Source organism: Momordica charantia (genome assembly GCF_013281855.1).
Source record: "Momordica charantia cultivar OHB3-1 chromosome 1 unlocalized genomic scaffold, Mcharantia_2.0 BLBB01000001.1, whole genome shotgun sequence".
NCBI classification, from domain to species: Eukaryota; Viridiplantae; Streptophyta; class Magnoliopsida; order Cucurbitales; family Cucurbitaceae; genus Momordica; species Momordica charantia.
Genome location: NW_028275157.1, coordinates 14,766,704 through 14,892,218, shown reverse-complemented (window position 1 = coordinate 14,892,218; position 125,515 = coordinate 14,766,704). Strand labels below are relative to the sequence as shown.

Here is a 125,515-nt window from a genome sequence, read left to right as displayed (position 1 = left end):
AACGACAGGAACTAAATTGTTACAAACGTATTAAAGTTTAGAGACTAAATTGTCATTTTAATAAAAATACAGAGACTAAATCGTTACAAATTAAAATATATTGACTAAATCGTTACTCTAGTGAAAATATAAGAACTAAATGTGTTTTTTAACCTAATTTTTATTAATTTTTTTTTAATTTTTAAAAATGTATTAAACATAATATTGAAAATTTAGAAACTCTATCAGACAAATTTGAAAGCTGAAGAACAAAAACTATTTAACCTTTCACTGAATACTTGATTTATTCCTCGTTAGCCCAATTTGTGGTTCTCAGCTCACAAGTAACAATAAATTGGATATTAACATTTTTCAATTAATACTTGCAATTTATTCTTCATTAGCGTGATGTGTGGTTCTTTGACTCTCACAAGTCAAAATAAATTGGATGGGGTTAAATATATGTTTTAGTATTTTTTTTAAAATATTTTAAACATTTTTTAATTTTGTTCTTTAATTTTAACCCTTTTTAATTATATGATTCTAGTAAGTAAATATTAAAATTAGCTAATGATAAATTTATATGGAATGATATCTAATGAACTCTAAAAAGTTTAGTTAATACATTAAACCATACAAAAGAAAATTTTGAAATTTTTGTTAATTTATAAATTTGGAGGAACTCAAATCTTTAATCTATTCCAGAACCTATTTTTTTCTCTAAATTTCTATAACTCATAAATTATTATATATCAGGTAAAGTTTAGTGTCATTTAATTTTAACTTTCATCAACAAAATAATATAATTAAAAAATATAAAAATATAAAAATATAAGAGATTAAATTAAAAATTTTTAAATAATAGAGACTAAATTTAAAAAAAAAAACACTACATACATTTAACAATTGGATTATTAGTATTTGTTTACTTAATAATTGAGCTATTCCTCATCAAGCCCAGTGTGAGACGCCTTTTTTTAGGTTCTCTCACAAGTTACAATAAATTAGATACGGATAAATTAGAGAGTCTATTTTTTTTAGAGTAGAATTCGAACTCATAATTTTGGAGAGATAGGTGTTGAGTTATGGTCAGATTTGCTATTAGACAATCTATTGTCGACATCTTTCATATCTTATATAAATATTCATTAAATATAAAAAATAATCAATTAATCGCTAATAATGTAAATATGATACTAACACTAAGAAGTATAACTTATTTAGGAACGGAGAAAAACTTAATTTTCCTTTTTTTCTTTTTCTTTTTTTTCAACAACATGGGAGGGAAGATTTGAATCTCGACCTTTTGGTCAAGAATATATGTCTTAACGAGTAAAAGAATTTAGTTATTAATTGAAATAACTTTTATATAAACATTTTAGTTTACTATAATATCCATCGATATTGATATTTCATTGACATATCCATTGACGTAAAATTAAAATCTTGATATTGAGATCGGTATTGTATATGTATGTATGTATGTATGTATATTAGGCCAACCTAAACATAGTTCGATTAATTAAAGCATATCTCATTGACCAAAGTTAAATTTCTATACCCGCGTGTTGTTGAACTAGAAAATAAATATTTACATACGTACAAATAAGTGAAGATTGAACCATTCCACCTTAGGAATGATCATAATATTTAAAACATTGCTCAGACATTGAGTTGAATTGTTAATGTTTATGGATTTCTAATATGACTAGATAATTGGTAAGATCAAATATGACCAAGCTTAGGAGGGAACTTGGTGAGGAAGACGACCAGCACAAACGAAATGTCTCTTACGCTCAAGTCGGTAATGGACCAATCTAGGGTCTCAAGTTGAGGTTCATATCACAAATCTAGGGAGTCAAGTGATAGTGCCATTCGACTATTCTGTTGTACTACTAATGAATTTGTTACATAGTCACGAATAGGGGTGTTCAAAAAACCTGACAACCCGATGAGAACCCAACTCAAATTGTAAGGGTTGAGTTTGGTTAGATGAAGCCTCGGGTTGGGCTGTAATTTTTCTAACCCGATCGGATTGGGTCGAGTCTCAGGTTCAACCCAGGTCAACCCAATCCAACCAGAATTTATGCATTTATGTGTATTTTTACTAATTATATGTATAATAATATCTTTATTTTCAATGTCAACCATCCATTTAGTGTTAATCCTAATCCTTCATTTAAAGTTTTTCTACTATCTTCTTTCATTTTGTATCTTAATCTCAATCGTCCATTAAGTTTTAGTCCTAAATCCCCGTCACAGTCATGATAATTAAAAATTAAAAATTAAAAAAAATAAACCGACAACTCAACCTGAAAATATCAGGTTGGGTTGGGTTGACCATCCAATTCAAACTCGACGGTTCCTATATATGGCCAATCCGAAAATTTGGGTTGATCCCAAAATCCCTCATAATCTGACTTAACCTAACCCGTGAACAACCCTAATCACGAATTGTTGGGTTCGTAAGATCGGAGCATGACATTATCTTTGACCGAGTTTACAAGTCACATTTTGGTCGAATTTCAAGGTTGGCCACATCATGTCTCCTTCGAAGAAAATCCTAACTCACCAATCACCCCTATTTCTCAACGCGACACGTCTATTTTTAATTTTTACCCTCTAATAATTTATACTTGTTTACTAAATTAATTTGTCACATCCCGCGCTTAATTATTGTTCCTTATTTAGACTGAGATAGATGTGGCTCTCTCATATAACAATAAATTTGATTATTAATATCACTACTCTTTTCAACTCTTTTCTCTTGTTATTTTTCTTTATCCGTGTGTTCGGACAAGCTTGCGCACACCTCAATCACGAGTCAACCGCTTGATCCTAGTACATATGATTAACAAGAAAATTCGTAAGATATTAAATCATAGATAGATAGCCACCATAGTTTCAACTCATTATTATTATAAAAGTCTTTGTCTCTATCGTCAATAAGACAATGACTTATTAATTTTACAAAAACAACTATTAAAATTGGAAAAACGTTTCCAACACTCTCTCAATAAGTTGAATTATATTAACTTTAATTACAAGAACCACTCCTTACTCAAAACTCTTTAAACGTTCTCTTTTGATAAATTTGGGAACGTAAGCTTTAGTTTATTGTTTTAAAAAATTTAATTGTATTTAATAACTATTTTTTATTGAAAATTTTTAACCATTAAATTTTAAATTTAAAAAGTAAAAGTTTATATAAAAATTAATTTTCTAAAGTAAATATTCAAAATAATTTATGTCATTATTACATTTTAATATTTATTATAATAATACAACAATATTTTTTATGTTTTGAAAAAAAAAATTAGAACAAAACAAACTTGAATTTTATTGTTCCAAAATTTCTATACAATTTTGAAAATGTATATTAAAAAATGAGAAACAATAAACATAAATAATTGTCAAATGTTTAAGTTTCTCGATAAAACTAGAAACTAGAAAGGAGCGTTACCAAATGGTCTCTAATTCTACAAATAGAAAAATATTAATATTACAAAATATTTTAAACTGCTATTCATTAAATTATTTTTTTTTTAAAGATAATTAGGGTAACCCTTTTTTTTAGGTAAAATTAGGCTAACCATGCCTTCTATCTAAACTATATTGCTGTTGATTTTTAAGTCTCTCTTAATAATATCGTGACTATCAATAGTAAAATAAATCACAATAAATAGATAGAACTAGCTATAGTAGTCATTTCAATTGATCTACACTCTCTCCCCTCTATGTAAATAAAATAGAGTATTGATACTGAAATATAAATTAAAAGAAGAAATATAAGTGTGAAAATAATTTCTAGCCACAACCTTATTGGATATATCTTCCAATATTATTAATACAAAAAAAAAACATAAGAAAAATAAATACATGCTTGTACTCTGACCATTAAATGTTTGACAATTAAGAGTGAGAAATTAAGATATGAATTTTTTAAAAAGTAATAAGTTGTCAAATTTCCAATGATGTCGAGGACCATTAAGAAACCATGTATTTTCCATCACGTGTACTTTATGAGAGTTTTTTTTTTCGTTCTGTTTTTTTTTTCCGCTTTCTTTCCTTAAATAAATAAATAAATATAACATGATCCCTCTCTTACTCCCTCGTCAAGAGTGTGCTAAAAATTATTTAGACTTTTGAAATTTCACCTTTAATATTTTTATCTTAATCAATATCTCTGTATTTGCTGTTTGATTTCATATTCTCCAATTATAAAATATCTTGCTTTGAAATTTCACCTTTGATTTTTTTTTTAAATCAATATCTCTATATTTGTTGTTTTAACATCACCAACACCACCTGAATTAACAACACTCAATATTGACAAGGTAAAAGTGATTAAAATAACAGCATATAGTTTCTTTTTTTTTTTAATTATAAAAAAAGTTTAATTTTAATTTTAATTTTTAATAAAACGTTTTTTTAAACAATTTAGTTCAGAAAAATATTTACTCTTGTGGTTAATAAAATTTCAACGGTACATTGAATCTATGAAATTTACACCATTTATGTTGTATATTAGATGCCAATCATTTATTGAGTTAACCATCAAACTCTTGAAGGGCATTTTTGTCAATTTCTCACTGATGTAAGCATCAACCTATCTATCATTCACCTATTATTTGCTTAATTCTAATCTATAAGAAAGATATTTCTAAGCCAATCTGAACATAATTCAATTAGTTAATGTACCTATCTTCGATTAAAAGATTTTAAGTTCGAATTTCTGCCTTCACACGTTTTACTAAAAAAAGATATTTTTAGAATTACTTTTTGTTCTTATTTCGATGTCCATAACAAAACAAAATACATGAATGAAAGTGAAGTTTCTAAACTTAGTTTTTTAAATTAATAACAAAATACGAATTGATTATCAAATTAGATTTAATATTATTTGAATTATTTAAGATTTAGCAATAAACCGAATTAATTTTAGCTTATTAAGGCCAACCAATTTATGTAAGCTTATTAAGGCCAATCAATTTTTAAATATACATAAAAGGAATCTATATATTTTAATTTATTCAGCAATTGACTTATTCGTTCTTTTTTTAAGAAAATATTTTTTATAAAATTTAATACAATTTTTTCAACTATACATTACGCTGTCTTAATAGAATACCCCTATTGTCAATTAAATATAAAAGTTTTTAGTTTGTGTTTACCATTAAAAAGTTTAAAAATAAATCACCTAATAGGAAAATGATGCTGAGGAAAGAATCAGATGCATTGGAATATATCCAACAAAGTAAAATTTGAGCCAATAACAATAAGGTTAAATTTCCTTTCACTCTTATACTACTAAAATGCATGAGATTTGATGCTTACTTAACAAGAAAAAAATGATTAAATACATTAATTAAATTTATGTCCTAAGAATGAAAAACATCTTAGAATAGTTTTTTTTTTTTACAAAAAAAAAACATCTTAGAATAAGATTTTGATAAACAAAATGTTGAAGAATCATATCATTGTCTCCCAAAATTAGTTAAGAGACAGGTAAGCTTCTAGAACACCTAAAAATTATTGTATAAATAAAATAATAAAAGTTGCAAATTTTATTGTAGTAGCAAATCAATTCAATCAGTTTTTTTTTTTTCTTTTTTCCTTTTTTACTTTTCATGTCTTGCACCCCTACAATTAAGGGTACTAAAAAAATAAAATATAAAACATGTCTTCTCATTCGAATTTATAAGTGAAACACCAATTCAATATTTAGCATATGATTTCCATTAATATAGATATAAAATATTAAATGCATCTAATAAATACTACAAATTTGATTAAACTCCTATTTTATTTTTAATTTTCTGTTTTTGATATTAAACTCACAAGCACTATTCTTGCCCGTGTATTTATTGATTTTGTTTATTTTGTTGTCAACCTTTAGAAAAAATATATTTAAAAATCTAAACTAAAATTTGAAAATAAAAATAGTTTATATTTTTAAAATTTGGGTAAGGATTCAAAAAATTATATATATATATATATATTCGGATTACAACTCAAATGCTTTTTGAAAAATGGTGAATAACATGTCAAAGAAAGGGTGAGAAACAAGTAAACTTTTACCGAAATGTTTATTTTAGTCTATAACTTTTTAAAATAATAAATTTCATGTTTTCTTTTCATTTGTCGTCAATTTTTTAGTATTTGAATAACATTTTTTATTACTTCAATAAAACATGCATATTAAATTGCTGGATAAAACATTAGAGTCTTATTGAGACAGAAAAATAACAATGATAAAATAGTTATTTTTCTATAATTAGATAACTAAATGGATGTTTTTCTCAATATAGTCAAGAGACTGAAACTAGATGAATCAAAATTAAATAAACTTTTACAGCAGTTAAAAAAAAAAATTTAATCCTTGATCATTGTTTTGATTAGTGGTACAGCTTCTCCCCATGGATTCAATGGATCTAATTTAGCAGGCCCGTCTGAATCTCGGTCTGGCCCACAATACTTAAAATTAATTTAATTTTGAATAATATTTCGCAACAACCCAAATATATGGAAGAGAATAATCCCCCTACCCCAGGGTATTGGGAATGGATGTACACGTGGCAGATTTTAATTGATTGGGCGGACAAGTGGCACAATAGTGGCAGGTCAATTAATTTCGTTCATTAAAACCGACGGCTGTGATGCATCCCCAGCCTTAGGGAATTTGCCCTTGGAGAAATGGCGGGGAGGTAAGAGACTGATTCGACGTACACGTGTACTTGACGTGTCACCATTTCTTTGGCGTATCTGATTTTTAAACAGAGTATTGAGATTCTTCTTCTGCAGAGTAAATATATAAAATGGTCTCCACTCTTTTAGAAAATTTTTTATTTTACTTCCAACGTATCAAAAATATTAAGTTCCCTCATTCTACAAAATATTATTAAAATTTGTTAATAAAAAATTGTTATATTATTAAATTATTGTTTTGTTTATCTATTTGGACATATAAATATGTCAGCCGATGCTAAAATTCAAATGACATACTCACATATCAAATATGTTAACGAAACAATAGTTTAATAACATGTCAATATTCTGTTAACAAATTTTGATAATTTTTTAAACGCAATGTCATATTAATTGATACTTGTTAATATTGAGAATAAAATAATTGAGAATTAAGAAAAAAATGAAGAATATAGTTGAGAAGATATGCTCTACTCCATTGAGTTATTTAACACCTCATTAAGAGATCTTGTGTGTGCTCCTTTCTTTCATTTTTTTTAGTATAACAAATGGGGCGGAGGTTTACATATACAAATTACCATTAAACTAAGCTTGCGCGACACTCCCAATCTTAGAATACCTATTTCCTTTCTAGAAACAGTGTGGTGATCGGTTAAAAGAGTAAAGTAAAATCCTCACAAAAAAAAAGAGTAAAATAAAATAATAAATTTAGAGAAATAAAAAGAATAAATATACCATCTTAAAATACCTAACAATTTTGAATACTATTTCAATCCTCGTTTATGTTGGCCATGTATTATTGAAATATTTATTTTCGTCTTAAATTGTTTTTTTCATTTTAGTCCTTATCCTTTCAAAATATTTATTTTGGTAATTGTACTTTTAATAATGTGATAATTTCGATAGATATTTGTAAAATATTAATACAATTTTTATATACTATCAAAGCCTTTTAATATGAATATAAGAATTACCTTGTAAATAATTCATTGAGTGAAGTGTCATTTTAAAATTGTGAGAGAATATTAAAAAAAAATGTATAGACTAAAACAAAAGACTGAGTACACGAATTTTTATGGACACGTGGCCACTGTACAATTCATTATTCCATTTATTCAACTATGGCCAAAAAAAGAGAGAAGGTACATCAAGTCCTCCTAAGCAAAATGCTTTATAAAACATGTCCTAACTCAATAAATGAAAATTTTGGGGCTGTTTTTTCTTATTCAAATTATTGATGCCCTCCTAAGGGAAATCTTAATAACTTTTCGGTCCCAACAACTGGTGGGCTTTTTATTGGATTGTCTAGCATCTTATTTTTCAATACGAGTGATGTGTTAAACGACCGTGGAACGTGTGATTTTAAAAAATCAAAAAAAGTTTAAGTATAATTGATTTTTTAAAATCACTAGTTAAGGGTGTGTTTGGAAGTAATGAAAAAATGAGTTATTTTGAAAAAGAAAATTTAAGTATAGTTGATTTTTCAAAATCACCATTTAATTCAATTTAAAGTGACTTTTAAGCTTTACTGAAATAAAATTTTAATTTATCAAAATGATCCATGACAAGGGAAGTGATTTTGATAATCACAAAAGTGACCCTATCAAAATAACTCTTTAACTTAAAAATCAATTTAAAGTGATGTGCTTGGGAATGGTGGTAGAATTAGTAATTTTTTTTTTCACCGAACACGAAAAAGTAAAAAAGATCAAAACAAAACACAAAAACTCCTGTCAACCACGAGGCACTTCTTCAACCTCTAAGTGTCTGTCTTCGGTAGTTTCCATGGGTAAAATCCCTAAAATCAAAATTCAGAACTTCATTCATGGCTTCGGGAGCTTCTTCTATCCAAACGCCCTCCAAAACCTCGTTTACAGCTAATTTTGCTGCTGCATGGGCAACTCGATTTGCTTCCCTTCGGCACCAGGTGAACACAACTTTCCTTAGATTTTTCGCCATATTTGAGATTTCTTTAGTAATCATACCTACAGTTGTGAAATCTTCCTTATTGAACTAAAGAAGTGACAAGATTTGTGAACCTGGCTTCCGTAGCTACCACTAGGCTCTCTCTAATGGCCATGGCTTCCGTTTCATCCACTTCTAGAGCCCTTAATTGGGATGGTCTTCAGAAAGGTCAGAAACACTTCCCCCCTCTTATCTCTGATGATTGCACCTATGCCTACTCTCTGTCCAAGCTTCTAATCGCCGCATCTATGTTCAGTTTGAGCATATCGTTTGGAGGGGGATGCCATCGTTGTCGAGAGTGTCTTCTTGTACAAAACCACATCTCGCACAACGTTCTTCAGATTCAATCCATCTTCTCCGAATGGTGGCCCCCGTAGGAAGGAAATTCTTGAACATTTTCCACCCAAAAATTTTAATCTTATTTGGTATATTCAAGCTCCATAACAGCTACCACCACTTCTCCATATCTACTGTATTAGAAGAGTTAGGATGAGGCTTTCGCTCGTTAGCCACATGGTACCCACTTCTAACAGTAAAAATACCATTTTTAGAGTATTGCCACATCACCCTATTAACACAACTTATTCGAGGAAGTGGCATATCTAAAATTTGATCAACATCCAATTGCATAAAAAGATCTCGAATCAGGGGTTCGTTCCAACCTCCCATAGGATGTATGAGATTAGAAACCATCATATTTCTATCTGCCTCTGGTTGTTGTTGGAGAATGGGAGTTGGACCGTTAGGAATCCAGTTATGTTGTCCTATTCGGATGCTTTACACATTACCTGCTCTCCACCAGACACCATACTGAAGCAACTCTTTCCCCCAAATAAGACTCCTTCAAAGGAACGAGGCATTTGGTTTGCAACATGCAAAGGATTCCTTTTTTCTCTCTTTGCTATAATTGATTTCTTGCCCGATCAATCTAGCATAGTAATTTAGGGTCTTTGAGATGGCTAGTGCATCCTCTTTGTTGCTTTTGTAAAAAGCAAGCTATCACCAGCAAAGAAAAGGTGGTTAATCGGTGGGATAGTCCGTGAGATTTTCATGGCGCTTATCTTCTTGTCTGCCTCCAAACTTGTTAAAAAGCATAGAAAGACCTTCTGCACAGATGAAAAAAAGATAAGGGGATAAAAGGATCTCCTTGACGGAGTCTTCTCTGAGGATACAAAAAACCTTTTCATTCGCCATTAATTATGAAAAAGTAAGACACTATACATTAACCATCCACTTAAAGTGATTTTAAGTTTTTAATAATGTCAAAAGTGATTTTGTCGATTTCAAAATCACTCCTAAATACATCCTTAAACTTTCTTAAAATCAATTTTTTAATTTGTCAAATATGATGCATGGAAAGGAAGTGATTTTGACCACGTCAAAACTGACTTGGTCGGACCAAAATCACTCCCAAATACACCATAATTTACACCTTATTTAATTTTTCATTAATACATATATGTTATTGATATTTTCATTAAATTGTTATACATTTGAGATCTCAATATTTTTGTTCACGTATCAATTTTACTAAAAAATTGTTCACGTCGACATTTAACTCATTTAATACCATACTCAAGCATTAGAAATCAAATTAGTTTTTTATAAAAAATGTAACAAATGTAAGTATAAGATCCGCTTGGCTATTTTTTTTTTTTAAGACCCGCTTGGCTTGGGCCATTTGCGATCGAATATAGAGAAATTCTATGGCCCAATCCATATGGCCCATATATGAGGAACAAAAATCGTCATAAATACCAATTCTAAAAAAAAAATTGGAATTAGAGATTTAAATCTTCCAGAATGAGTTATACTTTAATTGCTAATTTATACTCTGATTAACCACTCATTTATGATTAGGTTGTAGGCATTTTTGTATCTGTCAATTTCTTATCTTTAAAATAATGTGTGTATTAATAGAATAACTTTTGATTTACATGGTAATTAAGAGACTAAACAATTGAAGTATTATTTCAGATTGTCATTGAAGTTAATACTGTCATTGTAGTCAATATGAACATAGATAAATGGTAAATATATATATTATTGAGATCGGAAGTTCCAACATATTTTCAAAAAAATCGGCATTATAAATTAAACAATTAAAACTATTTTTTCTTTGTTCAACCCTATAAGATCAGCTCAAAGTTGACCAAAATGGGTTAAACCAAACAATATAATCTCCAAACTAGTGATAAATTCATAGTGTATAATTTTTTTTTTTTTTTTTTTTTGTTTTTGACAGATAGGTCATTTTGTTAAATGGCGACAATCATATAGCCATACATGCCTAATCTACCAATTTCTATATGACTAAAATACCCTTAATAGAATCTCAATATCCTATATTTCATTAATGTCGATAACATTTGGGGGCAATTAAAAAGATGAGCTAAGAAAGTTTCGAGATGCATGGCGTATGATAGTTAGTGTTTCTTTTTTTTAGTACAACACGTGGGGTGGAAATCGAACTCACAACCTCATAATTGGAGACATATGTCAATTATCGGTGAATTATGCTCGATAATAAGATTATAACATTCTCTCGATATGGAGTTATTTACATGGGTTTGATTTTGTTTGTTTTTCTTAAATATTTATTTTGGTGGTAACATTTTAAACATATTCACTACAATGGGCTCATATTAATTTTCCTTGAGATTTTTTTTATATAAAAGAAATTTCTATATATTTTGAACGAATGTTGACATGTGAAATATATTTTGATCCCATCCCAGCAATATATTACACTTTTTTTCTTCAAGTATAATATGTGGGATGGAAGATCAAATTCATAATCTTTTGGTTTGAGATGTAGGTCAATTATTGCTGAACTATACTCACTTTAGTGCAAATATTACACTTTCAATGTAGAGTGCTTGACATGAATGCATTCCCCATATATAGAGATTCTTCATAAGAAAGGGATTGAAATCTTACCTTTGTTTGTACATGAGTTCAAAGTAATGTGTACTACAGGCCTTATTGAATGATAGAAATGTTTTATATCGAACCCGCTCAACCCAATTAAGAAAAATCGAACCTGGCAGACACATCGTTTGCCCTTTTGGTGGTTATCTCATTTTTCTACTTCCCTGGTTGGTTTCTATGGCCAGGGAGGCATGGTCTTTTTGTTGCCCACGTGGCCTCTATTCCTCGTTAATAAAGCTTTTTTCCTTGATAAGAGAAAAAAACATGTGATATATACGGTATAGTTTTAAAAAAAATAAATAAACTAAATTACAAATTTTCATTTAAATATTATAAATTAGAGAAAATCACTATTAAACTGAACTGATGCATTCTAAATTAACACCTATTGAGTATGCTTTATACAAAAGAAAAGAAATAGTTAGATGAGTGGGGAGGACAAGTATAGCATTATGGATATAAATGTGATTGGACTATATCATTAACTTGAGAATATATACAAGGTAAATAATAATAGTTATAGATAAAGTTCTAATATATTATTTATAATTAACATCATATATTTGATATATATATATATAATTTTTTTTTTGAGATACATATACTTGAAAATATTATGTAGGCTTTAGACATTTATAATAATATATTATAGAACCATTGTTATGATAAAATTGAATAGGTATATATTTACAGACTAAAAAGTGATCACATTGATAATTATATTTGCACCGTTAATTCAATTATATAGGAGATAATATGTATTCATATTTACACCGTGCATTAAAACTAATATAATAGAAAAATAGTTGTCATGGCAAATTTATTAGAGAAGAAATTTAAACAGGTAAACTTTAAAATTGAAAACAGGACGTTAAAGAAACTTAAGGGAAAAAAAAAACTATATATATTTTTAGAGATATTAAATTATATTATAATTCCCAGACGTCGGCCACATTTTAATACTACATTCATTTCAATAAAATTTTTGTTTTCCAGCTTGGTTTCTCAATTATTCATTTATCATTATAATTAAAATAATATACATACCAAAAGACATAATTTTGGCTATGCAAGTTATAATAATGGATATTTTGGATAATAGATTTGAAGATAAATTAGTGAATAAAAGAAAAGAAAATACTAAACAATATTTATATGGTATATACAAAAATGTAAGTTAAAAACATGTTAAGTTTGCATTAGTAGATATTCTCATAAATTATAAAATAACACAAACTAAATTAATGCCTAAATTATAAGGTATTAATAACAGTTTTAAAAAATGAAATCTAATTTAAATAAAAGATACAGAAATGTAATTAAATATCTTTTCAAATTTTGGAAATAGTTTGTTAAGCATAAAATATTTAAGAAATGGTTTGAAAAATAAATAATTTAGGCCTTAAATAGTACTAACAAAAAAAATAAAATAAATAGGCCTTAAATATTCGGTTTGCCACGTTTTCATTTGAGGTGTTGGACATTTCTCAATTTAGAGGTTTAAATAAAGTGTCCAGAAACTTCTCTCTAAACTCTGGACTTGGATTATTTTTTGGGCCATGGCGCTTTTAATGAGCTTAGAGATGTTTTTTTTTCATGGTCATCAAAATTAATATTTTATTTTGATTTAAATTATATTTGTTGGATAACTATACCTTGTATATATAAAATGTATATAATATCTGCAAAAAAAATTACAACGTAACTGACTATAAAAAATACATATTCTAAAAACTTGTACAACACCAAAACTTAATAAATATAGTCGATGCATGTTTCAATAACGCTGACTTGAAGACAATTATTTGCTCTGCATTAGTTGTTAGCAGACTACAACAATCGTTTCAGCAAAATACAATGACTAACTCTAGTAGAACAACAACCTCAAACTACTCAGAATCTGACAAAACTCTCAGATACTTGCTCTCAAACACAAATAAAAAGAGAGAACTCTTTTAAGAGGAGGAGAAACCCAAATGAGAAATATTTGATCTCAAATGAGGAAAAAACAACTATATATAGTTGTCCAACATATAACCTCTCACACAAAAGTAAGCACATATGTAACATTTTTACGTGTGTAACTTTAACACATAAATATTAAAAAAACTTCTCACTTAATAAATAACTTAAGTTTAACATATATGTGTTTAACACATTTAAAGTTATAAATGTGTAACTTTGTAACTTTGACCAAATAAAGAAATAAAATTACTATAATAATATTGAATATGTAACTTTCACTTTTTTCACACCTTAAAAACCAACATACTTTTCTTTTTGTAAAATTTTAAATGCCTCAAATGTCTTATTTGTTTGCAATGTTAAAATATTTAGTCGCCAAAACAAATATAATTGACATATATTTCCCATAAAAAAGTTGTAAGTTTGAACTCGTACCCCTACATGTTGTACTAAAAATAAAATTTAACCGCATTCTTTTATTAAGAAAGATGGTTCATGTAAAACATAATTTCGTAAAAAAAAACATCTAAAAGAACTATTGTCTTACAAAACTGATGAATTAAGCTCCTATTTGCGCTAAATCTTAATAAAAACTTTGTTTTTTCAAACGACTTAATAAAAAACTAATCCAAGTCAACCAAACAAAAAACATTAACTTATACCTAATATATAGTAGCAATTTATAACATGATACAGTTCCAAAATCCAATCAAACCCCGCAAAATTTATAACACATGATTAATATATGTATTAGATATTTAATATATGAATTAAATTTATCCATCTATAAGCTTAAGCTTTTGAGATGAGTGGTGATTTGTTTATCTTTAATATGATATCAGAGTGGGAGGTCCGTGTTCGAATTCGTACATAGTTGTTTTCTCTTTATTTATTATTGGATTGAGTGGTGATTTGTTCATCCGTACGTACTAAGTTAAAATTATAATAATTTGAAATTAAGTTAAAGTAACAAAATTAATAATAAAAAGAAGAAAAAAAGTTTTCAAATTTAAATTATTGTTCCGCGTTCGCTGGATGTGATGGGCCAGGGAAGCGCCAAGGAGAATACATGGAACGAGAGGGAAACTGGGAAATCGAAGTCTACGCCGACCTCGTCTAAGCCCAATCGGGCCGTTAATTATCTTTCTAATCCAACGGCTTAGAAAGCAACTAGGGCTCGGAACCTTCTGGAATTTTTTTGAAATCTCTGGCTATATAGCCATCTCATTGCCCTCTGCTACACCACTTCTTATAACCTAGTTTTGCCTCTCGTTCTTCTTCCCCAAATCTCCGTTTCTTCTTTCTTTGATTCCATTTCCATTCTTCGCTGCCATTTCCGTAGCAGGGTTGCAGAATGGCCGGAAAGGGAGAAGGTCCGGCTATCGGAATCGATCTCGGAACCACGTACTCTTGTGTCGGCGTGTGGCAACACGACCGTGTTGAGATCATTGCCAATGACCAGGGTAACAGGACCACCCCGTCCTATGTTGCATTCACCGACACTGAGCGTTTGATCGGTGATGCCGCTAAGAATCAGGTCGCCATGAACCCGATTAACACCGTCTTTGGTAAGATTTCTGTTCTCAGCTAGCATTTGTTCTCTGTTATTGGATCTGTTGTGCTTCCTTCGTTTTTGTTTTGACTGTTCAACTACTCTGTCATGATTACTATTTCTAAATGCATGTTGCATGTCTTTTGTAAGCGTTGTTTGTGATGAATGCGAATTGGCTCTAGTAATGTTCTTGTATTGTAGATCTAGTGTTTGTTTTATAAGCTTCTTTTAGATCTGAAGCTTTCATCGAGTTTTTGTCCCCTGTCATGTGGATCTGTTGTGTTCAGTTTTAGCATGAGTTAGTAATGCGCTGCACACGTTCTTTGGTTCTGATTAGATCGTAGGGGTTTCTTATTTACATGTAGGAGCTTCTGTGAACAATACTTCTGGTGGTTATTCCATTGAAATTTAGCTTTGGTATTGGTTGGTTTGTCGTTGTTCCGTCGTTTTTTTCCTGGAAATCTGAGTTTGATGGTATTATTGTATTTCGGTTGGTTCTACCATTTTTAATCATGTAGTTTCGTATTGCCTTTCACGATTTACACTTTTCGGCTGTTGCTTTTACTTAGCGAATGTTTCCTAGCTCGTTGTACTGTCGAATTTGGATTCAGTTCTAACGAAGTGGTCAATCTTAAACTGGGCAGATGCTAAGAGGTTGATTGGCAGAAGATTCAGCGACTCATCAGTCCAGAGCGACATTAAGTTGTGGCCATTTAAGGTCATTCCAGGCCCTGGTGACAAGCCCATGATTGTTGTTAGTTACAAGGGCGAGGAGAAGCAGTTCGCTGCTGAAGAAATCTCTTCCATGGTTCTCATCAAAATGCGTGAGATTGCCGAAGCTTACCTTGGTTCCACTGTGAAGAATGCTGTGGTTACCGTCCCTGCGTACTTCAATGACTCTCAACGTCAGGCCACCAAGGATGCTGGTGTCATTGCTGGTCTCAATGTCATGAGAATCATCAATGAGCCCACGGCCGCTGCCATTGCATATGGTCTTGACAAGAAGGCAACCAGCGTTGGTGAGAAGAACGTTTTGATTTTTGATCTTGGTGGTGGTACTTTTGATGTCTCTCTTCTTACCATTGAAGAGGGTATCTTCGAGGTGAAGGCCACTGCTGGAGATACGCATCTTGGTGGTGAGGATTTCGACAACAGATTGGTGAACCACTTTGTGCAGGAGTTCAAGAGGAAGCACAAGAAGGACATTAGTGGCAACCCAAGAGCTCTTAGGAGGCTGAGGACATCTTGTGAGAGGGCTAAGAGGACTCTCTCATCCACTGCTCAGACCACCATTGAAATTGATTCCTTGTACGAAGGAATTGACTTCTACTCAACCATTACTCGTGCCAGATTTGAGGAATTGAACATGGATCTCTTCAGGAAGTGTATGGAGCCCGTTGAGAAGTGTTTGAGGGATGCCAAGATGGACAAGAGCACCGTCCATGATGTTGTCCTTGTCGGTGGCTCTACTAGGATTCCCAAGGTCCAACAGTTGTTGCAAGATTTCTTCAATGGCAAGGAGCTTTGCAAGAGCATCAACCCTGATGAAGCCGTTGCTTATGGTGCTGCAGTTCAGGCTGCCATCTTGAGTGGTGAGGGCAATGAGAAGGTGCAGGACCTTCTTCTGTTGGATGTCACCCCTCTCTCCCTTGGTTTGGAAACAGCTGGTGGTGTCATGACAGTGTTGATTCCGAGAAACACGACCATCCCCACCAAGAAGGAACAGGTATTCTCTACCTACTCCGACAACCAGCCTGGTGTGTTGATTCAAGTATACGAAGGTGAGAGAACGAGAACCCGCGACAACAATTTGCTTGGGAAATTTGAGCTCTCTGGCATCCCTCCAGCTCCCAGAGGTGTTCCCCAAATCACAGTGTGCTTTGACATTGATGCCAATGGTATCTTGAACGTCTCTGCCGAAGACAAGACAACGGGTCAAAAGAACAAGATCACCATCACCAACGACAAGGGAAGACTCTCCAAGGAGGAGATCGAGAAGATGGTTCAAGAGGCAGAGAAGTACAAGTCTGAAGACGAGGAGCACAAGAAGAAGGTGGAAGCCAAGAACGCATTGGAGAACTACGCCTACAACATGAGGAACACAGTGAACGACGAGAAGATTGGTGCTAAGCTATCCCCCGCCGACAAGAAGAAGATCGAGGATGCCATCGAGCAGGCCATCCAATGGCTCGATGCCAACCAGCTCGCTGAGGCTGATGAATTCGAAGACAAGATGAAGGAATTGGAGAGCATCTGCAACCCAATCATTGCCAAGATGTACCAAGGTGCCGGAGCTGACATGGGCGGTGGAATGGACGACAGCGCCCCAGCCGGCGGTAGCGGCGCTGGTCCCAAGATCGAGGAAGTCGACTAAATTAATCTCTCCTCCACAAGTCGTTTCTTTTTTTGGAATATCGATTTTGATTTATCATTTCGTGGCTTAGTTAGTCGAAGCCATCGTTCACTGGGGTATTTTTTCTCTCTCTCTATTGTTAAGTTTTTTGAAGACTTAGTGGCGGAAATTACTTTTGGCCACAAAAACTGTCGTTTTATTATATTTTTCAGCACATGGTAATATTGTTGTCCAAGACTTTCGGCCATATTGTTTTCTACTGCCTCATCCTCTTTACATCAAGAAAAATCGTACAGCAGCCCAGGCCCAGGCCCAGATTTGGATCTGGGCGGACTTTGGGCTTATAATTTTAATTGTTAAAATCCATTTTAGCTTTAGGGCATTTTGTCTTTTCATTCTTCTGTCAACCAAAAACCTTGCCGCATCTGAACCGCTGAATTCGACATCCACGTGTCGAACTTTTGGTAGGGTTTGAAATTTTATAGTTCTTTATTATTAATTTTAATATTGATCAGATTTTGAATTGTGGAAGGGGGCCATGGGACAAGGATTGGAACACGCGGTTGCCAGCTGTCCTTAAATTAAAAAAAAAGGAAGAAATTGAGAGGTTATTATTAATTGGGTTTAGAAATGTGGCAAAGCTTATCTTAGGCGCCAACCTTGACCCATCAATTTTCAACTCTCGTTCCTTTCTTGGAAACTTCAAAACCTTACCTCTTCACTCCTCACATGCACCAATCCAGTTTTTTCATACTAATTCTCCTTCAAATTCCACAAATTTAGTGATTTAGTTCAAATTACTTCTTCCACTCATGTGATTGTTTAATATTATAGTAGGTTTGGAAGTAACTTTGTCACTAAACTAAGGTAAATTTTACCATTGTCAAAATTACTTTCATTTTAAAATAGTAACGTTTAAGCAAAAGTAAAAGTAATTTAGGTCAAGCTAAATCTTCATTGATGTTCTTAAGGATGTTTGAACTATTTTAAAACAGATTTGCAATAATATTAGAAGAGAAGTAGGGCAACAACTATCAAATCACTTGATGAAAAAAAAAAACTCGATTGAGTTTCAATTAAACCTTGAAGGTGCAATTATTTTATCAATCAAAATAGTGATTACACGTTCACACAAAAAAGTTTTATCAAAATGGATCGAATCAAATCATTCCAGTTGATTTGATAACTTAAATTTATTCAATTTCAGCCATTTCAATTGATTATTTAACTAATTTAGTCAAATTTGAAGGTATTAATACTTTAAAATGTCAATATCAATATTGACTTTTAAATTGTTAGATAACTGATAAGTTGATCTGGTATTAGTTTTGATTTGAAGTTTCAAAGAAAAAAAAAAGAGAGAGAAGAGAATATATAAAGATACATTGTAAGATTTGAATATCAAGAAGAGAGAAAGTGAAAGAAACACGCAAACTCAGAAATCATTAATCAAATCTACAAAAGAATTCATAGATTCTTTGAACATGTGAAATCACAAAGTTACTTTCATTTCAACTTCAATTATAGGACACCATTGAAAGGACAACATTATACAAATAAAATTTCTCCCTATAATATGATTGATTACACATTCGAAACTCACTTTCAAGAACGTTCACGAGATCGACAATATGAGTAAAACACATATACACTGCTACACAAATTCGGGCTTCTCAATTCTAAAAATACAGTTTATCTTTAAACTCAACAGTGCCATATGTAACAACATTTATGAAACATATTATTTCCAAATTAACATACTAACCATGATTACCATTTATTGATCATGGCTATTTATGTGGAAACAAAAGAAGCTTACCATGAAAGCAAAGAGGCTAATCCAACCAATGATATTTGTATAAATGACACAAAAAAAAAAAAAATCAAATATTAAGTTCATACATATGCTCAGTATACTTGCAATCAATTTCTAAATATGAAGCATAAATTTAGTGAGGAAAGAATAGCAAAAGGAGCAAATAGAAAAGTACATTCTCTTCCCATGAACAAAAAACACTAAAAGGAAGCTTAGTTAGTAAACAGCGAAGTGTGCCTACCTCCAGCGATAACTGTTATTGATCGCCTAAACAGATGGGACATGGACATCTCAAGTTAACATAAGATCATTGCCCCCAAGGTGGGGGCGAAGGCAGACACGAACTTCGTGTTCTTCGGGCCCGACACGGAGTCTCGGCACCATAATCTCGAGGACAGATCCTGGGCCGTCGTAATATGCTTCTATATTAGCATCTTCAGGAATCCGAGTTGCCAGCGGGATCTCCCTTACAAATTCACCCGGGGGACAGTGTTCTGGAGATGGGTCTGTAAGCTTGAATGTTCGATCATGTCTCTTGATGAAGGGCATGCCCGACGTGGTCATGCAAGACACTTTTATGATACCGTGCGTGAGCGTGTTCCTCCAAGAAACTTTAACGCTCTGAAGGTCAACAAAAGGCAAGCTGATGATGATTAAATAACCTTCATCGTCCTCATATATCGACTTGGCAGCTGTTACGGGCCCGTAAACATTCTTCATTACACCACTAAAGTCGTTTAACCAATGTGGCTCAGTTGGGTGGACTTCCATATCGGAAATGCGATCGGATGTGTGATTATTATTCACAGCCAAGTAGCAATCATCATCGTTACCGTTTGAGAAGAAATCCTTCTTCCTTTTACTGCTGACGGGCGATAAATCCATCCCATCGCAGTTATTGTGGTTCGATGGCTGAGTTGACAAATTAAGCACAGATCCGTTGAGCAGTTTTTTTGAGTGAGAATTCGAGGCAGTTTTTATAGAGGTTGGCCTCTCAAGTTCGAAATCAGTGTTGGGTAGATTTCTCCATGAACTGAAATCACCTGCCTCAGAGGGAATGGTGAAATTCAAGTCCCTGCCTGTGAGTTCCACCCACCTCTTCCTGTCTTCTTCATCAAGACCCATCAAATTGGGAGATGGAACAACCTCAACTCCATGAACACACTGAGGATTCGAGAGACCCCTATAATGCTTCCGTTGCATTCTGTGAGATCGAACAAAACCCTTATCGACACTAAATGGAAAGGGGCGCTCCCCTTGGCGAGAATGACCGTTCATATAACTCCTAAGCTGCATTTTCCCCAGTGCATTATCAGGCCTCTCCTTAAAAACCCACATATACATGTTCTCCATATCATGTTGAACCATGAAAATATCAAGGTTCAGATCAGACTTTTCGAACCCAGAAATCCCATTACTGTCCCTGATGATCTTGGCCTTTGACTTATCATTCATCGCAGGCTTGAAGTAGAAACTGAAGAAAAACCAAGCACCCCAGATACAATCTACGCGCTTCACGCATTTCCGCCCGACCTTAGGGGCAATGAGGAAGCTCTCAGTCTCATAAACCTGCGAGCCAAGTCCAACATCTAAAATGTCACACGGATCGGAGCTCCATGGCTGCTGGGGCGGGCTGCGCTCGGCAGACAGGGGAAGGTTGATATCTGGCGGGCGGGAGAGCACAATTTGGCGGTTCATTTCCAAATCCAATTCGTCATGAGAAGAAGCACTGGAATCCATAGACAAGAGTGTGGATGGGTGATGAGTCTCCATTGAAAGAGTTGTTAGTCGAGAACCTCCCATTTCAGCTCATCATCTCCTCGGTGGTGGGTTAAATATAGCCATTCCAAAAACACAATTCAAGAGAGAAGAACCCCTTTACAAAACCAGCTCGCTTATATATCAATCCCCACAATATCTTCCCTCCATCAAAACCCTAGATTTATCAATGAAAATAACAGAAACCTCACAAACTCACAAGAAATTTAAACACAACCACAAACAAAAACCATATAAAAAGAAAATCCCCAAAAGGAGTGTGTCAAAGGAGGTGAAATATTATACAAGAAAAAAGGGCAGAAGTAGAACAAATCCCTAGCTAAGACGAGAGCAGATTTCACAGACGCTATAGAAACACAATATCCAACCCTAGCCCTAAAATCTCCTGATATCCCCCACACATGGGTGGAAAACAATGAATCAGACCCATCAAATCCATTCCAAATTGCAACAGAACTCTTCAGAAACTACCCACCCCTGTTCTCTTCTTCTCACGTCGAAACAAACCCACCCATATGCACAAGAAAGCAAGAAACCCACGAAGCTAATTGAACATCCATTGACCCAGGAAGAAGAAAATCGAATTGGATCTTCAATGGGAGTACCTTATGGTGTAAACACGAGGGAATCGAGAAGACGAGTGAGCTCCATAACCAAACAGGATGCAGGGCTCCATCATATAGCCATGAACCATGTCTGTAACCAGCAGCAGCAGCAGCAGCAGCAGCAGCAAGAACTGATTTTTTTTCTTTTCTCTTCCTCCCCCAGTCCTGAAAACCAAAGGGAAGAAAGAAAAAAAGCCCAGAAAAGAGGGAGAGAAAAAATTGATGGGAAAGTGGAAGGTGTGAACAGAGGAAGAGAACAGAGGCGTGAACCAACATCTCACTATAAAGAGGGCCAAAGTGGGGTTCAAACCTGCACTGGATGCCACCCGAAAACGCTGCCTCGCTGTTTGTTAACGGTGACGGTGCCATTCACAAACAAGGGTCATTCTCACACACACCGTGTAATGCCTAATTCTCTGTTTTTAAGCATCTTTAAGCCCAAATTTTAAACATAAAAATAAATTTAACAATTCAAATATGTTATTTTGAGAGAGATAACTAAGAAAACAAAAAAACGAAAAACGAAATTATTTTTGAGCGATACTTTTTTTTTTTAACTTGATTCTTAGTCTTTCAACATTATATCAGGTAGATCTACTAATTATAGCTCTAGAAACTTTAGTATTGCAGGAGTGATTAGATATATACTTATTGAATACTTTAATATTCAACGATATACTAAATATGGATATAAAATTTTTTCGAATAAAATTTATCAGTTTTATTGTTGGTTTATAAAATGTTTTAATAGGACTAAATATTGGAGCTATAATTTTAAAACAAATGCTTTGAAAATTTAGATTTATTTTTAATTTTATCATCTACGTTCACTTAAAAGAGAATAAATTTGAATCAAGTTATAACATTGGGGAAATAATTTGTTACCACATAATTAATTGATTCAATTAATTTTTTTTATATGTTTGGTGTTTATTTAACTATTGTTATTTTGAGAAAGTTTATAGCGTTCATGTTGAGGATGTATATATATATATATTTTTTTGAGTACGAGAAATATATTAATGTTGCCACTTATTTAAAAAGTTAATTTTATAAAATAAAAATTTTGGGATAGTTGACTTGCTTTGGTAGAAGATCAAAACTTATCCTAAAATCTAACAAAGGTTGTATATGGACAACAAAAATTTTCCTATTTTTTTCTTTTAATATTCTTAATTTTTAAAGCTGGCAAATTAAATTTACTACGTAAAAAAGCTATTTCTTATTTTTATAAATAAAGGATGTTGATAGGGTAGGCCATAGTGTAGTAGGAGACTAGAAAAAGGTTGTTTTGTCCTGCCTATTAAATTCATTTTAATCTTAAAAGATTAAAAATTTATTAACCTCCCGTCATTATTGTTATTGGTAGGATGAGAACTTGCACGTGACCACTCGTTTACAAAACCTGAAGTTGAAGAGGTTGACGACGAGGTGGGACATGCAAGGTCACAGTTCCCAAAGATACCTCAGTTAGAGCCACATACACGATTTCTACACAAGGTAATTAAGTTGGTTTAATACTAGTTCGAAATAAATTCTAACTTAAGTTTTAAAATGTATGTGGCCGAACACTATACAATTCAAAGCTAACATTCCAACTTGTCCAAAATCCTACATTAACAATTGTTATTATAAAGTATAAACAATGTTAACATATTTCCTTGTTTAAGATTAAAAGTTGACTTCTCTACCTCATTTTTATTCATCTCAAAAAATAAAGTTACTAAAACAAATAGAAAAACAAAATATTGATAAATAAATAAAAGGGGGGAAATTTTCAGACCTATAATTGGGATATTTGTTGCCTTTTGGTCTAATGTTTCATGTGCCAACATAGGAAAAGGGAAAGAGAGAAGGGCTTTTAAAACATGCGGTAGTTGCCCTCAAATTGAACTTTGAGATATTTTGATTTTTGACCACTAAAAGTATAAAAAAGGAGGGAACAAAAAAAAAAAAAAAAGGAAAAAAGGAGTCTCAATGGAATGACATTGGGCTGGGTTTAGGGTGGATCAAGTTGGGCTTTGATTTTGTTCAGCCCAAATCTCAGCCACATGGGCCAACCAGGCCCACCTGCAATTTTAGGTATATTCCCATATTAATTCCAGACAAATTATATTGGTTAGACACAAAATTGCCAAATTTATACTTCAATCTTAAAAAAAATATTGGTTAACTATAGATAATAATGGTAATATATTTTGGAAGAGTTTCTTTCTTTGCTTGGTTGTTTAGTTGAATCATGTGAGAGTGAAGATTCAAATATGTGATCCGTAAGACAAAGGAAGACGATAAAAATAAATTAAATTAGTTGAATCTTTCATAATAATTTATAATTTATTTTTCAAGAAATTTAAGATCATTTTATTCTTGTCAATAATTTAATCAAAATGATACGAATTGAAATAAATGACAACAAATTTTATACCCATAGTTTCTATGGAGGTTAGATGCATTGGATGTGGTTGTGATGTCTTCAATCTACAAGTGATCGGTAGGAAAAAGAAGATGCAATAGAAAAAGGCAAAAATAAATGAATAATTTAAGACAATTAGCACAAGTGATCCAATTACAAAGCTAAAAAGTGGCGATTGAAATAAGATTAAAGTACAGAAGATCCAAATTAATATTTAAGTATAATATAGTTCAATTCAACTATAAATTCCCTTCTTGTTGGGAAGTGTTCAAAAAGGTTGAATAAATAGCATCTTTTTTGGACGCTTGCGATTGCAAATTAGGGAGGGCCAACCAAATTTATTCAAATGGTTTTCACTTTCATGATTGTCTAATACATTTTTTCTTTTCTAAATCTCTCAATTTCTCCCCCTATATATCCTTGATTATTTAAATGATGGTCATACCGTCGTATAGTTGAAAAAATATTTCCTTCTGATTGAAAGTAACATATAACTCTACGAGCCTATGTTATTAGAAAAACCTTCCTTAACCAATTCGATAAGTAGAAAAAAAAAATAGCCCGTTTATAGTAAGAGTTGTGTTAATTTTGGTAGTGTATGAATTGATATACTTAAGCTTATTAAGTAATGTTTAATTGCTCATATGTCAAATAAGTATTTATCTACCGGTACTTTGACAGTTCAATTCGATAAGTAAAAAAAAAAAAAGTAGCCCTAGTATAATAAGGTTGTGTTAATTTTGATAGCTTATGAATTGATATACTTAAGTTTATTAAGTAATGTTTAATTGCTCATACGTCAAATGAGCATTTGTCTACCGGTATTTTGACAGCTCATAGTCCACAAAGAGGGAAGCTGAAGAGAAGGGCTCTTGCACCATTGGAGCTCCGTTGGCTAGGATTAAATATTAGAGAGAAAAGTTTTTCTTTGTATTCTTATTTTGTATATTGAGATTTATAAAAGTGACTAAGTAAACGTAAACAATTATTTGGGTCGAACCACTCTAAAAACTTATGAATTCAATCAACATATCTAATCTTGTTATTTTAAGTTATCAAATAACTTCTTAATGAAAATTCCAAACAATTAAAAGAAGTAGTAGTAATTGAGTAATTGGATTCCTACTTGTATCACAAATCCAAAAAGGGGTGAGATTTATGCATGGAAAAGAAAAGCACTCCCATTAAGTTGGACCAGTTGATTGATCTGCTTGGAATCAAATCTTTTTGCAATTCAAATATCTACTTGGAACAGATTTCTTTCTTTCTTTTTTTCTCTCCACTTAGTTTTGCTTTTTTATTTTCCCTTCCTTTGAGTTTAAGATGTGACAACTCAAATATCTCTTAGGATAATATTTTTAAAGTCATATTTTTTTTTTGTCATCGTCATTCAACATCATTAAAAGAAAGAAAAAAAAAACTGAGACTAAATTTACTAGATAAAGAAGAAGCTTTGAAAGCCCATGACATTGATAGGGTTTAAAATGCAAGACAAAGGATTGGGGCATGAAAATATCTCTCTTTTTTTCAAAAAAGAAAAATTTCCTCCAACAGATATTTCGTTTGTGGGCCCATTTCTCTCCTCAATATCAATGTGCTTATTTACTCAGTCAATGATGCTACTTATCATTTTTCCCATCACTTGTAATTTTCCAAATGAAAAAAGAGACAACTTTCAACCTTAATTATAAATGAAACATCTAGGTATAGCTAAAAGATAGGTAAAATCAAATTAAAAGGTTATCATTACATTGTTGAATAGAATTAAAGAAAAAAAATATTTTGAATTTGTCAATATTGCATAATCATTTGATGGTGTTAGTGTCCATCAACTTATATGATATAGTTTTCTTTATTGCAATAATATTCAAAATGGTAAATGATAGAAGGCTTGTATTTAGATTAGGTTAGTTGAGTAACTTTTTTAATCCAATCTAATTATTAAAAGTTCTTAATTTTTGAAACCGTATTATTAAAGTTGTAGAAAATTAACTTTACCCAACTCCAACTCCAACCAACTAAATGAAATATTTATTACGCTGAGTAAATTAAAAATGTTAAAAAAGTAGAGAAAATGCCCATATCAACCATATAAGCTCTCTTTCACTTTTTTCTTTCTTTTTTTTTTTTTTGTAGTACAGCACAACATATTTGGTTTTGTGAAAAAGTACTTTAATCGTTAAAAAATATTATTAATATCCTAACCGAGTGAAAAAAAAGTTGAAGAACAGGCTACAAATATTTGGATAAACCCGACTTAACTTGAAAAGGCTCACGGGCCATGGCCCAGAAGTATTTGTTACCAACAAAAGAAAAGCCCAAATCCAAGCCCACTATTTTCTTTTAACAATCCAAGCCCACTACTAAAGCTTAGAACCCAAGCATTTTTAGTCTTCGATATTGTTCTATATATATATATATATATATATTTAACTGTTCTCAACCTTGCTTTTATAAATAAAAAATAGTGATGATGATAATAAAAATAACTAAATCTTCTCCGTCAAAAAAAAAAACAAAAAAACAAAAAAACAAAATCTTAAATCCAGTCCGTCACATTCATACTTCATATAGAGATTATTATTATTATTATTATTATTTATTAATTTTTATTATTTTGGGAAAGGTTATTATTATTATTATTATTATTATTATATAGGGTTGCATATGTTTCAATGGTGGCCACGTGATGGTACGTACGACTAGCAGCTTTTCCATAATATGGCCATGCAAAAATTAGAAAAAGAAAATATATAGAATTTCATGTGTGCGCATTAATATATATTCAATTCTTTGTTCTTCTTATAATATAACATTGAAAAAATATGACAAATTTTTGTTTATACCCTGTGATGTGAACTATGTCAAGTAATATATTTTAACTCATATATGTTAGAATTTGTGTAGGCTCCAGAATTGTAAAATATGCAAGATCCGCACTTGAGTCCATAAATATATTTACTAATTTTCAAAGACATCAATCTACGCTTTTGAAATCGCCTCTAAATTTATATATTCGTACACAAATCAAATATAACCTACGTTAAATGAACCTAAGTTTTTGTGTACTTATTTCTCTACGTTTAATCTAGTTTTTTTTTTTTTTTTAACAATAACATGTGAAGATAGAAATTCGATCTCACAATCTTAGGATCGGAGGCATATATTTTTAACTAGTTGATATAATATGAGACCGAGATGATTTTAGTATCTAGAATAAAATTCAAATTTGGGTTTTAGTGTGAGACCCACAAATTAAATAAAAAAAAGAAAAGAAAAGCATTGAAGTCTATGAAATTAAAAAGAAAAAGCAAAAATAATGTTCCTTAATTTCGGATGAATCTCACTCCCTTTTAAATAGAAACCAAATTCACACACAAAAAAAGGAAAAAAAAAAAAGTGGAGGGAAAAAGAGAGTAGTGTGATTCTCTTTAATGAAACATATATCCATTTTTTTTAATGGAAACAAAGATCCATTTATAATTTTTCAAAATAATTAATCAACTGAAAATTCAATAGAAACACTTGCACGCACTAAAGTTTATTATTATTATTATTTGTCTGAAAAATAACCCACATGACCCATGTGTGATAAAGCTTCATCTGGTCGGGTCCATTGCCTTTTGCAAGAGTTCCTAAACCACCAAAACCCGCTTTTATTAAATTATTATTACCTATATATTTCTGTTAAATTATAAGTTTGATTTTTAATTTTTTAAATAAGTATGTGTATCTATCTGGTTTACATATTTTTAAAAATTTACTAATAAATATTTCTCTTTATTTTCACTAACATTTTTTTACTTATAGATCTATATATATATATATATATATTCGTTAGTTTCGTTAATTTAACACAAACGTGATGGGTTAATTTTGAACGAGCATAAGTATTTTGGATGGTAAGCATATGAATGGGGCAAATTTAGCATTAATATTTCATTAGTCTTTAGCTTTATTCCTCTATGTTTCATTGCTAATCATAAAATTCTTAAATAATATAGTTAAGTTGTCGTGTAAACATTTATTTGATAATAACTTATTAAACACAAAACTAAAACTTGCAGAGCTATAAAAAACTTTTTAATAATGTAGGGACTAAAAATTCAAAGACCAAGTACAAAAACTAATGTGCCAAACTTGTAATTTAATCCTTTAATTCCTATCTTCAATATTAAACTTCAATTTCATCTTAAAGTTTTAACAAAATCTCCACAATTTTAAATTGAATAATGATGCAACAAAAATTTTCCACCGTTAAAGTAAAATTTAATTATTCATATTGGATGCTTAATATTATTTGGCCTAAAACTTTGGATTTAAAAAGTGCAAAGATTATAAATTTTCAAAAACAAAAATCCCTAGAAGCATGTGGTTACTTCAATTAAAATGGTTTATTCAAGTATTATGAATAAACTTTGTTTACTCATCATCATATTTCATATTGCAGTTTAGATGAAATTTCCAAAAAAAATTCTTAAACATTGTTTCACAAACTAATCCATTTTATTTTTTTATCTTCAAAGTTCAAAGTTAACTTTACACTACTTTTGTTTCTACTCCATAATATTGAAAATATGTAACACATCCAAATCATATTATAATTAATATAATTACCAACCTAATTATGATTTCAAATAGTTAAACACATCAATAACCTCCTTTACAAGCCAATGAGTATAACTCCGTGGTTAAGACGTCTTACTATTTTCTTAGAGGTCTAGATATTTGTTACACTATATAACTTCCCAATCTATATTCTAATGTTCGTTCGAGTGTTACATCACATAGAAAAAAAAACAGAGATATCTTAACAACTAAGGACTACTCCTTGCGTTGTTATAATATTTACTTGCTACAATCTTTCATACCCAAAATCCCAACTATAGAATCACAAAAATTAATTAAAAGTAGCTTGTTCATTAAGAAACAAAGTGTCTTCTCCATCATAACCCTAAAAAGCAATAATACAAAAAGAGAAAATTGGTGACAATGTATAAAGTATAATGACATGAAAGTCTCTTCTCTCTCTAGAAACCCATCAAAACTTTTACAAAAGAGGGAGCAACTGAACAACAATGGTGTTCCCCTCCATTCCATCTTATCTTGATCCAACCCATCAATGGCATCAGGTAATTTAATTCATTCAATCAACCAATTCATTTCTTCACCTTCAAATTCAAAAAAAATTCAATTTTTATTTTTCTTAAACTATATTTTCAGCAGCAGCAAGCGGCGGCTGCCCATCAATCCGGCAGTGGTATCACCGGAGCCACTAGTTTTCAGCTCCTTTCGCACCCGTTGCCGTTGCCGCCGCCGCCGCGAGCTGGCAGCGGAGCAGGGTCGGGCACGGTAACGGTCAGGCCTGGGTCGATGGCGGATCGGGCCCGAATGGCGAACCTGCCGGCGCCGGAGACGGCGCTGAAGTGCCCAAGATGTGAATCAACAAACACTAAATTTTGTTACTTCAATAATTACAGCCTGTCTCAACCCCGCCACTTCTGCAAGACCTGCCGCCGCTACTGGACCAGAGGCGGCGCTCTCCGGAGCGTCCCCGTCGGCGGCGGCTACCGCCGGAATAATAAAAGAAACAAAAGTAGTAGCTCTAAATCTCCGGTTAACTCTCAATGCCAACCTAATTCTGGTACTTTTTTTTCTCTTATCATTGATTTTAAAATTTAAGCCAATATTCAAATTTCTTTTTTCTTTTTCTTTCTTTTTCTTTTTTAATCTCACAAATCATATGAACTGATATGTTAAATTATTAGTGCTTAGATCTAAAAGTTTAACCCTTTTAAATCACCATTTTGACTACCATTTTTACTTTTTGTGACATTAGGCTCTTTGTATCTTTTTTTTTCACTTTTTAGAAAAGGTTTTTAGAATCATAGTGGAATTTAGATAATCAAAATAAAATGTTGTTAATAATTAACCAGGGTTAACTTTTGTAAACAAAAATCTGGTCTCGAATCACCTTTTAATTTGATTGTTAATCTAGAGAACGTAGTTAAGTGGGAAAGACACATCTGATTTAATACTACACATTTAGATTTCAATGTAATATTTTTTTTAGAGAAAAAGAATTAATTTGATTTGTAGACTACTTCATTAAGTAATAAGTAACATTCTAGGGTTTAGAAATATTCAAGAGTTTAATTTCCATCTATTTGAAACTTTAATTTAATTTCCAAATCCCTATTAAAAATAAACCATTTCAATTATTCCCTAATTTTTCAACATCAACTTACAGAGCTTTCAGCAGGAGATCAGGCCATGAGATTAAATTACAGAGCCATTTCCACCCCAAATGAAGAAGCTGGAGATTCAACTCATCCCATTGGGATCTCCAACCTTTTAGGGTTTGATCAAATGATCCAATGGCGTCCGCAGCTTCAGCTTCAGCACACGCAGCTGTCGCCGTTGTTGTCGACGTCGTCAGCTTGGTTGCTCGGAAATGGCACCAACGTATCGTCGAGCTATAACATCGGGCAGATTCAGAAGAAGATGGAAGCGACGAAAATGGAAGAAAATGGACAACAAGTTAATGATCAGGGGAAGCCATTTTGGGGAGTTCTTGCAGGAAATAATGATCGCCATTACTGGAGTACTGGTTTTAATCCTCCATCTTCTTCCCATTCACAAGTATGAGAGTAAGTTTTTGATGATCTTAATCAATTTATGGAAGCTTAAGTTTGGTTTTTTTTTTTAGCAAACTAGGGTTTCATGTGGTGAAGAACTCTCTTAATTAAGATGAGGATATGATTCAATTAACGTTTTAGATTGTGTTTTTTTAAATGTAACATTTCCTCACAAAAGATCTCGAGGGTAGATCTCTTGTGAGGAGATGGTAATGTTTTTATTTCTTTGATGTGTTTTATTTTCTTTAAACGAAATTAATTAGGTATATGCTTAACTTTATTTTAATTTGGTCGTCTCTAGTATTTTATCTTTTATACTAAAATGAAACAAAATGCACTTAGGTAATTATTTCTTTTTTTTTTTCTATTTAAAATCTAGAGACCACAAACAAAAAAATTACTTGAAAAATAAATGGAAACATAGAAGATTAAGAAAACATAGTACATTTACTCAATTATTGCATTTGGTAAAGTAGCATGATTAAGTTATTAAAAATAATTACAAATAAATGTATAGTAACTAAAATGTCTTAATAGCCCAATTCTAAGACTAAAAGTATATCTTCTAATAATTATTAACATAAGAAATCCGCAAAGGAGAAAGGTAAAAAATATTATGTGGGCAAGTCAAATCAAAAGTTGCATGATAAGTACACAATCATTTTCAATTTAAGAAAAATTATTGTTTGGTCTATATTGTTGTAATGATTGAGGGATTTCGAAAATACTATAAAATGAACAAATATTTTAGGAGACGATATAGAAATAAATCAGATATATAAATATATATATTTTTTTTACTATATGAAATTTTTAATGTCTAAGAATACGGTGGAAGAATCTTTTCAAATATGTCATATACATTCATTCCAGATACATTATCGGCCATTTTTTTTGTCATCTTTATTTCCTGAATTGATATGTGTATAAAAGTTTCTCATATATTTTAATTATTTTTTACTTTTTGAATGGAGAGTTTCTCATAGATTAAATTGTAATTATATTCAATTTTTGAAGCACATTAGAAAATTGGAAAACCCATGAATTTGAAGGAAAGAATTAAATGTATTTTTGCATTGATGTGATTTGTAATTAATGAATGGGGTAACACAAAAAACCTAAAGTTTGTCAGGTTGAGTAACACCAAAAGCATTCAAAAGTGGTAATCTTTAAAAAGCCACTGATTTTGGCAAAAAACAATGCACTTAAAAACTTTTTTTTTTTTTTTTGGGTTCAGTGCTTCGACAAAAAGTAGTTCTCATTCGCACATTTTTATTTTAAGAAAGTACTTTTCAGTCTCCATGGGTTAAAATCTATCTCTATCTAGAACAACATTCATAAAAAAAATTAATTAAAAAAAATCTATTTTTACATTTTTTTCTCACTTAAATCACAGTCCAAATATTTTTCTTTATTTTATTGTTAGGATGATACAATCACAAGTACATTTCTCATTTTCAATCTCATTTTGCTCTCTCTCATTTTCAACTAAATTTGGTCCAAACTTCTACATATTATTATATTATATGGTTATTTAATTTTATAATGATCAATACAAGAACTCCTAACATTTTTATTACATCATAATTATTAGTAAGCTCGATTTATTTATTAAGTTAATATGAATAAATCATGTTAAAAAATATTTAGAGGCTTATTCTTACTGAATAGATGAAATATTAAGAACTAAATATTATATTGTATTAATTAGGTTAATTAAAATACTAAAATTCAAGAATTTGTTATGCACTTCTAAAATTTAAGGACTTATTTAAAAAAACAAATGTTTAAATGTGTTAGGTATATTATAAAGGACTAAATTTACCCTAATCTACTAGTTTAAGCTTTTAAGTTCTTAAATGATTTAATCATGTTTGGGAAAGAAGGGTCATGTCCAGTCTCAAACAGTTCTTCCATTACGACGCCTCGTTAATTGAGGTTTAGTCTCAAACAGTTCTTCCATTACGACGCCTCGTTAATTAAACCAGGGGTTGGACGACTCTTGAGAAAGAAATGGCATGATTGACTTATAATAAATATATTTACAATTATTTTAATAGAAGAACTATAAAAAGAAGAAAATGAAGTGAAATCTAATCATCAATTTTATTTTGAGAGAGGAATTGAAAGAGGCGAGTGAGAATGGAACACGTAAGGAGAGGAAGTGGTCAAAAGAGGGAAATTGTGTGTGGAGTAATTTCTTTTCGCCCTTATCGACGCGCCATAGTGGATGTGCTTTTCACGCTTCACGAAAAGACAAAGCTCTCTTTTGTCAGCATCCGCCCTTTTCTTTACTGCTGTCCCACGCTCCCACTGATTTGATCTCTCACACGGCACGCGCTTTCATGACAAAAGAAAATTCTTCCTTTTTTCTGAAAACAAATTAATTTCGTTAAACCATTTTACCATAAATTACAAATTTCATCCATGATAGTAAATCTCTAAAAATTAGACACAAAATTAAAAAAAAAAAAAATTTAAAACCTTATTAGGTCACCGTATTTTGTAAGGATGTCTGATAGATAAGATTCTATTAAACACAAAATTAATGAATCTTCTAGACATTTTTTTTATTAGGTATTTGAAAGTTTAGACACTTTTTAAGTTAAAGACCTAATAAACAGAATTTTGAAAGTTAAAATATTTTTATGGATTAAATCCTCTTGCTACCCTCCATAATGCTGAAATTATAGATACATAGTTGATCGAAACGTCAACTGGAGTTTGCAAAATACATTTATTAATTGTTTCTTGTTTTTAATTTTTCATAGAATAAATGAAAGCTTTGGTTTAAAAATAAAATGATTTATTATGCCATTATCATTTTTTTAATATCTATAATGAATTTCATAAGGAAATAATAGAATATACTTTTATGGATATTTTTGCAAATTTTGAAGAGAAAAACTCGAAACAAAAGCAAAAGTTTTTCTTTATATAATTTGTATACAGTTTTGGAAGCCCTTCGTAACATGAGAATCAACAAACAAACTCCGGTTGTGTTATGGATGCAGTTTCCCTTTGGTGGGTGCATAAAAAGAGAACAAAGATGCCCTATTACACTAGATGGAGCCTAAAACTCGAGCCTTGTTTGTATTTATAAGAATCATTGACCATTGAGCCTTCAAGAACCAAATAGGAAGCCTTGTATTTGAAGGAAGCACTTACACTAAAAGAACCATCGTTTCGAAGATGACGTTTTCTCCCGTGGCTCATCGTTTCTCCTGTTCTCGATTCCCTGCTTTAAAGATTCCAGCCTTTTCCTGACGAAAATGGATACGGGACAGCAGTTAAAGTCGATAATTACTGAGTTATTGAAGTGGTGTATGTAATTGATTGTTAAACAGACTGAAGTCGATACTTATTAATTACGGTTATATTAACTTGAATGATAATGCAGAAATTGTTCTATACAATTACAAATCACGTGCCTTTTGATAAAAATCCTATAGCTAGAGAACTGATAGAATTCCTCAGGAAAATGGCTTCAATGTACTAAACCAGTAGCTGAAAGGAAGATCGAGATTACTTCGTATCGGTGAGCCGACCGTGCAAACTCCATCTTTGACGGAAGCCTTCAACGCCTTCAAGTCCACTAGCAAGAATCAAGCGTCTGCAGAGTGAAGTTAGGGGCATGAAACAAAAAATGTTTGCAAATGAGCCTCAGAATGGAAATATGAACACTACCAGACCAGAAACGCAGATCTATAAGAAACATTCTGAAAACAGTATGCAAAAAGGAGGAAGATATTCTCCATGCTAAAAGTTGCCGAGACGGTTAAAAGGAATCGTCTTCAATTGGCGTGAATCAAGAATGATGAGTAATTACAAAAGAACTGACGTAGAAACCAATATAGAAGCCAAAAATAACAAAAGATTCTCAATTTATCCTCCCACTCGTGGATCAATCTTCAAAAGAAGGAAGGTTCCTTTCTAACCATCACATCCAATCTATAAGCCACGTTGATCCATAAATAGCAGCTTTGTTCCTAAGATCACTCAAAATGTTTTGTACCAGGAGATCTTGAAATTTGGAGGGGAGTATACCCAATTTTATCAAACAAACTATAGAAAGGGCTCCAGATTTTATCCTGAGAAACCACAGGTATATTATATAGAAGAGGTGTTCTTGAAAGATTTTTTACATATACTGATCACCCTTGGTGGCCTTAAGATATACGAGGAGGGAATTAATTTGTGTTGAAGATCATCAACCAGTTTAATGAAACTAACACGAAAATTAACAAGAAGAAGCAGCCTCTAGTCTACCACAAGTTTCAGAATTGATAATAACGATTGGTGATTGTAACCCTAATACTGGAGAGTGCTGTACTGGCGTACCTCTCCAATAATGTAACTTCTGATTCAAGTTGTGTAGCTCTTTCCTTTGCTGCATCTAGAGGCATTGATGACCCTAATTTTTGTTCACTGTCTTGAAGCCGTTGTCTTAGTTCTCTATCCTAAAATGTAATTATCGAAGAGCATCATGTAATTAGGTAGGTGTCAAAGAATAGTTTAAATGGCATCATTTTCAGATAAGAAACTGAACTTCTTTAGCAAGGCAAAAACAAAATATAATGGGAGATAGAGAATCAATCCAAAAGGGCATCAAGGGGATTATAAAAAAAGGTTAGAGCCAGAACTCCAAAGGGAAGCCTTGAATTTAATGGATTCCCAATCTCATTCTTCCTTCAATACTTATCTGGAAGCAGAATATTAACTGTCATCTTGAACTTCTGTTTCAATAAACCTTAAACTAGAGAAAGAGAGATTAAAAACAGATGCAAACAGTAGTCTTACCCGTTTTTCAGCACACCGTCGATAAACAGCTATTTCATCTTGACAGAAAGGTTCTATATCATTTATTTGCAAGCCTATAAAGCAAGATAGGAAAGCAAGTTTAAATTCTATGTAACTATATAAGATCAGCTTATAAAAGATAACGAGAATTACAAGTAAAGAATAAAACTTACATAAAAAGAGATTTCTCAATATCCCATCACATAAATCAACACCTTCAAGCACGTGAGATGCAATTTCAGGTGGAATGATAGGTGATGGCGGCCCCATCATTAAATCATCACCCACCAAAATGGTTTCCTCCATGGTTGGTTGCGAGTCAACTGAAGCCAAAATGGTGAAAGTTAGCCAATTATAGCTCTGTTTCTACTCAAACAATTTCAATAACCAAGTTAAACAATCATTTGACTTCTGTATATACATTTGCAAACAACAAGAGATCATAATTTAATTTGATGCACACAGGGATATTAAGAAAACAAAAGGGTTTGAGAGAGTCCAAAATCCAAAAATTGATATTGTCCCAAACCAGCCTATGAAATTGAACCACTTATCTATAGCTGCAATTGTTTGATTGAAAAAGGAAAAATAAAATAAAAAATTCATGATGTTCGTCATTAAATATTGCCATTTGCACTAAAACATGAATAAAAATCAGACAGAAAACGAATCTCACAAGTCATCTCACAGAAATACATACCAAATGACAAATCTCGATTGCACACGGGGATCTCCAAATTTAGAATAGCCAATAGTTTTGAAGCATAGGAAATATACAGAATCAACCTTAAACGGGATGGTTATTCCTCAACAGTCAACGTTTATCAAAGAAGCAATCTTTGGAATAATAAATACATTGAAAAATAAGTGCATATTCCTAGAACACAAATTAGAATTCAGCACCAAAAACAACCCCCGCATGGCACACAGAAATAAAAGTTAAAAAAACAGAAGAAGCAAATGAAGTTTATTTCTTTACCATATGCTGAGTTCAATCAGAAACTATTTACCAAAGAGAACTACCACTAACTATTGTTAGAGTGCATGGTCAACTTACCATCCATGATTGCTCTCCCGTTACTTCACCAGCAAAACCAATGTTCCAACGAAGACTTGAAGGCCCTAATTACACAGAAGAAAACACTGAAACAAATTATAAAAAAATAAACAAAAAAAAGGGTTAAACAAGGACACCAACCAATACTTCAACCATAATAACTACTGTTAATTTGAAACTCGAGGAATCACCAGGGTGGGCACTTGCCCACAAATCATGTTCATGTTTCTGGAAATTGCCCGGTTGGCTCCTCAACTATTAAAAGCCTCAAAACATCTCCACAATTAGTTTAGCTCTTTCTAGTGCTAAATTGAAGGAGAAATAATCCTCAGAAATGATCAGACATGTGAACGTTTCATGAAGCTAGTTAGATCCCCAAATCCCGTGTGATATAAGAAGTAAACATGTATCGAGTACAAAATACCAAGAAATATCCGGAATGCTTGAATATGTATTTGGATATCAAGTTCAAGAAGGAAAATGAGGCACTATGAGTTACATTTCCCAGAATCAGCCACCGAAATAACACCGTTATTGCCCAGATTCTGATCAGATAAAAAGGTGCTCATTAAAAGATGAAGCAAACCTCTTAAGTCTGAAATACGAGTGACCTGATTCGTTTCTGTAGAGTAGAAATTACGAGCTCTTAACGCATGGACTGGCGAGCGCTTTCGAGAGAGCGGAGCGAAAGCTGAGCTTCCGAGGGACTGGAGCTTCTGGCGATGGCTTCCGAGTTTCAAGGGAGTGGGACTGGTGCAGTACTGCTCTGCTGATGCTGTGAGAGAGAGGGAGAGACAGAGGGCTTCGTTTTGGGCTTGGGCTGCCTTGAGAGTCGAATTTGGGCTGGGCTTCCGTAGAGTTGGATTTGGGCCTGGGCTGGCGATATATGGTTTAATCTTGGTACGTGTAATTTCTTTTAACAATGTTAGTCCCGTATTTTCATTATATTCGTTTTGGTATTGGTATTTTTTAAAAAAGATCCATTTAGTTTAAAATTTTAACACAAATTTGATACACAATGAAAATATTTCATGTAAATTTATAGCTACATTTTAAAGAAATTTAGTAAGTAAACCGTTGTATTAAAATTATGATCGAAAGAAATGAGATATGAAAACGAAGGGGCACAAATAGTAACTTTTTACAAATACATTAGTCAAAATAGACGTTTAAAAGTACTTGACTAAAATGAACAAAAATTGAAAATACATCAATTACCGCAAAATAGTATTTAAATCTATATATTCTTTAGAATATTTTTTTTTTTTGGCCGAAAGATACAACTTTCATATTTCACTTGTACCCTCTTATTTTCCATTGTTTCTCTCAAAGATGACATTTTTAATTCCTTATCATCGCCTTTAGAGTAACAAAATTAGGGATGGTAATGGGTAGGGAATTGTGTACGGCACCAAAATTGGATCAACGATATCAACATTTGGAAAATAGGAGTGTGATCGAAGAGTATTTGTAAGAAAGTAAGTGTGATATATGTGATGTTTAATCACGTCAGGTTACTTGTGGTATATAATATGACTAAACACATCGAACGCCAATTTCACAAGTTGCTAGTTGAGTCTGGTTAAATATTAATAAAAATTGGGTTGGGTTAAGTTGTTTGGATGACAAATTAACTCACCATGAACCATATATATTACTATAATGATTATTGTATCTTATTTTGAGCATCATATTAGGAAAAGTTCTAATGTTCTGTGGGCATAAACCGTATTCATTCTTAATTAGCGTCCACGCTAAAACACTTCTCTAAAATTTGTAACTTTACTATCTTGTAGATTTCCTAAGTTGGTTGATCAAGCTAGTTGCTTGGTGATACGAAAGTGACTTACTTAACTAGACATGATGGTAACTAGTTGACTTGATTTGAAGGAAATGTATGATGGGTAAGACTAATTCTTTTTCCATTTTTAAAACCAACGCTCACAATATTTATTTCGTCATTTGAAATCACAATATTTAAAACAAAACCTAAGTAGCATTAATATCAATATGTTTTAATTTCTCAAAAAATAAGAAAAATTAAAACTTCTTAGCACCAACACCGACACCAACCATCCGGCCTAATTCTTTTGAAATTTTGGAAAAGAAAAAAGAAAAACAAAAGCACTTGAGATTTAATGTATAATAATAATACATTGACTGCAATTCTGTCTTCTTTTTTTCTTCTTAATTTTAAATTACGAAAACATACACTACTCGGATTCACAGGAAAAGTGGTCAAAATTCGGACACTAATAGTCAATAAATTCACACAGGGTCAAGCTGCCGAAGAAGGCCCACTCCCGCACCAATTTCCTCACCAAAAAATTTCCCCTCCACAATCAGCGTTCAGCGACAGCCCAATCCGCCAGCACAACGACTCCGGCCAACCACCGCACGCCGGTGGCGCGTGAATCAGTTGCTGGCCACCTCTCCATGTGCTGACAGTGGAATCCGGCCGGAGAGGTGATGGGTCAGGGCCTCAGCTGCGGCGAACGCCATGAAAATGGGCTGTTCCGAGCTGTGCAGAATGGGGATTTGGAGGTCGTCAAGGCCATGGTAGAGGCCGATCCAACTGTCTTGGAACTGACCACTCCTCGTACGAGGATGTCTGCTCTGCATATCGCCGCCGCCTGTGGTCAGATCGAGGTGGGTCTGGGTTGTCTCTGGTTTTTTCATTTTCTTGTTTGGCAATCCATTTTCCTTTCAACTTTCCAGGAAAATTTGGATATTTGTGTCTGATGGGGTTTTTCTAATTCGTGGAATTTTTTTGCTGACAAATCAGATTCTTTCTATGCTCTTGGATCGGTCTGTGAATCCTGATATATTGAATCGCAACAAACAGGTAAGAATCTCAACTCTACTTTGTCTTCCATCGAATTAATTTGTACTAATTTTATCACTAAAATTGTCAATACAGTTTTATTTTCTTTGCTCTCTGTTCTGTCTTTTTGTTTAATTTGATTTTGATTGTGATTGGCTTAGACCCCATTAATGCTGGCTACAATGCATGGGAAGATATCCTGTGTGGAGAGACTTATTGATGCAGGAGCAAACGTTTGTGTCCCAATTTGTATGATTTATTAAGATTTCTTGGTTTATGCTTATTTCAATTACAGAATAATTACTAACAATATGTTGTTCTCTTTCTTTATAATTTCAATAGATACTGATGTTTGATTCTCTAAATCAACGAACCTGCCTGCATTATGCTGCTTATTATGGCCACTCAGATTGTCTACAAGCCATAATTTATGCTGCCCATTCAGCTCCTGTTGCAGACACTTGGTTAGTTTCTTGCTGCTTTAGATCTCGATCTCTTGCATTTTGGTGACTTAATTTACCTTGAATTGGGCGTCGTTGGCAGGGGATTTATCAGATACGTGAACATTCGAGATGGAGGAGGTGCTACTCCGTTGCATATAGCTGCACGCCAAAGACAGCCGCAGTGCATTTGGATCCTTTTGGCGAATGGGGCTATTGTTTGTGCTTTAACTTGTGCTTATGGGTAAATAATTTATCTAAGCATATTATGATGTAGATTGTATTTGTATACGCATGATCTTTTATTCAAGTTAAGAGAGGTACGTTGAATTGCAGCTATCCCGGGAGTTCGCCTCTTCATCTAGCTGCTAGAAGCGGCTCTTTAGAATGTGTTCGGGAATTGCTTGCGTGGGGAGCAGAAAGGTTACAAGTGGATTCAGCCGGGTAAGCTTTTTAGCAAGTTCCATTAATTAATTACTCTTGTTCTGCAGCCATACACGATGATGAGCTGCATATTTCTCCATTTTTTCCCTCCTTTGTTGAGCTCTTTTTTCAAGTCTTGGGTTGTTTGGTTCATTGGTTAGGCTAAAATAGCTTCAAGTGTTGAAGCTAAGCCTACATGTAGTATGTGAGTTATTCACCCGCGCACAGGGGCTACTAATCCCATGTGCTTGAGAATAATTTCTTTGGGGTCTTCAGATGGGAGTTGTTGAAGCTTCTGTGAGAAATTGCTAAAGTAATTATAATTCAATGACCGTGTCTCGGAAATTTTTAACAGCAGTTGTTGAGGATCTTAATTTTTTGAGGTTATCAACACATGATCGCAGGAGAATACCTTACTCGATTGCTATGAAGCGCAAGAACCGGGCATGCGCGGCCTTGCTGAATCCTTCATCAGCAGAACCTCTTGTCTGGCCATCAAAATTAAAATTCATCAATGAGCTAAACCAAGAGGCAAAAGTTCTGTTAGAGATGGCCTTGGCGGAAGCAAACATGGAGAGAGAGAAGGCCATATTGAAGGAGAATTCCTTCTCACTTCCATCTCCTTTGCAATCTGATGTTGAGTTGGATGATGCAGAATCTGAGGTAATATCGATTCCTTCTCTCAAATTTAGTGCTGTTGTGTTGAGGATTCATATCATTCGAGATCCCTTTCGAGTATCAATATATAGTTATCTGAGGCAATTCTAAAGTAATGCATAAAATTTGTTGAAGAAAATAAATTCTTAATGGCATGTTTGAGTTTTTACCATTAGGTCCATTACAGTAGAAAGAACTCTGTGCATTTGCTCTAAATTATGATTTCAAAGTTAACAAATGACATGACACTACTACCACTTACCTATGCTTGAATATTTCTTGGACTTCCATTTTCTGCTACAGTTTAGGGCAGGAAAGCATCCCTATACCCGAAAACACGAAACACAACATCCATATACCCGAAAACACCGAACTTCCAAGTTGTAACAATCTATTGTGACTGTCATTGAATGAATTGAATGAAGCATATTGATATAATTTCATCAAACTTGCATGTATTCTGATTTGTATTCATCTGTTAAAATTTCCGAACAGGGGTGCGATGTCGAGTTATGCTGCATATGCTTTGAACAGGCCTGCACTTTAGAGGTCCAACCTTGCGGTCATCAAATGTGTGCTCATTGCACCCTAGCTTTATGCTGCTACAAGAAGCCAAATACCTCAAGCACTTGTCCTACTGTCCCGCTTTGCCCGTTTTGTCGAAGCAGCATTACTCAACTACTTGTAGCAAAGATCAAGGTGACTGATAATCCAGAACCTGAAATCGGTGCATCGAAACCAAGGCGGTCGAGGAAGTCGAACTTCAGTGAGGGCAGCAGTAGCTTCAAGAGCTTATCGGCTATAGGGTCATTTGGGAAGATTGGTGGCCATGGTGCAGGGAAGTTTTCGGTTGAATGTGACGAGGAGGTTGATAAAAGTTTCTGAGTGGCATCTTCTGCTCGGGATCTTCTTCAAGCAAATTTGGTCGATGTAACAGAGTCTTGGATATGGAAGAACACCGATGGTATGTTCACTATATCTATAAAATCTACTTGAATGTCTAAGAAGCACGATTGTGAGCGTCGTTGATAGGATGACGATCGTCTTTGGTAAGTATAAGGTGGTCGAATCTGTCGTCATTTTCTTACTGGAGTTGCAGCGAGTTACTATTCATGAGTTATGAATGCTCGCTGAGTACTTGTTCTGTTTTTGAGTTATAATAAAGCTTCATAAATTGGTCACTTATTCAAAGTAGAGCTCCATCCAAGTTATCTTAATCACAGCCACTTTTCGCAGATTAATCTCATCATTTTTAAATCAGATAGAAAGGCATTAATCAGCTGATTCGTTTACGTTGATTTTAATTTAGGTTCTACAATGCAAAACTATCCTGAAAATAGATTAAAATATGGTTCCGGTCAAGAAGTTTATCTATTTTCCATTTTTATGCCTACACCGTATTTTTAACATTTTCATTTTCATTTTAATCCCTAAAATAACTTACGCCCGATTTGATACCTTTTTATTTTTTATTTTTTATTTTTTGTTTTTAAAAATCAAGCTTACAACCATTACTTCAGCCAAATTTTGAAAAAAAAAAGGAATAATAATTTCCGAAAATTTATTTTTGTTTTTAAAATTTGGTTACGTGTTTTGAAGAAGGTTGGAGAAATATATCAAAAAAAATAATGAAAAAGCAAACATAATTTTAAAAACAGAAAGCTAAATATGAAATTGTTAATAAACCGGCCTTATATTTAAATTATTTTGTCTTTTTAACTTTTAAACTCTCAATTTTAATATTTTAGAATTTGGTTAAACACTATGTTTACTTCTGGTTGAAAAAGTGATAATATGATAAATGTATAAAGAATGGTTTTACACTACCTAAGAAGCCACCTCAAAGGAATCACAATCATAAAGGCCACAAATGTAGATCATGATCATGAAACCTTTTTTGTATCCAAGAACACAAAAACATAGATGTTTAAATCTTATTGCGGTGTTTGAGTTTTGTTCTATTTTGGTCCTTGAAGTATCATAACGTTTAATTTCAATCCATTTTTGAGAGTTTAAGTAATATTCTCTACCTGAATATGCTTAAATAAAGAGCAGCAACAGTTGAAACAGAGGATGAAGATCCCGAAAGCATCAAAGGCAGTAGCAAAACAAGCATGAAAACAACACCAAGGACCCCATTCCCATTGCCATCATTTAATCACTCTCCTTGGTTTCTTTTCAAACCAACCATTTTGCAGCTGAATACAGTGTTTGTTCAACTACTGGTGACCAAATTATTTGGCATTGCGCTGATTCTCAGCTGGTTCCTCCGGCAATTGGCTGCAGCAGCGCTTTTCCGCCTCTCTGCTTCAAGAAAGTGAGCCAGCGAGCGAGTTCTGGTGGCGCTCACAGCGTCAGTGCTTAGCTTGCAGCACAGCGAAAACAGCCATGCCTTGGATTTCAAGCAAATATTCTTTCTGTCTCCCTCTCCTCCTAGGCTGCCTTCTGTGATTCCCCTTGGCGATCTTCTCGAGAGCTCCACGATGCTAGAACTAGAATCGTCCATCAGACTTCCAAGGGTGATGCTTTTGTCATGGAAGAATGACCCAGTTGACTGCAATCGATCATAAATTAGACAAACAGGGAAAGTTGAGAGATTCTGCTTATTGATACAGTTCTGTACGTGCATACCTCAGAATCAAGATCTGAAGAGTCCGTGAAGGAGCTCAGTGATCCAGTAGGCAAAGTGTTGAAGGAGATTGATCCGGCGGAGAAGTCGCGATCTCCCAGCAGTCCAACTCTGGCATTTAGTAGTCTTAATCCCAATGGCCATCCATCGTCCTACCCTCACAAATCAATTGAAACTCAAGAATTCAACTCGTTATTCAGAAGGTTGGAGAAGAGAGATCAGAGAGAAAGAGAGAGACCTGTTGAGCCATCACTTGGCTCGACCTCCTTGGCAGTGGCTGAGACTGTGGCGGCTGATTTGGTATACTAGGAGACGTCAAATGAGGAGGTAGCTGCAGTTAAGAATGAAATACATTGAACTCAAATCATTAGAGAGAGCAGATAATTTATAACCACTTTTAGGGGTTCCTTCAAAGAGGCTAATGGGAGAGAGAGAGAGAGAGAGAGAGAGAGAGAGAGAGAGAGAGAGAGAGAGAGAGAGAGAGAGGACTTGCCATTTCTTCCGAGAATTTTCTGCTTGGTGGGCAAAAGAGACGATAGAAAAGGCCTCGATGAGATTAATTTCGTACTGCAGTGACATCAGAGGCCCACAAACTCGGCAGAAAGACCAGGGAAACGTCTATTCCCTGTTTTTTATATTTTGAACGGGAATTTCACAGTGAGATATCAATTTACCCAAAGGAATCAGAATTGAGAAATGGAGAAGATTAAGTGATAAAAATCAAATTTAAATGCGGATTCGATGCAGAGAGAAAAGAAGCAGATAGAAAAAAACAAAAGTTGTTGGAATCCACCAAAATAAAGAAATGGGAATGGTATTTTTATCCATAAGCTAATCAATTTCTTGATATTTATAAACATAACAACCAATGAAATAGAGGTGACCTTTTTCTTTTGAGAAGTCTATTCCATGCCTCCATGCGTCCATGTAAATGCAACTCAGAGCGCCGACAACAAAGGAAGTTATATACAGTACTTGGGCAGAGTATTAAGAAAGATGGAGAGTCAAATGCAAATCTCGTATCCCAATGATTCTCCAATAGCAGAGACAGCGTACGACCATCAGCAATGGGAAGGCATAGAGCTCATGCAGCCTGCAAGCAGCAGAAATGGGCAGAGGCACAGAGAATCAAAGGAATAGTATATATCATAAGATATCAGATACCAATGATAAGGACCCCATATTAACACCTCATACACTACCAGTGATTGAGAAAATCAAGAGAATAATTTTTTGCTTTTTCTTTTCCCTGTCTTTTATGAATGGTTCTTCTTACCCTTTATCTTTCACTTTTTTGTTTCAGTTTAAGCCCTGCAGTAGTATGGGAAACTAGCATATAAAATCAATAATGCATATATGGTCAGATTCCAAAGAACAACTACTTGACAAGGTTGTTATTTCGCCTCTGGTTTCTTAAGTTGTCATGTTTTGGTTTTTAGATCTTGTTTAGAGCAACTTATGAGGACTCAGTTCCAGAAAAAATATCGAGATATATAATGTCAAATGCAATGAATATACATAAGTAAGCTGTAGCAATTCAAGCTATTCAAGTCTCTAAGGGCATAAGAAAAGTTATATCAAGCATTTATAAAATCAACTGATGCTGCCACTTGATTTTGTACTACTCTAAATGGCCTTATGAAAGATTCTATCAGATGAGGACAAATAGAAACTTGACATCTGACGTAGTCATTTCATTTATTAAAAAACTAACTCACCAAATCCATAACAAAGTAACCAATACGGGAATGACATCAGAATTTTTCTTTTCCCCTTGAAGACCTGAGAATGAAGAACTCACATCTTTCAACGTTGCATATCGTGGTAGCCAGTTCAAGTTCTATATTCACATGGAAGGATTTTATTCACTGAAAAAGGTCAGTATGTGGAGTCATTTGATCTCATGTGTTTCGATGTTTGTCATGTACTGGAGTTTTAAAATTCTAGACATGGCTAACTTAGTTTCATTAAATATTTTGAATGAATTTTAAGTACAGCTCTAACATCTCTTAATTATTACTCTCAAGCTTCAACTGGAGAAAAAATTAGCACAAATGAAAAAAAGAAAGAAATAATCTCGAAGAAAGAAACTTTTATTCAAAAAACCAAAGATGTACACCAAACCCGAGCTCTCTCACAACATTCTCACTTTCTTTACTGGCATGATATGTGGGGATATGTGTAGGATTAGGATTCTTGGAGTCCAAAGTAAATAGATTTTTCTACCCCTCTGTAAAGTATTCCAGATACTTCTGGATATATATTTATCCAAATAAATTCTCTAGAATCAATTGGAGCCTAAAAAAAAGCTAAAATATTTCTAGAGTCCTTTCTTTAGATACTTATCTACAATCTTCAGGATAAATCAAGAGATAATTATTTAAGATATTTATGGAGATACCTCAAAAAACTTTTAAATATAGTTAGTGCGGTATTTTATTTTAACACAGAGAGAGAGAGGCGCTAATGTTACCAATCAGAAATATTCACCACCCATATGAAAGCAACTATGCTCTTGAAAATCTAAAATTTTTCATGATAAGTGCACCCAACCAAAGTCTTAGAGTTATGAACCTTTTTTTTTTTTCTATTTTAATAATTTGAAGATAACTGATCAAAGGTTTTGAATCACAAGGGGGAAAAATCTCCCTCACCAAAACATTTCACTGAAACAAGAATTACCTTCCTCTTGTGATAATATCTCTAATTCACCTGCCAATGCAGAATTCTCAAAGTTCAAATAATAACTTTCTGACTACTAAAAAATTACTTTGCGAAATGATTATAGGACAAGGCGTAACTATTTTACCGAATATTTATGCAAAGAGGACGCTAAATGTTATCTTATCACAGCCAAATTCCATGATCGCAACAGAGTATTCCTCATTTTCTTAATGGATCATGCATTCATACTCGTAATAAAATGTTTATCAGTTCATCAAAAGAGCGTCTAAAATGTTATTGATGTAGATTTGGTACTTGAGAAAAGTACCTGATGGAGAACTCCATTTCCAGATGTTGAATTGCAAATTTTGCGCATTAAATCGCCAGGGCCTTCAAGATTGGGATGATGAGGTCAGCTCTCAGCAGCGAACGACAGAGTCGACGTCTTCATCTTCCACGATGAATAAAAAAAATGGAGAGGCCATTGGTATTGAGTACCAAATGCAAATAAACTGAACTAGGGCTCTGAACTCTTTATTTTCTATGTAATTCATTACATGTGAACATTTTGTTAGTTACAATTTCAATTTCAGTTCATAATTCGAAAAGTATCAAAGCAGTCTGCTCAAACTTTTGGAACGGAGTAGAGAATTTAATATCCGATCCGTCTTCATCGTTTTCTACTAGATTATCGGAGTCAGTATTAAGATAAACAGTATCAATTTTCTCCTTTCCAACCTCTGAGTCCTCCATCAGCATCCTCAATTCGTCGACAGGCCATAAGAAATCCTCAACCTCTTTCTTCGGCGTCATCTTAGGAACCTTCTTTGCACGACCGATCTTCGAAGTAAAGGCAGAGAGAAGAACCGGATCCAAGTAATCTTCGAGTTTCTTCTTCTTCTTGCTCACGGTTTCTCCTTCTTTCGCTTCTAATTGCAACGAATTTCGGCTTTGAGGATCCTTGCCACGAGAAAACCTAGAATCAAACAACAGAACTCATAAAAATTCAGGCCTCGAGAAGATTCAAAACATTACTGAGTGAAATTATTAGAGGAAGTAGAATAACGAGATTGACGGCGTCGGCAGAGGAGAGTGAAGCGAGGAAGGTCGGAGCAGCCGTCTCTGTATGTCTTCTACGGTGGCGCGTGGACTAAAATCTCCATCTCCGCCTCCTCCCTCCATTTCTCTTTCCCGCCAAAGATTGCCTCTCGCTGTTCCTTCTGTTTTCAAAGCACAAACCAATTGCTTATGCTGGAAGCCATCGGAACCGATGTTGCGGCTGTGGGTAATCAATATTATTCATAAAAAATTAAAAACAAACGACCATTTAAAAGTTAATCAGTTTAATAATAATCAAGGTTTATTCCTTTTTAGCTAATTTTTGGTGTTGTTTCGGTTTAATATGTATTATTTAGAAAATTTTGAATTAGCCTCTTACATTTTAACATTTTTTAACTATAATAACACCTATATCTTCTGTTTCAAAAAAAAAAACACCTATATCTTCTTGCTAGGAAATGATCGGAACAAAAAACTTGCGATCGCAATTAGAAATTTGACACCTCTTTATTATTCTAAAATACATAAAAGGTCATTTTTTTTTTCTTTTGCATTCCTCACTCTTACTTGTTAAAAAATTCATAGTAATCAAGAAATGGGTGTTTGCCGAATAACATATTGTTTAAATATATACTTTAAATATTAAAATTGGTCTATTTTTTAGAAATACGATCAAATTCCTGCATGGGCAAAGATAAGATTATTGATATATAAGTATGAAACAACATTATATGCTGAATTTAAACATCGATCAAAAAATGATAATGATTAAAAATATAGGGGTTAAATTGAAACTTCATATAGATCAAAATATGATTTAAACTGATAAATAATTAGGTCGTCGCAAAAATCACCTAGTTATTGTCTACCATTGCACTCTCAAACTTTCAATGAGAGCATTTACTCTCCTAAAATTACGAAATTGTTAGTAAGTCTAACATAGTTCAGTTGGACAGGATATCTAGTATCATTCCAAAGGTTGATGTTTCACCTTTTCATGTTAATGTTTTCGTTATATTTACCTGCTAATTTCATCAGGATTAACTTTTTTTATTTATTGAATATAACATGTAGGGTGGAGATTGGGGCAACTTGAGATATGGCAAAAAAAGTTAGGAAAATAAGCAAAATAGCAACAAGGTTTGAGTTTTTCAAATATAACATTTTTTTCACAAAAAAACGGAGGTCAACGTTGTAAATTACAAGTATACCCTGCAGGCCCGAACCAACAATAAATTACTTCTGATTGACTTCTGATATACTAATGAATGACAAATATACTTCTGATATATATGTGATATATGTCTGGTATACATATGGTATGAAATTGATTTACTTCTCATATAACTATGATATCTACTACTATAGGTGACATAGAATTGATTGACTTCTGATATACTATTGATTTACTTGTGATATAACTATGATTGACAGATATACTCATAATATATATGTGATATATGTTTCATATACATCTGATATGAAGTTGATTTACTTTTGATATAACTATGATGTATACTACTATAGGTGATATAGAACTGATTGACTTCTGATATACTATTGATTTACTTATGATATAACTATGATTGACAGATATACTGCTGATATATATGTGATATATGTTTGATATACCTATGATATGAAATTGATTTACTTCTTATATAACTATGTGATATCTACTACTATAGATGATATAGAACTGATGGACTTCTGATATACTATTGATTTACTTCTGATATAACTATGATTGATAGATATACTCTTGATATATATGTGAGATATAGGTTTGATATACATATGATATGAAATTGATTTACTCATGATATAACTATCATATCTACCAATTATTTTGATCATATTACCTTTAATATATGTTTTCTGATATACTACTAATATATGAAATAAATTTTTTTTCAGATAAAAGCAATGGTACAAACACGAAAAATGAAATAAAAATGCATCGTCGAAAATGTTAATGTCGTTCGTCCCAAAAGACAACACAAACAACGCTAAAAGTGTTGTCTATGGAAAAATGGAAAGCTTCAAAGATATTATCTCCGAAGACACGACAATCACCAAGAACGAAGATTGATGTCCAAAGCTTTTACCAAAAGATTATACAAGAATGACATTTGTCTAAACTGTTGGAACTTATGCTATTTCATTTATAGAATTTTAAGAATGACATTGTTAGTCTACTTTGGTTTATGCTACTGGTTCGTTTTGATGTTTAAACTTTTAAGTTTTTGGTTGAAGGACTTTGCTGCTGATTTGCTGTTAATGTTGATACCCAATAATGATGTTTAAACCTTTTGAATGACATTGTTGCTGATTTTGTTTTGATATTTAAAACTTTAAATAAAACTTAATTGTACTATTGATATATGTACGATGTATACTTGATATATCACTGATATATTATTCATATACAGAAAAACCCTAAGTTTCTATTTACCTATAATTTCTAATTGATTTCTCATTCACAATAACTTCGAAAATTACCATTGACGTTCACATTCACGTTCCTTTCAAGTTTTCTTTCTAATTTTTAGTAAGTATCAAGTTTTCTCATGCATGCCAATACTTACTGATTTCTAATTGATAAAAAAAAAAATACAAGACAAATGGTTAAAGCAGGTAAAATAGTGATTTACTATTATACAACTGATATAGAACTGATTGACTTCTGATATACTATTAATTTACTTCTGATATACTAATGTTGTCAGATATATTCCTAATATATATGTGATATATGTTTGATATATAATAACGAAGCGATAACTGAAAATGGTAATTTGGGAATATTGAAAATTTTAGAATCATGATTTTCAAAAAAATGTTATATCTGAAAATATCAAAAATGCATGCTATTTTGTTAAATATAGAAAACTTATATGCTACCCATTACAAATCCCCGCTATTTAATATACCATAAGCATTCCAAGTCAGACTTCCAAAATTGGCGAGCCAAAAAGTCCTTTTAAAATGTAGCAATAATTCAGATGCCTACAGAATTAGAGCGTAGAGGGGACATAGCACAAATTTGTGTTGAATGTAATTTAATTTATGGTTCATTTTGTGCTCCGGGTGGGGTCCGCCAAACCGCCAACCGTTTCCCTCCGACCGACTTCGGCGGCAGATTGAACGTGAACAAACAAATTCACAAACGAACTGGGAGGTGGTCCACCTATTGACGCCATTAATCTCTCTACTCTCACCTTCATTTAATTTCTCTCTGCAACTCCGAATCCGCTCTCTGCTCATACTATAACCACTCTACAGCTTCTTCAACACTTGTAATCCAACCATGAAGGTCTCCATTGTTTCCAGGAGCGGTAGAGAAATCATCAGCGGCGGCCTTCAGATCGATGATTCGGTGAGCTTCTCGTTTTCGATTGTTCTTGGCTACATTATTGTTTATGCTCGTTTTTACGATCGGTTCTACTTTTAGTCGCGGGATTTTGTATGTTACTGTAGTGAATTGCGCAAGATTTTTTTGTTTTTTTCTGATGTATCTTTGTGCGATGGAGAGTCGAAAATCAGAATCTCGCCTTCTTCTTCTTCTTCTTTTAATTTTTAGATTTCTAATTCAGTGATTTTCTTGCGCTTGGCGATTTTTAGGCTACGGTGAGCGACTTGCAGGAGGCTATTCATCAGCGACGTAAGTCCTGACTCCACTATTTTGCATCAGTTTCTGCATAATTAGGCGTGTTACGTTTAGCATCTTTTTGCTGCAATACTGATTTTCGCAAAACTACTCCGTTAACAGCTGAGATTTAAATCACCTGATTTTACTCTATCATAGTGAAAATCCATCTCATTAGGAACGATCACAGAATTTATAGTGCAGCAAGGTCTCAAAGTTCTCGATTACGCCTCGGATGAGATAAAAAGGAGTTTAGTTCCGACTTGTGAGCATATATTGCTGTAGCTTTCTATTGTCTTTCTGGATTACTAAATAATGAATTGATACGATACTTGCTGGCAATTCCTTGTGTTTTTAATAGCTTTCAGTAGTTTCTTTACAGAGCACACTATATATATACCTTTAATTTTCCTTGGATATCTCTTTACTTATTTTTCTAGCTCAAGAAACTAAGATTTATGTCTCCAAAACTGAAGTATCTCTTATTGGCCTCTTATATTCTCATGTTCAACAGGCAGAAAATACTATCCTGCTAGACAGCGCCTTACCCTGCCTACCAAACCAGGGTCGAAAGAGAGGCCTGTTGTTCTTATTCCAAGCAAGAAACTCCAAGATTACTGCGATGGAAACTTGGATAAACTCACCATCACATTTAAGGACCTTGGTCCTCAGGTTTCTTATCGAACGCTCTTCTTGTTGGAGTATTTGGGGCCACTCCTTATCTATCCCACAATTTACTACTTTCCAGTCTATAAATTCTTTGGCTATAAGGAGGAACGTCATATCTACCCTGTCCAGACTTATGCCATGTTCTACTGGTGCCTCCATTACTCTAAGCGGATCTTGGAGACCTTCTTTGTTCATAGGTTTAGTCATGCAACTTCACCCTTGTCAAATGTCTTGCGCAACTGCGCTTACTATTGGAGTTTTGGAGCTCTCATAGCCTACTATGTAAACCACCCACTTTACACCCCAGTTGATGACCTCCAAATGAAGATTGGTTTTGGATTTGGATTAGTTTGTCAAATCTCTAACTTGTACTGCCATCTCATATTAAAGAATCTTAGAGACCCTAGTGGAAAGGGAGGCTACAAAATTCCACGTGGGTTCCTTTTCAATATTGTAACTTGTGCCAACTACACAACTGAGATTTATCAGTGGCTTGGGTTCAACATCGCGACACGAACTGTTGCAGGTTATATTTTTGTAATGGCGGCTATCTACATAATGAGCAAATGGGCGATTGCAAAACACCGCCGTTTGGAAAAGGTAATGATTAGCTGTTTGTCTCTTGTGTTCGTTCATATAAAATGCACTGCCCCCACTGAAATCTCAAAAGGCTTTTACTTTTACTGTGCCTAAAATTCCAATATATATGCTGGAACCTATAAATTTTATGTTTAATTTAGTGCACTTGGTCTTTAACTAATGAAGTCTGAGTCAACCCAATTGTAATTTTGAAGTAGCAGATCCTGTGTAGGGTGATCTGTGCTGTATAATCGATCTTTTGCCAACAATACTGTTCCATCAGGAACATATTTCTTTGGTTTCTTGTTATGAACTGTGCCGTCTAATCTATCTAGTATTATTTCCTCATTTGAATGTTTAAAATTAAATTTAAACGGGATCTATCTGGCTGCATCTACAGTTTTGTGGTTTTATTACTTTCTATATATTCTGAATGCCGTCTTCTCTGCAGCTTTTCGATGGGAAGGAAGGGAGGCCGAGGTATCCAAGAAGATGGGTGATTCTACCGCCATTTTTCTGAAAACAACAAAAGCCTTCACTTGGGGGAGAAAATAATCCTAAATCTGCAGTTGCAACTTGGCAAGCCAACATTGATGAAGCCCACGAACTTCCAGAAAATCACTGCTGTCGCGCTATTTAAGTATGTTGTTTCTTAATCGTTTTATTACAAGACCTTATATAGAAGAAATTCTCAGAGACAATTTACAAGGCTTGGTTTATTTATTTTTTAGGATGTAATCTTCATATTATATCTGAGTAATCTTTATTTTTCAAGTCTGAATTGCCTGACCTGAATTCATCCATCGTTATCACCATTCTGGTATTATATATACAATAACATAATGTAGAGATAATGTTGAATACCAAAAATCCTTAGTAGTTAGGGTACAAAAACTCAAGTTTATTCTGAAGTTCATATTTGATGTATATAATAATCTACAAAAACAGCAGCCAGCTTTAGCCTTTGAAACAACCTCCCGGCAGCTTGCGTTTTTAGCACTATACCTTAGAGAGAACTCTATCCTAGCACTCAATTCACTAGAAAAGAGTTCTATATGGTAATAAACTAGAAGCCAAATTCCCAATCCTAATTAGGAAATCATCATGAATTTGTCGAGTGGGTCGATCCCGATCCCCTATGTAGTTGCCCAGAAATTAGTCTGTCGCCCAATCCTACGTGGCAGTCCAAAGTTTTGATAGGCCCTTATTTCACCTCCCAACCCAGCAGTCACAATTACCAAGCCCCATGCCGTAGCAGGCACAGCATGGTGACCATGGCTGTTCCCAACATCAAACCAGTTCCAAGAGGAAGACCAGGCTGAAGATGATGGGTTGTTGATTGCAGCAGAAGAAATAGAAGGCGAATCAACATACTTGATAGAAGCTGAAGGTGAGGCTGAAGGTGAGGCTGAGGCTGAAGGTGATAAGCTGGGTGACTCACCAGTACTTTTAGAATCTAAGCGGGTAACTTGAGCTTGCTGCTGACCAGTACTTTTAGAATCCAAGCGGGTAATTTGAGCTTGCTGCGGCCCAGTACCTTTGGAATCTAAGCGGGTAATTTGAGCTTGCTGCGGCTCTTCGTCTGGAGGAGTTGAGGTATTGTTGTTGTTACTGTTGTTGTTGTTACTGTTGTTGTTGTTACTATTGTTGTTGTTGCTGTTGTTATTGTTGTTGCTGTTGTTCTCCCCAGCATCTTTGTTGTTGTTTTTCTTTGGTAGAGGTGGCAACTGTTTCTTACAGTTTGCAGTTGAGCTGTTTTCTTCTCGAGTAGGTGAGGAGCAGGCTGAAGGTGGCTGCGATGACGGGGCGCGCTTCGAATGTCTTTTGGAGTTCATTTGCGCCAATGGCGGTTCGCCGCTTATCATGCCAGGCCATGCGATTGCTACAGAAACATCTTTGCAAGGGAAGTGTTCATGACCTCTGGTTGCTATCAAACCTTTTTTCCCAGAACTTGGATGTCGTGGCTCCTCTCTCTTCCATACAAATACTTGAGAATCTTCACTTGCACATATCACATATTTCCCATCTTGACTGAACGAAGCTGTAAGTTGGCTGCTTGTGTTTCGGAAACCTGTAAATTTTTACAGGTTATATATATTCTAACCTTTCATATAGAGGCAAATTAGAACGATAACTTTAAAAATCTTGCTTTTGATTCTACTTTCAGGTGGACATATATATATAGTCTCTTCCTGATTACCTCTAAACCTCTGAGTTACTTCGGTGCCTTCCAAGATCCGAATTCGAGAATCAGCAGAAGTAACTAGCACTTCAGTAGGGCTCCCTGGAACAAACTGTTCAGGTACCAAGTTATTACAGCATATAAAAAAAGTACACAGGACTTATCTGGTATCGAGAGCCAATTTCTTTAGATTTACTCCTAAAAGACTCTTTAAATACACTACCATTTTATATATAATAGGTAGTAAAAAAGTTAATTGTTCAGGATTAAATTTCAGTGATCATTAAAAAAAAGTCATGATCGTCACTGATATTCACTAATTATTTGAATCAGTATTTTTTAGTCATCAAATAAAAAATACTGATTACAAACTCCCCAAACAAATAACCTTTTTACTCTATATTATATATAATATATGGTATTGTACTCACGAAGTTTTTTGAGTTAAATCTAAAGAAATAATCTAAAGAAATGAGCTCCCAATACCAGACCGTTGTACTTTTTAACTTAATTCACGTATAGAAAAATTAACAATGGAGGCTAGAAGAGAAGAACACATGATTACTTGGAAGCCAGTGATCTTTTTTGCATGATTCTTCTTTTTGCTTTGCACATCAACCTGGTACTTCTGTTCTAATTTGTAATCTATACTCCAAATAATATTGGTAAGTTTAACTAGAACAACATTAATTATTATTGTTATTATTATAGTAACTCGATTGGAGTTTAATATAGAGATGTGTATATATTCATACCCTCTATGCTGTACATTCGGCAACTCCCTTTATGTGAACCTATTATGGCACCCTGCAAAAAATACAAAGCATCGATGTACATTATCTCTTTACACATCTATAAATTATTCAGGACAAATATTAGTATTACATAAAAAAAAAAAAAAACTGTCTACAATAATGACCGAGAAAAAAAGGTTATATATAATGTATTCCAATCATTGTTACAATTATCTCCATCGATATCAAGAACAATAATAATTATGCAAATCAACATTTAATAAAAGGGACAATTGCAGATATGACAAAAAAAAATTAGTAAAATTAGCATAATAGCAACCACATTTAGTTTTTTCAAATGTAGCACTTAAAAAAAAAAAAACGGAGATTCAATTTTAAAATGGCAACTTGACCCAAATGATATACTATGTAGTCACTACTGATATATGCGTATGATATACATCTGATGTATTACTGATATGAATATTTGATATATTTGAAATATGTTTGTGATATATACATTCGATAAACAATTAATATAAGTGTCTGTATAATATGTATGTGATATACGTCTAATATACTACCGATATGAGTATATTTTTTACATATTTTAAAATGTAAAAAAATATGTATGTGATATACCCACTGCAATTTCTCTTAATTTTTTGAAAATCTAAAGATGTTCATTTTTGTCGTAGCATTTTAAAAAAGTGACCAATTTAGTTGCTATTTGTAAATTTTAACATCATTTTTATACACAATAGAAACTCTTTGATATACATTTATGACTACATTTCAAAAAAAAAAAAGTATAGGGACTAAAATAGACGTTGCTATGGAATATGAACTAAAATGGATACAAATTAAAAGTACGTAGACCAAAATAAACGTTTTAAAATAATAAATCGAGTTACGAAGACTAAAATAAAATTTAAACTTTTTTAATATTTTTTACACGGCCGACTTAGAATTTGAAAACAAGACAATTTATCTTTTGCTGGGTCCTAGAATTAGAATCCAAATATTACTATTAGAAATAAACACATCAAAATATAAATGAATGAATCTACCAAGTACTAACACAACAAAAAATTGATTATGGATAGTATAGTGGCTATAAGACCAACATTTTGTAAGAAAAAGACAAAACAAAACCCAAGACTACATATATATATATATATATATATATTAATGCAATTGGAGAATGAGAATTGAGGAGGATGGTAACCTGGCCATCGGGAGTATAGCAAGCGGCGGTGACCATTTCATGAAGATCAGTCCAATCCACCACATATCGATCAGGGATGTTCCATATCCTCACCTTTGCATCAAGTGATCCACTGATGAAATAGTTGTCGTCTACCGGGTTGAACTGTATACAAGTCACTGTAAAGAAAAAAACAAACCCCATAAGAAAAATAGTCATAAATTTCCTCTCAATCTCAGACAAGTTATACAGTTAAAGTCGTTTTTTTTTACCATAATCGTTGTGGGCAAACATCTTCAAACAGCTCTTGCTTTCCATGTCCCAAAGCCTAACAGTTTTGTCCATTGAAGATGAAAGCAGCAGCTAAAGTGGCAGCAACATCAACCCATTTTAGTTATCAAATATATATATGCATATTGGGGCCTACAACAAAAGCTAATTGTGTTGTTCTGTTGTGGAGAAAGTAAGGAAAAGCTGACCTGAGAATCAGAGGACCAAGAGAGATCAAGAACATCATCGAGATGGCCATTCAGAGAGCAGATTGGCTTTTCCGATAGAGAGAAGACAGTTTCAGGGGCATGAACATAATCAGGAATCACATTCCCCTTTCTGCTCCCGGAGAGGCCCTTCCCCTTCTTCCTCTTCTCAGATGGCAGAGCAGAAACATCCCCAATCCCAGGTGATCTATCCGGGGATGGACAAAACGAAGGGTGAATCGGCGTCAGGCTTCCTTCTTCGTTGGGTTTCATCGACATAACTTCGCATTCCTGCACTTCCCATATGTGAATCACCCGATCCTCACCCGCACTCGCCAGCAATCGCGCGTCGGAACTGAACTTCATCGTCCAGATTGAGCCCTCATGCGCCTGAATTTCCTGACAGAAATGCAGCGCCGAAAGTTCCTTGTACGATCTGCCGCTCTGCCGCACTTTTACCCACTCTGACGACGACGGCGTGGAAGACGAGGAAGGAGTAGAAGGAGCAGCAGGGCAAGGAGAAGGAGGACAGGACGACGATGCGTTCTTGCTAGGTTTCGATTCCAGCGACATTGCAGACATTTCCCTCTCCTTTTGATCTCCCATTAGACCTGTCATTGAGCCCTTGATGTTCTTCAATAGAGCCGCTCCTCTTCTCTTGCTCATTCTCAAGCTCTTCGAGAGATACGAGTTCATGTTGATCTTGCTCCCGAATCCGTTTCTCACGTTCTCTCTTCGCATCAATTCCTTCACCACCGGTGAATATCCGACGCATTTCTCGAATTCCTCCATTGTAAGCTGCTTTCCTGTTTGGATATCGCTGAGCTTATTCCACATTCCGTCTTCGTCGTATCCATTCACGATGAACTCCTTTCCTGTATCCAGATTCTTGATTAGAAAAAATGCGCCTAACCTGTTGTTCGAGAACACGGTCGATAACGTCGGTCCTTGCCTAATGGTTTCGCCGCATTCGTTCGGAACTCTCACCGAATCAGGATAATTACACATCCGAGCACTTGACGCTAATATCATCGAGTATGTTCTCGTGAGGCGCTGCTTCGAGATATTCCCGATTAGATCGTCTTTGCGTCCTCTGGAAATCGAGAACGTGTCGATATCTCCGTCGGATCGGGAGCGGACGAGCACGATCGGCAATGGCGTTTGCGATGATGGATCTTGCTTCGGATCTACTTCGGGAGAGCCGACGGGTTCCGGCTGTGAAATTTGAGTGATCGCGATTTTCCTTGAAACTTCCCGCTGGAATTCCCTGCTCTTGAGCTTCTGTAACTGTTTACCGCTGTTCAGGCCCATTCCTTCGAGCAATCGCTTTCGACGCTCCTTAATCGATCCCGGTGCGGCCATCCAAATGTCATATTCCGGCGTCATCTGGCCGGCCATTGCGAAGGCTCTGAACTCGTCGTGTTTGGTGGAGACGGATGCGAAGGACATTCGACTGTCCTCGAAATCGTCCTCGTCGGAAGAGGAAGCCAAATCCGACGGCACGGCGCATGACATTCTCTCGATGGACTCGAAAAACCGGTCGTCGTCGTCGTCGTCCCGGAGTCCGTCCCAGTTCATCGTCATCGTCTTCTTGCGCTCCATTTTTGCAGGCTGTGGAAAGGCAAAACTCCAAGGGGAGAAGAAGAAGAAGAAGAAGAAGAATAAGGAAAAAAAAGGTAGAAGAAAGAACTAAGAAGGAAGAAAGGAAATTCTCCAACTCGTATTTGACTTTTTATTTTATATTTTTACAAAAGAAAAAAAAAATATTTTTTCAGCTTTAATTTATTTTTGGCTGTTTTTTTCTTTAATTTTATTTTGCTCTCAAGAGAGAAAGGGGAAGAAAAGTGGAAGAGAGGAAATCAAGGGTTCGTTTACCGTTACAATTTTATTTGGAGGAAATGGAAACGGTCAACGGTATTTATTACATCCCTGCACGTCTGGTGCTTAGTGCTCTCCCATGTTTTTATCTTTTTTTTATTTTATTTTTAATTTTCGTAGTATCCCAATTTGGCTAATTTTTTTAGAGAAGAAAAAAAAATTTGCTAAAGCATCACTATTTAATATTTAGTATTTGTTTCTGTTTTTTAAATTAAGCTTATAAACGTACTTTTACCTCAATATTTCTTTATTTCATTATATACTTTTTTAACGTTTTGAAAAACTTACTTTATTTTTTAGAATTGTCTATAAATTCAAATGTGCTTGAGAATTTTGATAAACACATTAAAGAAACTTAGAAGAACCAAACATAATTTTTAAAAATAAAGAACATGATAAAAGGAGCCTAAGATAACAATTTATACTTTTAGTTTAAATCTTCTTTTGGTTTCTAGAATATTATATTTGTATTTCCGTCCTTCAAAAATCCTATTTTAGTTCTTAACTTTTTAAAAAATAATAATTTTAGTAACTGTCATTAATTTATTATTTATTACATAATATTTTCCTACCCAATACATGTATCAACCAACCTATCTTTCTATCTATCTTTTTTGTTTTTTGGTTTCTTTTAGCAAATCAACCAACCTATCTTATAATAAATATGACATTACATTACTTATTTTCAAAAATAAAAATTGACATCACATTAATGCACCTAAAGCTTAGCATTATATAGATTGAATCATTATGTTATATTATATCTAATTTGTAGGTAAATGTACACAATTTATTTCATTTCCAAAAGATGAAATTTTGATCCTTCCGATAATTACTAACTCAAAAAAGTGTAATCAGTCCATTTACGATAATTATTTATATTATAATAATTACGAAAATTACTAATCTATCTTTTTTTCTTTTCACCAAAAAAAAAAAAAAAAAAACAAAAGAAAGGAAAAGCCCTAACCCTTTTTTCCCCCTCATACCCACTTTACCGTACACACATGTAGGCTACGGACAACGGCCATTTAGAGGGCCTATACCATGGGCCTCAATGAGTTGGCCCATTACTCAAGATTTTCCTTATATATATATTTTTTTTTTGCAGTTTTTTCCCTTCTTAAAAACATCTACTCATTTAAAATAAAGAATGTTCAAATTTTCGCATCTTCATATTTATTGTACTAAATAAATAAAGAAAAAACAGTTTATGAAGTTGGAATCAATGACTCAATTGTGCTTGTCAACCTTCTTCGTTGTAGTTTTGATGATAAAATGAGTTTGAATTTTCCATTTTCCATTTTCCTTATAAAATCTAGAAGTTTGGAAACTAGTGATAATTTTCTTTTCTGAAGCTTAGTAAATTTCAATGTCAAATAGAATCAATATTCATTTATTTAATCCTTAACCATAGGATAATTAAATTACGTCTTTTTATTTATAATTCCACCGCGTCAATAACATGCATTAAGTTAAGAATTAAAAAGAGGAAGATAAAAAAATAACATCTTTTCTCAACTACTACATGATTTGGACCAAAATATTTCTATCAAACCAACAAGCTCATCATTACATGAATTAATTTTGAGTGATTATAGAATTATGATTTATACCATTAACAAATCAATATTAAACGCGTCAACATGAGTAAAGGTATTTTTCTATGGGGTTCAATCCCTTAATAATTATTGTACTAAAAAAAATTAATATTAAATAAAAGAGTTCCTATGTATAAAAAAAAAGTCAGGTATCTAAGCGACAAAGACACGTTTTGGGAGTAGATATGGTAGATCTCACCAAACTCAATCTCTTTTATTGCCCATAAAATTTTGCGACTTTTTCTAATGTAAAACTTGGATTGAACAAACTTGGTCCAAGTGCTCTGGCAACTATTTCCCAGATTAATTTTATTTACTTTTAATTGAGTTTTTTTTTTTTCTTAAGTCATTATAAAGTTATACTCACGTACCACTTGATAAGATAATTTTTTAGATTCTTATGGTTCATTATTAGGTAACTCAAATATTGGACTTATGGACCAATCTAAACCTAGTTTAAGTTGATAAATCACTAACCATATCCAGCCGTGGTTGAATTACAAAAAAAATTTATTATTTTTTATTTTCTCAAAATCGATTCCATCTCGTTCGATTGATTCTTTATAATTTTGGATCTCTAAGTTGAGCAACATTATGACCAACGTAGAATTCGAACTTAAAATTTAGAAAATCATTTCAACCCTTTGTTGTTGTGCCATCTCAAGTTAATTTAAATAAAAAAATATATTGAACGTGTTGTTTACTTGATTATTGTTTTATAATGGGGTTCTTTTATATAAATAGGAGAAAATCTGTTTGATTCATTAAGAGAGAGAAAGAGAAAGAGAGATCCTGTCATGTAATAAAGAATCACGTTTCTTTTTTTTTTTTTTTTGGTGGTAATGTGATTAAATTATGAGAGGGATAAAACATGCATAAAAGGCAAAGATATATTATTATTATTACTTATTAGTCCCCCCCTTGGCCTTCACGGGTAAAAATAATTTACAGTGCTGTACTTAAAATTCAAGTGTGTTGCACTAAAATCTATGTCATCAAAATCCAAACCAACATACTTTACTGATCATCTCTTTAAATCAATGACGATACCCATCAGCTGTTTCATGATTCTCTTTCTTTTCTTTTAGTAAAATAATTTAACTTTTCTTCCATTCTCTACTGGTAAATAATGATCAATACTAAATTACTTCCAATCTCAATAAATAGACGTTTTAGGGAGCAAATTAGGGTAGAATTCTTACCCACGATGCAAAGTAAAGCTGCTCATCAACTAGATTTCTTATGAACTCTATATAAGCATGCAACGTTTGAATTATAGTACCCACTTGTTAATGTTAAAAAATTGATCACTTTTCCAATCTAAAATATGGATATCTATGAATATACTTCATTATAACTAACTTTGCTGGTAGGTCCTATTGATATTGAGGTTGCTATCAAATATACGTACTCAAAGGATAAAACCTAAAAAAGAGTACACAAATTGAATCAAAATTTGATTGGTCAACATAAACATAGTTCAACCGTTAAAACAACGACATCTTTTCTCGTTACTCACCCTATCTTTGTTGTACTAAGAAATGACAAATTTTGATGAGTCGTTGTAATATAATGTGACAACTAAGTAGGTACGTAGGAATGCACAAACGAGATCAATCTATGCTCCAATAATCCCATATGGAGGATGGATAGAGAAATGTATATACTAGGTTTTGAGACGAATAAATAAACTATTTAAAAAAGATGAAAATCTAGGATCACATAATTGACTATAGAACCCATATGGAAATTGGAAAATATCCAAATATATTTTTTCTTTTGAGGAGCAATAGGGCTCTCTTAACTAGGTAGAAACAAACCTACGTGGGACTTCACATCTATCGTGACTTTTGTTGGATGCTGGTCCACTATCCGTCGTCGTTTTGCACTCTTCGCATGATTTTTCAAAATTTCACTCATCTTCATGATCGTCCCTCCGAGCTTTCTTCATCTTCTGGTGCGCAAAACTTGAGGAGAAGATCGACTCGACGATTTCGTCGGAGATATAGACTCTGAAACCTCTGCGAACGCCGGATGCTAGTCTCGGCGACGATCTTCTCGAGCGGCAGGAGATCGGTTTCGGCCTTCTTGGCGCCGGCGGACATTGTTTAATCACCGGAATCTTGTGATCGGAAGAGGTCGGCGTTCTGAAGCCGTCGTCGTCGGCGGAGATGGAATCGTCGCGTCGTGCTTGTTGCTGATTAGTGTTGAGCGCGAAAAGAAAGTCGATCTGGTTGTTGGCGTCTTCCAAATTGAGGAGGAATGATTCTGGAGAAATGGAGGGCAAGGAAATCTGCGGCGATGGGGAGAGGGAGATTTCTTGGAAGTGCGAGGCCATGATTAGATTGCGATGGAGAGTTACGTTGCAAAGAGAGAGGATCGGATTGGGATTGGGATTGGGATTGCGATTGGGATGATTTGATGGATTGATTGATAGAGAAAGGAAACGGTATTTATGAAACGCAGGTTTGTGGTTGCGTTGTTGGTTCAGCTGCGTAGCTTACAAATTGGGGAATGCCTGTGGCTGTGATTCTGTCAGAGAGAAGAGAGAGAAAGCGATGCAAAACGGTTTCAACTTTCAACTGAAGAGAGGTTTGTGGTTGCATTGGATCCTTCGCCTGCTTCACCTCAAGCTACTTCTCTCTCTCTCTCTACATGCTCCTTCGCACGTGCGAATGTTACATATGGAATACTGTATAGTGAGTTTTATTTTCCTTTTCAATAATTCTTGTTTCTTTCTAACTCTGAAAAAAAAATATTTATGGGAAGGAAAATACTTTCATTCTTTATTTGTGACTCGTGAGTACTATACTCTGTTCTCCTTCTCACCGATATTGAAAAATTAAAAGCTTATTATTTTCTCTGAAAAAAATCTTTATGGCTGTATTTCTCTCTTTTAGTTTAGGGTCGGCCAGAACACGATTAATTGGTAAGAAGCTAATTAATTTTCAATATTTATTTTTTAGTACAGCAAATGTAGGGTTGGAGGCTTCAACCTCCGATCTCTAAGAAAGACCTTTGAGATAATCTCACGTTCAATATGTTAGAAATAGACAACAATACCTGACATAAGAGATAATTCTTAAACTACAGTATAGTTAATGATGCATTTTTAAGGTTTAAATAATATTTTGGTACATATATTTTTTTAATTTGGTAATTTGGTGTCAAAACACTCCTTTTGTCAATTATACTTTCAATTTTTGTTCATTTGAGTTCTTTTACTCTCAAATGTTCGTTCTAGTGTTTGTGCTTTTAAAAAGGGAACAATTTGATCTCTATTTGTAAAATTTTAACACAAATTTTAAACTAGCTAAAAATTATTTAATACAAATTTTATAACTACATTGCAAGAAATTTAACGAGTTAAATGTCATGGGAAAATTCTAATGTAAATAAATGAGATAAAAATAATATGACTAATAAAATTATCACTTTTTAAAAGTACAAGAACTAAAATTGACGTTTGAAAAATACCCACATCAAAATAAAAAAAAAATTTAAGTAAAGATAAGAAAAATGAACATTTTGAAAATATAGAAATTATAAGGAACCAAAAGCCAACATGGACCAAAATAGTATTTAAATATAATAGCACCTTTAGTTGGCTTTTTGACATAATATTATTTTGCATGTAAAAAACTGATATTATTTTGTATTTTATTGCTTTTCTAAAAATGAAAGGAGGGTTATATAAATGTAATATAGTATTTCTATTATGCTGTTTTTGTAATTTCTTCCTTAAAAGGTGTTATAATATTTGGATTTTCTTTATCAAATAATACTAATCAAATGTAATATTTGGATTGAGAGTTACAAATACATCGTTTTTTTCAGCTGAAAAATCAGAAATACAAATATACATCGTTTTAATGAATAAATAATTGAAGATTAATATAATGAAGTTATCTTTTTGGGCTTTTTCTAAATTAGGAAATGCTTATTAATATTACTATATTTGTAGTATTTATATGAGGTTGCCATTCTAAAAATCCTTAGCTAAATTTTATAAATTAAGAGCTTGGTCATTAAACTTTTTTTTTTAATGTTTAGTTTTATATATTTAGAAAATATGGATGCTTAATGGGTAAGAACATTTTTTGTTATTATTGAAATGTAACTAATATTTCAAAATACAAAAATAAAATAGATAAATTATCAGTAAATCATCTAATTCACAAAAATGAAACAAAAATATTTGTGATATGATGAAGCCCTAAAAAGGCAAATTCTGAGAGTCCTTTTTTTTTCTTGAAATATGACTATAGCTTCAAAAGTATTTATTAAAACAAAGTAACGTAAAAGATTCATCAATAAACATTAACTTTTTTCATTTTAGAAAAATTACCAAACATACCCAATTAGATAAACTTATCATATAATCCCTTTAATCATATAATACTCTTGATAATTAAAAAAAAATAAACAAAAATATAAGTCATTCTAAGCCCCATATGTCAATAACTAAAAAAGTAGAAGATTTGAATCAAAACGAACATAGCTCAGCAGTAATTGATATATATCTCCGACGAGTTCGATCACTCACCCCTCATATTGTACTAAAAAAGGAGATTTGAATCCTCACCCTCATATGTTTTTTACCTCAATAATAAGGAAAAAATACATTTTTAGTCCCTGAGATTTGAAATAGTGTCTATTTAGTCTTTGAAGTTTCAAAATGAACACTTTTAGTCTCTGAAGTTTAATAAATGGTTCTAAATGGTCCTTCAAACCCTTTGATCATTAGTTGACCCTAACAAAATACTTATGTGGCAGTTAAATATTTATTGGACTATGATTATGTGGCAATTTTAAATTAGTTGGTAAAAATATATTAATTTTATTTATATTATGTTATGTTGTTTTGACTGTTGACGTGGCAAAAATACATTTTATATAATCTTCTCCCTTATCCTTTTTTTTCTCTATTCCCTCCTTCTTCCTTCTTCTCCGGTAGACCTTGCACTTATGAGCTCACACCATTTTCTTTTTGAACAAAAAATCGATGTTGTGTGACTTTACCAGTTGGATCCCTATAATCCGAGGCGGTAACTGCAGATATATATCACCCCACAATATAATTGACAGGAGGGGACTCGACTTGGACACTAGGTAGAAACCCTCACCCAGAACGCACCGTGGGACTCAAACTGGGGTGGGAGAGGTGTTCCCATCCGGCCTCGAGTCCGCTCCGCCACACCCGCAGTTGCAAGCTCACGCCATTTTTGCACTCCAAAATTATATAATATACACAACAAACTATCTTTCATAAAACATAAACTATACTTCAGCAAATTCGAGCATAATTCAGTAGATAAATTGTCTATTTTCATCTTAAAGATTTGTGGTTCGATCTCTACCTCTGTTATTTATTGAACTAGAAAAACTATAAAAATGAGCGAGAGAAAGGAAAAATAATTGAAGGGATTATTTTTCGAAGACTTTGTGTATAGTATAGAATATAATGTTGAATGGATCAGCCCATTGTTAATAATTTTATCACTAAAAATACATGAGGTCTAGAGAAGGCCTAGTAGCTGAGAGCCATTTATAAATATAAAGTCCATGGGGTATTCTCTACATCAATAGTCTGATATCCCTAAGCCATTACATTTACAACCCTCCCCCAACTCTTTCCTTTTAATTTTATCTTGTTTCAATTTTGTAATTATTTGATAATGGGCTCTCTTTTCTAATTTTAAATTTTCGAAAAGCATGCGCACCCTATAATATATACTAATATACGGACAATTTTAGTAACAATGGATCAAAGTTCAGGGTCTGAAATTAATTCTAATTTTTATTAGTCAACATGAAATATAACTCAATAGTTAAGATACATATTTATTCTCTGGAGGTCGGAAATTCTTCGTCTCTACGTTGTTGTTGTACTAAAAAGACATTCTAATGTATATAAAGATCAAAATTAAATTTGAAAAATATAGGTGAATTTAAATAAGATTGAAGCCTAATATTACGTCATAGTGGAAGGTGCAGCTTGATCATTTGACCCATTTATTGACTAATCAATTAGGGGTTTGACTTATTCCCTTATTCCCTTATTATTATTATTATTTTCAGACATTCCAAACAAATAATTAAAAACTAGTACATATGTAGGGAAGAAGGATGTAATTTATTTAACATATTGAAAGACCTAAATGTACCAGGAAAATATAAATAGTTTTTCTCTCATTTATTGTATTTGGAATCCTATGAAATTGGATAAATTGAATTCTTATTTAAATAAAATTTAGTTCTTGGATATAATAGACTCATTAATTTGAGAATTGATGATTGGAATCCTAAGGAATTGGAAAGTGAATTTCATTGGAAAGAATAATATGGTCCAAGTCAAAATAGTACATCTTTAGCGCCCATGATTCAAAGAATGTTCAACAATTATGTTCATCTAATTTAGAAAATTATTTTCTCATTATTTACAATGCAATGCGTTTTTTTTTCCTTTCAATTTTAGCATGGAATTGGTAAATAAAATGTAAAGTGATTTATGTTTCAAACTTAGAAAAAAGTTTTATGGAGATACGAGGATAAGATGAGGCAAGATAGAATATTAGGTTTTTTTTTCCACCGAGAGGCGAGAGATGAGAGGTATATGAACCTCCGATCTTAAACAAGAATGAATAACGTCTTGATCACACCTTTGGGTGTTGGCACAGTGGCAAGAGGCTTGGGTGTTGACACAAGTTTTAAATCAAATAAAAAAAACTCGTTTAAGAGGTATTTACTTCACAGGTTTAGAAAACTCGAGTCTATTTTAGTTAAGATTAAGAAGTTTGCATTGGAGCTCATATTTGAACAGGATATACTTCAGTTCATGTATTTTGTGTTTGGTTCATATAGACTTTATGAATTGTGAAAGTATAGCTAGGATGATATAAAGTCTTGAGCTCATGTAATTCATGTGTTTGATTTATAGGTTTGAGAAAGAATCGTCAAAACGAGCATAGTTCAGATTCACAATCCCCATCTCCATCTCGCATGTTGTATGAAAAAAAACCTCAAAATTCAAAGGGTTGATGTTTTTACTATCCTAGAAAACAAGAAAAATGAAAGAAAAAAAAGCAATTGATGAGTGGCGAGCCAAGGTAATAAGATTTTGATGGGTTTAATTTAATGAGAGGGTGTAATGTACGAAAAAGGGAAATCAAAAAGTGAAATTAAAAAAAAAAAAAAAAAGAATTATTTGGATTTATTATTATTATTGTTTTGGAGAAGTAAATTTGGTGTAAGTGATCCATATGATTTATGATGCTGCCACCCCATCTCCAACCATCATGTTCCATGTGTTGCAATTATCACCCACCTGTCACCATATCACCTATATTATTCTTTTTCCATTAATTTTATTTGTGGCCCCTTTAAATAAATATTTATAATATAACAAAGGAAAATTCAAAATATTGATGAATTGAATGAATATACGATGACTTGGCCGGCACAATAGTTAATTTATTTCTCTTCCTTTATAAATTCAAATTCTTATTTAAACATGTAACTTTCACTTTTTGGTTAAAATACCATCAATTTCGATATCTGTATTTTTTGTTTTTCTTCATTTTCATCCATCTATTTTGAAAACTAAAAATATAGAGATCAAAATGAACCAAAGCTAAAAATACGAGGACAAAAATAGTATTTTTAACCAAATGTTTTTACATGTGGTCTAGATGTGTTTTTAATCGATGACATTTTACCTGTATGGATGGAGCATAATGAGTTTTTAAGTATGTTTTTAGCAAAAATTAATGGTGTATCGATATATTGGTGATTAAAAAAAAAGGTCAATATCTCATCGTAGACTAGCTAGTTCAACAATAAGACAATCTATTCATTTCTTTAAAGTCGGAAGTTCCAAATCCTCACACTCACTTATACAACTAATTTTTTTAGTACAATATGTGGACTGGAGCGAGGATTCAAACTCGTAACTTTTTAGTTGCAAATACATACTTTAACTTGTTGAACTATGTTCAGGTTGGTTCTTGTACAACTAAATTGATCAAAATTGGGAACATTTATCGAAACCAAATCAATCAACCTTTTTTTTAATATAATTTAAAAAACCAAAGATGGGATTTGACATTTTTCCTCTTTTTTTTATATCCGTGAGTGTCAGGGTCAGCTAATGCGTACCTCCACTCACAGGACAACCGCGTGACCCTATTGGTGTCGGAAAACACATAGAAATTACTAATTCCTAACCTATGTAGCTATCACTGGATTTGAACTCATTCTCTCCTAACTAACACCAGTCTCCTTGGACCAATAAATCACCCATGATGATTTATTTTTCCCATTTTCTCAGCTGGCATCTTTGAAAATCCTCGTAGCTTATTATACTTCACAGGGTCAAATATTTCTCTATATTTTTAATTATCTTCAATACCTTCATCCCAATTTAAAAAAAGAGTCAAATAAAAAGAAGTGAAAGCTATGAACTTATGAATGATTCAAATAAATTGCTTTATCAAGGCAAAGGGGTGCTAGTTTTGAGTTTGATTTTTGTATTATTAAAATACCAAAAAAAAAAAAAAAGAATCATTAATTTCTTAGAGTACAAGGTGGCCATCTTCATCCTCATGCATTACTAACCCCACTATCTCTCTCTCTCCTCCACCACCTTTTTTTCCTTGTTTGAATAAACTTCATTCCATGTTTTGGTTGATTTCATCATCATTCCCACCATTCCAACTCTCATTATCATGTGTCGTTTTCACACGTTTAAGGTAAATTTTAATTTACACATACACACACACACAAAATAATAATAAATTTGAATTACTTTAAGAGTATATTAAGCTTTTTTAATTTCAATTTAATTCACGCACGACGTAATGACACTAAGGGAGAGCATAAATCTGACAGACGATTTAAGAATTCGTTCATTACAAATTGAAATCGACTTTAAAATCGTCTGGAGTCTGATAATGGTAAGAGACCATTTGAGAATACAGTTTAACCTATCATTAACGAAATTAGAGATTTATAGAAATGCAGGAGGTTACAATCCTATGACGAGTGATTGCAATGAGAAGTGGCCAATATTTTAGCAAATCGTTGCTAAGAGTTAGGGAAAATTACGTGGAATATATAGAAGACCAACAAAGTTGAGCGACCGTCGGTTTTCAAAAGGAAGTATAATCGTCATATGACAAAGACAAAAAGTCTCCTCAAAGCCGTGAATAGGTAAGAGACCTAGGTGACACAAGATTGAAAAGTTTAAAATTTATTAGAAAATTTGGAGATTTATTAAACCTACGGGGCAAAGTTCATAAATTTATTAGAGGTAAATCTAATATTTATTTTCCCTATCCAAAAGTTAGGAATTAAACTTGTAATTTAATTTATTATCTATTTTTCTCCACTTAACTGTAACATGCTTTCTCTCCGCTGTATTATGGAATTTGAGAAAATTTGGAGTGTACATGCTCAGATTTATTTTTGTGAAAAATGACTTACCTTTTAAGATTTTGTAATGACTAATGTTTGATTTGTGGAATTGCGATTTGTACATTTTGTACTATAACTTGAAATATGAGCTTCAGGATATGAATTGTAGCATGGAAATTCAATTGTGTAGTAGTTCACATTTCATTCTTGTGCTTTTAACATATTAATATTAATTAATTATAATCTATGCTGTTAAAAGATTGTAGTGAACCTAATTATTAAATATTGATATCAAACTGAATATAGCTCAATTAATTAAGACATTTATCATCGGCCAAAATATCAGAAGTATGAACTTTGACCCCCAAAGTTGTTGAACTAAAAAAATCATCCAACCTTTTGATGAGGATATAAACCTTGTTTAGGTTTGTAATACATACTTAAATATTACATTGTAGTAAGATCAAACGATTGTCACATGAAACTAGTTGAAGTTCATGCCAAGTTGGTTCAGAGACTCACAAATATTGGGGGAAAAATTTAACTTTTCTTAATATCGAAGTCTATTGAAATTAATAAATTAAGATGACCATAATTCTAAACTTTAAAATATAGAGGTGAAATTGAATCAAATATGAACTATAGGGATGAAATCTGTAATTTTAGTTACTTTCAAGTTTAACCTAAACGTATTTACTATATGTTTAGTTGTTTGTCGTTGTCACCCTGCAATCAAAAAACTATTTTTCCATTGTTGGTTTCCTCGAAATCTAATCATATCTTTAATCGAATGATATTCCTATCCTATCATATTCTAATTGGTTATCTTTTATAAAATTTAGTAGAGGAAAATAAATTTAGATGGAATAATTTTATTTGATTGATAAAATTAGGGTCAAGTTGTAGATTATCAAAATTAGGGAAAAGTGATGATATAGATTATCAAAAGAGAGTCAAGTTGTAGTAATCACTATATTAATTAACTTATCATTTGGTTTAAAAGTTTAGAAGTTATATGAAAATTCGTATGTGAGAACTTTTAACAAGTAGAACGTTGTTAAAATACACTTTTTTTTTTCGTACATTAAAACACACTTGATTATGAGATGCTTGCATATATGATATAAAATAAGTTCAATTATATAACAACATTATGAATTTACAAATATAGCAAAAAAGAAAAAAAATATAGCTAAAACCCATTAAGTTAAAAGACTAAAATTGCTTTGAAATGTCTATTAGCCTGTTAGTGAGAGACGTATAATAGACTACATCATTAATAATAGATTATATAAGTGATAAATATACTATTAATGATATAGTTTATCATTGATATAATCATAGATGTAAATTAGTGATCTATAAGAATAATGAGAGAATTATGTGAGAATCTCTAAACGGGCGCATAAATATTTAAAAAAAAAGTCATATTTGTACAATCATAATCCTGTTGCTATATTTATAGTACATATGGCAATGTGATTGCTACTCAATTAAAAATTCCTTAATAATAAGCATTAATTAGTATTAAGAGTCAAGATTATGCAAAATTAACTAACTTAAGCATAGTTCAACTGATTAATGCAAAATATCATCGATTAAAAGATAGAGATTCAAATCTTCACCACCCGATGTTGAACTAAAAAAATTATGCAAAGTTAGTTATGTGTAATATTATATATTTTTTTAACCATATAGTATTTTAGTGAAAAATTGATGATTTAAAACTTAAGCAAAGTAAGAAAATAACTCATTTAATATTGCCAAATTGAAGAGATTCCCAATTTGAGAATTTTGCCCTTTCTCTAAGAAGGTTAGCAACCACCACCACTATCACCCTAGATAAAATTTCAACAAATTTTGATGTCATGGAGTCCTACCTTCTAAGGAATGCCATACCCAAAACCAGCTTCCACCATAGTTTTTCTTTTTCTTTTTTCATTAATTTTTTAAAATTTATCTAAATTTTATAAAAAAATTATATGTGATTTCACCCTTCAAAATATTAAGAATTATCATTATTGCAAATAAAAGAGGTGGGTTTATATATGGTAAAAATAAGTCTAACTAATTACAAATATAGTATAAAATTTGTAAATGTAACGAACCAAAACTCACTCACATAAAAAGTACACTCGAATAGCTTTTACGCTATGGGTATTTTTTTTTGCTCTTATGACGTCTCAATTGCACACCTTTATAAATGATAGACGTCTATCACTAATTTACATCTATCAGTCTATTAATAATACACATTTATTATTGATAGATATTCATCAAAGGTAATCGTTTATTAATCTATAATAGATATTTATTAGTCTACTAGCATATTGACATGGGCGAGTTCCATAAATTACATAAAAATATCTAAATAATAGGTACGTCGAAAATCTAAATAAATTATCATATTTATAAAAACATAGTCTTGTTTATATATTTGCGAATATGATAATATGAATTTTCACCTATCTGATAAGTTTTATCTTTTTTTTTTTGACATGAAGTAAATTTTTTTTAGCTAATCAACAATTTGCATGGGGAGATTTGAATATGCAAATGAGTTATTTATGCCTTAAATTACAATTGTTTATAAAAATACCAACTATTGAATTTTATTTAAATCGAAAAAAGGAAACTACATATTATTTAAATTAATTATATAATTTGTACCTAAAAAAAGTATTTAATTATTCAATTCTTGTTTTCATTTTGAAAACAAAAATTGAGAGTCGAGGGTATTCTGGTACTGGAGAGGGAATGACAGGTGGATGGACGAGAGGCACAGATCAAAGTGACGTGTCGTGTGGACCGTAGATCCAGAGCTTATATGTGGACCCAGGAATGGTCAGAATGAGACCGAATTTGGGGTGCATTTAAGTCGCATTTCATTTCGGGCGGAGCTTCATTTCCCATTCTCTGTTTTGTTTTTATTTTCTTTGACTTCGTCTTTTTGCATCGTCCGTTTTCCGTTTTTTTGTATCCGCGATTTTTGAAATAAACAGTGAAGTCCACCCCTCGGGAGCTGCTAGCTAAGAAACCAACCTCCAGAGAAGAGCGATTTCCATTTCCATTTCGGTTTCAAGGGTTTCGTAATAGGTACAAGAATTTTTCCAATCAAATTGTTCCATCAATGTTTCTATCTACATTCTCGTCTTAGTGTACTGATTTCCATTCTCGAATTTCTTTCCAAACGATCGCCATTTCCTCCACCTCCAGCGATTTGCTGGTTTCTTTGGAATAGACACGATATATTGGTAGCTTTTTGGATGCCTTAGAATTAAATACGGTTGTCTGTTAGATTTTCTTCGCATTCTTGTTTGTTGGTTCTACCGGACGGATTTTATTTGGGGATTGATTCAGTGCTTGAATCTTGTTCTAATTTTCGAAGAACTGGGTTTGCTGCACAGGAAGATTCTTTCGAGTAATGTTTCCGTGATGACTAATTCTTATATATCAAGATTCTTAGAATGTAATAACCGTGAAATATTATGTTCTTAATGAGTATTAGTTAGTTCTACTGGAATCTAATCTGCCTGGATTTTCCTTAGTTTTTGAAAAGATTATGCAGTACCGACCGGGCCATGATCAGCCTTACGAACCAGAGGATGAACATTGATTATTTTGCTTGTAATTAAGTCGTTTTTTGAATATCATAACGGTCATTTTATTTCCTTGCGTTACTGTAAGAGTGTATGTTTTTACGAGAACTCCCAAGTCTTCACACGATGCAGCTTTAAAATTTCTCCGATGTGTTAAATGTCAGGGACCTTAGCTGCATTGTGTAATTCCGTCCTTTCAAATTTGTATTGATGTTGCTGTTTACGGCAGATCATGATTGATGAATTTGGAGGCTGATTTTCCTCCTCTTAAAATTCACGTTTGGACACATTGATTTCTTCATTTCTGTGAAAGAAGCATTCCCACATTATATAAAATATTTCTTCAGATCGCTCATTTTCTTTTTCTTTTCTAAATATTTTATGCAATTTGAAATTCGATTGCAGGCAATATAAAAGATGGCTGAGAACGAGGACATTCAGCCTCTCGTCTGTGATAATGGAACAGGAATGGTTAAGGTGATTGAATTCCACCTTCTGATGTAATGTTTTTTAACTTTTAGATACGATACTTATGAACCAATTGGTTAGGATTACATTTTGAACTGTGAACGTTTATTATGATCTTCATCCTAATCAGAAAAAATATATATACTGTAACGTTCCTGCTGTTTTTCAGGCTGGGTTTGCTGGGGATGATGCACCAAGGGCTGTCTTCCCTAGCATTGTTGGTCGCCCCCGGCATACAGGTGTTATGGTTGGAATGGGGCAGAAAGATGCCTATGTTGGTGATGAGGCTCAGTCCAAGCGTGGTATTTTGACTCTGAAATACCCAATTGAGCATGGAATCGTTAGCAACTGGGATGACATGGAAAAGATTTGGCATCACACCTTTTACAATGAACTTCGTGTCGCACCGGAAGAACATCCAGTTCTCCTCACTGAGGCACCACTCAATCCTAAAGCTAACCGTGAGAAGATGACCCAGATCATGTTTGAGACCTTCAATGCTCCAGCTATGTATGTAGCCATTCAAGCTGTTCTCTCCCTTTATGCCAGTGGTCGTACAACTGGTAAGCTTTCTCAATGGTGCTTAAAAATAGAACACATGTCTCTAACCTCAGAAAAGTTACTCTAGACTTTTTGCTGACGAAAATTAGGCGAATTGAGAGATTATATGTTCATTGAGGCTGCCTAGTGAAGTTATTCTGCTTTGGTGCAGGTATTGTGCTTGATTCTGGAGATGGTGTCAGTCACACGGTCCCCATCTACGAGGGATATGCACTTCCACATGCTATCCTACGTCTTGATCTTGCTGGCCGTGACCTGACTGATGCCCTCATGAAAATTTTGACTGAGCGTGGGTATTCATTCACCACCTCAGCCGAGCGTGAAATTGTGAGAGATATGAAGGAAAAGTTGGCTTATATTGCTCTTGACTTTGAGCAAGAATTGGAAACCTCAAAGACCAGCTCTTCTGTTGAGAAGAGTTATGAGTTGCCTGATGGTCAGGTGATTACCATCGGGGCCGAGCGTTTCCGATGCCCAGAAGTCCTTTTCCAGCCATCCATGATCGGTATGGAAGCTGCTGGTATTCATGAGACTACATACAACTCCATCATGAAGTGTGATGTTGACATCAGGAAAGATTTGTATGGAAACATTGTGCTCAGTGGTGGCTCAACCATGTTCCCTGGCATTGCTGATAGAATGAGCAAGGAGATCACGGCTTTGGCCCCGAGCAGCATGAAGATTAAGGTGGTCGCGCCACCCGAAAGGAAGTACAGTGTGTGGATTGGAGGTTCCATCTTGGCATCTCTAAGCACTTTCCAGCAGGTGAGTTTTCTTTGCTTCTTATCACAATTCACACGATGCATTATGTTCGTGTAGAGAGTTTCTGACTGATATTTGGTTTGATTGTATTACACAGATGTGGATTGCCAAGGCTGAGTATGATGAGTCTGGCCCTTCAATTGTCCACAGGAAATGCTTCTAATCGCGAGCAAACACGTGTCGACTTCGGTACTGTTTTACCTGAGAAAGAAAGTGCTGCTTGAATTTCCCTCTTTCGTTCAACTCTGTTTTTTTTCCCCTTTTTCCTTTCTTTTTGTACCTTCTCTTATCGTAATGTATTGTCGCAGCCTTTAATGGAAGGAGTGGTAGCTGGACTTTTTGTCAATCATTCAGTTATCTAGCCCTTGTAAACCTTTTTTCCGTTCCTTTTTCTTCTGGATATTTGATCAGTGATGAAATTTTGAATAATCATCCTTTTCAACACATGTTGCTCTTCTTAATTAGTTTCTGCTTCTCCCAAAAGGCTGATGAATGCATTTGGCTACATAGAATAAATTTGGCCTTAGTTTTGCTGCTGGATATGCAGGAGTTGTGTATTTATCAATAGTTGTATTATTAATGATAAGTAATGACTAATTGCATAAAATCTCACTACTGATAATGGAAATTTTATTTCTAAAACATACCCTTTTCTGTATATGTTAATTTGATAATATATATATATATATATATATAATAAAATGCAGTTTTCACCATGGGCGGTTTTTTTTTATGGATTGAATAGATGCATTAGATCACAATCTTTATGAAGCATTGGTTGTGAAATCTAGAAACAAAATTGAGTTATGCATTACTAGATAATGAATGAACATAAAATTAAAAAAAAAATAGAGAATTTATATCCTAAGATACCAAAATAGTAGCAGACCATTCATATTAAGAATTGAGTAAGATCTTGGAATTTAAACCAAACCCTGTTTTTTGAACATTAGTTTTTCATTTTCGATTTCAAAAGAATTTTTATTTCCTACCCATGTCACTCATTGTTTTTAAAATAGTTTTTTTTTTTTTAAAGAATGTTGTTAAAATAGTTTGGGTGAGTTTAAACGATGTAAATTAAAGATAAACTCCATTTTTACATTTTTGTTTTAAATCACTATACGAGCAAATAATTAAATATTTAAAAGTATACCACAAGTAGAGAAAATTAAGGTTTTATTATTTATTAGCTCAACTAATTAACTTGCAAAACATTTAATAAATCAATAAAATAAGTTACATATCTCTTTTTTTTTTTAGATTTTTTTTAGTACATGTTGCCCTTGTTGGAGGTATATGTTAAATTATCTTTGAACTACAAACTGATTTTTACTTTTTCTTAAAATGATTTAAGAACTTTCAAATTTTTTTTTTCTGGACTATTTTAGGCCTATTGTACACATATATTTTTTAATTAATGATCTTATCAATATTATAATAGTATCTTTATTTGTTATCAATTTTCTAAAATAAAATATTTAGATATTTTAAAATATCGAAAACATAAACCAAACATATCTAAAAGAACCCTTCTTCGGAAGAAAAAAAAAACCTTTCTAAAAAAGCAGAAAGAGAAGAAGTAGAAGAACAACAAAAATAGAGAAAAAAAAATTATTCCTCAAAAAATTAAAAAATGCCACCGAAGGCCTTATTACTGGCATGCTTCCCGCGTAACTGAAGCGCTCATTGTCAATAATCCCAAATCCAATTGGGTTTTTGATTATTGGGCAGATTATGAACCCTAGCTAGCGATGATGACTTGATCCTGATTCTTAATAGTATCCATTTTGTTGCCCTGATTCAGAAAGATATTGTTCGTTTATCGCATCGAGAATCGGAATCTGGAAGTGGGAAAAAATGGGCAGGATTGCTGTAGCCGTTATCGTGAGTTTGTGGGTCGTTCCGATCTCCATCCTCGTCAATCGCATTGTTCCCGATCCTTATATGGTACGCAAGCTAAGAGATCTTTTTCAAATATTTTTCGTCTAATTCATCTCGGTTTTTTGTAATTTTCAGTTTGTTCATTCATAACTACGTTTTCTTAGTACAATTAGCTGAAAAACTTGCTACTATGATCATGCATGATGTTCAAGGACGAGATATTTCACATACCTCAAGCTCAGAAATACTGCAGTGGGAACTTCAGAAGTTGGGACCCCATGATTACTACTCCTCCTGGACTGTATGTTTGTAACTCTATTAATTAATTCTTTGCATTAAGGGTTTCGACTCCAATTGTGGATTGCATACATGGTTTCTATCCGAATTAGTAAATAATAAGGCTGTCGGTTCTGTTGATTTATCCGTCAGAGAAAATGCTGTCCCATATCTAGTCTGGATTAGGTGAAATGTTGCGTGTTTTTGTCATTATGAACCTCTCAAGTCTCAATTGGCTCTGCGGGGGAAAAGTAATTACTCTATTTTTCTCTTATCATGGTAGCATCACGAGGGTTCTTTGCAGAACTTGGTGATTATTATAATAATGTGTTCACAAAGAGTTAATACATGGAATCCGAAACTGCTGCAGGTACTATCTTTCACTCGCTCATATTGCTTCTTTGTTTCCTGCTGTTGTCTTTACGCAAGCAGGATCATCGTTTTCTGAAGCCTGTTCCACTCAGATTCTTCGTTCAACCAATGGGATTTTGGCAGTTTTATGCAGTGTTCTTGTATATGATATAATCTCCCATTTAAGGCCGAATCTTGATGATAAAAAGGCAACTACTTATGCAGTGATTTTTGCACTTTATCCTCTCCATTGGTTCTTCACTTTTCTTTATTATACTGATGTTGCGTCACTAACAGCAGTGCTTGCTATGTACCTAGCATGCTTGAAGAAGAATTACTGGTCGAGTGCATTGGTAAGAAACTTACTAATACTCTTCCATGATTGTTTCCTAATTTTGTTGCATATTCATTTTTCATTGTCTTGCCTTATGAATTAGATATAAAGAGAATGAGGTCAGAGAAAAATAAAATTCCTTTATTATGGAAGTATAACATGTATGGGGAGCTTTCCTTTTTATTAATCTTCCTCTAATTTCATATTTTTCTTTTTGGTGAAATATTTCCTCAGAATGATATGAGTTCCTTGGGTTGTTGAAGACCCTTGTTTTACTCTAGTCAATAGAGCACCTTTAGTTGGAGCAGACAAAGTTTAATGTGATTTGTTCTATCCATTAGTTAAATATTTGCTACTTTTATGTTGAAATTTCTCAGTTCATATCTTTATGGGGGAAAGAAATAATAGAATCTTAGGGGGTAGAAAGAGAGTGAGAGTTTGTTTGGGACCTCGTAAGGTTTAATGTCTCTTTATGGGGGTCTGTTCAAATTTATTCTGTAATTATCAGCTAGGTCATATTCTTTTGGATTGGAAGCCCTTTCTCTAGGCTGGCTTCCTTTTTCGGGACTGTTTTTGTATGCACTTGTATTTCTGTTTTGTTTTCATTCTTCTCAATGAAAAGTTCGGTTTCTTAGCAATCTTGTAAACTTCTGGTAACTTAGTTTCATCCCTTCATACAGTTTGGTATCTTTGCAGTTGTCATTCGACAAACAAATATTATATGGATGCTTTTTGTAGCATGCTGTGGAGTTATTGATACTACTTTGACTTGCCACGATGATAATGTACAAATACATGAGAATGATTTGGTGCAAGAATCTAGTCCATTGAATGCTAAAGGTAGTCTCGTTTCCAGTGCGAACTTGCGAAAGAGAAAGTTCTATCGTACAAAGGTTGCTGGCAAACAATTTCCACGTAGCACAAGATTCTCGTCAATAAACCTGAAATCAGGTATTATTTCACAGTTTTATTCTGTTTCCATTAAATTGTTACAAAACTGTGTTACGGTATGGTTCATTTGGAGTAACAACTAGCTTTTCTTTTTCTTTCTTTATTTATTTATTTTGCCACAAACATATCTTTTAAGCAGTAACTCACCCTATTTTGGTTCTTTATCCCCTCCAAGTCTTTGATTTTTCTGTTGATTCTTGCTACGCTTCTGTTGGGCTTTTTGTTGCAGGTCTAATGGATGAGGTTAGGTCCATGATATTGACCATGTGGCGTATGAAATCTGAGCTTTTGGTTTCATTTAGCCCCTTTTTGATTGTGCTTATGGCCTTTGTTGCGTTCGTTCGTTGGAATGGAAGTATAGTTCTAGGTAATAATTATCTTGGCACCCTAATTTTATTTTGCATGAAGGGCATTTATAATTTTTATTTTCTAACACTTTCATTATAGAAAAACTTAATTGTTACATATCTAAAAATGCAGGTGCAAAGGAAGCGCATACTGTCTCTCTTCATTTTGCACAGATTATGTATTTTGGTCTATTTTCTGCTCTTGTTACGGCTCCATTGCACTATAATTTAAGTGAAGTCATAGATCTGTTTCACTCATTCTGGAAAGGCAGACCTCTGAGTTGTTTTCAAGTTTTTATTTTTCTTCTTGCTGGCTTCATCTCTGTACACTATTTCAGGTCAGTTCAGGTTCAGAAACAAGTCACTGAGTCGGCATAGTATTGGAGGATTAGATTTCTCATATAGCATGCTACAACCTCTGAGATCATTCTTTTGATAAATACGATTGATTTAATAAAATTACTGATTTTTTTTAAGAGATTGACCAACTGTAAGTTGTCACTTGTCAGCCATCTGATGTTTTGATTGTACCCATCAAACTTTTTCAGTGTTTTTTGCTTTTTTGTTTTTCTTTAAGAAGCGTAAATTTTGAACGATTCTGTGACTAGAGTCTTCTAAAAAAAATGCCAATTGCATACTTCATCTTCCATTTCATTCATCTCATATTATTTGATCTTTTGCAGCATAGCTCATCCCTATCTTCTCGCTGACAATCGGCATTACCCCTTTTACCTTTGGCGTAAAGTTATCAACACTAATTGGTCGTCGAAGTACCTTCTAGTTCCAGCTTACGTTTGTTCTTGGTTTTCCATCTTCAACATATTAGGTAAGTGACTTACGTTCTAGTTTCTACCAGTGCCATGATCCTAGTAAACTTCACTCATATACAATGAGGCCAGTAACACAATAACTCTATTCGTTCTATCATACCTTTTTCTTTCTGCTTCACTTGCCCTGACTGAACCTTTTTCTGGCAGGGAAATTTCGGAGGAAAATCTGGGTACTTGCATATTTCGTAGCCACAGCTGCGGTTCTTGTTCCTGCTCCACTGATTGAGTTCAGATACTTCACGACTCCATTTTACTTCTTGATGCTTCATTCTCAGATGAATGGTAGGCTAAGTTGGCTTTTGATTGCACTTCTTTTCATAGCTTTGAACGCCTTCACAATGATCATGTTCTTGTTTCGTCCATTTTACTGGGAAAATGAGTCTGGAAAGCAGAGGTTCATATGGTAGATTAATTATTAGTTCAAAATGCCAGAAGATCTGTACTGACTACTTGTAGTTTTACCATTTCATCAATGTTATTGATTCAGAGTTCAAATCATAGACATATCAAGGCTTTTGCCCCCTCTCTTCCTTGTTGAACTTAGGGATGATCATCACTTCTCCCCCCTTTATTTGTTCTTAATTAGTAGAGCTAAGTTGGTACTCATCTTGAATTTGAATACCTTCTTCTCTTGTTTGAGTTTGTTTTCATTTAAAAGAAAAGCAAAAGTTTGGAGAGAGAAAAAAAAAACCCAAAGTTTGGCAACATCTATTGAATACTGCAGAAGGTTATATATCTCACAATTTTTCATTCACCAAATTCAATATTCTTTTTATTCTCATATATGTAAAATTTAGGTTTAAATACCATTTTGGTCTCTCTTTTACTTTTGTTCATTTTAGTCCATGTAATTTCAAAATACTCGTTTTGGTCTAATACTTTCTAAAGTGACTATTTTATTTTTATTTGTTAAATTTTAACACAAATTTTGTATACAATGTGAACTCTTTAACTTTAATTTATGGCTATATTGTAAGAAATTTAGTGAGTAAATGTGAAGTGTCATGCTAAAATTATAGTTGAAATAAATGAGATAAAAATGAAAGCGAAGAACTAAAATGGTTGCATTTTTGAAGTATAGACATCATAATAAATATTTCGTAAGAACATGGACTAAATGAATAAAAGTTGAAAGTAGGTGGATCAAAATAAAAGTTTTGATACTATAATGTTTAAAATGAACTAAAGTTCATGGACAAAAAAAATATTTAAATCTAAAATTTATCTATGCACAATTTAACATAACCATCTGTTTTTTAGTCCCACTAAGCTTATCATTTCATTACAAAATTTAACCCTAATGTCCCCAAAAACTTTTAAATTTGAACTTAAATTGAAGCCTGTTATAATTAGATTTGAATATGATATTGATTTTTTTAACTTAAAGACGAACTTTTCATTTTAGTTATTGAGCTCTCTTCTTTATTTTATGTTTTTAAGCTCTATTAGACTTTTGATTTAAAAAAAAATGAAATGACATCATTTATTAGAAATAAAATATATAATACCTAAATATATAACAAAATTACTAACAATTGCCATCGGCCGTTGTGTTCGTCGTCGCTCGTCTCTGTACTCAAACTGCGCGCCTTATTTTATTTTCCCCAAAAAACTGAAAAAGAAAAAAAAAAAAAAACTGCGCGCGTTTCTTCTCTCTCTGTTTTTATCATACAGATTAATTAGAGAAATCACTGAATCAGCCGTGTGAAGGCCCGGGTCTGCGTGGGCATGATTATGATCATAAAATTCGTTGGCAGTGCCGCAATCGGCTAATTTTAGCTGTGTATTCGAGTTTGATTTGCTGATAGGATTCTAAATTATTGGGCCTTTTTGACCTTCAATGGCGATCCCTCTGTCGCGAGCTCTTTTATGGTGGAGAAAATGGTCCAAGAAAGATTGGGCGGTTGCAGCCATCTGTTTCGCTTTCATTGTTTTCGTTTTTTCTCTCTTCTCCGACTCTTGGCATGCAGAAGACGGCGGTGTCAACCACGTTTTCGATCTCAACGCCGCCAATGACCCCGATTTGGTTGATCTATCCTTGCTGCAGAGTGCCAGAGCAAGAGGCGCTCGTACGCTCTCCAATTTCTCTTACTTCTCTATCCTATCGTGTCTCTTTCACTTGCATTGCGTTTATATTCATGCTTACTTTTAGATTTCGATAATTGCAGTATGTTTGGATGGGAGCTCGCCTGGATACCATTTCCAGAAAGGGTTCGGATCTGGTTCTAGCAACTGGGTGCTTCACATTGAGGTTAATATTTAGTTTCTTGATTACGGGGCTGACTTTCCAAATTTCTTCTTTGTGTCGACTTTGAGCCTCATTTTCTTGGGAGAATTGATTAGGGTGGAGGTTGGTGCAATACAGTCTCGTCCTGTTCTTTACGTAAAATGACGTCGTTGGGTTCATCGGACTACATGGAACGCCGTGTTCGTTTTTCTGGAATTTTAAGTAGTGATGCGTCCAAAAATCCTGGTACATTTCGTGTATTACCATTTTCTTTTGGCTACAGTACTCCTTATTTATCAGTTTATCTGGTATTGTTTTGATTCCATTTACACTAATATTGCTGAACTTGAATATAAACTTAATGTTGCTTCTGACCGGCTCTAACGTAATTTAAATAGTAATTCATTGGAAGTTATTGATCCAATGTTTTCTTACGTTCATGTTATTGCTGTATCTATGTTATCTGATTATGTCCAAACTACAATTTTTTTATTTCTGAATGAATGTTGCTAGTTAGAAGATATAATGAGATATAGTAGGCAGTGGGACCTTAAGTACAAAGAACAGCCCTTTCTTTTAGTATGTCATTTCATCTAATTCCAACCTTCTACTATTTGTTGATTTTTGGGTGAAGTTTCCTAATATGGAAGGCAGTAGTATCCAATGCTTCTTACTAAAGTATGAGTTGTGCTCTCATCAATGCATTTGAAGTTTATTCCAATTTTTTGTTATTTGTGTTCCTGATGACACAACTCACATGAATTTCATCATTCTTAAACTTATGTTTCATTTTGGGGATAAACGTTTGAAATTCATACACTTTCTGAAAGTGGTCATCATTTGAAATACTTCTATGGTCAATTTGTTTTTTTCTTCCTTCTCTAAGTTGAACTTGCGTTTTATTAAGAGGTCCTATTTTCTATTTTGAGAGTATAATACTTCCAAGATTTTTTCAATTCAATACATTTTAAGGAAAATGTTTTGCACTATATGTGTGTAATAATCTGTGATTGGTTGTAGTCTTTGATTACACAATCCTAATTTTTAGTTTGCATCAAGCACTCCTCAGATTTCTATAATTGGAACAAAATCAAGATACGCTACTGTGATGGAGCATCATTTGCCAGCCATCCTGAGAGTGAGGTACAACATTTTTCAAGTACGTTATCTGGTCATTTGCCTTTCTATAAACAGTCAATAGTTTGCAAAACTTGGATTAGGGTCAGTCATAGCTTCTTTAGTCTTGCTAGCAGGTCAGGAACCGTTTTTCATTTCTAATAAATGTATAATCATTTTCCTATTATCTCTTTTGTATTTCTCTTAATCATATGGCCTCTTATGTAGAAAAAACAGTAATAATAATAATCATTTTCATTTTCATATAACTTGGTAAAACTTCAACCTGGTCATTTTAATATGTTTGTCCCTGCAATAGAATGGAAATAAACTTTATTTCAGAGGCCAGCTCATCTGGGAAGCAGTTATGGATGAACTCTTGTCAGCTGGCCTATCCAAGGCTAGGCAGGTGAGCATGTTGTTATGAGATTTATACTGTATTTCTTTGAGATCTACATCCACAATCAACTGGTTAATGAAACATTTTATCTGCATCTTAAATTTGGCCCTTTTATGTGTTCACCCACTTCTATTCTCTCCAGGCTCTTCTTTCAGGGTGCTCTGCTGGGGGATTGGCTACCCTTATACATTGTGATGACTTCAGAGAGCTTTTGCCGAAGGATGCAACTGTCAAGTGTCTGGCTGATGCTGGATTTTTCCTCGATGAGTATGATTTGATTAACATGTTGTTCTGCACATGAATAATCTTCTTGTTTTTCCCTGAATGATCTGCTGTAGTCTTTATTAACATAAATAGCAGTCGGATACAAACCATTTTTAGGATCATATCAACACCTTTTTTATGTACTATGTTGTGATCGGCACACCTTGTCAGAAAATCTGGGAGTATTCCTTGATATTTTATTGTTGTAGTATAAATACTGATAGGATTCTTCTGTGATGCTTGGCTTAATTGTGCAACTACTGTTTCTTTCTGCATCATTGCTTAATTATTTAAAAGAGAAGTGCCAATTGGGATCCTTTTTTCTCCATTTCAGGAAAGATGTTTCAGGAAATCATACAATGAGATCTTTCTATCATGATGTTTTCAACCTCCAGGTTGTTCTCTGGTCCTCGTCTCTTCTGATTTATATTATTAGTTATTAGATGGTACACAACCTTATGATTTTCGTTTGAAACAACCTTGTGGATTTGTGGTATTTATGTTTTATAGTTTATGCACAGTGGATGAGTTTTTTCTCTGAATTCTTCTTTAATGCTTCTAATCTGCCACCCAAATGATAGCGGCAGAAGTTATATAAGCAGTGTGTCTAATGACAGTTGCAGTTTGCTAGTATCTAATGCTAGGTAAATTCGAATTTCAAAAAGTAGCGAGGACATTGCTGTTAAATGCTCTCTCATAGCTAAACCTAGCTAGGTACATGTATCATGTAAATGCATACTCTGACTGAGTTAAACAATGTTACCTAGCATGACGTTTGGGCATGAATGTGATAGTATTTCTACCAATTTTGCAAGTTAAAAGGTTGATTCTCATAAATCTAGCTAGGTACCATACACTAGTTGAATCAAATACAGCAAATGAATATTATTGGTGAACATAGATGGTAAACAAACTTAATCACGTAGCAAAATTCATATCATTCGTGAATATTGTATATGATCATAATCAAATAAATTAAATTAGGATTTACTGAGTGTATTCAAATTAATAATGAAAAGAATTGGACTTGCTTTTAGTCTTTCATTCATCTTAACGAAAGTTTGATTTATCATGGAAACATGTAAAAAGATCTAAACAATAAATACACTTAGAAGTATTATTCCGTAATTAAGATATTTAAAAGAAATGAAAGATTTATTTATTTTTTAATTAATCTCCTCTGGGTAGATTTAGGTTATTGATCTAACATGAATATGTATTTTATTTTTTACTAAGAAAAGAAGTTTAAGGAAATTCTGCTTCCTTTTAATGTTTGAACTATTTACCTGTCATTGTGCCTTCAGAATGCAGTGAAAAGCTTACACAAGGATTGTACAGCAACAGAAGAACCATATAAGGTAGGTCTCTTTTTCCTGTTAATGAAACGTTCTTATAACCCTTTCACAAAATTCTCAACTTTTTGTTTTGAAAAAAATTCTCAACTATTATTATCAGTTAATCATGGTTTGTTACTAGACAGGTATTTGATCCACCAAATACTACATTATTGATTATAGTATTAATGAAATTGGTCTGGATTTACTAATACGTATTTTAGCCTCCAGCCTCAATAATTTTCTTTGAGTTGGAATGACAGTGTCTCTTTCCTCAAGAAATTATCAAACACATAAGAACCCCGTTGTTTCTTGTCAACCCAGCTTATGATTTTTGGCAGGTAATTTTTTCTTATGATACCCTAACTTTATTCAAATATTTAATTTTGTTGTATATATTTTCTGAGACCCAGTATCTGCTATTAGATACAAAATGTCCTGGTACCAAATGCGTTAAAACCTGCCGGTTCATGGCAGAAGTGTAGGCTTGATATTCATAAATGTGATCATGCTCAGCTTGAAATTCTTCAAGGTATATGTACATATTTTGAACTCTACAAGTCTATGACTATGTTTTATTCGTCCACTTCAAGGTATAGGTAGAATTTGGATGATCTTAGACAACATATACATTCTGGTGCTAGCATTTTGTGATCAGAAATTATTGTGGATTATATAAATTCCACTTATTGTCTCTTGAAAAGTGAGAACCCTTATCAAGAAATCGGCATTTACTTGCCTATGATCACAAGCAATATATGAGGCTGTGAGTTATCCTTACACATCCTCCAGAGAATAAGACCTGTTAGATTTAGTTTAGCATTCATAATTCTTTCTTCAGATATACCTTTTTAGAGAGGATATGAAGATGCAGCACATGTGGAACAACCGAAATAAAATAAAAATTTCCTTTTATGATTGTTCTCATTGGAAAATGTCATTTCTGGAATTTATGTGTTGATTGTTTTGGTTATCTGGTAAAGTCAGGATGAAACACAACTTTGTTCCTGATCTTGTCCGTCTGTTTTTTCGTTTCCATAAGGGTTTCGGGACGCGTTGCTGAAGGCACTGAAGGACTTCAAGCACACCAAGGAAGGAGGACTTTTTGTAAATTCTTGTTTCATCCATTGCCAAACATGGATGTCTGAGACATGGCATTCACCCAATTCTCCAAGAATAGATAATAGGGTAAGGAAAGTTCATACTTTAAACTGGATAACCGAGAAAATATGTAGTTTCTGCTTGCTTGTTAGAATTGTTCTTCCCATTATATATTTTTACATCTTTGTGCTTTTCTGATTCCATTTGAGAACATGCTTCTTGAGCTGTCTACAACCTTCTTCTGTTGTTATCTCGTTATTTACTTTCTCAGATGCCCATTGCCTGCCCATGGACCAACCTCTAAAATCTATTTTAGCCGTAAACAATCTTAGAAATGAATTAGAGGAGAAATTTGATCCTTCCACAAATTTTTATTATTGTCAAGAACTCATGGTTGAAATGTTGATCGTGGTGCTTGTGGGAACTGATATTTAGATGTCTTAGAAGTGTACTATTTTACAGATAAATCTCCCTATATTTCTGCATGAACTATTGTTTTATTTCTCAAGTACAGACTATAGCAGAGGCTGTGGGTGATTGGTTCTTCAAACGAAATTCAGTGAAGCTAATTGACTGCCCTTTTCCTTGCAATCCTACCTGCATTCATATGAATTTTAGCTGAGATTGAGGGACATTGGAAAATTTGGGACTGCTTCAGCCTTCCCTGTTGTCTTCATCTGTAGTGTCTAAAAGGGCCGGGGAAACATCTGTCTTCAGGTCCAAGGCTGATCTCCGGAACAGAACCAGAGGTATTATACATGATCATTTTCTTGGTGAAAGATTTTAGTTTGCTGCGTCTAATGGCTAAAAATCATATCTAAAAACATAGGACTCTTGGTTTCTCTAGAGGCCTTATGTTTACTTCATCCTTTCCTTTTCCATAGAACATCGATCACTTCCAACAAGGTATATTTTATTTGTTTCAGAATCTTTATATCTTACAGTCCTGTAGTATTCTTTTTTTTTTTTTTTTAACTTTTGCTTTCTCCTCCACTTTTTGTACATTATCCTAAAGTTCTTTCGCCCCACCAAATATCAATATTGTAATTTGATAACTAGACCTGAAATATCATTGTTTGTTATGGCCCTTGATTTTGTTAGATTCTTTCATGCTTTGAGTCAGCTATAAATGTGCAAGTGGCTTATGAATGCCGATTATTGTGAAAACGAATTTGCATCCACTATCCTTTATTTTATATTATGGCCTAAGCTTTTGATTTTATATCTCTTGTTTTCTTTTGGTGCGGTTCAAATTGGAAATCCACCCACATTATCATTTTCCATCGGAGCTAAAAGTCAAAAGAGATGTGCTGGTCCTTCTTTCCATGGGTTTATGATAGTAACAAACACCATGATAGACAGTATAGTCTTCATATACGATCTAATGGCCTCATGGCATTATGCTCCTGTCAAAGGGGATGAGTTTCTTCGTTGACAAATTTAGCCGACTTCAACTTTCCATCTCATGCAAATGAGTACTAGAAATTGACTTGAACTTTCGAATCACACACCTATTCATTATTAGAGATGTAGTTTTCCCCAGCTCTTCTCTTCTAGCTCGAGACAATATTGCTCTCTGTAAACCATTGAATGGTCAAACACTCCAAGTTGAGGATTATGATCAGAGAAATTCATTCCCTCCCAGTCTGTAGGCTTATAGTACCTTTTAAGATCACAGAAAAAGCAGTCATGGGCTGCCGGGTGAAATTAACAGTAGAATTCCAAGCCCTTGAAACAGACTTAGACCTTTCAAACTTCTCAGGAACCTTTTCCAATATTATAATATTTGGTGGGGTGGGGGAAAAGTGGAGTGGAGTTGATATCCCTTTTAATCAGCCTATCCAGGGTTAAACATTATGTTCTGAGATAAGGACAGCTCAAAAGTAATATTTCAGAGCCAAAACCCAACCCATGGTACATTATCCATATCCAAATTAGCTTGATATCTTCTGGTTTTGCGACTAGTTAGAGCTTTCCAAATGAAGTTGGACAACCGTCACATTAGCAAGATTCCCAAAAGATTTAGAATATTTAGATATGGTTTACATTATCTTAATTAAACTGAAAATTTGGAATCCGATTCACCCAATTTTTATAATATTGATATTCTATTTGGGTGATTGTGAATACAGAATTGTCTAAGCCTGGCCTACCACTCTCTATTCTCTCGCTATTTACAGCATTTGGCGGGCGGCACTCACTTTTGTCTGCCTACTTTTTCTTCGGTTACCCACATAGGCACATACATACATATACATGCATCCATGCATACATACATGATTATTATGTGCGGTGAAGAATCTCATCACTATTTTCAATGTTCAAATACGACTTGAAATTCAATAACTGACCTTAATTTATTTGACTATTTGCATTGATTCTTAGTGATATTTTTAGTTTGGAAAAAGATTTGGTTCAAGGAATCTAAATATTCTTTCTCATTCAAACCTTTTTCTTTGTCTTCTTATAGTGATAATAAATAACATATAGATATATAGGTAAATGGTGTGGGGATCATAAACTATTTTGTTTTTATGGTGTAACAGATAATGTTTGCGCTTAAATTGATAAGGTTTTGATCTAGTTGTATTTTTGGCCCCTTTTTAAGTAATTGTTTTGATTAACCTATAATTAGTATAGGTGTTTGAGTTGTTCAGATTGTAATTTAATTTGTCTTTTGCGTTGACTATAATGTCCACAATGATCACAATTCAATTGACAAAGTCCAAGATTCATATCTTTCTATATTTTTGTCAAAAAAAAAAAAGAAAGAAAGAATAGCTTTTAGGATTTGTTAATGTTATGTACACATTCTATGCATTAGTTGAAAAAATGATGCTAACTTTTTTAAAACATTGTAAAAGGCGATGGAATCTGAATTCAAAATGGATTTTTTTATACCTAGATTAGCCTGTAAAATAGCTTAAACGATAGATAAGATATTTTATTAATAGTGAATTGTATGGTAACCATTTCATTATGCCATATTCAAACACCAAATGAACAACTCAGCCTGTGATGGATGCTTTTCAAGTCTGACCAAGATTTATATTTCCAAGAATGTTTACAGAAAACCTAACCCAACAGGTTTGGCTCTGTTTGCAAACCAAGTTTAGAAAAGAACCTTGTCTTTCTTTTGTTTGATTCCCCAGGTCCAATTCCACTAAGGATTAGTTCTGACTGATTAAAACAAGGTCAAATTCAAAATAAGGAGTTAAAAGTTACTTTTGAAAATGATGTTTTATTATTATTATTTTTTAAAATTAAGCTTATTTTGAATAGAATATATATTCTTTAAAATTTGGGTAGAACTTTGAAGAAATTTTTAGAAGTAATTATTAGGAAACAAACATAAATTTTAAAAACAGAAACTGAAAACAAAATTGTCACCCACAAGTAATCCCTCAAGTCTTCTTGGTTTCAAAATTCACAAAAGTGAAGGTGAATGATTTGGCATTTCTTCCAATTTCTATATTGTTCTTTTACCTAATTATCTATTTTGGGTAGGTAGGTAGGTACTAGGTAGGAAGTCAAAACTTCTAAAGAAGAAAACTTCTGAAATCTGCAAAACCTGCTGAGGATTTATTAGATTGAACAAAATTGTTGAAATTTTCCAAACAGTTCTGCTTTGGAAAATATTGGTATTTGATGCAACACACACACACGGTTGGGGTGAACACAGGGGCCTGAACAACTCTACACTCTCTCTCTGTTAAAGGATGAACAAGAGAGAGATTCATTTGATTGCATATGTGTGAGAATAGGGAAGAATAAATGAAATAAATGGCAGAATTAATTGCCCAACCTTCTGTTATCTTGATTTCTATTGGCTAGTAACTCTATTTACATCAATGAATGCCAAATTCTTCCTTCGAATGAAACGATGATTACCGAAACGTCGTCGTGGTACTTCCGCCGCTCCCCTTGTGGGATATCGAGCAGCTCATGGAAGTCCAATCCTGCAAGTTTTTCAAATCACATTAGTTATGTTCACTCACACTTCTGCAACATATATCCGTTTGTTTCTTTGTTTCCTATCCTTGTAGATGGACGACGACAAGGAGCTTACCAGCTTTTTTAGCTGCTCGGAACAATACTTCTTCAATGAGATGTTGAGCAGGATCTCCTTCAGGGAAAGAAGCAATGAAGGACTCAACTTGAGAAACAGCTTCTTCATTGGTGAAGTACTGGTAGAGTCCATCAGAGGACAATATCAAGAATCTGTCTGTTGGGCTGAGTTTATAATGGCAGAGTGATGGATCACAGGTGATGTAGGGTGAGTTTCCCACATAGTCTATTCTGAACATCTCTAGCAGGGCATCATTCCACTTTGGCTGCAAAACACTCAGCTCATCAGCACAGCATTCAAATGTTTATGTAACATTGTATTCTGAAGTGATTCAACCATTGGTTTTTGTATTTTCCAAACTGCCTCAGGAATAGATTTCCGCCCAAATAACACTGGGCAAACTATGTTTCTCTTGAATTCTAGCTGATTCATACAAAGGATTAGAAATGTAGAGTACCTGTTTGAGAAAGCCAGCTCCGAAAGCACGAGTGATTTTCAAGTAACCTTTCACCCTGTCGTTCATAATTGCAGAAGCGTCGTCGGGATGAGCATTCTTGATCCTCTGAACTTCCTGATATTCAAATGTGTTGTTAATCTCAAAAAAAACTTGTAACCAGAGAGAACATGAACATGAAAAATGCAGTCTTGTGAGGAAGGTGAGTGATAGACTAGAACATTACCTCCTCTGTATACGTGCTATGATCCATTGTGAGCTGGGAAGCCAAGGTTGGTAATCTTTCAAACTCAACTCCATTAGAGGATTCAAATACTCGCAGAGTTCCTTCATTGATTCTCTCAAAGTCTCTATAGGGTTTTCCAATCCCAAAATCCGGTTCGAGTTGCTGCGCTGCAATGGCGCGGCTGTCTCCTACATTCATCAAGTACACATCTTCTCCTCTCATCAACATAACCAAAACACAAGAACCCATGAGAGCTAACTCTGGATTTCTAGTAACCATCTTGTCTGCATTCTGTAGATATGCTTCCTCTGTCTTTCTCAATGCTTGAGACAGAGCATTCAACACCTCAGAATGATTGATTGCTGCTGATTCATCCCATAACGGGTGGTGATCTAATTGTCTATTGTCAAACTTCCCATCGAATTCCAACCTTTCCCTTTCCCATTCACATTTCCAATCCTTAGGATTCTGATCGGCCTTCTTCATTAGCTGACTCGTCCTATAGTTGGTACTGTAAACTCTCTCTTTTTTCCTCCCCGAATCAGCTTCCAAATTCACAACCCCATTTCCCGCCGACTGATTTTTCACATGGGTTCCATCGTCTTCCTCAACTGAAGCAGAGTTGGATGAGTTCATAGAAGATGAAGTTGCAGTTGAATCGAATTTATCATTCCAAATCAAACCCTTGAGTTCTTTGAGGACAGCGGTGTAGAGATTGGCGAGTAAGTAATCAGGGGCATCAGGGCCGTTGAATCCGTCGTAAATTCCGACGAAAACCCAACCGTTGTCCTCCGATATCACGACGTGAACTCTGTCCTCGCCGGCCTTCCCCTGTGCCCACTGTACGCTCTGGCCGCCGAGAAAGTAATCGCCGTCGTCTTCGTGAGCCAAGCTCGCGTGGCTGCTCAAATTAGCGCTGCTTTGCGCCGCCGCCGCGGCATTTTCGTTGTGTTTGTACGATTCCGATTCTCTTACTCTTGAACTCAGAGTCTTCTGGTTTCTAGTTATGGTTTTGGAAATGGCTCTCTTTAGAATCTGAATCAGATTTCGTGTTTTCGATTTGGGTTTATCATCTCCAACGCCGCCGTGGGAGAAGCTCCTCTGCAATTTCTCGGGGCCCTTTTCCATCGGGCCGGAATAAACCCCTCGATCAATCGGACCCGATTCCAAGCTCCGGGCCAAGGGTCCGGATAAAAACCCTCTCTCGACCGGACCCGAACAGGGAAATCCGCCGGAGTTTCCGGACACCGAGTGGCGGGGGACCGGTTGGAGAGGGACGGAGGCGAAGGAATCGGAGCAATCGAAGGCGGCGGCGCGATCGAACGTGGTGCTGTAAGGGTAAAGGTCGACTAGAGAAGTGGAGAGCGGCGTGGAGACGTTGGCGCTGACGGAGGCGCCGGAAATGGACCGGAAAACAGTGGCCGGAGAGATGTAATCGTCTGAGAAATCTTTGGAGGAGGAGAGGGTTTGTGGGTCGGGCGGGAGATAGTAAAAGGAGTGGCCGAAACCTCCGTCGTGGGGGTCGGAGATAATGTCGGCGGGATCATAACGCCGGGAGATGTCTCCGTCGCCGGCGAAGCACCGGCCAATTTTCCCAATACGATTACCCATAGAAAGAAGAAAAAAATGAAGCCCCAAAAAAAAAAAGAGAATTTATCTTCTCTACTGTTTGATTTGATTGATCATATCATAATACTCTCTCAGTGAGAGAGAATTGGGTTAGTGCGCGTGAAAGAGGAAGAAGAAGTTGGATAGCTCAAAAATTTTGATGAGAGAGAAAGAAGAGAGAGAGAGCAGTTGACTTTTGAAAGTGGGCTCTGTTTGTTTGTTTGTTGCTTTTTTTAATCTACAAAAAATACTTGGTGCTTTTATTTTTTTTGAATTTATTAGGCCGTTGACTCTGCTTTAAAGAAAAAGCAAACACAGTGGAGAATTTCAGAATTTTTATTAAAGAAATGCTTCCATAATTTAAAATGAAAAATCCCTAATAATTTTTGTTCATTCTTAGTAAAATCCAAAAGTCAAATGTTTGAAATCTCATATCAAATAAATAACTAATCAATTCCTCTAACCAACCTAACACACCATTTGGCTTAATAACCAAATGAGTTTTTTTTTAGGAAAATTTAAACCTTTTTTATTTTCAAAACATATTTTTTTCGCCTAATAAATCGGCTGACCAACACATTGAACGTGCGGGGATGATAGTTCTTGTTTACCTAATCAACACATGCCATGTCATATTTTTTGTTTTTTTAATCGTTTGAATTTGAATTATCTTTTCTTAAGAAAATTGAAAATGAAAGCTTTGAGTAATTTTTCCAAGAAGAAAATCTCTCCATCTTTCTCCTTTTATTTTTTATTTTTGACTTTTTCCCGGAATTGACAAGTTGATGATATATAAGACTAACTTTAAATGGCTAAAGGAATTTTTTCCTTGAACACATTAATTTTTTACTTAAAAGAATGTAGACTGTGGCTGCCTTTCATTATTTGGTTTGAATTTAGTTCCTAAGCTATAGCTAGCTTTACTATTTTAATTGGTGCTAGTAATTTTTCACATGGGAAAGAAGACTTGTGAGAACTTCATTTTCATTTCTCACCCCAACATTCCATTTAAAGAAATTGAGGCAAGTGCAAAATAATTTTTTAATAACACATCATATGATATGAATTTAAATGTGTTCTTCCAAATAAAATTTTTCCCCAATGTTCAATGAAAATGAGGATTTTTGTCGTCATGCTATGAAAATAAAACAAAATGAAAAAAAAAATTATAATATTTTGATTCAATCCCCATCTACTTTAAAGTGATGAATAGGGAGAAAATTGTTGGGAAGAAATGTTATAATTCTAAAAATAATTGTACTAAAACAAACTTCCCTTATATTTAGGTCTTTTTAAATATATGTACAACTATCTTCCTTCTTTGGTCACAATTATGTTTCAAACAACAAACATGACAAACCAAATTATGTTACAAACTCTCTAATAAGGGAAAAATAGATGTAATGAACGAAAAATTAATTAAAAATATTATATAAAAAAACATTTAAATAAAAAAGTTCTTACAAGTAACAACTCTTACGGCAACTAATACTGTCATGAAGAGAGGTGTTTTATACAACTATTTATTATAATGGAAAGGTGTTTTTCAAGATAAATAAACAATGAGTTTTTCAAATTTTACTTATTGAGTTTTTCATTTGGCTTTTATCAAATTATTACAAACAAGAAGGAGAGAGAAATGGTCATTTGAGAGATCAAAAATTTTATCAAGTTGATTATTTTTTCGAGAAAAGAAAAACATGTGTTATAGTTGACTTATGAATCAAGTTTTACAATACAATATAAATCTGTTTCAATTATCTATCGTACCAACCATGAAGTTAAATACACTAACGTAGATCGAAATATGACAAAATCATAAACTTACATTGATGTTGAGAAGGTTAACAATAGTTTAAATATAAATTTGAAATCGATCCTTTTTAATTAGTATTTATAACCACAAATATAAGTTCACACTTCATAGTAATGTAAAATGGAAAATAATTTTTTTTTATGTTTCATAAGAAAAATAGGGTTAAAAGATGGAAGGAGAAAAAATCAAAATTAAATTTACGAGAGAACATATTAAAATTAGTTTAGGATATAGAGAGAAATATAATTGTGTGTATGGAGAAAGAGGTGAATATAATTAAGGAGAGATAATTATAACTGAAAACCAAAAAAAAAATCTAAGTTAAAAAATAGAAATAATTTATTAGGAGGAGAATCATTTTCAACAAAACGAAGAAGCGAAATGAAAAGATCAAGAGAGAAGACCAAATTTCAATAGTTTATCTTTAGCATAGCATCGCTTTGCCAAAAAATCAATAGTCACGCACATTCGACAAACACCCAACATACGAAAAGAAAATATACTTTCAAATGAGTTGGCAATATCGAGCATATCCATGATCTAGTTGCTTATAGTATAGCTTCTTCCCCTTTCAATTGGCTTAGAGATAAAACATGTTACTTAGAATTTTCACAAAATTATTTTCTTCCACAGAATAATTTAAAGAAACTATCATTTTCCATTGAATAAATTTGGAGATGATATATTTAAAGATAAACATTAAAAACATAAAGGAAAATTCACCACGTGTCATTATCCGACGAATCCCTTTCTCTCTCTCCTCGAACTACTTTCTATAATTGTAAGTTTCACAGTCCCAAAAAGAAAAAAAGAAAAAAGAAAAAAAAAAGTAAATGAAGTCGATGGTTCACTAAATTCTCATGGTTCATTGAATGTGAGGACTTAAAATTTTAAATTTTCTTAAACAAATCAAGAGAAAGAAAAAAGTCTGAATTTATGCCAAACTACCCTTTTCACTTTAAACTTTTAAATGTACATTGAATATATATGAATTTCCTTTTAATGTTTGAGTTTTTTTTTCATAATTTTGTTTTTTTATGGATATTTTATTAATTTCAATATGAGAACCTTTATTGTTTTAAATTTATAATTATAGAAGAACATATAAAGCTAAATTAAAATTATTTCAATCCCATCAGCCTTAATAAATTTAAGTATTGAGGAGTAGTGAGGCAGGCAACTAATTTACTAGAGTTAATGTCAAATCAGTTAGTTGGAGTATTTGAGGAAATTATAACAAATGGCATAATTTCATATTATAATTTTAATAAACGTAATTCAATAATTTATTAAAAGTAGCATATGAGACTATTTTGTTAATAAAATAAGTATAAAAATCATTAACTAAATAAATACTTTATATTGTTAAATATTACATCCGCAATCAACTTGATACCATATTTTATTAATTTGCCATACTAATCGTTTAACATCTATTATAATAATTATCCATAATATAATAATTGAGTAAAATTGAATAAGCTATTGAAAATTATTAAGTGGTTTTTGTACTTGTTTACCTGCATTTCTAGTTGAGTTCTACCTCAGGTGACATGTCAACTGTTCGACCTACGTGAGTTCTAATGTAGACTTTGTTTGCACCTGTAAACAGAAACTTGTATTTGGTATTCGTCTACGTACACTTCGAAGCTTTAAGTTCATATTTAGTCTAGTTAACGTCGAATCGAGATAAGTTTGAATGCAAGAGATTGTATACTTTTGAGGAGGTGAGACTCCATCTTTATATGAACGAAACTTTAAGATTTGAGGCTCTATACGACGTAGATATTATTTCAAGAGCTTTTTGCCAACAATTGAGTGAGCTATGCTGATCAAAATTTCCCAATCGTAATTGAGTGAGCTCTGCTCACTTTATCACATATCTTTTCTCTTCGTCTTTGCAGCAGTCCACGTGTAGCACTTCTTTGACGTGGAAAATACTTCTCATTATTTGAGGTGGAAAATTGAAAAAATATTTTTGAATATTAAATGAATTACTTGTATTAAATTTGAATGACCGAGAAGGAAGAGAGATGGGCTTATTTAATTTTAGAATATATTCATTAGGTGACAAGGTTGCAAGTTGACGTTGATTTGTAAGGGCAAAAACGAGAAATAACTTTCTAGTTTAAGATATTGCAAATATAGTTGCATCTTTCGAATTCGTATAACAAACTTTATGCATTGAATTGACTGCACTCTTCAACTAAATCAACTTGGTTCCATGAATTTGGTCGGTTCTTTTTTTTCTTCTCGATTTATATAAAAGAAATTAAATTCGTCACGTATACGAAATTTGAAAACAAGTCTTGTGGAGAGCTTTGGTCCATTAACGAACCACAGGCCCAAGCCCATGGACACTCTTGGGCTTACGTATATGGGCCGATTGACAGCTCTCTTTTAGTAACTTCCAAAAAGCCCAAACCAAACTTATCGATTGGGCTCGGGTACTTCGTAGGAACCCCTATCCATCTTTTTTTTTTCTCCTTCCTACAAAATAAGTTGAATTAATTTCAAATATAACACCAACATCCCAGATTTATAGTACCTTTCGGGTGTTGGTGCAGTGGCAAGAGGCTTGAATTTTTACTTCCAAGAACAAAGTTCGCGCCCTCCTATATCCGGAAGTCTATGAAAAATCAATTCATACGGTATAATTAAACAAATTTCTATGTTCATTAAAGCTAACATATCAATAATTTGTAAGATTTTATATTTCATGCTGCTCCATAATCGGAGAAAATTTTAGATTTAAAATTCGTCCATCAAGTTCTAGACATGCCAAACTTAAATTATTTAGAGGATTATAGTTAGAACTATTATGGCGTGCAAAAACGAGAAGATATCACATAATAGAAGAGAGAAAATAAATAAATGTATAAAAAAATGTTTGGGAGACATTAAATGAATTGAGACTTATCGAAATAATCCATAAGCTAAAAATGAATCTATTCCCAAAGAATTAAGTTTTGCTTTCTTTAAACCATGCTCAAGATGATGTATGACTAGTCATAACACCATGATGTGTTATTGGGATTAATATATAATGTTTATCTTTTGTATTTATCTTATATTTTCTCCATTAAAACACCAAATTGCACATTAATTTATTTGAAAGGTTAATTAAAATAAATCGCCAATCATTTTAAGAAAAAAGAAAAGTGACCTTTGATTTAGTAAATAAATTATGACAGTCATATATATACATATATATATATATATATATATATTTGAGGAAATTATGACAGTCATAGTCAAATGGAATAATCCAATAAACTAACTGAAGCATTCTTTTCTTAAAGAAAATATTAAAGCAAAAGCAAGTCACATTCAGAAGGAATTTCATCTAAAATTGATGGATGATTCCAATTTTAATTGGGGCATAAAATACTATAAATATTTTATTTGTTTAATATAAAACAATAACAAAACTATAAGTTTAATTTTTTAACTTTTTAGGTTGTGTCTCTTTAATAAATGTGATTTTTTAAATTTTAATTAAAAAAATATCTAAAAATTCTCTAACTTTTTAATCTTGCTTGAAGTACCAATTTTTGGTCTAATAAATATAGAATTTATAGGATTTTTTTTTTCTTTTAAGTTCAAGGAGCATGGAAAGTATAAACACTTGAAGTGACATATATTTTAGTGTAAGCTTTTTTAAAATAATTTTCTCTTCTAAGTTGTTTCTTCAAAAATGTTTTCAAGCAATATGATTTTTTAAAAATATTTGTTATTTATTACCAAATACGGTAGATTTTCAAACGTTTGTTTTAGTAATTCAATCTTAGTTAAAGATGAGTTTAGTATATCTTTTAATTAGAAAATTCTTTGAGTAACTTGAAGTGTAGTAGATGTTACAATTGGACATCTGAATTTTTAATTTTGGATCTCTAAAGAAAATTCCTTTAAAAGTTATATCTATTATTTTACCCTATTTCTTCCCAAATTTCTTTATTTTTACAATGAAACGTTTAACGAAACTGGAACGGGTCTCACCGGCAAGCCTCATTCTTGGGCCAATACAGAAACCACTCTCCTCTCTCACCCTCTGATGAATAAAATCGATATCTTCAAAAGAAAAAACCCCTCAGCCTTCAGCGCTGGCAGGGCCATTTTCTGATACCATGTTGTTGATTTTCCGGTGAAAAAAGTTCTTCCCTTCTCTAAACTCTCTTTTCAAATGTCTAGTTTTTTCAGTTTCCACCAAATTCCAATTCTATTCCAACAAAACCACATCCCCGACCTCTTCAAGTACCTCATCATCCGCGTGACACATGTTTAATTTGTTTTTATACATTATTCTGATTATTCTTCTTCTCAAATTGTAAGGATCATTGGTTTCGAGTTTGGGGTTTTCTTTTGTTTTATTTTGCAGGTGTGGGGAAATCTTGCATGTTGTTGCAGTTTCGGTGTTTCAGCAATAATATATATAAATCATATTGACCAACACCAATAAAATAAATAATATATTTACCCTAATAATAATAATGCTGACAATAATTGGTGAGGAAAAGGATCAACTTTTGAGCGGTGCAGAAGAGCGAATTTGATGGAGACTGTGAAAGTCAAAGGAAGATGTGGGCTCTACGGCCCACATTCACCTTCAAGTGGATCACTTTCGTTTTGGGCCCACCATAATATGGAACCATCTAATCCATTTGGGATCTTTTTTGGGGGAAAAAACTAATTGTTTTTTATATGATTTTTTAAAATAATAATCTAATTTCAAGTAAACCCATAAGAGTACTAAAAAATAATAATAAACCCATAAGAATTTTTTTTATATTTTATATCAAAAAAATAAATGATATAGTCCGCTCACTTTAATATTATTTTACATGTATTCTTTTTTTAATATTTTTTAGTTCAACAACTGGTGTATCAAAATTTGAGAAGAATTTTGATATTGAGTTATATTATATGAATTGATGTTAACATCATAAAATTAAATTAAAAGTATTACAATATAATTTACTAAAAAAAAAGTATAACAATATAATTAGAACTTTTTTAAGTTTAAAGACAAAACACAATGTAAAATTGCAATAACAAAATATGTATTTTAAAAAAAATTATTTTTTTAGTCGTTTTAGAATTCCTTTACAGTTTTTAGTTTTTAGAAACCATTTAATTTAATTTATATAACCTTGCTGGATTTTATTTTTAAAAAGTAGATTACAAAACAAACCAATTGAGTGTAAAACTATTTTATTTAATTTATTTGATCCTTTCTAATAAAGAAAAAGATTATTTAAATTTAGGATAAATACCAAAAGATCTATAATATAAATACTATTTTATAAGTAGATGTGTTTTTTAGAAATAACTTATCAAAACTTAGAACCTAGAACTAAGTATAAATCAACTGATTGTAATATAAATCTCCGTCATTTTCCAATCTTGACTCCCACATATTATTGATGTAAAATTAAAAAAATAATAATGAATAACCTTATCAAAATTTAGAATTAAAATGATTTTGAAACTAATATATTTTTTTTTCAAAAAGAAAATTCGACCTTTTTTGTGCCCTCCATAGTGGTGAAAAGTGAGATTCTAAGGGCCCATTTTCCATAACCATAGAATGCTTCACTTTAGAATACTTCATTTTCTTCTTATGCCTTTTTCGCCATCAAATCATTCATCCATCATTCAACACACAAAATTCCTCTTTTAATTTTTTTATGCCTAGAATGCAAGTAATAGTAATGGTATTAATAATTTTCATATATGCTTTTTTAATCAATTTTTTTTTTTTTTTTTTGCAAAATTGGTAAAATTGACAAAAACAATAAATCTACTGAGATTATGATTTTCATGATGCTTGATATATTATTCGCTTAAGCATCTATTTTTTTTTTTAAATAATTAGTATGTAAAAACTTAAAAAGGTTTAATAAATAACATTTACCTACTTTGCCATAGAGATATTGAAACCTTTCTTGAGAGGAGTCCAAAAACAATAGAATCTTGGCAACTTGAAAGGTCTTTTCAGATTTTATAAATAAATACAAGAACAAAGTATTCTCTGTTAAATTGTCATCCTTTTTCCTTCTAGAAAGTAGACTAAATTATTTGAAAATAAGAAGATATTAATTTATTTGAAAAAAAAATACAACCTAGCAGTTTCTATGAAAATATTAATTAGAATTAGAATTTAAAAAATTGAAGTTAGAATTAAGACGGGACAAAATTGAAATCAAATAATATATTTAGCTGAACTTCTCTAAATTCTTACTAGATGGACCAATCGCTTAAGCATGTTCCGGTTCACTTCGGTCGGAAAGTTGAACTGGTCAACTCAATCGCCATGAAATCAGATTTCGCTTTGAAAACGGCATCATTTTAGCCCCACACCAATTCTCCAATACCTTTCAACAGTGAAGTGACAAGTCAATTAAGTAATAACTAATAAGTATCATATTCATGTTGTATTATTTTATTAATATGGATTCCATAATTCCCAATTTACAAAGAAAATATAATATAAATTGTGAAATTAAAATAAAATATACTCAGCATTGTGAGTTAACTAAAATTATTTTAAAATAGAAATTATATATAGTTATGAATTGATTTTGTTTATTAACACTAACATCTAAAATAAGATATAATTCTCAAACATGATTAAATGATGAATGAACTCACAAGCTTAAAGGTAAATTTAATCATATATATATATTAACAATGGTTTTTGAATATGAGACCATAGACATGAAAAAGGAAAAACTAAAAGGATTAAAATAAGTGAAACTAAAAAATTAGGAATCAGAATGACGTCTTTACTTTTTTTTTTTTTTTTTTATTTAAAGCAATTCAATTCTCTAATATTGAGCATCATTTCTTATTTGGGTATAGGACCAAAAAAGCGAGTTGTGTCAGCCTAAAGGGTGATGTTTAATTAATAAAAAAGATGAAGAGTGTATTTAAAACTTTAAGAATATAAAGACAATAAACTATTCATTTATAATTCAAAGTAAGAACTATATTTTAGCCTATAAAATTATGATAGGATTATATTTCAAATAAAAATGAAATCATACCTCGAGCCTACATCAATAGTAATTGACAATATCTTCAATCAAAAACCTATAAGTTTCAATTTTCACATCGTACTAAAAAAAAGATAAAAATAAAAATGAAACCATATAAAATAAATCTAAAAAAGATCCAATAGGCTTACACTTTTACCTTTAACTTAAAAATTTCACACTTTTTTTCGTAAATACAGAAATAATGCATCAAACAACAACATAAAGACTACTAAAAAAATGACGTAATTACTAAATAAAACAAAGTAAAAAGCGGATCTAGAAAAATTGGACAAAGTTCTACAATCAATAAAAAAGAAATGCGAAACCTAATATATGGAATTTCGGGAAAAGGATTTAAAAAGAAAAAAGACTCGTTTGGTTGGACAACCATGTAGAGTGAATAAGATGGTGACACGTGGACGGTGGATGGCAATGGAGAGGCTCTATAAATAGCGCTCAAACCAAGTGTTGAGAATCAGCGAGGTCTTGAGTTGCGAGTAAAATCAAATATTAGAGTTGGTTCGTTGATTGTTCTGTAAGAAAAAAACATGTCGAGCTGTGGCTGTATCCCAAGCTGCAACTGCAGTGCCAACAACTGCTCGTGCGTAGTCTCTCTTCTCCGGCTTCTGTTTGTTTCCTCGGAAAATCAATAATTTTCTCGAGAAAATTTGGGTTCTCTTTTTGTTTCATGTTAATGTTGTTGTGATAAAATCAGAGCGAGTAACTCTGTTTATTTTTCATAATTTCTGCAGATGCAGCCGTTCTGAACTGAGCTACCTTGAGGCCCCCAAGCCTCTTGTTCTTGGTGTTGCTCCCATCAAAGAGTATGAATTTCATACCATCCTCCTTGTTTTCTTTTCCTCTTAATTTTAAATTTTCTCACCATAATCTTCCATTTTAATTTCATGTTTAATACATTTTTGACTTATTCCGAACCATAGTAAAAAAAAAAAAAAAAAAAAAAAAAATCTCGAGATTTGAATTCTTGACTTTGTCCACTTGGAAGTAGAACTAAAAATCAATTATCTATAAAAACAGAAAACAATGAACTCTATTTTCTTTTTTTCCACTCTATTTTTTGTTGTTGATGAATTGTATGATGGTTTGAAAACAGGGGCTTTGAGATGGGGGCGGCCGGAGCCGAGGGAGATGGCTGCAACTGCAACTGCAAATGCGGCGACAAGTGCTCTTGCAACCCATGCAAATGCTAGACAAAACCGTCGGCGTCTCGCCGAGAGCTGAGCTTCTAATATGAAGCTTAATTTACATAATGGTGTTGTTGTTGTTGGGCTTTGTTTGTGTCTGCAAGGTGTTTGACGAAATGCCGCTAAGTAATATCTGAGAAATAAAAAGCAAACATGATTATGAATGGAACGTCCTATACGTATATCGTGTTTTCTAATGTCATTTCTATAACTATTTTGGGTCTATGTTTGAAATGGGTGATTTATTACTTTTTTGACAAAATACATGTCTGATAGTAATTTAATTGGTCAAATATTAATAATAGAAAAGTTGAAGGCTTAAAATTGAGATTTTAGAAGTTAAGAAAAAGTATGAGAAATGGATACAAATTAGAGCTTTCAAAGAAGAAAGATACTTTAACTCCTAACAATGACTAAATTTGGTTTTCATTGCCATGGAAAAATAGATAACTATTATTTTTTTAAAATGAATTTCTATTTTAATGACAAGATGGGTCTAGTAAGGAGCTAAATACTTTCTTTAAAAAAATAAAAGCTCATTAAAATTTAGGAGCTAAAATTATATTTAAGTTTTAAAAATTAATAATGGAAAGATAATTGTGAATAAAGATGATTCATTGAATAGAAAGTAAAAAGACAAAAAACGATGTCAAAATTTTTGAAAATTTTAGAAGAAAGTAAAATGGGTTTGGGCGTCATCTTTTTTGAAAATTGTGATAAACGGACTAGTGTTTTTACATTTATTTTTAATTTAAAATTTGTTTAGGAAGGGTATTTTTGTTATCATATTTTAATTTATTTCTTCTGTTCAGCCAAGCATTTTCAAAAGTATTGGGCTTACCAATTTGGGCTGTGTGTTCCGGCCCAACTGTCTCATATCCAGCCGTATACTTTTTTTCTTTCTCTTTTTAATCAACAAGGGAATCATGAAGAATTGAATTTCTACCACATTAATTTGAATATCATTTCAAACCATACTTTATTTCAATCTAACAACACAATCTTTCAAGTGTCGTATTCGAGTAAATGTTCATTACTCCTAATCTTCCTTATTTCATCCTTCGATATCCAGATCAACATCGACAAAGATCTTTTTCTTTTTAAAGGTAAAACTGGTCATAAATTAAAAATATTCAATTCTCAACTAATATTTATAAAAATGAATATGTAATAGCCGTGGAACATTACTTAACTTTGGTATAAAAAAGCACTAATATATTATTTTCCATTGATGTTAAAGTTTACAAAAATAGAAATATCTTAGGTGGTCCTTACATGTTCATGGGAGGGGAAATTAATTTCACAATAGCAAGTTCTTGATTAAATCATATTAAAATTATGGTTTTTTTTTTCTTTTTTGGTCTACCAAATAAGAAATGAACAGATTCACATAATTTTCTATGAAATGAACCTAGCAAGTCATTTAATGCAAAGAAGCTACACAGTATCATCGATTATGCATTACAGGTAATTCATTCATTTTCCTACCAAAAAAGGTCGACAAATTTTGGAATGCCAAATGTGAAATTACCATTTTGCAATTAAACGCAATAAGCCAATTTAGTCAAAGGGATTGTTTGAAGTGTTTTTTTATTTTTGTTTTTTCAGAACAATAAAAATATGTTTAGAAAAATACTCTCTCATAAATTGTTTATTTTGGATGAGAGTTTGATTTTTCGATTGATGGAAAAGGTTAAAATGTTTAACTGTTGAGCTGTGTAGTCTATCTTTAGAATAATTGAAAATTTCTTTTTCTTTTCAAAATCATATTATTTTAATAGATTGAGTTGAGATGTATGAGAACGTTACGGTCTTGATAAATATATTACTTCATATTATAAACTCATTTTATGTTTGTTAAAATTAAAACATGTAAAATATAATGTATTCTAAATTATATAACCTTGTAAAATAACAATTATACAAAATCCATAAAAAATGTTAATAAATTAATTAAAATAAGTTTAGATTAAACTAAAATTTAGTTTGCAACTCCTAGTTTACAAATATATTACTAAACACACATTGAACAATTTTTTAAATTGAGATTCAATTACTAAATTTGCTACCAAACACATATCTGAAAACACTAAAAACAAAGAATATAACTCTGGTTTTTATTGAATCCCTCGTTTTCAAATTTTTGTTTTCTGATTACCAACCAAACGCACCCTTAACTTTTTATACCTTACCCAATAATTCTCAAGCTATATTCAAATGGATCTCTCATCGTTTATTTACATGTATAATGAGATCTATCTTTTGGAATTATTGAAACAATTTTTTCTTTTCAAAATCATAGTGTTTTAATATATTGAGTTTCTTTTTTTATTTCTAAATTTTAATGATAGGTACAGGAGTAGAGATTCCAACCTTTATTATTTTGATGAATGATATATATCTTTACTAGTTAAGTAATATTATAATTTTTACTTTTTTATTCAATAATTGTTTAGCTATATACTCAAATTCATCTCTCATAACTTATTTATCTTTGTTTTTTCTTTTGAAATGATATCAACCATTCATGGAGGCACGTGAGAAACATAGTTAAAAAGCTTTTTACAAAGAGATATAGGTACATTACAAGAGGAATGATAAGGCTACTTTTCATAACTTGTTTATCTTTAAAAAACAATTGTAATAGCCTTTTTTTTTTAAAAAAATGTTATAAAACAGTAGTACTTGTGACGGGATTAAATTTGAGACCTCAAAACCATAAGTGGTATCTTAAGATCTCAAGTACTTGCCATTAGATCATTCTTCCGATGACCTATCAATAGTTTGTTTAATTGAAATTAATTTTTTTAAATCATAGTATTACAATATTATACTGAATTGAAACGTATATCGTTTTTTTTTTACTTTTTACACGATACTCGATAATTGTTCTCAAAATCATGCCAAACAACTCGATTATTCTCACTTGAGTCAGCGTACACTTAACGTCTTTCTCCAATCAACGACGCCCACGTGTCGTCTACAGTTTTTTTGCATGTGGGATGGAGATCATTATTATAGAGCCAAGAAGTTGATAGAAACCTCCCATCTCTCTCTCCTCTCTCTCTCTTCTCTCCCTCTGAGTTCTCCATTAGCGTGAAGCTTTGGTGGGGCTGAAAATGGTGGTGATGACCAGTGAGGAGGAAATCAGCGGAAGCAGCAAAGAAGCAGAGGAAGGAGCCATAGTTTCAATGCCAAAACAATGCTCAAACAAAGGTGGCTCAGTGTTATTACAGCGAAAGCACAATCTCTCTGTCACGTTTCACAGAAATTTTCAAGGGGTACTATTAATTTATTATATCAAAATTTCCAGGCTTTAACCTTTGAAAGATATATATTTTTGTTCATGTAACCTATTATTTTCCCTCCCTATCATTCAATCTAGAAATGCTTCAAAAGAAATGCCAAAATATTTGATTAAAACCAAGCAAAACTAAAATTTAACATAGTATTAGAGTAGAGGGAGGAATCGAAAGGATCTGGATGAGAAATAAAAGATTAAAGAACATGCACAAAGCCCTAGCGGGAACGAAAGGGTAAAAGGGTTGGATCGAATAATCGAAGATTTCGATGAAAACGACAAAAACCCATTTCGTGAATTTTTTTCAAAAGTTTTTTATTTTTGGGGTAATTTAATTATTTAGTAAACCCTAGATTTGGGATTCTTTTTGAAGCAGGTAATGTTGAAGCTGTTCCAAGCGCCTGAAATAACGAGTAATTTTGGGGCATTTCCTCCATCGTCACGCTCTCAATTCAAGTTTTGCTTAGAAGAAGTTGCGGAAAGCACTTCCAGTCCCACTATTTTCCAGAAAAAAGAAAGCACTTCCAGTCCCAGCAAAAAAGATTCGGTAATATCATAATTTTCCAAAACTTATTTTTTCATTCCATTATATTGTTATGTTTAGGGTTAATTTCTATTTGCATGTTCTCTTTGTTGAAATCTGATTTGAGATTTTTTTTTCTTCTTTGAAAATTTATTTAATAAGTTCACTTATGTTACATCTAAATCAAAAATTTATTCATGGAGACATAGTAGAAGATGGATGACTTAATTTTAAGATGATATATCGATGAACATATTTTGTAAATCGGTCTTGTTTTAAATGTTCATGCATGGGCTAGATCGTTCTTATACATCGTTCAAATATCGATAAAAGGTAAGTTGTTCAAATATCGATAAAAGGTAAGAAACAAAAGAAAGAACTTTTATATGGAAACAAAATTTGTAGTAATTAATCAATTTAGACATCTAATAGAATCTAACGTTCGTTAATCGTTAATCGTTAATCGTTAATCGTTAATCATTAACGGTCGATCTCTAATTATTAATTTGAATTTGCACAATATATTAAATACTTATTTGTATGCTAGTAAATAATTAACAGTTTAATTAATTACCAAAACAAATGTATTGGTCTTAATGATTAAATATTAGACTTGTTCGACATGACATATATAATCGTTATCAAATGAAGGTATTAATTTTTTCATGATTCAAAGCAAAAAATTAAAATTATTCTATAATAAAATTTAAATTACTCTTAAACTCAATAAATTACTTATGAACTTAGAAACTTAAGTTGATAGATTGGAATAAATTTAATAATTTTATTAGTAAGTAATTAAAATTGCAAGGTAGTTAGTAATCCAATATTGGGATATTAGCATGTCCAACAATATATATGAAACTTAATTATTAGGTGAAAGATTATGTATTATATCTTAAAGTAATGTTCATAATATATGTCCTTTAACCTAATTATTGTCATTACCATCATGGAAAATAAAAGAATATAGCATAATCAAATTTAGATGGTTTGATTATTGATTAATGAGATCAAAATCCCACAAATATTAAAGAACATCATAGATTAATAACATCTCCCTATTATATTAATCATATTAGAATGATTTCTAGAGTATCAATCTATAGTTTGACATCACTCAAACTTCACAAAATCTAAGACTGCAAACATATTATGATAATTGGTAATTCTAACGGCTAGTCCAACTCTATAAGTCTAGTCTATCAACTTATACTTTTGAGTTAATTAGTTATTTAACATAGTATCAAAGTCGGAAGTGCTATGTTTGACGGTAAAATATTAACTTTAACCATAATCCGTCAACTTATACTTTTAGCTAGATTGATTGATGATTTAACTAGCTTTGATACGGTTACTCCAGGAGAATGTCATATTTGTATAGTCATGTTGTGATCTAATAGTCCCTCTTTGAATGGTGACCATTCAAGTTTGAATGAAGGGATTTGGTAGGTTTAGGCCATACACAAACTGTATTATATATTAATAATTGCCAAATAAATCTGTGAAAAGTTTCTTAAAATTTGGTGGAACGTAGCCATGCAGTTATGGAAACACAACGAAACCTTTCAATTAATTTTCTTCCTTAACTCTCATTTCTCTCGCTGTATCCACTGAAGAATCTATGTAATACAACCTTCCAAACAAGCCATTTCTCTGTCTCTCTCTAGGTGAAGATGATTGGGTGGAACAACTCAGAAACTACTCAGCGCTCTCAAATCTCAAAAACACTCAGAGAAGTGATTAAAGTAAGCCCACAAAAACCCCTTAAAAAAAAAATTCTCCGTGGATTCATTTGTTTTAATTTGGTTTGATTTTGTTGACAGAGAGCCGTGATGGAGTTTAGATTATCGTCGTCTGCATTGAATGTCGACGAGAGGGAAAACTTAAACGACGTCGTAGAGGCCGTTCCAGTGTCCTTCAGACCCCCCGAATCCGTAAACATGGATATGGTATCATCATCTACCGGGAAAATAGAACAAATTAAAAATATGATTTTTAGGGCCGTTTAGTAAGGTTTCGTTTCTAAGCATTTTGCTAAAAGAAACCTTCTCAAAATTTGTAGGGACCATGCAACTCTATTATTTTTCTTGAGTAAAGAAGAAATAGAAACAGCAAACGGGTTATAACAAACGGGCCTATAATTTTTAATTTTTTTGGTTTTTCTTTTAAATTTTTATTTTGATTAGGTTTTCTCGCAGAGAAAGAGAGTGACGACACTGCTGGTCGGGGAAAGCTTAGTCTCCTTCAAACTTCCTCGCAGCTGTAACTTTGATCAAAAAGATCTTGACGAGGTATTTTATTTAATTATATTAATTAATTTTTCCCATAATCTTATTAAAATCTCAATGGAAGTTGTTAATTAATTTGTTCATAACAATATTAACGAATGAATACAGTTGGTAGAGGCAGAAAGAAGGGCAAATGGAGAGAATATTAACATTAATAATGCGCCTAAATATAGTTTGGTGGAAAGATTAGAAGGTTGGAAAATGGAAAGACGACAACGCGTCAATGGAAGATTTGACATGGTATGGAAATTTTTTAGATTTATAAAAATTCACACCTTATTATAAGAAAAATAATAATGTAATTAGATTGTAACATATATATATGGTTTTTATTTTTTTAATCTTTGGGCAATGGGTGCAGTACTACCATCACCTACGATCTAGGAGGACGTTTCGGTCGATCACCGAGGTTGTGAATTTTTTTCTGTTTGAAGTTTATCCAGACAAACCTCTAAAATCTGCTACCAAATCAAAGATTGGAGAAGATGATCATGTTTCTGTGAGTTTTCTTTCTATATCTTTGGTTTCATAATATATAAATATGTGATGGATTATAGCATTTTATTTTTTCCGACTTTAGTTGATAGTACTTACAATGTTGTTGAGAATGAATGATTTATTTTGCAGTTAGGAATATATTTTGATTTCTATACAATCCAATTAGACTTAGAAGCAAAATTAAGATTAGGAAAATAAATTTGTAGAACCTCAATTGATGCTTCAATTCAGTCGTTTCTACAGTGTTATAGATGGATATGCTGTTAAATTATTTTACCTTAATAGGTAATTTCTCTCTTTTGACCAGGGATGTTCATAGATCTCATCTCATTCCTCGTAATTTTCCACGAAATTTTGTGGGACCAGGGTGGGGATTCCTCATGGGAAATTTACGGGGATCGGGTTTATTTACCTAATCCAATCCTCTACCTATTTGGTGGGTAGAGAAGAATATGATTTTTTTAGTACATGAGACTAATAAGATTTTCTTAGTGCGTATCTATATGTGTATATGTATATATGTATTTATATATATATAAAGTGAGGCGATCGGGGACATGGAATGTTGTCCCCGTTTAGATGACAAAAAAAGAAAACACTTTCCATCCCCCAGCAGGGAATTTAAACGAGGATTCTCTGCCCCATTTAGGGGAGTCTCCGGGCCATACACATGAAAAATGAACATCCCTACTTTTAATACTGAAGCAAGTGATGAATGTGTCGATGACGGGTTCTGCTTTTCGTTCAGGGTGAAAAATCAAAGAGGAGAGAAAGGAGGAAGAGGAAATTGATTGATGAAGGCAAGAAATCAAGGGAGGAAATGCACCCCATCTATGATCTTGATGGTGAAGATCATGATCATCACATCCCCATCTATGATCTTGACGGTGAAGATGAAAAGGCAGATGATCATCAGAAGCCCACCAATGATGTTGATGATGAAGATCATCACAGCCCAATCCATGATGATGATAATGCATATGATCAGAAGGAAACAGTGGAGAAATTCTTGGCAGAAGCATATAATAATCTTATAAATGGGCATCAGGATAGGAAATTCAGTATCGATATCAATGAGGAAATTGGTGAAGAAGAAGAAGAAGATGGGAATTTCAAACCCAATAATCAGACTGTTGAGGAATTACTGGCAGAAGCTTATAATAATCTTCTAAATTACTCCAATAATGAACCCAAGTTCCAAAAAGGTATGTCTTCCAACTTCCATCTCTCCAAATGCTTAAGGCTACAATAAATAATAATTCTTCTCCTTTTTTTTTCAAATGTTTTACTTATCCTTAATTATCTGAGTAGTATTTTGGTAATGTTTTTTACCTTTTTTTTTAATTTTAAAATTGCGTTTGATGTTTGATGTTTGTTTCATGGTTTATGTTAATTTTTTATTTTAAAAAATGCATTTGTTAGCATAAAATTATCTTTTAGATATAAAGTATCACGAACAAAAAATATGTTAATTTTTTCATTTTTCATGCATTGTAGTTTCCTTTTTCCAAAATATGAATGCTATTTTTGGGAATTGTTTAATAAAAAATAGAAACATCATCCAACAATTAATCCTATAGTATTTTGGATTCGAAACTTTCAATTTTTCTTTCATTTAGTCTCTTTGCTTTAACAAAATTTGTTCTCAATTTCCTTTCGTACCCTTGGTTTGGCAGCAAAAGAAAAGAGATCATCAAGATCCATAGAGAAACCAAGAAGAAAAAAGGCAAAAACTTTCATCCCAATATCCTTTCCTTCTTTTCCCAATCCTCCCATCAACTTAAACTCCATTCCCATAGAGAAAGAGAGAGAGAAAGAGAAGATTACAGATACAGTAGTGGAACAACAACCCTCCATGAAAGTGGAAGAAAAAGCTTCTGTTATTGCAAGTGTGAAACACAAACGTTTCAATATCAAAGAAGTGAATGGAAACCTCGTCTTCTCCGACGTGGACTGCGAGCCAAATTATGCTTCGATGACGACAGCGGGCGCAGGCGGAGGAGGAGGCTCTTCTGCAATAGAAGTGGCAAAATCTGTTGCATTTTCTCATATGGATGAATGTGATCTGATCAACCATATCCCAGAATCATCTGACATGTTTGACCTTGCTGTGTTCTTGGCCAATAATAGGGGCAGTGGAGGATTCTAAACCCTAGCTAAAACCAACAAGTTAAGGTTTTTTCTTCTCCTTTTTCTTTCCTTTTTGTTTTTATGTGTTTACAAAGACTCCAAATAAAAACATGTTTCTAATTAGCTTTGGAGAAGTTTCTATCTTTAAATTAAAAACTTGTAAAAGTTAAGAAAAGTTTATCTCATGTTATACATTTGCTAATTGTACCTGTTAAGTAATTCACTTTTACAGATTATAGATCTATATATAGAATTCGTTATTCTAGAAATCAAAATTAAGTGTATTAGGGATGAAAATCAATCAATTAATGAGCTTTTGAGATCACAGTATATTTGACCAATAATAGTATAATTATCACAAGATAAAATATTTTGTTAAAATGACACATTTGTAATTAGAACTCGTGTACAAGTGATATTGTATACTTACTTTATACTTTATAATGGGTATATTGATGATGTATAATATATATATATATATATATCTATAGAAATATGTAGATACTCACTTCGTTGAAGGGTATGTGAGAAAAAATATACACAAAAAGGATTGAGGCTAAAAGAAAGCACTCCAGTTTAGCGAAATGGTAGACATATCATACTTTGATATCTTCTATCTTCCGAAATGTTGATGAAAGTTCTGGATTTATCTAAATAGCGATGGTTTCTTTTGAGCCAAACGTTCCCTAAAATAGCTGGCACTACATTTCTACTGCTATTTGATTTAGAGGCAAAGGCCCTTTTTGGAGAAAGCTGGATCTACTTGGGAGAGATGGAAATATTAAAAGTTTTGAATAACTGATACCAAAGATTTGAAGTATTTGTGCAACGGAGAATCATGTGGTCCAAGGATTCTCTTGGAAGCTTACATATATAAACCCTCCAATTTGGGTACATAGGGAAAAATTGTATATATATAATGATATAATTTTATATTTATATATAAGTGACAAATCAATAATATATTTTATCACATAAATGACATGTCAGTGATATATTTTTACCCAGGAAAAATAGCCATCATATTTGCAAATGATTTTATGTAACAACTTTGCAAATATGAGAACCAATTTTTGCCACCCATTCTAGTTTCTCTTGATAAAAGCTTAGGCACAAATCCTATTTTGCCCCTAAAGTTCCATCTTCATTTCATTTTTTGTTTTACAATTTTAAAACCATTTTATTTTAGTTTCTAAATTTTATTTTATACCCTAATTAAACTTTTCCAAAAAAAAAAAAAAAAAACTAACTCGATCCTTTTGGTGGTATTAAAAGAATCGTTATAGTTTATATTTTATTAAATAGTCCAAATCAATTTTATAAAAATTATCGAAGTTAGGGATTCATTTATTTTTAATGTACTAATTGGTGTATTAACTTATTAAAGCATATATTCACTATTTATACAAATGTGTGTGAGAGAGAGGTGGGATTGTACATTATATTATTCTTTAAACTAATTAATGCTTTTGATATCTACCATCAAATTTTGTATTTCATAAATCATTATTTTAAAAGAATATTCCTTTGGATTTTTCTTTTTTTTTTTTAAATAAAAACAATGCTATGGTTCCTCCATTCGTACGAATAAAACCTTTTTTTTAAATAATTACAAACTTAATTATTTAATCCATTTCTACTATGCTTTTTTTTTTCATTAGAAAACCTTGTATGCTGTTTTATTTAACTAATCAATGTTTTTAATAAAATAAGCATACCATTGAGTTAGTTTTTTTATTTGATAAAATTAGGAAATATAATATATATTGATGGTCAAAGACTTGATTAGAGATAGAGAATCGATGATTTACTCAATTTAAATATACTAGATTGCACTCACATGTTTGAAGTCATTTCTGATAACGAAGTTTCAAAAGTTATAGTTAAAGATTTTAAATATCCATATCGATGGAAATGTCGAGGTCTCAATTTCATAGAAATATCGATGAAAATATCGATAAATTGTCGATATCGATGAATATTTCTGTAGAAGTTAGAAAAATTAAAAAAATTGTAAAAGTTAGATAATTATATTTTAAGCTTTGCATTTATTATAATGGTTGTTTTTATTAGTTTGGTTAGAATTTGGAAAAAAAATATATCTAGAAACGGGGAAGTCAGCAAATTAGAATGGCCATTGTTTTCCTTTTCCTCACTTTGGTCCAAAAAGGCAACTAAGAACCCCCACGTGCCAACGACTTTTATTCTCACTTTTCACCTAAATATTTCATATTCACTAATAATCTACTTAGTCTTATTTAACTATAATTTAACTAATTATTTCTCTCCATCTTTATATTTTATTGTATTGAAAAAATGTCACCAAATATTTTTATCTAATTTATATTTAGTAACATGGTTGAAATTAAAAAATAAAATGATGACAACTATTAAATAATTATAAGAATACATACAATGACATCTTATAATTAAATTTTCAATATTAAAAATGTCAATTTATAAGAAAAAATAATATTTTTACAACATGTGAGATAAAAATTATAAATTTGACCCATGAACTTTCAAAATTATATCTAATAAATCATGAAATTTTAAAAAAAAATGCTTAATAGATTTTAAAGTTTTAAGATTGTGTCTGATCGCTAAACTTTAGGATGTCTAATAAATTATTCAACTTTGAACTTTGTATTAAATAGGTTTTTAAACTTTCACGTGAATGTCTTATGTATATTTGACTTATTAGATATAATATTAAAAATCTAGGTACCTGAACATTTTTTAAGCTCAAACATTTATTAAATACAATTTGTTTCCAAACCTGTAATTTAACTAATTAAAAGATAATTTATATTTCAAAATCGAAGTATTTAGGCAAAAGGGAAAGAAAGAACAACTCAGAAAATATAAATATTTGGTTGGGCAAAATTAATTCTGCTCTGAGTGTCCAATCATGTTGGCTATGACATGAACCATCTAAATAAAGCTGGTGATCTTTTACGTATCAAAGTTGCATTTCCATTAACTTCAAAAAAGAAAAAAGGAAAAATTACATTTTTGTTTCCATTTCCACTTCTTCTTTGCTTGCTTTTCATCTCAGAGTTCAGACAGCTTTTTCCCCGACTCTCTTCTCTAAAGAGAGACAAAGGAAGGGACAATAAATTCTCTGGTCGGTCCCAGATTTCTGATCTATTGAAGAACTTGGGGTCTTAAATCCATTTGTTTTCCTTTTCGAAGTTGCTGTAAATTTCTGATCGGATTTTGCTGATGGGGGCTTGCTGGAGTGATCGTTTCAACTCTCTGAATCCTCATACAGGTACTTCTCGCCTCTGATTTTGATTCCCCTTTTCTCTTTTCTCTGATTCTTCCTCTTTTAAGCTTAGTTTTGGATGATTCCGAGTAGCTTTTGACTCAACAGCTCTGTGGGTCTTAGATTAGATGCCTTCACAAAATTGCAGATATGGTGTTTGTTTTAATGAATCCTTTACTTGGATAGCTTGCTTGATGTTCTTTTTGCCCTTTATGGTATTTCAGTTTCTTTTCTGCGAGTTGGTTTTGTTTGATTTTGTGTTTACTTTTTAGTTTGATTTTATCCATTCAATAAGAAACCTTAATGATGGTGAGATTAGTCATTTATGTTTGTCCGTGCATATATCTGCCCTGGATTTCCCTGAAGATTTGGAATTCTCTGTCACTTGGAGTTGGAGATCTGATCTCTCTTGTTCATTTGTGTCTTTACATTGATGAGTCATTTTCACAAATAATATGCCCTTCAATCAAGATTTCATAGAGTTGAAATGTGGTTTGACTGGCTGGGACACTCACAAGTCACAGCATTAGTTGATTGAGAGTTCATACTGATGTCAATACGAAATGACATCTTTATACTTTGATTTGGTTGACTTACAGAACAAATCCACTGTATCATGTGGTTTCTCTGTGATTCTAGGAAAGTGGAGGCATTTGTTAGAATCTTGAAAGTGTTGTGAAGCATTTAGTTTGTGTATGTTCATGGTATGTCTTTTATTTTCTGATAAAGATTAATGGCAGTTATAGACTATATTGGTAAAGGTTGCAATTTTGTCTTGTTTACTGGTTGCAGGTCTTACAAATTGTAACTCTAAGAGAGGAGATGGGGAACACTCACATATTTCCACCAGCAAGGTATCCTCAGCCTCCATACCTGCGACTCCTCGGAGCGAGGATGAGATTCTACAGTGCTCCAATCTGAAAATTTTCACCTTTAATGAATTGAGAACGGCAACGAGAAACTTCCGCCCTGATAGTGTAGTTGGAGAGGGTGGGTTTGGTTCAGTCTTCAAAGGTTGGATTGATGAGCATTCTCTGACTCCCACCAAGCCGGGCACTGGCTTGGTAATTGCCGTGAAGAGGCTCAATAGAGAGGGGCTGCAGGGTCACAGAGAGTGGTTGGTCAGTATCGAATTTTCCTCGTTCCTGAACTCCGTTTTCTATTTCTTTCTTCTTCCTTACATGGCATCTGCGTTAATGTTTTCAACATCTTAATTCTTCTTTAATATATATTGACTGTGTACCCAATCCTTTCTCTGGGTTGGGCTATGGCATGATTTTGCGTAGTTTACTGAACTAATGACGAATGTGTAGGCGGAGATCAACTACTTAGGGCAGCTTTCCCATCCTAATCTTGTGAAGCTGATTGGTTACTGCTTTGAAGATGACCACAGGCTGCTGGTATATGAGTTTATGCAAAAGGGCAGTGCAGAGAATCATCTCTTCAGAAGTATGTTGCTGATTTATGCAATGCTTCTCACAGTTCAATTTTTCCTTGTGCAATGTTCTTTGTGTAAGCTGCTACATTGTTGTCCATTCAGGAAGCTCTCACTTCCGACCGCTTTCGTGGAATGTTCGGACAAAAATTGCTCTTGATGCTGCCAGAGGACTTGCGTTTCTTCACAACAGTGACATGAAAGTCATATATCGCGACTTCAAGACATCTAATATTCTTCTCGATGCGGTAGGCACTTGCTCAATTTTTCATGGTCACTTGCAGTTATTTGGAAAATCTGACCATCTTTTTTGTCAAAATCTACAGAACTACGACGCAAAGCTCTCTGATTTTGGATTAGCCAGAGACGGGCCGGTTGGAGATAAAAGCCACGTCTCTACCAAAGTCATGGGAACCCATGGATATGCAGCTCCTGAATACTTAGCCACAGGTTCTAATTCTCTGTTCCTTCTGACTCTATCTTGTTACTTCATCATTCTAATCACATCATTTCTATGGAAAGGTCATCTCACAGCGAAGAGCGATGTATACAGTTTTGGAGTAGTTCTTCTTGAACTGTTATCAGGGCGACGAGCCATAGACAAGAATCGACCATCTGGGGAACACAACTTGGTTGATTGGGCAAAACCGCATCTAATAAGCAAACGAAAAATCTTCCGCGTCATGGATAACCGGCTCTCGGGCCAGTACGATCTCGGGCAGGCGCAAAAGGCAGCAAACCTTGCATTTCTGTGCCTAGCCACAGAGCCCAAGTACAGACCCACCATGAATGAGGTAGTAACAGCATTGGAGCAGCTTCAGAAACCATCAGGGATATTGAGCAGTGGAAGAGAACATCATAATTCCCGTCCATCAAAAACTTGAAGAGGCTTCCTCAGCAAATCTTGTGAAATGTACAGCTGCTCTAATGATAATGTATTTCATATTTTTCACTCTACTTGTATGTAACACTTTACTATGAAAATGTCGATATTGTCGAATCTATCTAGTACGATATTTGTAGAGCGATTGAAGAAGAATTTGTGAAGTATCAAATTAGAAAGAATGTAAGTTCAATCACTAAAGTTTAATATCACACTTTTATGTGTGTAAAGAACATTTTTGTTCTTTTCAAACCATTTGAAGAGGAATGTATATATATTTCTACTGTTATTGTTGTTAATTAACATAAAAAACAGGGATGGATATTATGACTTTGTGAATTTCAAATAAAACTAAATAATTTGCATTGATTTTTATAAATTTCATTGTTTCATTTTATGGATCTTAATGATATGATTAAAAATGACAGGCTCATTATTGACCAATAGATCTGATGGAATACTTGGGCTTTTGGGCTCATTATTTGGGTCCAATATTTGTAATAATTAGGTTAAAATTTTGATTTAAAAGCTAGATTAAGTTTGAATTTATTTTATAATAATAGTAATAACAAATCTGATCATTCTAAATTCGCGATCATTCATTCTTCAAATTCCTTCCAACTATATCATCAGAACTTATAGGGTTTGTTATATTAAGCATCCCATAAGTTATTTTTTTTTTATCTTATGTAGTTGATATAAAACATGTAAATTGTTTAGGTACGTGATAATCCAAAGGAATCATATGGTCTCATTCATTCTTTAAGCTATATTATAAAATGAGGCAAACCCGAGATTAACATTTGATAATTTATGTACATTATATACAGTCACATAATTATACATATTATATATGTAAGTTGGTTTATAACATTTACTAATAAATTATATGTGCTCCATTTAAAATATATATATATATATATATATATAAAAGTTATATATGCTAGCTAGTTTTGTTTATTTATATATTTTGATAAATATGTATGTGTGTGTATATATTTCTTTTCTTTTATCAATTATATAAGAGGTTATATACAAGCAAGTTCTTTTTTCCACCTTAATGTTCAAATGATCCTCTCAATCATATGTAAAATTGAAAAAAAAAATGTTTACATGACCATTAAGGAGAAAATATAAAGATTCGGAAAATAGAATAAAAGTAAAAATTTGTAATTAAGTAAGATTTAAGCTTTCGAATTACTTTAGCAACTATTTGGAACGCTATAAAATTGGAAAAGAACCATTAAAAAAATTGGCGTCAACTTTCCGCTTGATTTATAGATGAATGCTAAGACTTGTTTGAATATGTATGGACCAGCACTTTGCAAAGAGTTATTTCTTAATTTCTTTTTCTTTTCTATTTTCCTCCAAAGAATGAGAATCTAACCTCAAATATCAAATAATATCTCATGATTCACATTGCATCGAGTACCATCGTACACAAAAATAATAATATTATCACTTATGGAATTTTACCACCATCGGTTGAGGTTGTTTGATGAAGGATAGTAATCAAATCCAACGATATCGATATATAACAGAATTTCCTTTTTCAAGCATGACACATACTTTTTATACTAAAAATTTGTCTTCTCACATCACTATTATATTCCTCCAAAATTGTCTAGAATTCCTTTGTCTTGGGTGATTTTTGAACCAAATAGATACCACAGTGATGTTAAGTTTTCTCTTATCGACCCGACGACCAGAAGTTCAGAAAAGGTAATAGAAAATAGATTCTCAAAAAAGGGGGGAAGAATAGAATTGTGTAGGGAGGGGGATGGATTTATTCAAATACCAAAAGAATCTCAAAGGCTTTGGACCTAAAAAGGCCATTTGGTAAAAGGAATGTAGATAGATTTCCAACAAGCTAAAGAAAGACACATGCAATGCAATTGCAAAAAAGATCGTAAGAATATTGTTCCAATTGCATCAACTTACCCACTAACCATAAAACCCTAAACAACAAATTGAAAATGTGTTGTGTTTTGGTCCCCAAAATCAAAGTAATCCAACCTCATTCTTCTCCATTGCAAAAGTCTTTTGTTCTCTTCCATTATTTCATGATATTGTGGTTGGATAAGGTACAAATTCCACACCCCTTTTTGCTTGTTGGTTGGCTTTTCTTTTGTTTCCCTTTTGTCTTTCAAATGGAAGTTTAGCCCTACTTAAATAACTGATGGAGCCCTTAAAATTACATTTTGAAACTTGAAATTTTAATATTCAAGATGAGTTACTACCATGGAGTTTGAATCAATTTTATAAAAATTTTACTTTTACACTTAAAAGGAGTACGAACCCATTCAAGGTACGAACAAAAGTGCTTTTGGCTAATATATTTCTTCTAACATGAAGGCACATTTTCTCACTCAAAAAGTTTATTTCTCTACTTTAGGAATTGACTTTAGACTTAGAAAAATTATCAAATTTAAGTCAAGAAAATTTGAAGAGCATCTTGTCCATGTAGCAATACTGTGTCTTAAAGAGAATATTCTTATCAAAACTTCGTTTGTTATTAAAGAGTCACATCAAATCTTCCAAAAGTACTTATAACACATTCAAAATAGTTCATCCAAGGAGAGATATTTTAGAACTCAAACTTGTTTCAATATTTGAGTCAATCCCAATAATAAGAACATTAAAGGCGCTTCATATAACATAATAGTTTGTGTATGTAGTAATAAAAAAGCTGCGGGCTACACATTTGCCATTTGCAGCCGCTTCAGCCTCCGCTACATTTTTAACCACGGTGATTGTTAAATTCACCACCGCCAAAAGCACACCCAAAACAATATAAAAGAGGGAAAAAAAAAAAGTAAAAAGTTACCACACACCCCAGTAACTTTCCCTACACCTATGATTCGATTTAGATTTAGACCCACTTTTAATAGAGCTATGATTTTTTACCCTAAAGACACTTTCATTTTAACCGTCCTATTAAAATTACTTTGACCTCTCCCCCCACTCCAAAATTTCCCGGGTAAATAAGAGGGAAAGAAAAGGAGGGTGGGAAAATATTCAAAAAAAGAGAGAAAAAAAGGGAGGGAATTTCAGACGCGGAAATTCTTGCCCGTGAAGGTCTGCCCGAACTGCCAATTAGATGGCGCCACGTTCCATGAAGTGGAGGTGCGACGGTCACTGCCCGTGACCCGGAAGGAGAGGGACTGACCCACCAAAACCGCGTTGGATTGCCAGTTTTGCCCCCAGTTACGGCTCATGCTCATCCACTCGGTGTTGGATCCTTTCACGCTCACCCTCACGATGTCCCCTGCACCCGCCACGTTGCTGATCAAAACCAAGTTGAAGTAACGGAAGCCGTTGATTGTGAACCTGATTCCCCCTTCTTTCCTACATGCCACTCTGTAACCAAAAAATAAAAAGGAAATTACCAAAATTTACCGTATCATATAACATTAATATAAAATGTGACTCAATTTCATTAATTATTCTCTTCCTATTAACTATATTCAAAGGCCAACATAAGTATAGCCCAGCATCCCAAAAAAGTCACATTCAAAGTCTTACGGATCGTTCTTTATGGGTTTGGTAAATTCAAAATCCTTACTCCTAATTTCGCAACGCAATATTCTCACATCTCTATGATATTTACTAAAAATAGGTTATCGAGAGCTAAATCCATTTCTAAGAAATTTCACTCAGAATTATCCCGATCTAAATCTGAAAAAATATCATAATGCATGTTTTCACTTGATCTAAGAAACTAAAGCAGGGCCAGTTCATGACTTTTCTGACAGTTTATTGAAGCAGCTTCTTAACGAAAACATGCATTGAGATGGTCAAAAACTAAGAAGCAGAATCCCAAACGAATCGCGTATGAAACAGAGAAATAAAATGGATTAAGCAAGCATATGGAAGGAGACTGACCGGCGGTAAGCGACGGGGACGATTCCGGCGCGGTATTCGGCGATCTTGAGGAACATGGGCATGGCGAGGTCGAAGTGAGTGCGAGGAGGGTTGCACCAGCCGCCATTGTCGTTGGGAAGGGCGAAATTGGGAGGGCAGAAATTGGTGGCGGTGACGAAGATGGAAGGGCTGCCGGGATGGCACCAGTTGGGGTCATTAGCGCACTTGATCTCGAAGCAGGCGCCGCAGCTGAAGCCATTGTTGAATAGAGCGGTGCTGAGCGCGGCGGTGTTGACTCCGTAGCCCTGGCTGTAGAGATTCCCGTACCCACACGCACCACCTGCAGAAGAAATCGAAAATGGGAATCAAAAGGAGGGGAAACGAAGAGAGAGAGAGAGGGGAGGGAGGCAGAGGAATACCCATGGTTCCGGAGGCGTCGCTGCCGCCGTAGAAGGTGGCGTGGGCGTCCTGCCAGGGGCCGCCGGAGTAGACGCCGGGGATGCGGGCGTGAGAGAGGAGGAAGAGGGAGAAGAAAGAGGAGAACAAGCAGAGGAGAGAGAGAGCGGCCATGGCGGAAGGTGGGAAATGGGAAATGGGAATGGGAATGGGGATGTTTGGGAGGGGAAGGGGAAGGGGTACTTATGGAAAGCACACACCACAGCCAAGGGCCGATATTATCACTACGTGTGTAATTAATGCCATTTGCCGGCCTCTTTTTTTACCCTTCTCTTTTTTCACAATTAATATTAAATAAAATAAAAATAACTTTTTTTTTTCCTTTTGCTTCTTCTTCTGCTTCTTTTTCTTTTCAATATATATTTTTTCGAATAAGTGCACCACTACGCCAAAAGGGCTTCTTCATATTCATGTGTAGACTCTACTTGACCTACTTATATTTCCACCCTACAATTGCACATTTAAATTTAGGTTAAGTTATAAATTTGATATTTCATCCATGGAATTTATAAAGTCTCGTCTCTTTCATTTCCTATTTTAGTATTTGTTTTTAAAAATTGTGTTTATTTCATAAAAAAAATTGATATGTTTTCACATTTTACTTCTTTTGCTTTTAAAATTAACTTTTTTTTTTTAATACAAATAGAGGTGGGGTTTCAAATCCAGACATTTAGTTAGAATACATGTCTTAATTAATTAACATCCCTTAAGTGAACTATTGACTTAGATTTTAATAAAGATAGAATGAATATTTATAAGTTTAATTTTCAAAAAACTACCAATCACAAAATAAATTATATTCTTATGTTTAATTTATAAATTACATTACTGTTAATTTTTTCACAGAACATTATGATAAGAAAAATGTATGAATCATTTTTCTCAAAAAGAAAAAAAAAAGAAAGAATTTATGAACCACGATAGTATTAGGACCTATTTTTAGAACGTAGGAATATATTTGGTAAGAAAGGCAAATCATACGGAATTGTAGTTTGTAATCGTCCCTAAATTTATCATCATTTATAACAAAACCTATACACTCTAGAATAAGTAATCTGTATTAATTCTATAATTTATATAATTTTTCATATAATAAGGATGTATAATTACGTTTTTGCGTGCAATTGGCTATCATTCCTTTTTTGGCCCACATATTTTATCTACAACTTTTCATTTTAATTGTTTTTTTCTTACTTATGGTTTATTTTGTTCCCCCTAATCTTTGATTACACGCCCTAACACGATCTATATGCATAAAAATAGGTAGAATTTGATTAATTATACTTCATTTTTATTTGTTTGGGGCCAAAATCATAACTCAAGGGAACAAAATCTTATACCAAGAAGTTATCCGTTTGAACTCAAATTCGTGTGGGCTCAATTGCGTAGGGATTGGATTCATTTCAATTTGATGAATGATGAGACATAAAATAAATTTATAAATCACCAACGGGTCCTTTTTGTATATAGGTTATTGGACAACTATATCAATCACGGTAGAATATGCTTTTATAATGATTAATGTCAGGGAAAATGCAAATCAAATCGAAAACATGTTGGACAACGCACAAAACATAACAATTATTAGTATAAACAAAGTCATAGGTTGATTAGAGAAAGTGTAGAGGTAGATATGTGATATATAAGTGAGAACAATTACCTAAAGTTTGTTACCCAGGCTTACATCTAAAATGGACAGCTTCATTCTATTATAGGAGTTGTTATCCTTATGTGACAATCTCTATTAACATCTAATTTTTGACTCTTTGAGAGACATTCGATAGATATTAAAAACAGATAGACATAAAACTATATGTTAATTTATATATGGGATATTTAATAAGAAACAACAATGCAGATGTTCGAACACAGGACCTCCCACTCTAATACTATCTTAAGAATAAAATAAGCCACCACTCAACCAAAACGCTTAAGCTGATAGGTTGGTATTCAATTTTCAGAGAAATGTAGCAATCAAAACTTTTCGTTAACCCAACTAATTTGAAAACAATTCGATTCCGGCCAAATTATTTATAGTACTTGAAAGGGGAAAAAAAGTTCTTAAAAGAAGGTAAGAAACTTCTTATATTATAAGATGGTCATTTTGACTCCATAACATTTGCAACCACACAAAAGAGATAAAAAAACATAAGGAATCCACTCATTGCTTCAATCACAAGCTGTGAAAATGGCAATGGTTGTGATTGAGCCAAGAAATTTTGCTTCTTTCTTACTCTACAATCTCTCACAACAACAACAAAAAAGTGAGAGAGAAAAGAAAAATGGATGCCTTCAACATGCAAAAATATCACACACAAAAAGGGGAGGACCAAACTGTGAAATCCAAGCCATCAATTACTTGATACCATCTACTTTTACTCTCATACACAACTTCATTAATGTATTAAAATGATGTGAAAGAATTTTGAGAACTATACTCAAAAGTCTTAATAATTCTTATTTATGATGGGTTTTTATTCAAAAATATGAAGCAACGCTGGTTTTATTCCATCCCAATCAACTTTGCCATTTTCTTACTCCTCACAAGTTGACATGAGTAATATATTCGCGAGAATGAGATATAATTTTGAGAATGGTCAAGTACTTATTTTAAAGGTATAGAGACTATGTTCTCCAATAATCTTCTGATTTTGTTTCAAAAGTGTGATGGCATGACTTGTAAATGTTCCTATCTATTATCGTACATGGAAATTGATTTGGAAATGGGAGGTTAATAAATAATTAATGTCTTTATTTCTAATATATTGTTATGAAGAAGATAAAAATTAGTTTTTTTTTTTCTCAATCTTTTATATCCGTCCAAAATGATGAACTAATTCTTGATTTTTACTGATTTTAGAAACAGATTACCATATGAAGCTTTTGTCTTTAAGAAGACAATAGATAAAGGATATACATAATAAACAACCTTTACACATGCTTTAGATAATACGAGAAACAGTACTAAAGGACAAATTGTCAGTTTCTTATCTTTTAACTTTATTGAAAGTTCGAGAAAATTTTGTATTTCATTTATAATTTTGATAATATTTCAACATGTATAATAAAAATGGAGAGTGTGCAACTCTAAATAATTTTATTAAATTAGAAGATATCAATTCAAACTACTAATTAAGTTTCAAAGTGTATGTTGTCGAGAAATATTCTATTTGAAGATTGTTGGAGGCAGATTTCCATCTGCCATGTGTCAACATCGTAAAGGTACTTGAATTAGAATCCATTTAGAGTATAACAATTTGCTTAAGTCCTTTCAGGTCGGAATCAACTGCACGAGTTAGGTTGGACGAGCCAACCTAAAGTTGCATCCAAGGGAATGTTTCCGAAATCCGACAACACGCCATGTTTTACGGACGGTCGGACGACCGTTAGCCCCGTGTCAGGATTCTTGTCGGATCCAATCTCTATAAATAGAGATATTTGTCCTCCGTACAAGGTACGCGAATCCAGTTGCATTCATTGAGTTAGATTGGATAAGAGCTAACTTACTCGTCGAAGTACTAACATTGTTTACAGGTTCTTTGAGGGCTCAGGGAGGTCATCTCATTCACTCCGACCTACACGAATTCCGAGCTTGGTCCTTTTCGAATCGAACAAAGGTAATTAACTTGTCAGCAAGAACTCGCTTCCACTCACTTGACAACGTGATACTATATAAAATCCTACATCAATAGAAAGCAACCATGAAAATTCTAGAAAATATAGGATGATAGCATAAATTTATCTCAATAAAAAGGTATATGATATATAAAATTGTCACCGAATGTATGTTTGGTTCATTAAAGTGAAATAAATACAAACAAGTAGATATTAAATTAAAATCTCTCGTACATGCGCACACATTAATTTAAGTGAATTTAATAGCTAAATAAACGTAATAAATAGCACTACAATACGAACCAATAAATATTTCGTGCATTACATTGAATAAAGTTAATTTTCTAAAACATAATATCTATAATGCATTAAATTGGATTGTTAAATA

The 125,515-nt window shown here is 32.9% G+C and overlaps 16 protein-coding genes and 3 long non-coding RNA genes across 34 annotated transcripts; 12 read left to right on the top strand and 7 right to left on the bottom strand.

The window, feature by feature from the left end:
• Positions 1-8,337: 8,337 nt before the first annotated feature.
• Positions 8,338-11,591, top strand: LOC148213327 (uncharacterized). The gene is made up of 2 exons (XR_015788337.1): positions 8,338-8,614; positions 8,740-11,591. It is a non-coding gene; the product is annotated as an uncharacterized LOC148213327 (long non-coding RNA).
• Positions 11,592-14,789: 3,198 nt separating this feature from the next.
• Positions 14,790-17,700, top strand: LOC111013580 (heat shock cognate 70 kDa protein 2). Its single transcript, XM_022288044.2, has 2 exons — positions 14,790-15,116; positions 15,745-17,700. Exons 1-2 carry the CDS (start codon positions 14,903-14,905, stop codon positions 17,472-17,474), a joined length of 1,944 nt encoding a protein of 647 aa, XP_022143736.1. The 5' UTR covers positions 14,790-14,902; the 3' UTR covers positions 17,475-17,700.
• Positions 17,701-19,289: 1,589 nt separating this feature from the next.
• LOC111013622 (uncharacterized) lies at positions 19,290-21,918 on the bottom strand. Its single transcript, XM_022288097.2, has 2 exons — positions 21,654-21,918; positions 19,290-21,205 (listed from the first exon to the last, which is right to left on the bottom strand). The coding sequence occupies exon 2, from the start codon at positions 21,070-21,072 to the stop codon at positions 19,561-19,563; it is 1,512 nt and encodes a 503-aa protein (XP_022143789.1). The 5' UTR covers positions 21,073-21,205; positions 21,654-21,918; the 3' UTR covers positions 19,290-19,560.
• A 7,124-nt stretch (positions 21,919-29,042) lies between these two features.
• Positions 29,043-30,990, top strand: LOC111013666 (uncharacterized). 3 transcript variants are annotated; one of them, XM_022288159.2, is made up of 3 exons: positions 29,043-29,198; positions 29,293-29,710; positions 30,317-30,990. In XM_022288159.2, exons 1-3 carry the CDS (start codon positions 29,145-29,147, stop codon positions 30,712-30,714), a joined length of 870 nt encoding a protein of 289 aa, XP_022143851.2. In that variant the 5' UTR covers positions 29,043-29,144; the 3' UTR covers positions 30,715-30,990. The 3 variants fall into 3 exon arrangements, with proteins under 3 accessions (XP_022143851.2, XP_022143854.2, XP_022143850.2); XM_022288162.2 differs by having other exon boundaries at positions 29,044-29,198; positions 29,290-29,710; positions 30,329-30,990; XM_022288158.2 differs by having other exon boundaries at positions 29,045-29,198; positions 29,290-29,710.
• Positions 30,991-33,612: 2,622 nt separating this feature from the next.
• LOC111013729 (uncharacterized) lies at positions 33,613-37,335 on the bottom strand. 2 transcript variants are annotated; one of them, XM_088127354.1, is made up of 7 exons: positions 37,148-37,335; positions 36,562-36,647; positions 35,678-35,827; positions 35,505-35,578; positions 35,046-35,164; positions 34,234-34,317; positions 33,613-33,967 (listed from the first exon to the last, which is right to left on the bottom strand). In XM_088127354.1, the coding sequence occupies exons 2-7, from the start codon at positions 36,566-36,568 to the stop codon at positions 33,874-33,876; spliced, it is 528 nt and encodes a 175-aa protein (XP_087983480.1). In that variant the 5' UTR covers positions 36,569-36,647; positions 37,148-37,335; the 3' UTR covers positions 33,613-33,873. The 2 variants fall into 2 exon arrangements, with proteins under 2 accessions (XP_087983480.1, XP_022143937.1); XM_022288245.2 differs by having other exon boundaries at positions 36,562-36,626.
• A 1,495-nt stretch (positions 37,336-38,830) lies between these two features.
• LOC111013640 (putative E3 ubiquitin-protein ligase XBAT31) lies at positions 38,831-42,096 on the top strand. 2 transcript variants are annotated; one of them, XM_022288129.2, is made up of 8 exons: positions 38,831-39,210; positions 39,347-39,406; positions 39,547-39,618; positions 39,728-39,849; positions 39,929-40,069; positions 40,162-40,269; positions 40,653-40,911; positions 41,401-42,096. In XM_022288129.2, exons 1-8 carry the CDS (start codon positions 39,031-39,033, stop codon positions 41,788-41,790), a joined length of 1,332 nt encoding a protein of 443 aa, XP_022143821.1. In that variant the 5' UTR covers positions 38,831-39,030; the 3' UTR covers positions 41,791-42,096. The 2 variants fall into 2 exon arrangements, with proteins under 2 accessions (XP_022143821.1, XP_022143822.1); XM_022288130.2 differs by having other exon boundaries at positions 39,128-39,210; positions 39,547-39,634.
• An 820-nt stretch (positions 42,097-42,916) lies between these two features.
• Positions 42,917-46,685, bottom strand: LOC111013562 (uncharacterized). Of its 2 annotated transcripts, XM_088127763.1 has the most exons (7): positions 46,527-46,685; positions 45,253-45,316; positions 44,419-44,627; positions 44,028-44,159; positions 43,773-43,865; positions 43,537-43,686; positions 42,917-43,459 (listed from the first exon to the last, which is right to left on the bottom strand). In XM_088127763.1, exons 4-7 carry the CDS (start codon positions 44,028-44,030, stop codon positions 43,121-43,123), a joined length of 585 nt encoding a protein of 194 aa, XP_087983889.1. In that variant the 5' UTR covers positions 44,031-44,159; positions 44,419-44,627; positions 45,253-45,316; positions 46,527-46,685; the 3' UTR covers positions 42,917-43,120. The 2 variants fall into 2 exon arrangements, with proteins under 2 accessions (XP_087983889.1, XP_087983893.1); XM_088127767.1 differs by lacking the exons at positions 44,419-44,627; positions 45,253-45,316; positions 46,527-46,685 and having other exon boundaries at positions 44,028-44,308.
• LOC111013564 (uncharacterized) lies at positions 45,256-46,785 on the top strand. The gene is made up of 2 exons (XR_002601707.2): positions 45,256-45,411; positions 46,505-46,785. It is a non-coding gene; the product is annotated as an uncharacterized LOC111013564 (long non-coding RNA).
• LOC111013563 (uncharacterized) lies at positions 46,707-47,503 on the bottom strand. 2 transcript variants are annotated; one of them, XM_088127776.1, is made up of 2 exons: positions 47,274-47,503; positions 46,707-47,174 (listed from the first exon to the last, which is right to left on the bottom strand). In XM_088127776.1, exons 1-2 carry the CDS (start codon positions 47,378-47,380, stop codon positions 46,793-46,795), a joined length of 489 nt encoding a protein of 162 aa, XP_087983902.1. In that variant the 5' UTR covers positions 47,381-47,503; the 3' UTR covers positions 46,707-46,792. The 2 variants fall into 2 exon arrangements, with proteins under 2 accessions (XP_087983902.1, XP_022143722.1); XM_022288030.2 differs by having other exon boundaries at positions 47,265-47,499.
• A 2,800-nt stretch (positions 47,504-50,303) lies between these two features.
• On the top strand, positions 50,304-55,072 carry LOC111013716 (very-long-chain enoyl-CoA reductase). Of its 4 annotated transcripts, none has more exons than XR_015792904.1 (6): positions 50,304-50,636; positions 50,882-50,921; positions 51,421-52,175; positions 52,606-52,794; positions 53,500-54,197; positions 54,322-55,072. XR_015792904.1 is itself a non-coding variant. In XM_022288223.2 (4 exons), the coding sequence occupies exons 1-4, from the start codon at positions 50,568-50,570 to the stop codon at positions 52,672-52,674; spliced, it is 933 nt and encodes a 310-aa protein (XP_022143915.1). In that variant the 5' UTR covers positions 50,304-50,567; the 3' UTR covers positions 52,675-52,928. The 4 variants fall into 4 exon arrangements, 1 of the variants encoding a protein (XP_022143915.1); XR_015792902.1 differs by having other exon boundaries at positions 53,383-54,197; XR_015792903.1 differs by having other exon boundaries at positions 53,380-54,197.
• Positions 53,291-58,559, bottom strand: LOC111013715 (uncharacterized). Of its 2 annotated transcripts, XM_088127783.1 has the most exons (9): positions 56,757-58,559; positions 56,550-56,640; positions 56,299-56,456; positions 55,092-55,143; positions 54,902-54,981; positions 54,355-54,448; positions 53,720-54,225; positions 53,602-53,632; positions 53,291-53,568 (listed from the first exon to the last, which is right to left on the bottom strand). In XM_088127783.1, exons 1-9 carry the CDS (start codon positions 58,353-58,355, stop codon positions 53,291-53,293), a joined length of 2,889 nt encoding a protein of 962 aa, XP_087983909.1. In that variant the 5' UTR covers positions 58,356-58,559. The 2 variants fall into 2 exon arrangements, with proteins under 2 accessions (XP_087983909.1, XP_087983912.1); XM_088127786.1 differs by having other exon boundaries at positions 53,291-53,628; positions 53,797-54,225; positions 56,757-58,437.
• A 13,994-nt stretch (positions 58,560-72,553) lies between these two features.
• On the top strand, positions 72,554-75,480 carry LOC111013625 (actin). Its single transcript, XM_022288105.2, has 5 exons — positions 72,554-72,742; positions 73,651-73,722; positions 73,883-74,276; positions 74,426-75,039; positions 75,134-75,480. The coding sequence occupies exons 2-5, from the start codon at positions 73,663-73,665 to the stop codon at positions 75,197-75,199; spliced, it is 1,134 nt and encodes a 377-aa protein (XP_022143797.1). The 5' UTR covers positions 72,554-72,742; positions 73,651-73,662; the 3' UTR covers positions 75,200-75,480.
• A 1,121-nt stretch (positions 75,481-76,601) lies between these two features.
• On the top strand, positions 76,602-80,504 carry ALG10 (DIE2/ALG10 family). Of its 2 annotated transcripts, none has more exons than XM_022288170.2 (8): positions 76,602-76,983; positions 77,082-77,218; positions 77,564-77,897; positions 78,559-78,829; positions 79,059-79,196; positions 79,310-79,514; positions 79,860-80,002; positions 80,154-80,504. In XM_022288170.2, exons 2-8 carry the CDS (start codon positions 77,118-77,120, stop codon positions 80,411-80,413), a joined length of 1,452 nt encoding a protein of 483 aa, XP_022143862.1. In that variant the 5' UTR covers positions 76,602-76,983; positions 77,082-77,117; the 3' UTR covers positions 80,414-80,504. The 2 variants fall into 2 exon arrangements, with proteins under 2 accessions (XP_022143862.1, XP_022143861.1); XM_022288169.2 differs by having other exon boundaries at positions 76,603-76,983; positions 77,130-77,218.
• A 1,042-nt stretch (positions 80,505-81,546) lies between these two features.
• Positions 81,547-90,625, top strand: LOC111013585 (pectin acetylesterase 5). Of its 3 annotated transcripts, none has more exons than XR_002601717.2 (13): positions 81,547-82,075; positions 82,175-82,257; positions 82,350-82,479; positions 83,303-83,376; positions 83,669-83,758; positions 83,892-84,016; positions 84,348-84,408; positions 85,318-85,371; positions 85,611-85,688; positions 85,774-85,879; positions 86,390-86,535; positions 86,963-87,197; positions 90,495-90,625. XR_002601717.2 is itself a non-coding variant. In XM_022288050.2 (12 exons), exons 1-12 carry the CDS (start codon positions 81,847-81,849, stop codon positions 87,068-87,070), a joined length of 1,284 nt encoding a protein of 427 aa, XP_022143742.2. In that variant the 5' UTR covers positions 81,547-81,846; the 3' UTR covers positions 87,071-87,535. The 3 variants fall into 3 exon arrangements, 1 of the variants encoding a protein (XP_022143742.2); XR_002601716.2 differs by lacking the exon at positions 90,495-90,625 and adding an exon at positions 87,278-87,535; XM_022288050.2 differs by lacking the exon at positions 90,495-90,625 and having other exon boundaries at positions 86,963-87,535.
• On the bottom strand, positions 90,010-93,032 carry LOC111013744 (putative protein phosphatase 2C 23). The gene is made up of 4 exons (XM_022288267.2): positions 91,198-93,032; positions 90,975-91,088; positions 90,518-90,782; positions 90,010-90,407 (listed from the first exon to the last, which is right to left on the bottom strand). Exons 1-4 carry the CDS (start codon positions 92,806-92,808, stop codon positions 90,292-90,294), a joined length of 2,106 nt encoding a protein of 701 aa, XP_022143959.2. The 5' UTR covers positions 92,809-93,032; the 3' UTR covers positions 90,010-90,291.
• A 9,077-nt stretch (positions 93,033-102,109) lies between these two features.
• On the top strand, positions 102,110-103,032 carry LOC111013650 (uncharacterized). The gene is made up of 3 exons (XR_002601739.2): positions 102,110-102,259; positions 102,411-102,482; positions 102,773-103,032. It is a non-coding gene; the product is annotated as an uncharacterized LOC111013650 (long non-coding RNA).
• Positions 103,033-105,728: 2,696 nt separating this feature from the next.
• Positions 105,729-111,809, top strand: LOC111013677 (uncharacterized). Its single transcript, XM_088120184.1, has 9 exons — positions 105,729-106,144; positions 106,541-106,711; positions 108,358-108,435; positions 108,514-108,639; positions 108,889-108,981; positions 109,087-109,218; positions 109,340-109,477; positions 110,225-110,681; positions 111,153-111,809. Exons 1-9 carry the CDS (start codon positions 105,983-105,985, stop codon positions 111,623-111,625), a joined length of 1,830 nt encoding a protein of 609 aa, XP_087976310.1. The 5' UTR covers positions 105,729-105,982; the 3' UTR covers positions 111,626-111,809.
• Positions 111,810-114,553: 2,744 nt separating this feature from the next.
• On the top strand, positions 114,554-117,479 carry LOC111013678 (receptor-like cytoplasmic kinase 176). Of its 3 annotated transcripts, none has more exons than XM_088120190.1 (6): positions 114,557-114,880; positions 115,667-115,995; positions 116,188-116,323; positions 116,415-116,557; positions 116,636-116,759; positions 116,844-117,479. In XM_088120190.1, exons 1-6 carry the CDS (start codon positions 114,832-114,834, stop codon positions 117,191-117,193), a joined length of 1,131 nt encoding a protein of 376 aa, XP_087976316.1. In that variant the 5' UTR covers positions 114,557-114,831; the 3' UTR covers positions 117,194-117,479. The 3 variants fall into 3 exon arrangements, with proteins under 3 accessions (XP_087976311.1, XP_087976316.1, XP_022143869.1); XM_022288177.2 differs by having other exon boundaries at positions 114,565-114,880; positions 116,832-117,479; XM_088120185.1 differs by having other exon boundaries at positions 114,554-114,880; positions 116,415-116,759; positions 116,832-117,479.
• Positions 117,480-119,819: 2,340 nt separating this feature from the next.
• LOC111013641 (expansin-A4) lies at positions 119,820-121,690 on the bottom strand. The gene is made up of 3 exons (XM_022288131.2): positions 121,476-121,690; positions 121,078-121,396; positions 119,820-120,552 (listed from the first exon to the last, which is right to left on the bottom strand). Exons 1-3 carry the CDS (start codon positions 121,624-121,626, stop codon positions 120,243-120,245), a joined length of 780 nt encoding a protein of 259 aa, XP_022143823.1. The 5' UTR covers positions 121,627-121,690; the 3' UTR covers positions 119,820-120,242.
• Between the last annotated feature and the right edge of the window lie 3,825 nt (positions 121,691-125,515).

Excerpts from the sequence above, each read along its gene's own strand:
- LOC111013580 (XM_022288044.2), top strand. The coding sequence starts at position 14,903 with ATGGCCGGAAAGGGAGAAGGTCCGGCTATCGGAATCGATCTCGGAACC. Across the intron at positions 15,117-15,744 it reads CCCGATTAACACCGTCTTTG|ATGCTAAGAGGTTGATTGGC; the intron begins GTAAGATTTCTG and ends TAAACTGGGCAG.
- LOC111013622 (XM_022288097.2), bottom strand. The coding sequence starts at position 21,072 with ATGGGAGGTTCTCGACTAACAACTCTTTCAATGGAGACTCATCACCCA.
- LOC111013666 (XM_022288158.2), top strand. The coding sequence starts at position 29,145 with ATGGTGTTCCCCTCCATTCCATCTTATCTTGATCCAACCCATCAATGG. Across the intron at positions 29,199-29,289 it reads CAACCCATCAATGGCATCAG|CAGCAGCAAGCGGCGGCTGC; the intron begins GTAATTTAATTC and ends CTATATTTTCAG. Across the intron at positions 29,711-30,316 it reads TCAATGCCAACCTAATTCTG|AGCTTTCAGCAGGAGATCAG; the intron begins GTACTTTTTTTT and ends ATCAACTTACAG.
- LOC111013729 (XM_088127354.1), bottom strand. Across the intron at positions 35,579-35,677 it reads ATTGAGAAATCTCTTTTTAT|GCTTGCAAATAAATGATATA; the intron begins GTAAGTTTTATT and ends CTTGCTTTATAG. Across the intron at positions 33,968-34,233 it reads GGTCGGCTCACCGATACGAA|GAAAAGGCTGGAATCTTTAA; the intron begins GTAATCTCGATC and ends CATTTTCGTCAG.
- LOC111013640 (XM_022288129.2), top strand. The coding sequence starts at position 39,031 with ATGGGTCAGGGCCTCAGCTGCGGCGAACGCCATGAAAATGGGCTGTTC. Across the intron at positions 39,850-39,928 it reads GCTCCTGTTGCAGACACTTG|GGGATTTATCAGATACGTGA; the intron begins GTTAGTTTCTTG and ends CGTCGTTGGCAG. Across the intron at positions 40,270-40,652 it reads TTACAAGTGGATTCAGCCGG|GAGAATACCTTACTCGATTG; the intron begins GTAAGCTTTTTA and ends ACATGATCGCAG.
- LOC111013562 (XM_088127763.1), bottom strand. Across the intron at positions 43,687-43,772 it reads GCCAAGTGATGGCTCAACAG|GACGATGGATGGCCATTGGG; the intron begins GTCTCTCTCTTT and ends TTGTGAGGGTAG. Across the intron at positions 43,460-43,536 it reads CTTCAGATCTTGATTCTGAG|TCAACTGGGTCATTCTTCCA; the intron begins GTATGCACGTAC and ends GATCGATTGCAG.
- LOC111013563 (XM_022288030.2), bottom strand. The coding sequence starts at position 47,380 with ATGGAGGGAGGAGGCGGAGATGGAGATTTTAGTCCACGCGCCACCGTA. Across the intron at positions 47,175-47,264 it reads CTGCCGACGCCGTCAATCTC|GTTTTCTCGTGGCAAGGATC; the intron begins GTTATTCTACTT and ends GTTTGATTCTAG.
- LOC111013716 (XM_022288223.2), top strand. The coding sequence starts at position 50,568 with ATGAAGGTCTCCATTGTTTCCAGGAGCGGTAGAGAAATCATCAGCGGC. Across the intron at positions 50,637-50,881 it reads GCCTTCAGATCGATGATTCG|GCTACGGTGAGCGACTTGCA; the intron begins GTGAGCTTCTCG and ends GGCGATTTTTAG. Across the intron at positions 52,176-52,605 it reads AACACCGCCGTTTGGAAAAG|CTTTTCGATGGGAAGGAAGG; the intron begins GTAATGATTAGC and ends TCTTCTCTGCAG.
- LOC111013715 (XM_088127783.1), bottom strand. The coding sequence starts at position 58,355 with ATGGAGCGCAAGAAGACGATGACGATGAACTGGGACGGACTCCGGGAC. Across the intron at positions 54,982-55,091 it reads CCGAATGTACAGCATAGAGG|ATTACAAATTAGAACAGAAG; the intron begins GTATGAATATAT and ends TTTGGAGTATAG. Across the intron at positions 53,633-53,719 it reads CAGACGAAGAGCCGCAGCAA|CAAGCTCAAGTTACCCGCTT; the intron begins GCTCAAATTACC and ends ACTGGTCAGCAG.
- LOC111013625 (XM_022288105.2), top strand. The coding sequence starts at position 73,663 with ATGGCTGAGAACGAGGACATTCAGCCTCTCGTCTGTGATAATGGAACA. Across the intron at positions 73,723-73,882 it reads ATGGAACAGGAATGGTTAAG|GCTGGGTTTGCTGGGGATGA; the intron begins GTGATTGAATTC and ends GCTGTTTTTCAG. Across the intron at positions 75,040-75,133 it reads CTCTAAGCACTTTCCAGCAG|ATGTGGATTGCCAAGGCTGA; the intron begins GTGAGTTTTCTT and ends TGTATTACACAG.
- ALG10 (XM_022288169.2), top strand. The coding sequence starts at position 76,894 with ATGGGCAGGATTGCTGTAGCCGTTATCGTGAGTTTGTGGGTCGTTCCG. Across the intron at positions 77,898-78,558 it reads ATTACTGGTCGAGTGCATTG|TTTGGTATCTTTGCAGTTGT; the intron begins GTAAGAAACTTA and ends CCCTTCATACAG. Across the intron at positions 79,197-79,309 it reads GAATGGAAGTATAGTTCTAG|GTGCAAAGGAAGCGCATACT; the intron begins GTAATAATTATC and ends CTAAAAATGCAG.
- LOC111013585 (XM_022288050.2), top strand. The coding sequence starts at position 81,847 with ATGGCGATCCCTCTGTCGCGAGCTCTTTTATGGTGGAGAAAATGGTCC. Across the intron at positions 82,480-83,302 it reads TGATGCGTCCAAAAATCCTG|ATTTCTATAATTGGAACAAA; the intron begins GTACATTTCGTG and ends AGCACTCCTCAG. Across the intron at positions 84,017-84,347 it reads GCTGGATTTTTCCTCGATGA|GAAAGATGTTTCAGGAAATC; the intron begins GTATGATTTGAT and ends TCTCCATTTCAG.
- LOC111013744 (XM_022288267.2), bottom strand. The coding sequence starts at position 92,808 with ATGGGTAATCGTATTGGGAAAATTGGCCGGTGCTTCGCCGGCGACGGA. Across the intron at positions 91,089-91,197 it reads ATAGCACGTATACAGAGGAG|GAAGTTCAGAGGATCAAGAA; the intron begins GTAATGTTCTAG and ends TTTGAATATCAG. Across the intron at positions 90,783-90,974 it reads GAGCTGGCTTTCTCAAACAG|CCAAAGTGGAATGATGCCCT; the intron begins GTACTCTACATT and ends AGTGTTTTGCAG.
- LOC111013677 (XM_088120184.1), top strand. The coding sequence starts at position 105,983 with ATGGTGGTGATGACCAGTGAGGAGGAAATCAGCGGAAGCAGCAAAGAA. Across the intron at positions 109,219-109,339 it reads TCAATGGAAGATTTGACATG|TACTACCATCACCTACGATC; the intron begins GTATGGAAATTT and ends CAATGGGTGCAG. Across the intron at positions 110,682-111,152 it reads TGAACCCAAGTTCCAAAAAG|CAAAAGAAAAGAGATCATCA; the intron begins GTATGTCTTCCA and ends TTGGTTTGGCAG.
- LOC111013678 (XM_088120185.1), top strand. The coding sequence starts at position 114,832 with ATGGGGGCTTGCTGGAGTGATCGTTTCAACTCTCTGAATCCTCATACA. Across the intron at positions 114,881-115,666 it reads CTCTCTGAATCCTCATACAG|GTCTTACAAATTGTAACTCT; the intron begins GTACTTCTCGCC and ends TACTGGTTGCAG. Across the intron at positions 115,996-116,187 it reads AGGGTCACAGAGAGTGGTTG|GCGGAGATCAACTACTTAGG; the intron begins GTCAGTATCGAA and ends ACGAATGTGTAG.
- LOC111013641 (XM_022288131.2), bottom strand. The coding sequence starts at position 121,626 with ATGGCCGCTCTCTCTCTCCTCTGCTTGTTCTCCTCTTTCTTCTCCCTC. Across the intron at positions 121,397-121,475 it reads CGACGCCTCCGGAACCATGG|GTGGTGCGTGTGGGTACGGG; the intron begins GTATTCCTCTGC and ends TTTCTTCTGCAG. Across the intron at positions 120,553-121,077 it reads GTCCCCGTCGCTTACCGCCG|AGTGGCATGTAGGAAAGAAG; the intron begins GTCAGTCTCCTT and ends TTTTGGTTACAG.